This window comes from Coregonus lavaretus (genome assembly GCF_964263955.1).
Source record: "Coregonus lavaretus genome assembly, chromosome: 13".
Classification (NCBI taxonomy): domain Eukaryota; kingdom Metazoa; phylum Chordata; class Actinopteri; order Salmoniformes; family Salmonidae; genus Coregonus; species Coregonus lavaretus.
This window is the reverse complement of record NC_140000.1, coordinates 30,635,330-30,779,508: the sequence shown is the minus strand read 5'-3', so window position 1 is coordinate 30,779,508 and position 144,179 is coordinate 30,635,330. Positions and strand designations below refer to the sequence as shown.

General features: G+C 44.0%; 2 protein-coding genes across 4 annotated transcripts; one reads left to right on the top strand and one right to left on the bottom strand.

The window, feature by feature from the left end:
- The first annotated feature begins 19,504 nt into the window (after positions 1–19,504).
- Positions 19,505–26,773, top strand: LOC311140138 (riboflavin transporter 2-like). 3 transcript variants are annotated; one of them, XM_084175078.1, is made up of 4 exons: positions 19,505–19,664; positions 23,509–24,584; positions 24,906–25,029; positions 25,330–26,773. In XM_084175078.1, the coding sequence occupies exons 2-4, from the start codon at positions 23,554–23,556 to the stop codon at positions 25,540–25,542; spliced, it is 1,368 nt and encodes a 455-aa protein (XP_084031204.1). In that variant the 5' UTR covers positions 19,505–19,664; positions 23,509–23,553; the 3' UTR covers positions 25,543–26,773. The 3 variants fall into 3 exon arrangements, with proteins under 3 accessions (XP_084031204.1, XP_084031203.1, XP_084031205.1); XM_084175077.1 differs by lacking the exon at positions 19,505–19,664 and adding an exon at positions 22,076–22,381; XM_084175079.1 differs by lacking the exon at positions 19,505–19,664 and adding an exon at positions 22,614–22,703.
- A 9,947-nt stretch (positions 26,774–36,720) lies between these two features.
- Positions 36,721–104,313, bottom strand: LOC311140568 (nuclear factor of activated T-cells, cytoplasmic 1-like; the record flags this gene model as incomplete). Its single annotated transcript, XM_084175684.1, has 10 exons — positions 36,721–36,776; positions 56,532–57,206; positions 64,662–64,794; positions 68,917–68,972; positions 77,637–77,777; positions 79,077–79,249; positions 86,293–86,495; positions 97,305–97,461; positions 99,484–100,600; positions 104,184–104,313. The coding sequence occupies 10 exons, from the start codon at positions 104,311–104,313 to the stop codon at positions 36,721–36,723; spliced, it is 2,841 nt and encodes a 946-aa protein (XP_084031810.1).
- Positions 104,314–144,179: the final 39,866 nt, after the last annotated feature.

Sequence of the window (144,179 nt, the reverse complement as noted above, 5' to 3'; positions counted from 1 at the left end):
AAGCAGGTCTGGTTTTCCTGGGGCAGAAGAGTATCCAAGAATCAGGCAGGTCCGGGGTCACAAAACAAGGGTGAGCCAGAAGCGCGAGCAAACAGGTTCCGGGTGTGAGCTTTGCAGACGATCTGACAAAGGAGAGCTGAAAGACAGGACTTTAAATACTGGGAGAGGTTAGTGGGTAATGCAGCGCAGCTGGCAGAGTAATTAGAGCCGAGCAGAGCAGGGACAGGTGGAGCTAGTTAGGCTGAGTAGAGAGAGAGTGGTGAGCAAAGTGGAAGATAGTGGAAACAAATTAAGGTGGTAACCCGGTGGAGTGAGAGGGCTCATGACACGTATATGTTTAAGATAGTAATTGGTTGCCCATACAGTGACCCAGTTATCAAGATAAATCTCCCCTCCGGATCAGATATGTTTTTGTCAATTATGAATGGAACATTCTTATGGATAAGTATTGCTGTACCTCTACTGTTGGATTTGAAAGATGAGAAATACACCTGTCCCACCCAAGCTCTGCGGAGTTTGGCATGTTCAGCATCACAGAGGTGTGTCTCTTGCAATAGCGCGATGTCTGCTTTTTCCTTTTTTAGAGCACATAGTATCTTTTTCCGTTTTATTGCATGGCCTAGACCGTGGCAGTTCCATGTCAATAGATTTAAGGTACTAGTCATCGTCATCGAACAGTAATCGAACTTTAGTGCAAGTCATCTCTGGGTAAAGGTGGATCGTAGTTACAGCTGCGTTCACATAAAAGGAAAATAAATGGTTTACATAAAATAACAATCTCTGAACACCCCAGCCGAGTTCCCAAACAACTCGACATATCCCGTTGGATCTATTACCTCCCCGCTCAGTCACAATTCTGTGTTCCAACAAAAAAAAAGACCGGGAACAGTTAGCAACGCACAACGTCTCCCCCTCCCCACCAAAGAAATGCCTCATCCTCTCCGCCCGCATTGAGTAACTGACAACGTAGCCCCCGTCCAGACCACATTAAGAAAGGGAGAAAATAAAATCAATAGCCCAGCCTACATACAGTAGGCCTAAGTTATAATATGGGGCCTATCCCTCTCAGCTAAAGGAACATAAATATAGATTGGACGGCTATAATGAAATTTAGCAGGGCGGTGGGTCTTTGGATATCGGCTATATGTTGTCTTACCTCCTTTAGTAATAACAGTAATCGCATTAATCGCATTTAGTCAATGGTCCATTTCTCATTGACCGGGGTTGTCTTTCAAAAAACGTTTTGCCTCTTCGGGAGTTTTGAAGTGTCGCAGGGCTCCTTGGTGAAGAATCCTGAGCTCGTTTGGGTATTTGAATCCCCTAAAGATGCCTCGGTCAATGGAGCATTTCTTCACCTCGTCAAACTCTCGGCGCTTTCGACGTATTCCAGCTGACAGGTCCTGGAGTAAGGTGAGTTTGGCGTTTCCCACTGTAATGGTGTTGGTTTTCGCCGCCTGTAGGACTCGTTCCTTGTCGGTGAATCTCAGGAAACGTATGGTGATTGGGCGCGGTGGTTGTCTGGCTGCTGGTGGGGGCCTCAGTGCTCGGTGAGCTCTCTCGAGTTCTATGGGCCTGTCGGTGGACAGGTGGAGCCACTCGGGAAGTTTGTCTTGCAGGTAGCGGATCAGTGGCATGTTTCCCTCTTCTTTTTCGCCCAGATTTAATAGAACACAATTATTCCTTCGCCCCCTGTTTTCCAGGTCCTCTGTTTTCTCTTCCAGCTGCTCTATTTTTTTTTTAGCATATGCTATTGTTTCCATGGCGTCTGTCAATAAGTTTTCCGTGGATAGGATTCGCCCCTCTGCCTCGTCCAGGCGCCCCGCGTTTATGGTTATCTTGTTGTTTATGTCAGGCAAGGCATTTTCCAGGATTGTCACCTTGCCCCCTATCGCACTGAGCTGAGCGTTAATGGCATCTAGTTTAGTGTTGAGTTCTGTACGTTGGGATCTCAGCTCAGAAAAGATGTCTTCGACAGAGTGCGAGGTTGGCATTCGTTGGGCCTCGGGGGGGGACGGGTCCTCTTTCTCCTGGCTAATGGCGCTAGCTTTTTCTGAAGCTAGCTGCTTCTTGGAGGCTTTTTCCGTCGCTAGTACTCGAGTCCGGGTAAAAATGTCCCCTGTAGTGTTGCCTTTTGAAGCCGCCATGACTTTTTGACTAAAGCTAAATGAGTTTAAACTTGAAGTGGAGGTAAGATTAGGAATTGGAAACTACTTGTGCGGAGCTCCTAGTTCATGCGGCCATCTCGTTCAAGGGTCACGTGATCTCTCATTATGTGACTTCTGAAGGTAATTGGTTGCACCAGATCTTATTTAGGGGCTTCATAGCAAAGGGAGTGAATACATATGCACGCAAACCACTTTACCACTAGATATCAGTAAGTATCCAGACATTGCAAAAAGCAGTGGTTAGTGCTGGTGAAGACACCTTTAAAATCTGGTGGAAAAAGTCACAGTGAATCCCATTCAGGGTAAACCTGGCCCAAGGTATGCTTTCATCGTATTAGCATGCAGTTCCAAGAGCTTCAACTAAATGTTATTGTCTGCCATCTCTCAGGCAATGCGACGGATGCAGGCTTAGTGATTCATTATTTCTCTCACACTGTCCAATGTTCTCCCTCCCAGGCAGCCAGGCAGCTAGGAGCCTTATTGGGGCTGAGGATGGCTGTCAATCCCCTTAGGTTCTAATGAGCTTAGGCAGTTTGACATAGTGTTCTCTCTTACTATCCTCCCTGGGACTAGTCTCAGTGACAGATGCCTTCTGGAGAGCATCAGGACCACTCCACCAGTCTCACACCACTCTCAGTGTGTTACAGAGCTGCCAGTACAGAGTGTCAGTGTGTTGTGCACTTCCCCAAGGGTCCTGGAGACAGGAGAGGAGAGGGTGCTAGAGCCCAGTGCCCGTCCCAAAATATTATCTTCCACTTGAGCTGACAGCACAGTGTCTGTGTGCTGTGCCTGGTGCTGTAGTCAAGTCACTAAACTGGACTTGAGTACTACAACACTGGCACTCCCCAGAGGGTCCTGAGAGAGGACTGGGTGCTAGTGCTCAGTGCCTGTCCCAAAATACCCTCATCCTCTTTGTTCAAGGTCACAATACCACTGTGCTATAGAGCTCCTACACTGGAGAGACAGAAGGGAATGATGCCGATGGCTCCGAGAGCATATTAAATGTTGTTATCAATAGAGTATAACAGTGTCATATTTATTGCTGCCTCATATCAACCAATTTTCAAACAGATGACAATATGTCAATAGGTTATTACTCTGCTGTGCTACGCAGTTATGGTGGACGGTAACTAGTGAGTAGATGGACATTTGACTGCATACGTAAAGAATAATAGTTAGTCACCAACCTTTTTTTACTCTCAGTTTGAAAGGAAAGTGGGAGACTTGCACTACCAGTCAAAAGTTTGGACACACCTACTCATTCAAGGGTTTTTCCATATTTCTACTATTTATTACATTGTAGAATAATAGTGAAGACATCAAAACTATGAAATAACACATATGGAATTATGTAGTAACCAAAAAAGTGTTAAACAAATCAAAATATTTTTTTTATATTTGTGGTTCTTACATTTACAGTCATTTAGCAGATGCTCTTATCCAGAGCGACTTACAGTTAGTGCATACATTTATTTAATTTTTTTACATACTGGCCCCCCGTGGGAATCGAACCCACAACCCTGGCGTTGCAAACGCCATGCTCTACCACCTGAGCTACATCCCTGCCAGCCATTCCCTCCCCTCCCCTGGACGACGCTGGGCCAATTGTGCGCCGCCCCATGGGTCTCCCGGTCGCGGCCGGCTATGACAGAGCCTGGATTTGAACCAGGATCTCTAGTGGCACACCACTGCGCCACTCGGGAGAGTTCTTCAAATAGCCACCCTTTGCCTTGATGACTGCTTTGCACACTCTTGACATGTTCTCAACCAGCTTCACCTGGAATGCTTTTCCAACATTCTTGAAGGAGTTCCCACATATGCTGAGCACTTGTTGGCTGCTTTTCCTTCACTCTGCCATCAGACTCATCCCAAACCATCTCAATTGGGTTGAGGTTGGGGGATTGTGGAGGCCAGGTCATCTGATGCAGCACTCCATCACGCTCCTTCTTGGTCAAATAGCCCTTACACAGCCTGGAGGTGTGTTGGGTTATTGTCCTGTTGAAAAACAAATGATAGTCCCACTAAGCCCAAATCAGATGGGATGGCGTATCGCTGCAGAATGCTGTGGTAGCCATGCTGGTTAAGTGTGCCTTAAATTCTAAATAAATCACAGACAGTGTCACCAGCAAAGCAAAGCACCCCCACACCATAGCACCTCCTCCTCCATGTTTTACGGTGGGAAATACACATGCAGAGATCATCCGTTCACCCACACCGCGTCTCACAAAGACACAGCGGTTGGAACCAAAAATCTCACATTTGGACTCCAGACCAAAGGACACATTTCCACCGGTCTAATGTCCATTACTCGTGTTTCATGGCCCAAGCAAGTCTCTTCTTTTTATTGGTGTCCTTTAGTAGTGGTTTCTTTGCAGCAATTCGACCATGAAGGCCTGATTCATACTGAACAGTTGATGTTGAGATGTGTCTGTTACTTGAACCTTCATGTCTTAAAGTAATGATGGACTGTCGTTTCTCTTTGCTTATTTGAGCTGTTCTTGCCATAATACGGACTTGGTCTTTTTCCAAATAGGGCTATATTCTGTATACCCCCCTATCTTGTCACAACACAACTGATTGGCTCAAATGCATTAAGAAGAAATTCCACATATTAACTTTTAAGAAGGCACACTTGTTAATTGAAATGCATTCCAGGTGACTACCTCATGAAGCTGGTTGAGATAATGCCAAGAGTGTGCAAAGCTGTCATCAAGGCAAAGGGTGGCTATTTGAAGAATCTCAAATATAAAATATATTTTGATTGTTTAACACTTTTTTGGTTACTACATGATTCTATGTGTGTTATTTCATAGTTTTGATGTCTTCACTATTATTCTACAATGTAGAAAATAGTAAAAAGAAAGAAAAACCCTGGAATGAGTAGGTGGGTCCAAACTTTTGACGGGTACTGTATATAAGTGGACATAGTGGATGCAGAGCAGGGTTCAATCCCCCATTGCAGGGGGACGTGGTCCAGAGTCCGCTGTGTAAACCACTAGGCCTACGCCAAACTCTGACACATTAGTGTCTCTTTTAAACACCCCCTCTTCCCTCTCTGTACTGCCCCAGGAGCTGTGTAATGAGATGGACTCCAAGCTCCATGCCTACACAGACGTGAGGAACGCCATCCGCAGGATGCTGGAGAGCAGCAACGTGACCCGGGGCTCCAGCACTGAACACAGCCTCTGTATCCTGGAGCAGAAGTGGGCTACTGTCTATGGGAAAGTACAGGACCGCAAGGTGAGAGTGAGACCTAGCCTGCTCCCAGATCTATGTGCTTTAGCCAACTCCTCTGGCCATTGTTAACATTACATACAGGGTTGTGTTGATTAGGGCATGCAACAATGTTTTAGCTACAGAAATGAAAATGAGCATTTCTTATTGGACCTTTTTCAGTCAGTTTTCTTCCGTATGGTGCCTATTGAACACAACCCAGATCTGGGACCAGGCTAAGTGACACCAATGAGGGGCCTAAGAACATGATGATTAACTACAGTATGTTTGTGAACAACCTGAGTAAAAGTGTGGTATCGGTTTTGTTCCTAGGCTAAGCTAACCGAAGGGTTGAGCCTGGCGAAGGAGTTCCACAGTAATGTCCAGGAGCTGCTGACCAGGATGGCCAAATGTGAGGAGGCCATAGGAGTCCTGCCTGCCCCCAGCTTCATCCTGGACACGGTCTGTGGCCAGCTTAAAGACCACCGGGTGGGTTTCTGTGTGTGTGTGTGTGTGTTTGTCTGTGCCTGCCTGTGAGTTTGTGTTTGTGTGTATTAGCATGCACGTCACATGCGTTTGTGTGTCTTTGTGTGTGAGAGTATGTGTTTGTGCGTATGTGTGTGCATGTGCGAATTATGTTTGTGTGTATATGATAAATCATTTCCCCCCTCAGACTCTGGTGAGTGAGGTGAACTGTTATGGTGAGAAGAAGACGGTGGTGGAGAGTGCAGGCTCCAGGCTGACCGAGCTAAGCAGGAAGGAGGACTGTGACGTGGTTCACAACCTGGTCATGACCGTACAGGACCGCTACAGGAAACTCCACCAGCGCACCACAGAGAGGGGCCGAACACTAGAGGACGTCAAGAAGAACACAAAACAGGTATAGATACAGAACCATCAGATATTCTCTGAAATATATGTTTTTTGGTAATTATTAATCTGTATTTTCCACCCCACATAATCAATTTCTCAACATCCTCTATCTATTAACTCATAATAACCCTCCAAACAGTCTTAATGCCTCAGTTTCAATAGTCCAACTTAGAAGCGCTCTCATGATAACAAGCATGTGCTATCCTCTAATATTTCAGTTCAGTGAATCTTGGCGCCTCCTACTGGACTGGATGACTGAGGTGGAGCAGACGCTGGACACACATAAAGAGATTGCTGTGGACCACGAGGAAATTAAACTGCAGCTTACCGAACAGAAGGTAGGCCTAAATAAATTATATAAATAATTGTAGCTCTTGTCAATATTGTTCTAGCTTGGAATGTATATTTTAAATCCATTGTTTTTGTCAAAGGGATAGTTCAGCAAAATTACATATTTCACTGAACTATCCCTTTAATTACTGTAATTACTATATATGCTCCTAGGACTTCCAGAAGCTTCTGCGCTCGAAGCGACCCATGTACGAGGCCACTCTAAAGAGTGGGCGGGGCCTCCATGAGAGATCTCAGAGCGCCCAGGACAGACAGCACCTGGAGAACCTACTCTATGAGCTCCGGGACTCATGGGATACCATCAGTGGCAAATCCATGGAAAGGTGAGGGACACAATGCACTGATGAGAGAAATAGCATTTCCACACACCTAAAAGTATTTAAAACACTGGTCCCAATTCGCTCCCAACCCCTTCCCCTAGGCCTTTGATATCTGTAGATCTGAAGGGATAGGATAGGTTCAATCCAAATAGTTGTGGACCATCCATAATTTTGCTTCCACCTTACAGATCTGCAAACATTGAAGGGATCTGCAAACATCAAAGCCAAGAGTAGGGATAGGGAGTGGATTGTGACCGGAATCAATTTGGGCAACATGGTTGGCCAACTTTGACAGAGTATATGATCCAATTGAATTTTCCTCAGGCAACACAAACTGGAGGAGGCACTGCTGTTTTCAGGCAGATTCACAGATGCCCTTCAAGCCTTGAATGACTGGTTGTACAGAGCAGAGCCACAGCTGGCAGAAGACGTACCTGTCGGTGGGGAAAAAGACATGGTCAACAATCTGATCGACAAGCACAAGGTCATTTTTTATACATTCTGTGTATGTGATTCGATAAGATATTGAGGCTTTCCTATGGACACCATAAAAATACCTTTCTTGAGGCGTCACCTGTAAGCTGTATGACAGCAATACAGGGTATGAAATTCCTCTCAAGCTGACATTCTCTTGGACTCTCTTGTTTCTCAGGTGTTCCAGAAGGAGTTGGGGAAGCGAGCCGGGTGCATTAGGACCCTGAAGCGCTCGGTGAGGGACCTGACCAGGAGCAGCACTGCCGATGCCCATTGGTTGCAGGAGCAGATGGACGAATTGGAGGGACGCTGGGAGGAAGTGTGTAAACTGTCCGTCTCCAAGCAGGCCAGGCTGGAGGCAGCCCTTCAACAGGTAAGTCACCATACTGTCTTATTCACATTTTACGATCACATTTTACTTATCTTCATTGTTATGGTATGTAATTGTATAGTATGGACGGGTATATCAAAGTCCACATCTCGGATGAGCCCCCAGAAATTGTCCAAGACAATTTCCCCCCCGTTTTGGACAATAAAGTATATCCTTTCTAAGCACTTTACTTAAAGCCTGCAGGTATAATGATTTATGACTTGTTATAAACATGCATGAGGCTTTATAATGTCTTATGTCTCTCTATGAAGGATGGTTTATCTCATTGTCTTTTCATATGTGTGTCTCTGTCAGGCTGAGAAGTTTGACAGGTTGGTTCACTCCTTCCTGGAGCATCTGGCGGAGGCAGAGAGGGTGCTGAAGTACGGGGTCATCCCTGAGGAGGAGGAAGCTCTGCTGGCCTTCCGCAAACAACATGAGGTAGGTAGACATTTGGGCTTAATATGACTGTAGCCTCCATTATTAAGGTGTATAAATATCATAATAACAATTCACATCAGGGCTTGTAGAGGTTGCAAGATACAAGTTATAAAAGCCTGATGCTTTATCTAGCTTTTTATAATAATAATAATAGTACATGGTATTTATGAAGTGCTTTCCAAGAACCCAATGTTGCTTTAAAATTGTAGAAATGAAAAACAAGAAACTGAAATCAAAACAAAACCAAACTAAACAAAAGGACAAAAACATGAAACAAAGAGCAGGGTCTGGGCTCAAGGAATGGAAAAGGTGTGGTGTCAGTGCATGACTGAGCAAGCGGGGGGGTGGGGGGGGGGGGTTTAAGGGTAGGCCACGGTGAAGAGGTAGGTCTTTAGACGGGACTGAAAGATGGTGATGGACTCAGATGGCTGGAGGTAGGGAGGGAGTTTCAGTTCTGTGGTTGCCTTTTCAGTATTTACTAACTTTCAAGATACCAAGCTGCAGATCATTTTGTATTTACTCATAGTTTTATATTTTGATGGCATTACCCAGTAGAGAGGGGGTGTATTGAGTTCTGTGTTTGTGTCCAGGAGTCAATCACTTCCCTGCGCTCCCAGGAGATGGAGCTAGAGAGCATCCAGTGTCTGAGTGAGGAAATCCTGTCCTCCTGTCACCCAGACTCCATCATCACACTCAAGTCCTGGATCAGCGTCACCAAGACCCGCTACGAAGAGGTGAGTCCACTCTTACCTACTTAGGACATTACGTAGGACAAAACTATAATGACTATGACTTAAACGTTGTGTCAGTGTAGCCTATTTCTATGAGGTATTTAAATGAGCCTGTGCGGAGTCACCAGAAAACACTAACATCCGGTTTTGTGCTAGCCGGTGCAAAGGGAATGAGTGAGACAGCCTGTCAGTCATTCTGCAGTCAGTCAGTCTGCTGTTAGTCAGTTAGTGGTGATTTTCTGTTAGGTGACTTGTCTTGCTGATTCCCCGTAGACAACACAGAATCCAGGTGTGACTTTTTGCTGGTGTTCCCTCTCTCTCTCTGATTCAGGTGCAGACGTGGGCCCAGCAGCAGGGCCAGAGGATCCAGGCCAGCCTGTCTGCTCTGGAGGCTGAGCGGGAGAAGCTGCAGCGCCTACTGGACTGGATCTCATCCGCCGAGGAGGCCCTCAACCTCAGAGACCAGGAGCCACCGGCTGAGAGCATAGAACACAACCAGGAACTTATCGTCCAACACATGGTATAGTACATAAACACAGAGTTTGACCATACCATATAGTCTCTACGAGCTACAAACCATACAGAGCACAGAACTAACAAACACAGCTAAACAGTTCCAATTCACACAGTATACAATAACCAAATACATTTACATTTGACATTTTAGTCATTTAGCAGACACTCTTATCCAGAGCGATATACAGTTAGTTAGTGCATTCATCTTAAGATAGCTAGGTGGGACAACCACATATCACATAGTAAGCACATTTTCCCTCAATAAAGTAGCTATCAGCAAAGTCAGAGCTAGTAAGGGGGAAAAAAAGTCAAGTGCGAGTATTAGTTCACAAAATACTGTTCAAATTATTTTTAGTTAAGACTCAAATAATAACTCACCATTCCTCCCTCCAGGTATTCATGGAGGAGCTGAACCGAAAACTACCAGAGGTTGAACATGCCACAAAATCCTGCAAACAAAAGCTGATCCCCAAACAGCAGGCTTCACCGTGCCGCAAGGCACTGACAAGTGAGTGAAGGGTTAGCAACCACTTGGCTTAGGGACTTTGTATTATATTGAAAACTTGTTTTACTTACAGCACTATGCTGAGCCATCTTAAAATGTTGACGTGCACATTTTTTGAGGGATTATGTCAAACATGGTCTGATTTTACATTAAAGGCCCAATGCACGTAATTTTCCTGTGTTTTATATTTCCACACTATGAGGTTGGAATAATAGTGTGAAAATGATGATAATGCCCTTTTAGTGTAAGAGCTGTTTGAAAAGACTACCTGAAAGTTCTGCCTATTTTGATGGGATTGAGTTTTGGCCTGCCTATTGACATCACCAGGCGGTAAATTACTTAAAAGACTAAAGAGAGTTCCAAACCTCTCTGCCAATAACTGCTAGTTTTCAAATCAAATCAAAACACATTTTATTTGTCACATGCGCCGAATAGAACAGGTGTAGACCTTACAGTGAAATGCTTACTTACAAGCCCTTACCCAACAATGCAGTTTTAAGAAAGAATACCAAAAAAAATCACAAAAAAAGACAATATAACATTATATGAAATAAAAGTAACAAATAATTTAAGAGCAGCAGTAAAAATAACAAAGATAGTCTGGGTAGCCATTTGATTAGATGTTCAGGAGTCTTATGGCTTGGGGTAGAAGCTGTTTAGAAGCCTCTTGGACCTAGACTTGGCGCTCCGGTACCACTTGCCGTGCGGTACCAGAGAGAACAGTCTATGACTAGGGTGGCTGGTATAGAGGTCCTGGATGGCAGGAAGCTTGGCCCCAGTGATGTACTGGGCCGTACACACTACCCTCTGAAATGCCTTACGGTTGGAGGCCGAGCAGTTGCCATACCAGACAGTGATGCAACCAGTCAGGATGCTCTCGATGGTGCAGCTGTAGAACCTTTTGAGGATCTGAGGACCCATGGCAAATCTTTTCAGTCTCCTCAGGGGGAATAGGTTTTGTCGTGCCCTCTTCACGACTGTCTTGGTGTGCTTGGACCATGTTAGTTTGTTGGTGATGTGGACATGTGGACACTAAGGAACTTGAAGCACCACATGGCCAGGTCTCTGACCTCCTCCCTATAGGCTTTCAGTCCCCCCTCCCCCCAATCAGACCAATCCCAGACAGTCCTTGCAAAATTCTTGCTTGAGAAATTGCTCTTTGCTATTTTTATTTTATTTTTGACCACAGTAAGGTACTTCATTGTTAGCCAGAAATTATTTGATATTGAGATAAAAAATATGTGTTTTTTAAATGTAAAATGCTTGTTGAAGTTTGTATTTACTGAGCTAATTGAGGTATCCATCTTCCTGTGTTTGCTCCAGAGAGGAGGAGCACTCTGAAACTCCAGCCTGCAGTAGTCCCTCTCCCCCTGGAGAACCTGGACCCTCAGACACCTCAGCTGTGTCAGCTGGTCAGCCACTGGCAGAAACTCTGGCTCCTGGCTCTGGCCAGACAGGGCCGCCTAGAGCAGCACGAGCAGAGACTCCAAGAGGTGACTGGCACAACATACCGCCACCTAGCAGTATGCTGCGTTCCCATACATGCTTTATGAATGTAGTTGTAAACGTTTGTGAGCAGCTATTGGTGCATTAAAGTGCATTAGCTAATAAGACATTGTAAAAATGCGTTATGAAGAGGGTATTCATTGGAAGTGTTACCGAGTTTCCCTTTCAATAGCTTCAAATCTGAATCAAAATTACTCTTTGTACAGTGTTAATGTAATTTCTCACTAATATTATTGATTTTCAACAAACAGATGGAGGAATTTGCAAATTTCGACTTTAATGTCTGGCGCAAGCGCTACATGCAGTGGATCAGCCACCTCAAGTCTCGGATCTTAGATGTGTTCCGTAACATCGACAGGGACCAGGATGGACGAATCAGCAAGAAGGAGTTAATCGACAACGTTCTGGCATCCAGTAAGCCCTGCCCTCATCCCCACTCCCAGCCTCTCAGCATCTGTCACTCAAACCCTACATCCATTTAATCAATATCAACGGCCATTCGTTATTGATTTAATTTATGTATAAAACTGCCACTTGGTACTAATGTCCTGGAGATAACGATGGCCTTATTTAATCAGCAGAAACCTTTGATCAGTCTGTTATTAAAATGTTATTGAAATGTCAGCATCTCCCATCACTGATTCAAAGTCTAAAACTTAAACAAATCCACATTAACAAATCCACATATTACATTTTATAACATTTTGTATTCCTTCTCCTTCCTGTTTAGAATTCCCCACCAACTCCCTAGAGATGAATGCAGTGGCCAATATCTTTGACATGAATGGGGACGGCTTCATTGACTACTATGAGTTTGTGAGTGCCCTCCATCCCAGCCGGGATCCCTACAGGAGGACGCTAGATGCAGATCAGATCAATGAGGAGGTAAAATGTCTCCCAGAGTTGTTTTCATGCCCATGATCTTCAACGGTGTAACAACATGCAGTTCAACGTATTACACCTAAAGACAGTTGTGTTTGATGAAAGTTGTCTGACTGACTGACTCCCATATCTCCCTCAGGTGAGTCGACAGGTGTCTCAGTGCAACTGTCCCAAGAGGTTCCAGGTGGAGCAGATCAGTGCCAACCGCTACAGGGTGAGTGACCTTTAAGCTTTGATTGTATTTCGGTCATTGTAACAAGGAACATGTGTTTAACTGAACCCTGTGAAAACATTGGTTATATGGTTGTTAATGCCCGTGAGAAATGCCAGACTATTAAAACCAGTTATGTTTTTTGTTGGTCTCTGCTGTAGTTTGGGGATTCCCAACAGTTGCGGATGGTGCGTATCCTGCGCAGTACCCTGATGGTACGGGTGGGAGGAGGCTGGACAGCACTTGATGAATTCCTGGTCAAGAATGACCCTTGTAGAGGTTAGTGGAGACTTAAAGTAGGACCGCACTGATTGACAAATAATTCTCAAATATAAGGTTTTAACTTTTTGTTTATTTTTGTCTTAGTCTTATCTTGGATGTTGTCATTTCATCCAAACTGTTTTGAAGTTTGTTAGCTGGTTAATTAGCAACGTCCAGAATCTCCACTAGAATTTAGCAATGCTAGTGGAAACAGCTTGTATCAGTTATTAGCAATGCATTCAAAAGCATGGGGACAGCGGCCGTGGGGACCTAAGAAGCACTCTGCAGAGCTCTTTCCCAATGCTTTTAATACATTCCATTTCCACTAGCATTGCATCCACTACATCCTCCAAAAATGCTTTCTTTAATGAAGCCAGATTCATAATGACCATTGATGTCTGTTATTTATTTCACAGTGAAAGGTCGGACGAACCTAAAGATAAAGGAGAAGTATTTATTCGACAACTCCCGGAGAGGAGGCTCATCTAAAACCCTGACGGTCAGCAGGTCCAACTCCAGCCTGAGTCTCTACAGCAGCGCCTCGGCTCCAAGCAGCCCCCTAACACGCAAGGTAAGATCCCCTCCATCATAGTGTACTATCAGACCCCGACACAGTAATATCACTACCTGTGTATAAGCCCACAAACCAACAAGATAAGATCACCTCCATCATAGTGTACTACCAGACCCCGACACAGTAATATCACTACCTGTGTATAAGCCCACAAACCAACAAGGTAAGCTTACCACTGTAACTTTGTACTAGCCCCAAACCAACACACTCACCTTTGTAGTAGTATGATAGTCCTCAAAGCAATATGGTAAGCTCACCTATTCATGTCATTGAGATGGCTAGTATCATGGTTAGTTCATCTCTTCTCCCATGTTCCAGGCCTTACTGCGGAGGAGTCTCTCAGGCGACCGCTGCATCCGGCCCAGGAGCTCCATAGCTGCTCTGGGGTCAGATCTACAGTTCTCCACTGCGGGAGATGATGATTCTCTTTCACCATCAGGTGTGTACAGTAAATCAACCCTCTATGAACAGAATTGGACTTGCAATTATAGTACAGTTCAAATTAGTTCAACATGATAGCCCTTCCATTGACATGATGGCTTTTGTTTTTCATCTTTTCAGAGGAGGCTGAAAGACTGCCCACATGATGAGGAAGGTATGTCCACAACGTGCATCATGTGAATACTACAGAGATTATCTCCATTACAGCCTTGGGGTCCAGAGAGAGAGATGGAGAGAAAGAAAGAGAGAGAGACCAATAAGACAAGGCCTCAGTCACAACCCCATAGACTGCCACTAAGGGAAACTCCACAACCTTCAGAAGTGATACAAAAGGGCCAGATACTGTATTGGACATTGGACACTGTGTTTGTAGGCTCTGTGGAGAGCCTCCGATTGATCAGCTAGGGTTCTGGACATGACCTCTGACCTAAACCTGGGCATATCCCACTACTCTCCTCTCTGAGTCATTGTATTGATATAGTCATCATTTCGATCATCTATATCAATATACAACTTCAACACTGGTTTTCCGAATATGACATAGTATCCGAGAATAGAGATATTGGAACAGTCTGCATGGATACGAATCGCATGACGGCTATCAGTATAGCTTACAATCTAGCTCCAATATTTGTTTTACCCTGCACCCTTATAATGATGTCAGGGAAAGCTGCGATCAAGCAACGGTGTGGCCTGAAGCTAAATCACAAAACTCTACAAGAACAAACACGTGTGTTAGCAGCAACTGGATTATCATTTTCTAAGCTATATAAAGTCAGGATTTCATCAGCGACCGTCATAATTAGTTCCTTTATGTTACTGTGTGTACAGCATTCCTCCTTTGAAATAAGTGGGTCTGTAAAATGCGCTCAAATGCAAATACGTGAAGGTGTGTAAGTAGGCCCTGTATTTAGTTACAAGACACTGACTGTCCAAAAGATGAGGATGCCAAAACCTACATTCCATTTAATTGTTTACTTCAACTCAAAGTTTTAGCTAGTTTTTATTTTTTCAAAATACACTTCAATGTTCTCTAGCTCGGCAACTGTATGTATGGATTTCTACCTTGACCGTTGTAATAATTTTTCCATGACATAGTAGGAAACAATAGCCTGGTCCCAGATCTGCTTGTACTGTTTCGCCAACAACGTCCATAGGAGTTGGCAAGACAGCACAAACAGATCTGGGACCAGGCTAAGGAAACACTGCTGGCGGGGCCACATTGCTGTTTCAACTTCAACCTGAACTGGTTGGTAAAGGTTTCTTTTTAACGTCCTGTAAGTATTGTTTTAAATGCTACATTTTAAGATCAAAACATGTATGAAGATGGGCATGAATCATTATTTTGTTGAGATTATTTTCTCAGGTTTGGTTTTGCCTTTTGATGTTTAAGGGTTCAATGTTTAAGTGGAACATTACTGTGAGATTGTAGATGTACTTTTTATGTTACTGCTGTATAGTCACTGGAGGTTTTATATGGCAGGACATTTGAATGGCAAGTTGTGTTCTTCACACATGAACTTCTCCCCATGAAATGCACTTTACCGAACTACAGTCAGTGCATCGGTTTGGTTCTGTATGTGTGGGGGGTGACACATTTTCTGATTTAATTTACTTAGTTTCAGTGTTTAGGACTAGAGAAATAGACTGACGTTTATTTTATTTCTGATGAACAACTGTATTTCAATAGGGTTTCACAGGGTGTGACCCTCCCAAAATACAAAAAAGTGTAGTTCTCAATGAGATCTTGACTTTCTTTCCTCCATTTTATCTTAATTCAGACTATTTTATGCAAACCAACACATTCATTTGTCTCTTTCCTCCTTTTGAGCCTAGGCATAAAAGCAAAATGTCCCACCTATAGCAAACGTTCCCCACGTGTCTCTCAAACAATTACACCTCTGCATACAACAACTATCAGACAAAGGATTGATGCCATTCACGATGACTGTGCAGGTGCTACAATTCATATCAATATTATAAACCCAAAGAAAACTGTATATCACGTGACACGCTTGTGAAAGTCTACACCAGGGCTGCCCAACCCTCTTCCTGGAGATCTACCGTCCTGTGGGTTTTCAGTCCAACCCTAATTTAACACACCTGATTCTACTTATTAGCTGCTCAACAAGACCTTAACTAGCTGAATCAGATATGCTAAATTAGGGTTGGACTGAAAACCTACAGGACAGTAGATCTCCAGGAAGAGGGTTGGGCAGCCTTGGTCTACACCCTCAACTCTACCTCAAACAGATGAGGCATGAGGCTTGAGGCTGACGATGTCTTTAATGGACACTGTACATTATTTTGTCTATAGGTGTGTGTGGGTATGTGTTAAGTGTGGGTTTTCGTTTTTATTAAGACTGGTCCGAGAAGGGTTAAATCTTACATGACAAAAGCAGTGGATTGTGTACTTTACATGTGTGTACACAAAAATGTTTGGGCTTATGCAGTTCTGATTAAGAAAAACTAAATACAAAATGTCATACTCCTTTGTTCCGATTCATTCCATTGTCATTTTACGCTTCAATGTGAGAATGTTGGGCAATACATATAACTTGAATCTTAATGTACTGTAAAACACAATGGCCAGATTCCTCTACTGCTATGCACCCCTATCTTTCTGTACTGTAAATGTCCATTTCTATATCCAGCACTTGTTCTGGTATCTAATTTAGGAACACTGTAGAAGAATATCACTAATAATGTTTTAAGTCCATTGTAAAATAAACCATTTGTAATGAAATGAAGAACATTTCTCATATTTTATTACACACTTCTTAGCTTGATTTCCTATAATTTATTTCTGACCTTGAGACATCATCACTGCTACATTTAAACACATGGGGTTCAAAACATTGTTTTTAAAACAAATATACCATATTATGTAGGCTAATAATGTATGTATAGTATACTCTATGTTAGTACTCTTTGAAATAATTTAGAGACAGGAAAACATCCTGATAGTATCAGCTAGCATGAACAGGATGCTGAAGGATGCTGGTCACGATACATACATAAAATCAGGGAATAAGCTATTCTTAGTCTCAAATGATCATGTCTTTTGTTCCTTTACCTAATAAGAGTATAGAAAGAACAACATCTAACATAATTCCCAGGTGGTCATCTTACTCTGTAACCTTTGTTTTTGCTTTTTCTAAACTAAGACCCTTCATAAATGTCCAACTTCCTATTAATACATTTCACTTTCACCCAAAACGCACAAATATATATTGTGCAAAATGGAGCCACAAGACCCAGCAGAAAGAGAGAAGGGGATGAAAACGTTCAATTGTGTTTCCACACACACAGCCAGCACCAACTTAGGTCATGACAGTGACCTGCTTGTCCGGCTTGGCCTGAAGTGAAACCACCATAGTGTCCTGTGACTGGACCAGTTCACGAGTTCCCACCAGACCTGGGTTCAAATAGTATTTGCTTTCTCTCAAATACTTTGATCTAGGGCTCTATTCAATCTGTAAAGCTGAAGCGTTCCAGAATCCATGATAGAAATGTAAAGGTAATTTCCAATTGAGCCGACAAATGCAGCGTTTACCGTGAATGCAGTCACTCTAAAGCGAGAACATTGCCTTTAAATTTCAATCACGCTGTAAAGCTGAACTTCTGCGGTGCGGATTGAATAGAGCCCCGAGTTGTGTTCGATTGAGCCTGCTTGGAGTGCTAGATGGGTGGTGTTTGCAGTTTTAGGACTATATTTCATTGTTAATTCCATTGCGCCAGGCAAGCTCAATCAAGCACAGCTAAAGTATTTAAAAGAAGACATAATGCTATTTGAACCCAGGTCTGGTTGCTACACACACATCAACATGCAACATCAAAATACTGTTCTCTAAGTGTTGAAACATGACATTGTCTAACAAAACAACATCAGGACAGTCATGATACCCTATCCATGGTTCAAAATAGACCAATGTTCTGTTCTCCCTAGTCGTTAACCCTTCACCTCTGGACAGAGGGTGTCTCAGTCAGGATAGCACATGATGTGAATGTCCTGCAGAAGGACCAGAGGGAGTTGCAAAAAAAAATCAGGTGAGAGTTGGTTATTGACTGTACCGCTGTAGCTATACAGGATGGTCTCTGTAATGTTGGGAAACATGTTTGCCACATTAGGCTGTATACCTATTTAGTAACGCTACTCAGTGCCTCAGCATCTTAGGCAATTGACTTTGCTGACTATACTTTTGAGTGAATGTGCCCAATGAGAGCAAATTCCTACAGGCAGACCATGGGCTCCTTCAACTGCAGAGTCGAGTGGGAGTAATTTTGTCCTACTTGGCAGACTCAACACTCTCACTGTGCTGATAATGAAGGAAAGAACAATGCCTTGCAGCTTGGATCCCTTCCCAAAGACAGGAAAGAGCTAACTTAATGAGAGTCCAGTGAACTGTGTTACTGAGGATGGTTCACAATTCACAGCCAATCACTGCCTGACATCCACCTTAATCCCATGGCTATAGGGCGCATGAATCAGACAAATCATCCTGGATTACAAAAAGTCAATCTGAGCAAATGTTAACAAAGGCGTTTTCGTAACTCTAGAACTTTATCAGACGAAAAGTATAAGCCCTGCATGAAAAGCTTGCGAGATAGAAACAAATATGTTAGGATAGGTTAAGCAAGGGTGGCAGGTGGGCAGAGTTGGAGATGGGTGGGCATGTGGGTGGCTAAGTGGGAGGGATGGGGAGGGCTCAGGGAACAAACAGGGTTGTTTTTTATTTGTTTATTTTTTGGTTTGGGGTATTCGGAGCAGCTTTAATTTTGTACAAATGTATGCTAAAAACGTAAAAAATAATAAACAATATGTTTTCGTAACTCCAAAACTTTATCAGCAGAAAACAAATAAAAGTATACGCCCTGCATTAAAATGTTGCGAAATAGAAATGTGACAAAGAATGTTGACAACAAATGTGCAGAGGTAAAGGATGTGTGCAGGATTATTATTTATTTTTCTACAATGTTGATTTTGGGGTCAGTAACCCCCAGCACCAAAAATGTGATAAGCTTGGTAGTGTGCGTGTTAAGCCTCTTTCAAAGATTGTTAGAAATGCTCTCTCTTTGGTGGCAGGTTCAGATGATAGAGGCTCAGTAAAATGCATCTACTGTAAGCATGCTCAAGTTTTAATGAGTAAGCATCAAATCAGGGTAAAAATAATTTGAGGAAATGTTTAGGAAAATAACAATCTGGCCTTCATTGAGTAGAGGAGGGGGGTTGAGATAAAAGGTGGAGGGGTGCTCGTTCTCTGCCCTCAAATCAACTCCCATCTAATCAAGCTCCAGGCCAATCAGTTCCATTCATTTGACATCATGGAATTTATGCTGAACAAAAGCTACTCTGCAGCCCCCCTCTGAAGTCAAAAATCACAAGCCGCTGTCCAAAGCCGTCGTATGGTTGGCGAAGCTGCGCTGCACACCCATCCTCCCAACCAGCAGGGAGGGCATAACCATACTACCCCACCCCACTTCCACAGCCACCCAGCTCTTCTCCCCCTCTCCAGCCTCTGTAGCCCAGGACGTTGGCTTCCTGACTGGACCCCTGTGAACCAAAGTGCAGTGAAACCCTCCCGAGTCACGTGAGAGTCTGGTACAGTAGTTATACACACACAGAATCATCCCACTGTTATTTAACAGACAGACACATCAGCAACCTGCACAAGGTCACTCCAGAGTGTAGTGTATCAGCACGGCAGCCTCACACACACAAACTCCCTCAGAGGACCATCACATCCCACTGTGGGACTCAAACACCGGCAGCCAACATTCATCAACTGCATCCAACTCTGTCTGACTGAGAGGAAGCTTACAGAGTCAGGTAGGTCCTTCCTGTTAGGTGTTTCTGTCAGGATTGGAAATGTGTCATTTGTTGATGAAGAACTACTATATAATGTTTTGAAAAGAGTTGAGTTGAATACCATCATGTTACATGGCCATCTGAGGTTGAGGACCACTGGTATATATATATAATGGGGTGGTATTTTTCCTGGTTGCTTATTGAGTTATAAAATCATAACTTTTATTTTACTGTCTTTTTATAGATTTTATTTGACACAATTACTTTTCAGGTGTGCATAACTTTCATTTATCAAGTTTACGCGGTAATTGGGATGGACTAACAGAAGCATATTTGACTGTATTTGGAAAAGAAATGGCATAACATTTTGGATTGAGAGATGCAACAAGTTAATCAGGTCTCTTCAAAGATAATTTCAATTTTTCTTACTTTACCATACTGTATGTATTTGGCAGGTGTCCCAAACTAACCCCATCTTACCTAAGATGACATACCTCATAGGATTTAAATGTCAATTCACATTAAGCTGTATACCCCCTTTTCTAGCAATTAGTGGTACAGTACAGTATGTCCAATATGAAATTTGGTGTTCTTTCGTTTTTCTTCTTCTAGCAAGTAATCTGTGTGAAACTAACTTTACATTTACATTTACATTTTAGTCATTTAACTTGACTGCAATTATTTCCATGTCTTATTTTACAGTCAACAACATACTGAAACTTTACCAAGGATTGAACAAGGAAGAAAAAGTTGAACAGTCTTTTTGTCAAAATGATTATTAATGTAAAGTTGAAAAAATGGCTGGAGATTGGTTACAGCTATACAATACCAAACTAATTGAAATGGGTGACATACAGTATGGATGATGTTATAGCTTTTCCCTGGAATACATGGGGTAGTTAAAATACAATTGCCATGGCATTGCATGTTAATATAAAATGCAGATTAATGTACTTTCTCATCAGTCTTCATATCACTCTGTCTTTCTCTTTTATAACTGTCTGGCCTACCTTTTATAAGATGTGCAGGAAAAAACTCAATCAAATGCTTTTACCACCATCTACTGGTCTACTGGCAATGTACCTTATATTCAATAACGTTTTAGTAGTACAATAGGCGAACTTGAGATTTTTGTTGATTTCTACTGAAGATTTATTGTAAATGGTTAAACAAAATTGACTTAGTTTAATTACTTGTTTCATAAAACAGAGTTTGGCACACTGTGTGATTTTATAAATGTCTGCTAAATGACGTAAATGTAAATGTATGTATTTTGCCAATTCTTGGCTGTGAAGAAACACATGTTCCCTATACAAAAACAAAGTCGTAAGAGATTGAGGAAATACCTGGTGTTTCTGTTAGGGGAAAATAGAAAAACAATTAGGTAATAATCCTTTGTTATTGCATGGTTTAAATTGAATGCTAATAGGGGTCACTTTTTCTCATTAGACTGGTTCATATGCTCCAGCTACATAATGCAGTGTTGGATCACATTTCACAGCCCAACATTAATCTGAATCAGGAGACAATCATTAGACAACAGCAAACTAAAGCAAATGCTAGCTAACTGAATCACTCTGCGGGAAAGATTTGAGGCATGGAGTACTCCAAACAAAGCGTTATCGACAACATTCTAGGTAAACGCTGCAATGTTAGCTCAATTGGAAATTACCTTTAAATGTCAAGGGCGCTGTAATCCGGTTTCGGATTGAACCCCAGCCAAAATCGTGTTATGTCAAATTAACTATTCGAAAATATTAACAGCACAATATGATTGTGACAACATGTATAGGCACCATACTAGAGGGTAGGACATAGAGATAAACACATGTATCGATCTCTATAGGGTAGCCACAGTAAAGGACTCTCCAAGGACTCAAGGTTGTTGAAGAGACATGCTGAGAATGTGTGGGACTGTGGGACAGGAAGAAGATTGAGCAAACAAGTCAATCCTGATAACCATGTGATTAGGGTGTGTTGTATTACAGTAAAGTCATAGACATTACAGATACACAAAGTGGTCAAGGTAGCATATACTGCATTCCCTTTTAGGTCAGTGCAAAATGAAACATGTACTGGAAACTAGGAGTAGCGACGCTGGTAGTAGTGTCATGTCTCAGGCTATAGTCTCCTAAAACCAATCTGGAGTAGTCAGAACTGCCCTCTAACATTCAGTTATAAATACAAAGATTATTATGACTAGTGTGTAGTAGTGTACCTAGGAAGCTGCCTCTTTCGCTCTCCCTCCCTCTTTCTCTCTCTTTCAGTCACGCTATAGCCAACATTTCCTGTTTAGGGGGGCAGAGCCAAGGTCATATTTTCTAGGAGTGGAGGAGAGGGGGAGGGTACACTAGCTGACCCCTCCCCCTGCTGCTACTGCTACTGCAGCCTGAAACTGCTCTAGTGTTCTGAAGCGCTGCAGGGAGGTAGAGCACATGGCTAAATTATTTTCGAAAGCGGCTCCTTTAAATCCGGGGGATTACGGTGTCATAGAGATGAGGATTCTGTGTACTTCCTGCTCTGTCAGTTAAATGGCGACACAGAAGTCACGTGAGTGTGGGTGTGCGTGTATGTCAGAGTGTGTGTATAAGAGAGATAGAGAGGGGGGAGGGAATATGAACTGAATGCACACACCTGCCTGCTGATGTAACGCAGCCAGATAATGCTCTGATCACAATGGAGTGAGAAGTTACCCAAAAGAGAAGGAGATATAATAGGCAGTCCCACTCCATCACAAGGTAAGATCATCATCCGTCTGAGTCTAAGGGGAAGGAATTAGAAAATAATTCCACAAGCCTCTGTAAATTCATCTGCTCCACACTAAAGCTGAGCCAGTTTGTTCATTAGGCAACATGTGATGGGGAAATAGTCTAACCAATAGTACTATTGGTTAGACTATTTCCCCATCACTCACATCTCATGTTGCCTAATTAACAAACTGGCTCAGCTACAGTGTGGAGCAGATGGATTTACAGAGGCTTGTGGAATTATTATGTATTCCGTGTAGGATGCATTGAAGCTGAAGAAGAACCGGGAAGAGAAGAACTAGGGAGAGTTACTGTGAGCATACAGTAGTTCTGTAAACTGTGTGTGTGTGTGTGTGTGTGTGTGCGTGTGTGTGCGTGTGTGTGTGTGTGTGTGTGTGTGTGTGTGTGTGTGTGTGTGTGTGTGTGTGTGTGTGTGTGTGTGTGTGTGTGTGTATCAGTATATATGTAAATAAAAATAGTGTTTCTCTCCATTCATACACTGGTGAGTGAAGTGACTCATCAACTATTAAGTTACAGACGTTGAATTACAGGTAGCTATGAATCAGCAGAAGTCACTGTAACACCCTTTTACCACATACCATGTTGTACTTCCACAGAAAATGATGAAGTGTATGTTCAGCCTGTGTGTATGGGGCTGTTCTGAGACTAGTGGGTTTGTGTGTGAAAGGTCAGGTACTCTGTGCCAGACTTAACATTCGGGGGGGACGGGGGAGGGAAGGCTGCTGAGTCTGAGTCTTATGGTCACATACTGTATAGCAGACAGGATGTATTTTGTAACCAATGACAACGTGTGTGAGAGGGAAATCCCACCAACACTTACGTAGTCTAACCTTGAGGAGAACGTAGGCTAACCTCCAGGAGAACCAAGGGAACTATGGAAATGTGTTCATATAATGTTGTCATTGTGCTGATGTTACAGAGCTGATAATGGATCTTTTAGCAGCACATTGATTTAGTTCTGTGTTCTGGTACAAGGAATAGTCTGTTGGTAATTATGCCTTTTAACACACCAACAAATATCAGTACATGATCAGTATTATGGCAATGTACGTTATTGCATTTTAATAATGAAATTGTGCATTGTTTGTGTGTTTCAGGTCCTTTATGCAAGTTGTTTACTGGCTGTGCCCCTGCCCTTCACCATGACTCTCCTAACCCACGTGCTGGCATGCCTCTTTGGCATGGGCTCCTGGGTGGCCATCAACGGGATGTGGGTGGAGCTGCCCGTCATCGTGCCTGAAATCCCAGAGGGTTGGTACCTGCCATCTTACCTCACTGTGCTCATCCAGATGGCCAACGTGGGGCCCCTTTTCGTCACCCTCATGCACCGCTTCCGCCCGGGCAAGCTGGACGAGCGGCCCGTCATCTACTCCATAGTGGGCCTGGGCGTGGTCGCCACCTTCCTCCTGGCCTTCCTCTGGAAGCACACGGTGCCCCTAGCGGGCGCTACGCATAGTGTACCCCTCCTAGTGCTCTGTTTCCTACTCTCCGTGGTGGACTGCACCTCCTCTGTCACCTTCCTACCCTTCATGATGTGCCTCGGGCCCCAGTACCTCACTACATACTTTGTAGGGGAGGGCCTTAGTGGCTTGGTGCCTGCCGTAGTGGCTCTGGTGCAGGGGGTGGGGGTGGTTCACTGTCAGAATGCTACAGTGGCCAATGGAACCTTAGGGATTAACTCCACTGTAGGGGCCAGTGGTGAGCTCCATGCTCAATACCAGTCCGCTAACTTCTCGTCCCAGGTCTTCTTCCTCTTCCTCAGTGCCATGATGGTGGTGTGTCTGGCCGCCTTCCTCCTGCTCAACCACCACCCGGCCGTGGCCAGGGAGAGGAAGCGCGAGCACTACTTCAACAGAGGCCTGGCGGAGGAGAAGAGCGACCAAGCCCTGTCCCTGTCTCACAGACCACCAGAGGAGAAGCCCATGATCAGTTCTCCGGATGGCCCCCAGAGAGCCTGGCGGAGCTCGTTCGGGATGGGCTTCTACAGTAGGCTGGAGGTGGCGTTCATCTTTGTGGTTCTGGCCTGGGTCAATGCCCTGACCAATGCAGTGCTACCCTCTGTGCAGTCTTACTCCTGTCTGCCCTATGGGAACCAGGCCTACCATCTGGCCGCCACCATGGCAGCCGTGGCCAACCCTGTGGCCTGCTTCATCGCCATGTTCCTGCCCTTAAGGTACGCCCAACTCTGGATTAGCATAACTGACTGATTAATAATTTACTGACCATAGACTCTCAGATCTATGCAGTCACCAGTGAAGGCTGTTGAAGGTAGAAATGGGGAGGAGTCATTGTAATGGCTGAAATAGAATGACTGGCAGTCACTGAATCAAGTTGACTTTATAACAAAATATAGAATAAACAGCTTTAAATAACATTGTACTCTCATCCTAAAACATACAGTACTTCAACAGATCATTTCTATAATCCAAACACCTTGAATTTTCCAACCCACTTCCTCAACTCACCTTTTATCTCATCCTTGTCCTTTTTTCAGGTCGTTGGTGCTGATTGGGCTTCTGACAATAGTTGGGACAGGGTTTGGTACTTACATCATGGCCATGGCTGCACTGAGCCCCTGTCCTCTACTAGTCCACAGCGCCTCAGGAACCGCACTCATAGTAAGGCTCTTTCTGTTATTACGTCATGGAACACAGAAAATACATGTATTCCATTGTGAGATTGCTGATAACATCTGAACACAACATTACTGTCAATTTGATTTCATTGGGCCATTAAAAACTACATGTTTCTGAGTGAAAATGGGAGGTTTGAGGTCAAACAAAGGCTTCCTAAACAACAGTAAACAATCAAACTCATGTCCATGCTATTCAGTATGCAGTTACAATCCTCTAATGTACTGTGAATATTGACACAATGCTAGTATTTTGTTTGTAATGTCTATCTACTCTCTGTTGTAGGTCATAGCCTGGATCTTGTTTGTCCTGACCCTCTCCTATGTGAAGGTGATCATTGGGGTGATCCTTCGGGATGAGGGCCACAGTGCCCTCGTGTGGTGTGGAGCGGTAGTGCAGCTTGGCTCCATGCTGGGTGCGCTGTCCATGTTTCCCTTGGTCAGTGTCTATGGACTTTTCAAATCAGGGGACCCTTGTAACACCAAGTGCCCAAAGTAGGGATCAAGATGTGGCTTACTGTTGAAACTCACCGTAGAAAACAAAAATGTTGACACTGGAAATATATCTTTCATCATTTGAGTTTCTCTTTAAACTGATTTTGAGGTATCTAGTCTGTTGCCCTATGGTTGATTAGGAACTAAATGGCACCAAACCGCTTGTTTGTTTTCCGTTGAATAAAGTATCAAAACGTTTTGCTACAGATGTAGGATCTTAATTTGATCACCCTGTTGCAAGATAGCTTTTTATGCAATGCAGGAACTTTAAAACGTGTAGTGTATTTGAGGTTTAAAAAGGATTCTGAAGTTTGCAATTTCCACTTTGACATTTCAGACTTAATTTTCCCTTGCGAAAATGTATCATCCCCTACAAAAATGCACATTAATTATAATCCACGTAATAATTCACATTTCCTGTTGCTGCAGGATTATTTTCCTGCTGTAGCAAACTGGCTCAAATTAAGACCTGAAATCTATACAGTGTGCCCTAATGAATGCGACTCAGTATGCCTATATTGAGGTTAAACACTGTGGGACGCCAATTTATTGATGTCTTAGACTTTTGTTACAAAGACCACAAAGATGATTGTATTTTATTGCTAAACTTGTTACAATTCTTCTTTAAGAGAAGATTAATGCCTTGTTTTACGTGAAGGGGAGTTAAGTATAGTGTTATAACAGTGATGATTTGGATATGTTACTGGGACAAAACAGTGCCTTCATTTTGGAGTTTCTAGGACTGCAAATCTCAACCAAAAGGTCATTTCTGTTTATTCTTTACCAGTCTATGTTTTATGTATTTTTTTCTAAACCAAAATGTGAGTGGCCTGAGTGGCGCAGTGGTCTAAGGCACTGCATCGCAGTGCTAGCTGTGCCACTAGAGATCCTGGTTCAAATCCAGGCTCTGTCGTAGCCGGCCGTGACCGGGAGACCCATGGGGCGGCGCGCAATTGGCCCAGCGTCGTCCAGGGTAGGGGAGGGAATGGCCGGCAGGGATGTAGCTCAGTTGATAGAGCATGGCGTTTGCAACGCCAGGGTTGTGGGTTCGATTCCAACAGGGGGTATGAAAAAAATATAAATAATGTAAGTCGCTCTGGATAAGAGCGTCTGCTAAATGACGTAAATGTAAATGTAATGTGTGTTACATTCTTTGTATACGGCCTTACTGCAGTTTTAATGTAATGCACTGTAATTATGTATGGCTCATGTCAATTAAAATGTATACATATATATATTTGTTGTATTTCTGTACTAATTGCTGACCTCATTATCAACTTTCTGTAGTTTATTTATCACTAGCATGGATATAATGCGTCACTGTAATCCTAATCATACTTAGATCCTTCGCTTCCAGAATTTGACCAGTAGATGTCAGGCTAGGATAATGGTAACACAAACTGAGAGTGAGATGCGACACCTGAACGGAGCAGGGCTCCACATCCGTCAGACCTATGGATATCACATATGCTTTCAATCTGCCAGTAAGATCTAATGGCAAAGTATTTAGCTATGAATACAACTTTTTTCGTGTTTTTTTTTTTTTTTACATCTGCTTTTGTGAGCAAGACTGTATAGTTAATTTTGTTTAGGCATGTTTCTGTTATTTGTTTTAATTTGAGTCATGTAGCTAGATTATCAGTGTAGACTTACAGTATTGTTTAGGATTTTAGAAATTGATTGATATACACAATATATTTACTCACATTCATGTTACCATGAATATAGCCCTTTCATAATAAAGCCTTATTCGAGATAATTTTATAAATATCACCATATATATATTTTTAGGAGACCATACTTATTTTCTTTTTTAAATGACTCATTTTCTATTTGCCCTTCCTTCTGCTTTTTGAATGCATCCTGAAATTGCTCAAAGTACTGTAGGAGCTGTGCATGTCTCTTGGGTAATTGCCCCATGCCACTAGAGTCATGTCTCGATCATTTCCCGAATCCCACCCACTCACAGTAACATAGTGAGAGTGGTTGATGGGTGCATGTGTGTGCTCCTTTTCTCCACAGGCCCTAAAGACAGAGAGCACTGAGGAACCAAGTCATAGCCTGATTCAGACCCCAGTGGCCCCCAAGAGCCCCAGTAGACATCTGGGTTCATCATCTCCTGTTGTCTCATACCATGCATATGCTCTTATGTCTCTTTGTGGCTTTAACGGTTTAAGCGTACAGGGGCCCATCAATAACCTAAACAGAGGTTAGAGAATTTATATGCTGTGTATATATGCAGTGATTGATTTTATTTATCCTCTATTTGTCGAGAGCCCTGGCCAATTCAGGATGTTTCTTCTGTGAATGTGCAAACTGTCATTCAGGTGGACTGCCTGACCTACATGAAGGTGTGTGGTTTGGTGAAACCATCATTGGAGTAGCAGTGGCCATCTCTCTCACTCTCTTGCTCTTTCTCTCTCGCTCTCTCGCTCTCTCTCTCTCTCTCTCTCTCTCTCTCTCTCTCTCTCTCTCTCTCTCTCTCTCTCTCTCTCTCTCTCTCTCTCTCTCTCTCTCTCTCTCACTCTCTTGATCTCTCGCTCTTTCTCTCTCTCTCTCTTATTGTCTCTCTCTAACAAATTATCTCGCTCAGTCTCTCCCTCTTGACCCAAATCTTCCACTGTCCGTCTCCGTCTCTCTAGGTCTTTTGGCTCCCTTTGATTATGCGTACAGCATACGTTGTGATCATAATTTCAATTTAAAACATATGAGGGGAAAGCCTGCTCTTTAATGGGCCGACGTGGGATTGGAGAATGCTGAGAATGATTGAATTTTGTGCAAAGGCCAGGAACGATCAGGTCTCGCCTGGCGTTATGCAATCGACCATTCTCCCCTCACAACGCGACGTCTGGTAAAAGTCAGAGAGGGAGGGCTGGAAAGCCCGACGTCTGGATGAGACCAAAAAGAGATTTCTCTAAATGATTCAAGACAATATTAAAGGAATGCTGAGCGATCAGAGGAGCCAATTGAGATTTGATTTACCACTTCAAATGCAGAGACTCTGGAGGCGACTGCTTTTAATATTGCTAAATGAATCTTTTTACACCGTGATGCTTGACATACTATATTTCCTGACGGACGGAAACATATGGTTCCTATAGGAATCCTGCCATGCACTATTATTTATATGATTATGTCATGTCTGTTTTCGTTCTACTCTTTCCACCTGCTTGGCTGCATTTGAAAGTCTTAGGCGCAAAGGCCGGCTTACTCCCAGGCCTTAAAATTACCACTTTGTCCAAACTCATCAAAAACACTTTTATTGCAACTTCATAGTATCATTTTGGGCCCTTTGGGGAAGGCTAGATACTTTTTTCCCCCCATTTAGTCCATTACACAGTTGTGTTGACCTTGGCTACTCTTTTTGTGCAACAATGTACAAAGTAATCAAAAGGTAAAAGCAACACTTAGAGTAGGCACCTAGCAAAAAGCTAAGCTTTTATGATAAAACATTGATGTGGGCTATATTATATAACAGGCAGGTAATCTTTGGAGATGATAGGGTTGCCTTGCTGTTAAGTCCAGTATTGTTTTACAAAGTAGATGGCTACTCCTAATATCATCCTTCTCCCACTCCTTATCAAGCAATTGTAGCTGACAGACACTAACCTACATCAGAAGTGTATTATCAGTGTGTACTATATACTTTTAATGCAATATTTCATAATATTGCAATAAAATCAATTACATTTGTGAGATGAATTAAATGAATGAGTTCGGTACTGTATGAGTGACTTTACTGCTCTACTATTCATGAACCATGAGGCCACATACACACACACACGCACACACACACACACACACACGGTCCCATCACAGAGAATGCAGGGCTTCTGTTAACATAATAATCCGCTGTTATGAGAACTTATGACTGTTCTCTGTGCTTCTCTGTGCTACATGCACACAGTAGAGACGTTCTATGAAACAGAATGTCCGAGCTGCGGTCAGAGAAGGAAATACCTCTGTGTTTACTGGCTCTCTAAAACGTGGAGGCACTTCCTTGTGAGTCCTCTGCGAGTCGTCTGCTGAAGGCCAAGAAGCAGGGCATTCAAAACTGATTTGAGATGGATCACAAAATGTCTCATGTGAGGGGAATTACTGGATCCCAAACGGTATCAGGTGAGGAAAACCCTGTTGGATCACAAAATGGGAGGAAAAGTGAACAGTTATTGATGGCAAAGGTTACTAGAGATGGAAAACACTATTTTCTTGTTACATAATTGTTTTGCTCTTTGTGATACGTTTTCATGAAGGTAAGACTAGGGGCTCTATTCAATCCATATCGCGGAAGTTCAGCACTACAGCGTGATTGACATTTAAAGCAATGTTCCGCATTAGCAGTGACTGCATTCACGGTAAACACTGCATATGTCGGCTCAATCGAAAATGACCTTTACATTTCTATCGCGCAATCTATAATGCTTCAGTGATACAAATTGAATAGAGCCCTAGCCGTTCACTACACATTTGATTTCCACGTCTAAAACACATCTTTAGCTAGTCTGGCTATGTTGATTCTCTATACACTGAATAAGGCTGAGGCCGAAACGTGTCCATGCAGAGCAATTTGTATTAATTTAAGATTATTATCTGGTGTGCTGCCCATCCCATTTACTGTATTCTGACAGAGACCCAAACTAAAACCTCCTGTTGAGAAGTCCTATAGTCTCCTCTCTGTCAGGAAGCCAATCCACCAGGGGTGTGCCAGCAGGTCACCCAAAGGTCACGCCGGGCATCAATTAGAGTGCTTATTTAGTGGATTACTCCTTTAAGGGGAGTGATCGGCCTGCTAAGGCAAATAATCATTAGCCCTCCTCCCGCCCCCACCCTGCCAACAATCAATACAGAGGGATCATTAAAATGAATAGCTGGACATTCCCCTTTTCTCCGGATCCTCATTGTGAAATCAGTGTCAAGGGAAATGAAGATCGAGCCGGGAGAAGGCGTCTAAAAGCCTCCAGTGATTGTCATGAAGTCATCTTAAGCTGAGAGCCCATAGCTGAGAGAGAGAGAGAGAGTACTAACCACCCACCTGAACTCTGACTAGCCCTGCTTTTAGCCTGTTAAGAGCAGCCCACGTGTCTGCTGCTACTGTAACATCAACACAACTACATAGTGTATACAGAACTGTATGGTAGACAAGCTTCAGTGCAAATAGTTGGGTCGATGACTGTGCAGTATGTGTGAGTGTTTCAGGGGTTTTCGCATGAATTTAGAGCATTGAAAAGGAATCAGAAGAGGATATCAGAATTACATTTATTGGATCAATTGACACACTGAAACTTCTTGCTTTATGATAATATCAACACATTGACTCTTTGTGAATGATTTTCAATTCAAGTCTCCTCAAGCACAACAGTATGTCCTCGTCAGAATTGTATAAATCCTTGCATGACATTTCACGCATCGAAAAAGACAGAAATAGTGAATCAAGTTGAATGATTGCAGATGAATAAAAGACATGCACACAGTTTTTCCAGTCCATCTGGCTGTCTTTTTGAGTGTCTCTTAAAGTGTCTTTTAAAAGGTGATTTGTCTGTGTGACCTCAGTGATGTGACCATGTCAGTGGGTCATCTGTTGGGCCTGTCATGTGTCCAGAGGGCCCATGTGGAGAGAAAATGCACCTGTGGAACCCCCCTCCCCCCAGACACACCCACACAGACACAGGCACACACACACAGACACACACACAGACACACACACACACAGACACACAGACACACACACACACAGACACACACACACACACACACACACACACACACACACACACACACACACACACACACACACACACACATTGAAACCCTAGCAACCCTCAGCCTCTCCTTCCCCACTCCCTGTAAGGGGCAATATAATCTTTAATCCTCTTCATGGGCAGTAGATACTGATCAGAAACCAGCATTAATATTGCCACTATCCTGCTAAATTTGCATAAATACATACCCTTATGTCTCTAACTGTGATCATGAAAAAAATATCCATGCAGTTTTCCCCTTTACCCAAGATAGAAAAACATCAAAAACATCTCTATTGCTTAGAATGACAGAATATCAAAGTCCAACTGTATGCATGGCCAAGCAATCATCTCTTAAAGCATCTCTTAAAGTCGCCCCCATGGTTCTCCCAACATGCCCTTCATAACAGAGGTAAGTTATATCCCGGATTTACGATCTGCAGATGGCTGGACTGGAGGAGAGGAGAAGAGAGGGCAAGAGCTGCACCACTGTGCCTAGCTATACACTCACTTTATAAAAGCAGAAATCAAGGGCTCAGTGGGAATACAATGAGAGAGGAAGCGGAGCCATAAAGAACCTGTAAATCTACCCTCTGAAACTTCTTAGCAGTGCCCCATGCCAGGTGAAGGGTGCAGGAGCACCCCAGGGACCAAAAGGCACGCGTTAGAATCATTGCGATTTTCACTAGGATCTTTTTTCACTTACAAATGAAGCACATAGAATCAAGCCTCATAGGTACACCTGTTAAATCTGTTTATTTATCTCACACTGTCTTAGGCCACTTCATCAATAAATGCCTTATAACATGAACATGAAAGGACCATTGCTATTTGTTTGTCTGTTAGATTTTTCTTCTAAATCAACTATATGGGTCCTCTAATAAAATGATACTGGTTTCAATGATTACTCAACTGTGTCAAAGGGTAGCTAGCTCCGTCAGAGGAAGATCTAGGTGGGAGCAGGCGCCAGGAAAAAGAGGCGTGACTGCATCTGTAAATAGACGGGCTATTTTGGGACTCCCATGGGTGTACAGGGGAGCACCGCCCAGGCCTGCCCACTTGCCTTCTGTCACTATGACGATGGGCCATTCGGAACTTTGCTGCTGGATGGAAAAAGTCTGGAGGACTGGCAGGTGGTACACAGGAGCGTGGTACAGCTCCCATGGTGAGAAGCACTATGCCACTCCCATAACCACCCACTCCACACATACAATACTGTACTGTAGGCTATACACGTCCTTGCAAAGATATACACCTGAAGGAAATGCATGTTTAATCAAGTATAACAGCTAGTCAGGCTAGTCAGGTCAATCTGAATTAAGGTAAAGGCTTGCATCTTGGATCAAAGACTTGAATTGCATAAGAAGAAGAAGAATGTCAAACAATATCTGCTATTTGCAGTTCATTTATGTAAATGCCTTGTGGCATCTCCACCAAAAAAATTCAAAATATGTGATCATAGCTGCCTATCTAAAAATTCTAAATGTTTGTCCATATATTTGAATTGTATTTCAACATTTTGTTAATAAATAGGCCATATACAGTGGGGAGAACAAGTATTTGATACACTGCCAATTTTGCAGGTTTTCCTACTTACAAAGCATGTAGAGGTCTGTCATTTTTATCATAGGTACACTTCAACTGTGAGAGACGGAATCTAAAACAAAAATCCAGAAAATCACATTGTATGATTTTTAAGTAATTCATTTGCATTTTATTGCATGACATAAGTATTTGATACATCAGAAAAGCAGAACTTAATATTTGGTACAGAAACCTTTGTTTGCAATTACAGAGATCATACGTTTCCTGTAGGTCTTGACCAGGTTTGCACACACTGCAGCAGGGATTTTGGCCCACTCCTCCATACACACCTTCTCCAGATCCTTCAGGTTTCGGGGCTGTCGCTGGGCAATATGGACTTTCAGCTCCCTCCAAAGATTTTCTATTGGGTTCAGGTCTGGAGACTGGCTAGGCCACTCCAGGACCTTGAGATGCTTCTTACGGAGCCACTCCTTAGTTGCCCTGGCTGTGTGTTTTGGGTCGTTGTCATGCTGGAAGACCCAGCCACGACCCATCTTCAATGCTCTTACTGAGGGAAGGAGGTTGTTGGCCAAGATCTCGCGATACATGGCCCCATCCATCCTCCCCTCAATACGTTGCAGTCGTCCTGTCCCCTTTGCAGAAAAGCATCCTCAAAGAATGATGTTTCCACCTCCATGCTTCACGGTTGGGATGGTATTCCTGGGGTTGTACTCATCCTTCTTCTTCCTCCAAACACGGCGAGTGGAGTTTAGACCAAAAAGCTCTATTTTTGTCTCATCAGACCACATGACCTTCTCCCATTCCTCCTCTGGATCATCCAGATGGTCATTGGCAAACTTCAGATGGGCCTGGACATGCGCTGGCTTAAGCAGGGGGACCTTGCGTGCGCTGCAGGATTTTTATCCATGACGGCATAGTGTGTTAGTAATGGTTTTCTTTGAGACTGTGGTCCCAGCTCTCTTCAGGTCATTGACCAGGTCCTGCCGTGTAGTTCTGGGCTGATCCCTCACCTTCCTCATGATCATTGATGCCCCACGAGGTGAGATCTTGCATGGAGCCCCAGAACGAGGGTGATTGATCGTCATCTTGAACTTATTCCATTTTCTAATAATTGCGCCAACAGTTGTTGCCTTCTCACCAAGCTGCTTGCCTATTGTCCTGTAGCCCATCCCAGCCTTGTGCAGGTCTACAATTTTATCCCTGATGTCCTTACACAGCTCTCTGGTCTTGGCCATTGTGGAGAGGTTGGAGTCTGTTTGATTGAGTGTGTGGACAGGTGTCTTTTATACAGGTAACGAGTTCAAACAGGTGCAGTTAATACAGGTAATGAGTGGAGAACAGGAGGGCTTCTTAAAGAAAAACTAACAGGTCTGTGAGAGCCGGAATTCTTACTGGTTGGTAGGTGATCAAATACTTACGTCATGCAATAAAATGCAAATTAATTACTTAAAAATCATACAATGTGATTTTCTGGATTTTTGTTTTAGATTCCGTCTCTCACAGTTGAAGTGTACCTATGATAAGAATTACAGACCTCTACATGCTTTGTAAGTAGGAAAATCTGCAAAATCGGCACTGTATCAAATACTTGTTCTCCCCACTGTATGTATACTACTGTATTGTGCATTGTAAGAGACATTGAAAAAAGAGACCTTAGAGGAAATAAATAAATTAACAGAGTTTAAATGTCTGCATAAAGCCATGGTAAGATAATTGAATTTGTCCCATACATGTCAAGGTCCTGCTGTGTCCATTTCAAGCTTTATTAGGCATATGGGGGCAGGTTGGAACCATTCAAGGTTTACCATGGTCAAATAGTATAAGACAAGAAAATCCAAAGCTGTTGAGTTATAGAGAAAGTCTTAAACTAAAGCCATATGGAGCATGGATGGATACGGCGGAGAATGAGTTCAACATGCATAGAAAGATGATTCTGTATCACTGCATGGAAAATATTGTTTCAATGTTGAGGGTGAATTCGATATCTAAAAATGTTATGTCATTCCAGACAGTCGGAGGGATAAAACACCATATAGGATTTCTGGTAATGATTTGTGTCAAAAGGAAAGGGTTTTTATAGCACATGCATAGATTCATGGACAATGCCATCTGGTAAAGACAGCAATATAAAACAGCTAGAGTAACGCTGTATGTGTGTGTGTGTGTGTGTGTGTGTGTGTGTGTGTGTGTGCGCGTGCGTGCGTGCGTTTGTAAAATGCTCAACATAAAAATCAAAGTAAAATCCTAATAACAGCAATGCACATTTCAGTATTGTCATTATTATGTAATTTATTAATTCCTTTTTTATAGAACACATTGAGTGTACACAAAACACCATTTGAATTTCCATAAATATTTCATATTAAAGAGGAAATATGTTTCACCTTTGTGCCTGGATAGAAAATGATTAAGAGTTACAATCATGTTGTAGCGGAGAAACATTGGAGAATAAGGCACAATACATCAATCTGTTACATAGAGCCATGCTATCATATATTCCACATGTATTCATGAAGCTATTTAATGGTATAGTAAAGCTAAATCATATATGTCATTAGTATTCTCTGCATGCTGAAGAAAGACATTGTACTTGACGACATAGAAAAAGATTGCAGATCCGTCATCCTTTGTAAGAAGAGACCCCGTAGCTCAGTAAGGGCTGTCTGTCCTATCATACTAAGGATATTCATCTAGATTCTATAACATTTGGTCATGACGGAAGAGAAACCTGTGCTGCTACTATGGTAAAGTGCATTACGTACTGATTGAAGCCTACTGAGCCACTGTCTCTAATAGTAAAGAAGAAGCTTGAACAATAATTTCAAAGGTAAAATCCTTTGATATGAAGAAATCAATTATTGCCAAGCTGAAGTCTCAATCCTTCTCTAGCTTTATTATCAAGGCAAGTGGAATACGATTTTGTCTTAGATAGTCCTTATCATCATATGGTATGTAAATGCAAACCCAGTTGTTCTCCTTCGATATGTAGGCTCTTTCCTGATTGTCTAAGCATTTCTGAATATTCTAAACAGAAGGGTAAAGGGAGGGGGAGGCCAGAGCAGAAGGAGAGAAGAGGCACTAGGTGTCAAGACAGATGCTAGCGACGAGGTGGTACACATTGGATCATCATAAAAAGGAAGACAAAGAAAAAACTGAGGAGCTAAACCGCAAAACTGCATAATAGATTTAAGGAATACACAAAGTACATTTCAAATACATGTTTATACAAAGAATATTATACACAACATTCAGTATAAATGGACAAGGACATAATAAAAAAAAAACAGATACACAAATCTAACCTATACACATATTTTCCAGCCATTTTTAGTTTCCCTGTAAACGAATGATTGAAGTGATCGAAGTAACATAGAAAGAAGCGAATCTTTTTTTCAAATGAGACAAAGACGATTGCATTCTAGTCAGTGAGGGATGTTGTAAGGCACCGCTTGGGTTGCTGTGGTTTGCCAGGACGCTCTGACCAACATATGACACACCCATTGGCTTGTCCGTACATTAGAGTCCAACACACACAAAGAAGAGGTCATCAGTAAAGAAATGAGTATTCAGTCTTACTGAGCTGTTTGGTCAATGGAAGAGCAAGAGTTGTCATTTAAGGCAAGTGTAGTAATTGTCACAGTCCCTCCCATTATATCTAAGGCCGTCTCACATTATATTCTAACATTAGTTCATATGGAGCTTTGCAGTTTCCTGTCAATGACCACAAGTTGGCCAATCGTTGCAGTGTCACGAGGGGCCAGCGAATCAGGCATCTGGGAAATGTAGGGATGAGGAAGTGGTAATGTGAAAGCTCTCTGTTAAGGAGTTCCTCATGTGGATATAGGAGCTTTGGTTTGTGGTCCCTTTGCCTCTGTCCCTTTTTGTCATCTGCAGAGAGTTTATGTATTGAGATGCACTGAGATGCTGGACAAGTCGTTTCGGATGATCTCATTGACTGTGGAGACAAAAGGAGAGATATTGTTACTAGAAAACCCCTCAAAACATACCTCTCATTATATCATCATCATTGCCACAATATTCATCTTCATCATCATCATCATCATCATCATCACCATTTTCTGTGGCTGTACCTGTACCACATTATATTTGGTGGTTAAAAGTTTGTCACTGTGATTTCTGCAGATTCATGTAAGACCAATATCTTCACTTTCTCCATAGCCAACACAATTGCAAAGTGAAAAATATATAATTAATTCTAAATCTCTTTTGACACGGCAATAAAAATGATTTTCTTACGAATTTTCAGTGAATCGCCACTGTGGGATTTAGACACAAATACACACTCACACACACACACACCCTTATTCTCTTTCTTGTCTTTCCTGTTCTAGATCCTGTGCCCGCGCGTTTCCCACAGTCGGGCAGACAGAGAGCAGTCCCCTCTCTTTATCTGCTGTGTGCTTTGGCACATTGGGGGGAAGTGACTGACCCATGCCCTAGGACTGGGAGCAAACAAGAGGCTCCTCTGGGCACCCCATGATAAAGCAGAGGAACAGAGACAGAGAAGGGCCACTCAGTCTGGAACTCAGTGAGGTCACCATCCACATCACTGGAGCCAGGAAAGGAAGTCAGCCCCCTCCTCATATCCACTCTGCCCCCACAGACCAGGGCAGACTGGGCCTACCTTATCAACCCCTGGGCCTCTGGACGTACGCACGCACACGCACACACACACACACACACACACACACACACACACACACACACACACACACACACACACACACACACACACACACACACACACACACACAGAGTTGGGGCTCACCTCCCTTGCATGAGGAACTCCCACTGGAAAAAGTCAACCTGAGCCAACACCGCTGGCTGTTTTTACCAGTGATTCCGCTTTGGGCTAAACAGGCTTTTACACGCGGTTATTTTTAGTTACGCCTCCACGGGACAAAAAAAAGGCACAAAAGCACGTTACAATGAAATGATCAAACATTAATGCCAGTCTTCAATTCCATGGTTGTGAAAGAAACAAGAAAATAGCTTGGGGCAAAGAAGTGTTGTCGAAGGGAGGGAAAATCCAACACCTCAGCAGCGTATGCCACAAATGTACCTTTTCTCTGAGAGAAAAGCAGTAGCTTCCTCTCTTCTTGTCAGTCAGGGTAAAAATACTGCCATCTCGACACCCACGTTTTAACCACAGTGTTGTTTTTCTATGCTTTATCAACTAATATTTTCCATTTTCGAGGCGCAGGATTTTCCATTGTGATTTAAAAAAAGATATTGTACAGGTAGTTCAACTGAACTGCCCCTGATGGCCTCCTATCTGAGCCCCATTGACGTTCAGAAAGCCACCGAAACAGTTATTTATAACTAGCTAATGCCATCAGTTATCTGTATCTCAAGGGGAAAATAATCATTCTTAGGTAGGCCTCAAAATTATTGACTGACCAGGGACAAATTAGTTTGTATTCGTGTTTGGTGTTTTACTGTGCTTAAAGCTCCCTATAAGATGTTATGTGGAACTTTATTGCATTATTCAAGGTCCACTCTATTATGAAGTCTGTCTCTAATTATATACACAAGTTACTAGGTAGGGGCTGTCCTAAATTGTAGGCTAGTATCAACGTTAAGGCTTCAAGCCCTGGATCATGTTCATGGAAATGTCTTTGGAAATGGTGATGGAAACGGCTTCAAACAAAAATCTACGTTTCTCATTGGACAAGTAAAGGTAGTCCCTCCCTATTTCAGGCAGTTTTCTTCCATTTAGTGCCTAATTGACATGACCCAGTTGCATTACTGTACCCTAGGCCACCCTGTCCAGTCCTTGAGGAGAATCACATTCTTCTGAGGTGAGGAAAGAAGGGGAAATGGGTCAGAGGTCATCTTCCATGATGCAACACTAACCCAGATGACAGCGCTTTACTCACTTCACTCCCCCCATCCACCTCACTCTCTCTCATATGAAAGAGACAACCACAAAAACACAGTAAAATGGTGAGAAGTCATATTTGAGGGTGAATATTTTGTTTGAAATTGAATTTTTCTATAAATCAAGGCAGTTCAAGGTATTGCACAACCTTGTGAGTTAGTGCAAGACTGCAATGTCTCCTCATAGACTGAGTAAGACCCTATCAAATATGCTCCTGACAAAATAAAAAAATTATGATACTTCATGCATATGATAAAATAGGGATGTTGGTAGATCATGGCGTTTGCAATGCCAGGGTTGTGGGTTCGATTCCCACGGGGGGCCAGTATGAAAAAATATAATGTATGCACTCACTAACTGTAAGTCGCTCTGGATAAGAGCGTCTGCTAAATGACTAAAATGTAAAAAATGTAAATGTATAATTGTAAAAATAATATGAACCTTCAGTAGATAGGCAGTCAGTATCAAATGTAGTTATATTATATAAAGTCATATTAATTTAGGTTATGATAATATTATTGCAATATTATTGCAACCACTACAGATGTTAATGTGTGACTCTCCTTGGATCAAACTTTGATTGATGATAACACTACTATTGGTCAATCATCCATATATTTATATATTCTTATTCCATTCCTTTACTTAGATTTGTGTGTATTAGGTTTTTTTGTTGTGGAACTGCTAGATATTACTTGCTAGATATTGAAGCACAAGCATTTTGCTACACTCGCAATAACATCTGCTAACCATGTGTATGTGACCAATACATTTGATTTGATTTGATGCAATTCCAACCTGCTTGACAAGCTTCTCAACAGCATCGGAAACATATTTTTTTTTGGTTCCGGTTTCTCATGTATGGAAAGCTATAAGTGGGAGAAGTCCTTTGTTGAATAAACAAAAACAGTGGAAAATTCAACTGAACATATTCCACTCATGCAAAACAACACAATCCTCGGCAAAAAAATTATGAAAGTGTCATCCTTTATTACCTCAAGTACCTCTATTCACGTCCAAACCACAGCTATAGCTGCCAGCCTGTTTAACAGCTCATTTTGGAAGGTGTGTGAGTGACAGAGGGGGATCTCAATTGTGTGTTCCTTGATTTCTCACCTCCTCTCTCCTTCTCAAAACACATAGAAGATCAGAGGGGAGAAAAGTTAGATTTTCTCCTACAATCAGTAGGAGACAAGGAAGTATGGAAATATAGTTGAGATTCACCCTGAGAGTGTGTCAATGAAGCAGCCATCGCTCCTACTCACCTCTATAATTATCCTGCTGCAGTACTTTCTATGTGTTTGTGCAGTGGAGAGTACACATCTAACCATATTTCTAAGGACGGACAGGCAATAGATGGATGTATCTATGGGATTGGCTTGGGTTGGGCTTTCTAATGTCTCTGCTACAATTCAGCTTTCCCACAGGGGTGTGGCCATTCTGAACAAGTGTATAGAGAGCTCTCCAAGGTACTCTCTCTGTCGACATAAACAATCATTAAAAACAACTTCCCTCATCTCAAGGAGGAGCTACAAAGCCCCTCTGAAAGGGCCCAAAGTGCACAGCAGAGGGACTGCAATGCCGTATAATTAAATTTCAAGCTTTGAATAAACAATGTTTGTCAGTTGTACATGAAATTAGAACACAGCACCAAGTGAACCGGGAGGTTTAGATTACAGGCTGCTGTTAGGTTAAGCTACCGTAATGTGCCTGAAATGGCCGCCAAGGCAGTAGGCACCCAAAAGGTTAAAGAGCTTGTCAACGTTCAATTCTGATAAAGACTGATCCGAGACCAACAGCCAAGTCCATCAGAGCAGCAGTGGAGCAATTTGGCTCTATTTTGATTTAGTTATCCAGGCAGAAGCATTATGACTTCATTTGGGCGAGGAGAACGCGCCACCCGAGCTCCCCTAGCCGAACCTGACCCGCGCGGGGGATTGAGTTAGCCGAGGTTAGCGGATAGCGTTGGCGTCAGGGTTCGATAACATCCAGGCTTCCTCTGAGAACAGAGGATAGCCATGTGGTTAGAGGAGACGGAGAGGAGAGCCTCCCGGGCCGCAAAAACGCTCGGTGGTCCCTGCAAGCGTAACCCGATTCCCCCTATACCCAATCAACGACTGGCAATGACCTGGCAGCAGCGCGGACTTCACTTCACCTTCTTCCTGTTCAACTTTCTAAACATGCCCTTTGAACTCTGAGTTGTAAGCGTTGTAAGAGAGGCATCCTGCTTGGGAGTTTCTATTCTCTCTGGCTGCTCATGAAGGAAGGCATAGCTAACTTCCTGAAACACTTTCACAGGTTGGATAAAACTACATAAACTCCAGTGGTGTTAGGGTTAGAGACCTCGGTGCTGTATGGAGGGGTAATCTTCCTATGCTTACACTTCCCCGGGCCCTCGAGTGCCCCATAATGCCTTGTGAGAAAGACAAGCACAGCTTCCACCTATTGTGTTGTTCTGGCTCCCTACTGCATATGAAAAATCTGATCTGAATCATAATGGTCATTCATATAAACATGCTGTCTATAAACATGGCCACACACTCGCATGCAGGCACACAAGTGCACCAACACATACAGACAGCATCCATGCATGCACGCACGCAGGCAAACAGATAGACAGACAGACACAAACAGGCACACAAACAAGCACGCATGCCGACACACATGCAAACCATGGCATGAAAATCCATATGATTTAGGAACAATAGCGGAATGCAACAAAATGATGCATTACCCTTCTTTATTTCAAAATACTGTAATAGGCAGAAGAGGGGAGTACAGCCATTTGGACATCCACAAAAACAAATGCTAAACCTCGTTTGAACTCAACGTGTATGTGAAATTGATTTGTTGAGGAAGCTGAACTGGAGTTTGAAGCTGCTAAAGAGAGACAATTGAATTTCCTGCTACATATTACTTTTGTTTCCCCACAATATCAAATCTGCTCTCGGTTTCAGCAGAAACGCTTAATGGATAATTTGCAGCCTCCCACACACGTCTGCAACAACTAGAGGGAGAGGCTGGATGCACGTCACGCACTCCTCTTCTCATAAGAATCTGTCAGAACCAGTGTTGTGAAGGGGGGTGAAACGGTCAGAGCATGCAGACACGCACGCACATACCCATGCATGCACGCACGAACACACAGCCTATGCATGCACGCAGACACACACAGACAGACAGACACACGCACACACAGCACGCAGCATACTCACGCACACACATATACACAAACTCATCCCTATAGATAAACGCAGGTGGACACAGAGAAATCACACTAAGCTAATTCATCTCAGCCTAGCAGGTAGACAACAGCGTCTGATACCCTAGGAAGCCCAGTGGGTGTAATGATGTGATTATATGTGCAGACAGGGATATATCACCCCCACAACTCTGCTGATGTGTGAAGCCTGCCTTTCCCCATGTGGAAGCACTCAGCCTCACGACTGACCGGAGGAGACTAAAGAAAAAGTTAAAGTGTGTGCTAGAGAGAGCGGAGAGAGAGGGGGGGGGGGTAAAAAATGAAGTTGACTGTGAGGGTCTCTGCTCGAGTTTTACAACCCTTCCGGCAGCAGCTGGCCAGCTGCGCAGACGTCGATGTGTGCCCTGGGCCTCGGCCAATCCGCTTCCTCCACTGCCAAGGTGCACACCAATGGTAGGGGGGGGGGGGGGGGGGGGAGAATGGGGGGGGGGGGGGGGGGGACTAATGGTTAACAGAGGCTGAGGCTGAGCCACGCTGGCTGAGAGAGCGAGAGAGGGAGTCCTTGGATCTCCAGGAATACTTTCCTCTGATGGCTGCTACTGCTTGCCGGACCTCCGAGTATAGCTCCACGGAGAACAGCCTTGAAAAATGGCAAAGTTTCTTAATACCATGTGGAGCAGTGGAGAGCAGGGAGTGGGGAGACAGCGAGATAAAGTGGAGTGCTGCTCTCATCTCATCTCATCTCCACCTGTGTCTTCCTACGTGAGTCTCTGATGTGCTCCTCATCTCAGACTACTTCCTTTATTGGTCTCCGAAGTCAGATGAAGCCTGCTCGTTGCCAGGCTAAACAAGTGGATCCCTAGAGAGCTAGCGAGCGTCTGCTCTGTGCTCAGCCCAGACGGAAAAACACCAGGCAGTAGCCAGAGGGCTGCAACAGCAGCCTCACAGACCGAAACAGGCTGAAAAAACAATAGCCAGCCACCCCAAAATTAGACAGCAAATCTAAAAACAACAGCTTTTTCACTGAAAACCACCCAACACTGATCTGCTTGTTTTGGCAAGGCACATTCTCTTTGATCTTCTATGGTATGTTGCTCCTGCTCCCTCTCCTCCCTATCTTACTTCTCTGTGAGATGCCGCCGCCGCCCGTCCCTCTCCTCCTCTCACTTCCTCTAAGGCCCAGGGGGCGGTGGGGGTGTTAGCTGGGGCCCGTCTCTAGGGACGATGCTGGGGAGGTGTTTACATGGTTAGGGCCGCTCTCCTGTGAGCTCATCATCGAGGGACTGAAATGAGTCACTTGATCATCTTCCCTGTGTGCTCTCCTAGTTTCTCTACTACTAACAGTACAAAGTAAACCAGCGGTACCAAGATTTCATGATATATTTGATAGTGAAATTAAACAGGGGTGTTAATCTCATTCTGCATGCTATAGTTGTGCTCTATGTGTTTCTTGATGTTTAAAGTTGCAATATGTAACTTTTTGGGCGACCCGACCAAATTCAAATAGAAATGTGTGTTACAGATCTGTCATTCTCATTGAAAGCAAGTCTAAGAAGCGGTAGATCTGTTCTATGTGCGTTATTTCTATGCTGCCCGTTCTTAAGTTTTGTTTTTGCATCTTTTACTTTCGGTTTTGTACACAAGCTTCAAACAGCTGAAAATACAATTTTTTTGTTATGGAAAATATTATTCACAGCGGTTTATATGGTACAATGATTCTCTACACTATACTTGCTTGTTTTGTCACATAAAGTGAAATTAGGCGAACTATTAGAATTTTAGCAACCAGGAAATTGCAGAGCGATTTCTCCATAGTGCATCTTTAATTGAACAACACTTTATGAGAAGATGTCATTTCACAATGGGGATTGAGTAAGTGGTATAAAATGAGGCAATGCCAGTGAAATAATGAAATAAATGAAGTATTTTACACAACAATGTGTCAATTGCAGGTCACAAGTTCACGAGCAACATAATCAAGAAAGAAAGAATAATAATAATGCGCAGCCAAGCCTAACGAACCACAACATCTACAAATATCTGAGTGAGAGAGTGAGTGAAACACACGTTTGCATGGTGGAGATATGAAAGGAGACAGATTAAAAACGTTCAGCATGCCTCATTGACTAAAGGTTTCATGCTAAAATAACGATGGCCATCAGATATGACTGGTCTGATTGATACCGAATTGGAAAGGCTTGAGGCAACAGTGGCTAATGCACATGGATAGAGATCTCACTTTTTGAATATGGTGGAAAAGCTTGGACATATTGAAGCGATCATACTTTGCTAGATTACAACCATCTGAGTGAGAATTTGGCCGTACACCTGCATATAATGGGATTTATGACATCAGCATTTGTATTCTGCCTCTTTAAATCACCTGTTCCCTGTCAGTCGTAATGTGGGATTTCAGAATCCACGTTTTTATATAGAAAACCACATTCCCTGCATCCAAAAAGGCTTACCTCAGTGCAAGTTTTATTAGCCCCTATCTATCATAGACATAAGGCTTAGAGAGGTACCTTGTCGTTTGAGTGTACGTGTGTGCGTGTGTTTGTGTGTGCATGTGTGTGTGGAGAGCCTGGCACTTGGCCTTCCACAGGACCATTGCTCTTTCCATCCCGGTGAAGAGGTATGAGCTCTTGTTCTTTGCCATCTCTTTCATGCATTACAAGAGGAAGCCCTTGAACTTGAAAATATACTCCTGGAGCGCCCATCCCAATGCCAGCAGGGATATTGCCTCAATCTGCCTCGCAATGTTGGATATACAGCGAAGACCTTGCCATGAGGAACTTCCAAGAGTCACAGCTCATCACAGCGCAGCACTAAAACTCAGACGGATGGACACTAAATCCACAAAAGGCTCATGCAGTGCAGAGAAACTCCTCCTGTCTCTTGTCTCCAACACTCCTGCTGAGATCTTGCTACTGACCTACAGGGTCAGACTTATATTTACTGTAAGTCTCAGATCTGATTCACACTCAGTCCACTGACCTGGAATCTGCTCTGAGTCTACACTGTTTTAAATCTTCTCCCGCCTGCTATGATTGGTAGACTGAGAGGTAAAAGGGTCAACTTAGGGTGACTCATGGACTTACTTACCTGGGCTAGGGTTAAAGGGAAGGGGGTGGGTTGGCTTGGCAAGTCCTCTCCTCACGTCAACCTCTTTTTTGATTTACCTAGAGTGCAGACAGACAACCTTCCTACATCTGGAGGTTCTGATCCATCCAGCCAACCTAGATAATATAAAATCTATAGGGATCCCAGGATATCTGTTCCAACTTCTTCCTACACACATCACAGCAACCATGCGCACACATGCAAACTAACACACAGACAGACAGACAGACGCACGTACGCACGCACACAATATCCTATCTGAGCCGTCACTGGTAAATCATAGCTAGCGGTTTCACCTGATTATGGCCATACGATTTCATCACCTGTAGATTTAATGCTTGCCTTCGCTTGGGGAATTCGCCACATGAACGTCTTAGCAGAGAGGGAGTCCTGCTCTTTTTTGTAAATACAGTAAATCTTACTGATTCAATTAAAACATATGTGACATCTCCACTCACTTGGAGCATTTGCAACTGACCTTATCTGACACAAGGAATGTGTGAGCAGATGTGACATGAGTGATTTATAATACCTAATAGAGAGAATCTCAAAGAAAAATAAACTAAAGTTTTAAAGAGCGCAGCTTTGCAATCTCATATCACCGACAAGTTTTAACCTGGACTCCCCTGACTAGCTCTTAGTGGTCTTACCTCTTAGTGAGATATGGCAGTAGACAGGGTCAGCTAAGCTTCCACCTTCTATACATGTTAATATAGAGATGAGAACTTAAAATTGTAGTATGAGAGAAAGAGGTCAGTCTGGGGAGTCTAGGGACTAATTGAGATTTATATCCTTCACGGTTCATAAGCCAGCAATGGGACACTGAACGCTCACCGCTTCTGAACGATCCTTAAAAGCAAACCCATTCAACCTCAGCATGGTTTTTCTCTGCTCTACAGGTGCTCAGTGGGAAAAAGAGAAAAAGAGAGAGAAATACACTCCTCCTCTCCGAGCCAAGTTTTTCTTTCTTAGACTTCTATCGATTCAGTTTCTAACAGCTTCTGCCCAGTCAGAAGCGCGTATGTTCTGTCTGCGTGTGAAGTACAGGGGCATTGGAAGAAACTGCCAGGGAATCTAACCAGAGAATGCATGCTTCTTGCTTCACGCTCACATTTTCCCCTCTCACTCTCAGTATGTCTGTCGGCCTCTTCTTCCCCACTAAGTTTTCTCTGGTCGACAAGCTTCTCGTGAGTCTGCCCTGAGCGTGTCTGACTGAATATCCCTGGATCTAAGCAGGTGTTGAGGGTGCCTGTAACCCCCCCATAGCCTTCTCATTGCAGCTTCTGTCCAATTGCTCTCTGTATTTCTCTCTCTCTCTCTCTCTCTCTCTCTCTCTCTCTCTCTCTCTCTCGAAATACATATATAAATATACGTGTATGCCATTTAGTAGACATTTTTATCCAAAGCAACTTCCCACTGGGTAAAAACTGGTTGAATCAACGTTGTTTCCATGTCATTTCAACCCCAAAGATCAATGTGATGACGTTAAATCAACGTGCAAAAAGTAATCAACCTAAGGCTATTTCGTCTTTTTCTCACCCAACTTTTAACCTAAATCCAATGACATGGTGGCATTTGTTGTTGATTTCACGTTGGATTCACGGTTAGTTGACAACTCAACCAAATGTAAATCAAAACTAGACATTGAACTGAGGTCTGTGCCTAGTGGGTTTCTCTCTCTCTCGCTCTCGCTCTCTCTCTCTCTCTCTCTCTCTCTCTCTCCCTCTGTGTCTCTTGTTCTCTCTCTGTGTCTCTCTCTTTCTCTGTCTCTTTCTTTATCTACGATTCTCATTCCACAAGGAGAATATATACTCTAAAGTAGCTTTATACTACGACAATATCTCCTGTGATCCTGACGCTAAAACTTGACATGATTACAGAAAGAAATCCAGAAGAAATCGATAATAATTATTAATGTGTATCGGTGAAAACTCATTTTCTCTCTGTTGAAACATCTGTGTAGAGGATGATTTGTGTAATGGCGTGCACCATTGAAACAGGGGGTGATGTGCAGTTAGTTTATAGGCCAGTGACAGAAGCTACTGGGGGACTACTCGTTCTTCCCCACTCTCTCTCTCTCTCTCTCCCCTGCCCCCCACCCACTTTCACTCCCTCCCCTCAGCAGAACACAGCAGAGACGGGGTGCTTTGCCAAGAGCAGCAAACCTCACGGCATTCCCCATCCTCCCTGGTTGGAACAGCCCTCTTCTGTTGACATCCGTCACTACAGGATACTATTTCACTGAGCTAATACATTTCAGATGGGGCCTATTATTAAGGAGTCTGAAATGAGAGATCTGCTTCTGTTTTCCGATGCCACAGGTATTTACCTTCCCCAACAAACTAACAACAAAAACCCCACCGGTATGAAGAGTGTGTGAGTGAGAACTCACTGGCAGATCCGCTTTGTAAAGGGGGACTTAACACAGGAATGTGTGTTTGTCTGTGTGTGTATCTACGTGTGGGCGTAGATCGTGTGTTGTGTGTGTGCCAGCAGACAATCACAGCAGTGAGAAAAGATTTACCGTGTACCATTCAGAAGCCAATATGTCAGTGGTCTGGAGCAGAGGAAGCTACAATCATATCTAGTATAATGGCTTTGCCAGGCTACAGATAACCTCAACGGCTCACAGGCCAAAAGGGAGTCAAATGAGAGTCAATCAAAGCCTGTGGAGAATAATATAAACAATCCTGTCAGTGTTGTAAACCACATGCACATCAATCATCTTTAGATGCTGTGGAGAGAATGCATGGGGCTATGGGGCGCAGGGGTACCACCACCCCCACCACCTCCCCCAGATGCACGGCCCATCCCAGGCCAAGCCACAGGCCTCTCTTTGGGGCTTGACCCGCTGCGATTCGCGTGGCTCGGTGGCTTCTGAATGTCTACTCTCGGAGCCTCAGAATGCAAGCCACAGAAACCAGCCATCTAAACGGCTGCGTCAGGAGAATCTGCATAAACACACATCACATGCTCATCCAGGCAAGTACAAATGATAGAGTAATAAAAAGTCCTACCAACACACACATACACTCACACGCACGCACGCACCCACATGCGCACACACACCTTACTTTCGTTATATCTATTATGAGAAAGCACAGCTAGCCACAGTGTCAATTGGCCACTTGGTGCACCTATACAAAGGACTTCGCTTCAAAGAACTGGAGTTTGTGATGCCATAGATTGGCTTCTACCTAAATCAGTTCACGCACTGTACCTAACCATGTGCGCACAGCATGGAATAATTAGACAATAATCAGACACTCTCACAGTAGCAAATCGTCTCAAAGCATTCCAGACATCTAAGCATTCTTTCATAAACACAAAACCCATTAAAAAGGAAATCTGGTCTCGCATCTAATTACATCAGGCCTCTGACATGGAGAGACCCAATTTGTTTAGATATAGGGCTGCAGTTACGTGGTACACGGATTCTTTCACAGTGACTGTGGATATTATGACAGAGCGGCTGAAAGCACAGCAGACTACTGTGGTTAAGCTGCCGGGCCTGTAGGAACACATTTGAAAATACCCAGAGCCCAATGGAACTTAATAGGTTGACATCTAAGAACTTTTGCCTCTGGGGATGCTCTTGCGACAAAAGAGGTCCCCTAAATATTGCCCAGAAATGACCTAATTGGACAGAAAGGGGCACATCTTCCCACACCCATGAGCAAAAGCATACATTATTAGCTTAAAACAAAGGATTGTTGCATATCGCGGGGGCTGTTCGATGCTAATGCAGTACGCCACAGGATGTTTTTGTGCTAGTCAAGGGCAGTCAAGTCTGGGGTGAACCAGGGGCTATATCTGTTCTTAGTTCTGAATTTTATGAATGGGGCATGCTTATTTAAGATGGAGAGGAAAGCACTTTTGAAGAACATCCAGGCATCCTCTACTGACGGAATGAGGTCAATATCCATCCAGGATACCCGGGCCAGATCAATTAGAAAGGCCTGCTCGCTGAAGTGTTTTAGGGAGCGTTTGACAGTGATGAGGGGTGGTCGTTTGACCGCGGACCCATTACGGACACAGGCAATGAGGCAGTGCTCGCTGAGGTCCTGGTTGAAGACAGCAGAGGTGTATTTAGAGGGTAAATTAGTCAGGATGATATCTATGAGGGTGCCCATGTTTACGGATTTAGGGTTGTACCTGGTAGGTTCCTTGATGATTTGTGTGAGATTGAGGGCATCTAGTTTAGATTGTAGGACGGCCGGGGTGTTAAGCATATCCCAGTTTAGGTCACCAAGCAGTACGAACTCTGAGGATAGATGGGGTGCAAGCAATTCACATATGGTGTCCAGGGCACAACTGGGGGCTGAGGGGGGTCTGTAGCAAGCGCCAACAGTATGAGACTTATTTCTGGAAAGGTGGATATTTAGAAGTAGAAGCTCAAACTGTTTGGGCACAGACCTGGATAGTATGATAGAGCTCTGCAGGCTATCTCTACAGTAGATTGCAACTCCGCCCCCTTTCGCAGTTCTATCTAGACGGAAAATGTTGTAGTTCGGAATAGAAATGTCTGAATTTTTGGTGGCCTTCCTATGCCAAGATTCAGACACTGCTAGAACATCAGGGTTGGCAGAGTGTGCTAACACAGTGAATAACTCAAACTTGGGGAGGAGACTTCTGATGTTAACATGCAAGAAACCAAGGCTTTTACGGTTACAGAAGTCAACAAATGATAGTGCCTGGGGGGTAGGAGTGAAACTGGGGGCTATAGGGCCTGGGTTAACCTCTATATCACCAGAGGAACAGAGGAGGAATAGAATAAGGATACGGCTAAAGGCTTTAAGAACTGGTCTTCTAGTGCGTTGGGTACAGAGAAGAGGGGCGTTGTAGAATTGATTCAGGGCATTATGTACAGACAAGGATATAGAAGGATATGAGTACAGTGGAGGTACACCTAAGCATTGGGTAACTATGAAAGAGATAGCATCACTGGAGGTACCGAATGAGTCGGTCTCCGCGTGTATGGGGGGTGGGACAAAGGAGCTCTCTGAGGCTGGTTGAGCTGAACTTGGGGCTCTACAGTGAAATTGTATAATAAGAACTAACCCAAACAGCAAATGGCTAGGCATATTGACATGGGTGAGAGGCATAACGCAATCACAGGTGTAATTCGAGAGGGCTAAGACAACAACTGGTAATGGCGACGAAAGTTTGGGCTGAGGCTAAACAGAAAAACAGGATGGGATACCGTGTAAAGGAACAGTCCAGCAGGCATTAGCTTTGTAGCTGAGTGATCATAAGGTCCAGTGAACAGCACTAAGTAAGCCCGGGAGCAGATCGTAGGCTGCTAAAGCACAGGCGAGCAGGAGGCACGGCTATTGATTGCGCGTGCTAGCGGGCCGGGGCTAGCAGATGGATCTTCGTGGTCGTCGCAACGGGAAGCCTGTTGAAACCACATCAGACGTTTACGTCGCCAGTCGTGATGGATCGGTGGGGCTCCGTGTCAACACTAGGAGGTCCCGTCCGGTTGACAGAGAGGTAGATAGCCGGGAGATGGGCCTGGCTCGAGGCTAGCTCAAGGCTAACTGGGGCTAGCTTCGGACAGTGGTGATTAGCCAACAACAACAACAGCCACTCTGTTGCAGCTAGCTAGTTGCGATGATCCGGTGTTAAGGTCCAGTGATTCCGGCAGAAAATCCGATATGCTCTGGCTCGATAGCGCGATGTGCAGACTGGCCGATAACTGTCCAGGCTAGAGCTGGCTGGTAGGTAGTGCAGGCCACGGACAATGGTGAAGACCGCTAACGGTGGCTAATAGCAAGTAGCTAGTTAGCTGGCTAGCTGGCTAGTTTCAGCCAGAGGTTCTGGATAAAAATAAATAATAGAATCCGTTCCACATTGGGTAAGGCGGGTTGCAGGAAAGTATATTTAGTTAACGGATGGAAAGTGAGATTGAGAAATATACATGAAAATATACATGAAAAAGACAAAGAAAAAAAAAAACAGGCTATTTACATGAGGACACTATAGAAAACACGAACACACTGCTACGCCATTTTGGAAATCACCTTCCTTATGAGTTTACTATATTACTAAAGATACTGTAATTCAAAGCTTGATGTGGACAGGTTACCATACTTTCACCATTATATGTAACCACTTAAATAGGAATATTTCCCTTCCTCATTATCTTGGACCAGAGAGCCAATAACACGATGACATGTCATAATAGGGGAGAACGTGTAGAAAGCAGCTGGTCCCAAACAGGAACCAGAGAACTTCTCAAGCCTCACCAAGAGGACAGAGATAAAAGCACACTGAGAGGAAACAGAACACAGTGCTAAAGGTAATCCAAAGTGCTTCACACACACACAGTGCTAAGGTAACCTATTCCTCAAAGCTCGATGAGATCTTGCTATGACCATTAGATCATGGTATATGCTGATTTCAAGGTTTCATTGAGTCCAGCATGCATTAATTATACAACAGAACATCAAATAGTTACATTAAAAGTGTAAGGAGTGGAGAGATCTCTCTGAAGACGTTCCTTGCTTTGGACTTAATCCTATTTCTAAGTCATTGCATATCCTATCCTACTATATACGTAAGTAATGTGATAAGCAAAGAAAGGATATTACTCGTGACTAATAGTACATTGGGCCAGTCTATGATAACAATAGTAAAATTATAAAAATATTTGTTTAAATTTTAGGGTACAAGACATGGTTTTGATTCCACTAGGAGAAATCTTCAGTTGATACAATGTCGTAGTGATCTTCATAGTTTCTCTAACCATCTCCTAAGCCGTCAATGGCTCTCAGAGGCCTATCATACGGACTTGTATAATTTTTTCCTACCATTATAAAACTTCCCAAAAGCTTACACCCTCCTTTATCCACCATCAGTTCAAGGTCCTGCCAGGAAAACAAGATTCCTAACATGAAAAGGCAGCAATAATAACAATATTAAAAAGTCCACATCCTCTCTGAAGTCATAAATAATAAAAAAGCCATCACCCTTCTATTATACCTGTCAATAGCATGAAGCATAAGCCGTGGGGATAGGAGGTCTTGACACTGCACTTAACCAACAGAGAGTCCTACTCTCCCGCCTCTATTAGCCCAGGCTCCGCCCCCTCCCAGCAGAGTTGGGGGTTAAAGGGCGAGTGTTGTGAAAGCACAGGCTCTAACCGCTAACGGCTGACCATCAGATGGTCTACCTTTCCACCTCACACATACACGCAGGCTCGCAGACACAGACACACACATGCAGGCAGAACGCACGCATGCAAGCACACACGCACGCACACACATACACGGGAGAAACTCAATAACAACAGCTCAGAGAGTCCGTCCCATTAGACACCCCCCACCCCAACCGCAGCATCTTTAATGAACCCCCTCACCCCACCTCCACGCCAGCCTCGCGACACACACACACTCCGATGTTAGAGACTCAGCATGTTTTCAGAGCGGTGCGGACACGCTCTCAATCATCATTAGGGGTTTTGCAGAGTCCTGGGGTCTGGGCACCTTGCCAGGATGTGTAAAAGTTTCCATGAGAAAAGCTTGAGTTACCGTTGGAGGGGAACGGTGGCGGACGGGGATCCTCAGAAATGTTAGAATGCTGTATTGTTGTTGGGGAATGGATAGAAGGAGAGAAAAAGAGAGGGTGGAAAGACGAGGTCTGTCTAGAAACCTGTTGCCACTCACGTCTGACTCTCTGCCTCATGCAACACAGGGTCTGTTTTCTCTGCTCTCTGCCTCATGCAACACCGGGTCTGTTTTCAGTTCCGAAAAATAACTTCAATTTCATTTCAATTATAGAAAACTTGAGTTGAGGAGGAAACAACTACTGGCAAGCTGACCCTGAAATATAAGGTAATCAGAATACACATCTCAAGTGTCAGAAATCAGCAGTGTACATTTGGTTGCGTTTTTCTCATGTGGGTGAATAAGGCCCCTCTGTATTCAGCTGTAACCAGATGGTAAGAGTCTGGCTGGCTGATTAGCGTTAGCCCTGTGCTAATTCAGCTGCGCTTCATGATATCACCCATCACACCAGAAGCTAATGAGAGAAGACACACAGCGGCAGCCTCGCTGGATCAGACAGATGCCCAGGCCTGTAAACTATGACTGCATTACACACTTGCGTACATGTACACATACACACACACACACACACACACACACACACACACACACACACACACACACACACACACACACACACACACACACACACACACAGGCACAAAGAGGCCTTCATAAGCACCCTGGATCGAGGACTGGGGGTGCGTAATGTGTCCCAAAGCCTTCAAATCTGCTGTGTAAACAGCAGCCAAGTCTAGGATCAAAGCGGATATGTGTGTGCGTGTGACGGGAGGGGGTATGATGTCACCGCAACTGCAGCTCGGCTAGGACGTGTGACAAAACATGGCGTCATCACAGCCCCCTGTTTTATGGGTTAATTAGCCAGGCTAACAAGGCAAGCGTAAATATACTGCCCTCCTCATTCTTCATAACTTCTATTGTTTTTATCGATGTCGTTTGCATGACATTGTACTCAATGCCATATGTATTGTGAATCACCCCGGATTAAAGAGAGCGAGGGGTATGACTCAACGTGAAATGTCTTTTTTTACTTCTAGAAACTTCTGGTTAATGTAAACCTCACATAAAATATGTATATATTGCGTTTGGCGTATGACAATGGGCCCGAGACAATACAACGACCTCTTGAAAATTCACTTTAACATACATATTGCTTCCATTCCCCCTAAGCATCAATCCATGGACCTTGGTCCAGGTTTATTCGCTCACTCAACTCTCCTGGCTATCGTGAGACAGACAGACCCCTGCTGCAGCGAACCAATGGCGGCCGCAGGCCAGCAGTCCTAAATACATCCCCAGCACAAGCCAACTGATCATTCATCAATTTAAATACAATCGCAGCTCCTGGACATTACCCAAAAAGCTTTGGGGCACCCTTTTACAGACAGACGGTGCGTAATGTCCTGCAGTTAGCTAGCCTCGAGGCTCCAATGCTCCATCACAGAAGTAGTGGATGGAGTGGTGCTAGCTGGGAGGTGGTAGGGGGTTAGGGGGTTGAAGGGCAGTTAGAGGGGCTTATGTTCAACTTGTCATCCCCTCCCCCTCTAGATCTCCTACATTTCTACCCCACACTGACAACAGAGCTCCTTACGGTACAGTAGCTCAGCCTGTTGATAGGTTGAGTGATTTCTCGGGGGCTGGGTTAGCCGTGCGAGCCGACGGCCAGTGAGAGACATTTCCTCTGGCTGATGAGAGCCTGAGGCCTGAGTGTGGGAGTGTTCCTCTGGGGAAGCTCAAGTGTTGTCCCGCTGCAGAGCTCAAATCAATGGCTCCAAACAGGCCAGGGTGGGACACTATGCTATGCGGCTAGCGCTAAATCACCACCGCCTGCCCAACCGCCTGGTGAGGTCATCCCCTACCGTCGCCCCTCTAATGGAGCAACTCGCTAACATATGATAATAACTGACGGTAATGACTGTGGAAAGGGAGCTCGCCACTCGCCGACTTCTCCCAAGTCTAATTTATTTTGATCTCAGGCTCATTTGAGGGGGCCGGAATGGTCCGGAATGGGGCCGGTGGGCCTAAGCGGTATAGGGTGCAGATGCCTTTGGAGTATGCTGTTACCACCGCACACTTACTGGGACTCCAGGAGCGCAGTTAGCCCACCACAGATGCTTATTCAAGACATTAGATGAGGCGAGATTGCAGCGCGCCAAGGTTTTACCAGGGCCGCCTTGGTAGGCCTCTGCCAATCAATACGCATTCCTGGGAATCTCTAATGCATCTGTAATCACAGGCCCAATAACATTTGGCCACTGGGTCCAGAGAGATGGGCACCGCTAAAGTGACAGTGGATGGGGTGGTGGTGACGGTGGTGGAGCATGAAGACAAGGTTACTTCTTAAGGGTTATAATTTAAAATTTTGAATATTTCCATACTATAGAAATTACGGCGTAAAATGACCCCCTAACAACCTTTTACCTAGCACAAAATAAAGCTTGAGTTTCACTCTTATTCGATTAATTATCATACTCTGGCTCCTTTGCCTGCCATAACTACTGAGAAGTTTGAGAAGGAATTGGACATGTACATGACAATGCTAATCGTATTTCCTTTGGATTTAGCGCCAGTGTTCTCTTGTTTCAATGTACTGTAAGGGGAAATATGTCAGGAGCTGGAGCAGAGTCAGAAGATAGATGCTAGTTCTGGATGTGTGAAGTGACAAAGACTTATAGAATGTCTTATTTGAGTGTTGTCCATGCTCATTTTATGGAGTTGATAACAGACAGACGTCCACACTTCTCTCTATTGTCTGTTTACGAGGTGAGGACTAACAGGACGGACAGATTTGCTGACAACCACATTTCAATTACAGCTCCGCTACTAAACCCCTCGGCCCCCAATGCCCATCACCCCTGTACTCCCTTGTTGGCTCTGGAGCACGCATGCACACACACAGTGTATGTTGTTTACAGTAGGAGTGAAACAAAAGGTGCACAGGAAGAGTGATGTTCCTGAGTTTAGTGGGGACTCGCCTTGTTCCTCCTGTTTGGATGCAGGGGGACTTTATCTCTTCTGGCATACCGCCACGGATGCTGGGTACCGCACAATCAGAGCATAACAACTATGTGATGAGCAACCCCAACAGGGCCATAACAGGCTGGGAGGGACCAGAGGGAGGGACGATTATGAGGGGGGGGGGACACACATGAAGTATTACACAGGGGGTCAACACACAAATCCTGCGTTCCCCCATTCCCCTGGCTGTGCCTGGGCTCACATCCAGAGGGGCTCTGGTGACCCCCCAGCCTCCACAGCCTCCCTCGATGACGTCAGCTCCAACACTACACACTCCGCAGGGAAAACACGGGAAAACAAAGCGCCTCCTGCCTCCTGACTTCACTCGCAGCGAGGGAGGGAAAAGCGTTGCAGCTCAGGAAACCCCTACCCATTGTTTTGCTTCCTTCATTAGTCGTTGTGTCAACAGTCGGGGCCGGCACGCGTGCGCCACTGTTTTTGTTCTCTTACTCCCTGCCTGACCTCACCGCTTCTGATGTTTTGACAGATTGTTTCAAAATCCCATCAAGGACCAATTGACTGTTAAAATAAAGCTGCTACTAACTCGGACAACATACACGGTAGTTGCGAAAACAAAATGAATCTGGAATGCCTAAAATGAACAAATCTGACGTAAACCCATGTTTGATAGCGCTGAAATTCACCAGGAAAGAGGGAGATGCGGGGAAAGGGTGTGGGTGGGTGTGGGTGTGTAGATAAGCAAAGGTGTAAAGTTAATGTAATGTGCACTGTAAATTGAACATTCTACAGAGAAACGAGAGTCAAATGATTTTTATGACCCTGTGTTTTCATAAGGAAAAACAACACCAATGTGATAAGGATGATGACGATGATGATGTAATGTCACTAGCTTTGATTGACAGGTCTAGGTAGATAAACCTTGTTCTTGTGACTCACCATCATCCAGGTACATCTGGTCCAGATCCTGGGGTTCCCGCTTGACGGTGACGGCTAGGGAGGGGGGGCTGGCGTCCTCCGGCAGCAGGCTGGGAGGGCTGCTCCTGGCCTGGGTCTGGCTCTGTCCCTGGGTGGGGCTGTAAGGTGGTGCCTGGGCGAACGGGCTCTCTGCTGCCCCCCCTGGAGTTGAGGGGTGGGACCCAGGGGAGGAAGAGGGGCTGCTGTTGGGGTAGAGTGTGTGGTAGCCATGGGGACCGGGGCTACCAAGGTGATGTGGGCTGCTGCCCTGGGAGTGGAGCATGCCCAGTGGAGCGTGGTCGGGCGAGGAAGGGTGAACCAGCGGCACTAGGCGCTGCCCTGGCGTCTCCTGGATGGTGAACGCCAAGGGGCCAGTGTGGGCGTGCGTAGGGCTGGTGGAGAGGCACTTGGGGTAAGCCACGGGGGACAGGTCGTGCAGTGTTGGGCTGGAACTGGGTGAGGAGGCGGGCATGCTGCCAATGCTGCCATGGCAAGGCGGGCAGGAAGGATAACCCCCGACCAGGCAGGTGTCAGCGTCCCCCACAGGTATGATAGGAGTGAGCCTGGGTTGGCCATAGTAAGGCTTGGAATGAACAGACAGCCCCTGAGCCCCCAGAGGCTCATATTCATCATTCGGTTCTGTCTTTATTATCGGGACTGGAAAAAGAGAGAGAGAGAGAGGGAGGGAGGGAGACAGAGAGAGAGAGAGAAAAAAGAGAAGAGAGATTAGAAACGTGAGGTAGGTCCACATGGCTGAATGAGTGACTGAGAGTATGAGTAAAGGAGTTGGTGTAGTGAGATGGATTGTGGGTAGGATACCCTCCAAAACCAAACAAACAACCAGCGATTAAAAGAGACTCTGTGTCGGCTGGGCCACTCAAACGCCAGCTCCCCCCCCCCCCCCCCCCCACCCAAAAAAAGAAAACAAAAAAAAGATGAGTCATCAGAGCAGAAAACCACAGCTGGCTCTAATCATGAAACGGCGCAATTTTCTTTGGACTCCTTCAGCTCTGATATCCTATAAAAGAGTGCTTTAAAGTGGCTGGGCTGCTGCTGCAGGAGCCTGGGACCCCTAGGCCTCCATGCTCCAAAAGCAATTGTTGCTCTCAGGACAGAAAGAGAGAGGATGATTTGATTGGGGTGGTTCGTGCTCCTTAAGAGAGTATGGTATGCCTGCGGTTTCAGGAGCTCTGACTTCAGCTAATGCAGGAGGAGAGTGCTATGACCCCACTTGCTCATGCCGCTGTCTTCCAAATCACTCAGAGTCCATTTGGGAGATGTTTCCGCCATTTCCTGATTAGTTTGGACTGACAATCATCGTACAGTAGGTTTCCTGGCTGTGCAATCATCAAGATCAGTTTTCATCTTTCGGAGACTGACCATAACGTATGCACTATTTATTGAATATTTAAACATATCCCCCAGTTACACACACATGCACGCTCGCACACACACTCACATACACACACATACACACACACACGCGCGCGCACACACACACACACACACACACAAAGACCCAAACCTTAAGGAGAAGACGAAAAGGCCAGGTTGCCCTAAGAAAACTCTTTATAAACCCCCCCATGCTCCGATTCTGCCACGAGTACTCTGACACAACTAGGCTTGAATTAAGACACCCAGATGAATAACTAAAAGCTTCTGAGTCACAATACATGCACTGTCTGTTGCTATTTCTGCACACAGTTAAATGTGTTAATGGGTGTGGTTAGTGTTTGATGCCAATCATAACTGTTTTGGTCTGAATCACTCTAAATATCTTCTGACACTCTATTCAGCCCAACAAATAGGCCATCATAAGTGTATTTCTAATAATAGTTACTTTTTACTATATAACAAAGTAAAAACAAGTAAATCCTGATCAAATCAAATCAAATCTTATTTGTCACATGCGCCGAATACAACAGGTGTAGACCTTACCGTGAAATGGTTACTTACAAGCCCTTAACCAACAATGCAGTTCAAGAAATAGAGTTAAGAAAATATTTACTAAATAAACTAAAGTAAAAAATAAAAATGTGTACATGTAGGTAGGGGTAAAGTGACTATGCATAGATAATAAACAGTGAGTAGCAGCAGTGTAAAAACAAAGGCGTGATGAAGGCGTCACGCCGAAACATGTTGGTGTTAATAATACTAATAAGCATTTCTTAAATGTACTTCCATTGTCTGAATAAATGAGTGTTTTTATCAGATGAAAAACAGCCCTATCATGATGTTATGATGTTATTATTGTTGGGCCAGGATTTAGCTGAGAGATTAACTTTCACACCCCCAGTCTCCTTTGGGGTGAGATGAGCTGGTGTGATTACCCAGTGGGAAGCCCGTTCCCATCTGTCCCAGAGGTAAGGTATGTATCCTTAGGAAAGTCCCAGGATGACGCCTCCATACACTTACTAGGGAATATCATACTAGGCCTTGTAACAGGCTCTCCATAGCCCAGACCTGGGTTCATGATAGGTCTAGTATTTGTTTTCTGTTTTCTATACTTTAGCTGCATTTGATTGAGCTTGACTATTGCAGTGGAATCAATGGAATAGTCCCAAAAGTTTAAACTCTACATAGATAGTAATCTGATTTCTTCTGTAAATCAAGCACAGCTTCACAGTCTCCCACCTTCCCTGAGACTTGCACGCTCTGTCACACATTCCCCCTCCTTTCATATATCCAGAATGAGAGACAGAGGGATCCTTTGAGCTCTCCTCTATTCAGCTCTATATTTCTCCCCCACTCTAACCAATCATTCCTCAATCTGTCTCCCCCCCGTCTCTCTGACCACTCCTTCCATCTTTTATATTTTAGTAATTTAGCAGACACTCTTATCCAGAGCGACTTACAGGAACAATTAGGGTTAAGTGCCTTGCTCAAGGGCACATCAACATTTTTCACCTAGTTGGCTCTGAGATTCGAACCAGCGACCTTTCAGTTACTGGCCCAACGCCCTTAACCACTAGACTACCTGCCGACGACTATCTGTGTGCGTGTCCCCCAAACACACACATTCCCCCAACCAGTTCCATGAAAGCAGATTCACCCTGTGAGTCCCATCCCCAGCTGGCTTCTATTTCCTCCCAACCTGCGGGTTATGGCCCACAGACAGTTTATGCTCTGCACATGTTTTTCTCCCCATCTCTGGCTATCTGTGTCTGTCTGCTCGCATTAAAGTGATCAGGCCTGATCAGAGTATTTATTAGGAACTGGTTTCCTTCCAGGGATGGGGGTGAGGGTTCGAGGACGGATTTGTGGGGTGTTGAGCACAGAGGGTCTAGGCCCGGCAGGTTGTCGTGTGAAGGGAAGAGACAGCCGGGCAAGAGGGTTTTCTGGGATGCACTCTGATTCTCATTACGATTGGCTGCTCTGCTCTCAGAGTGAAACTATGGCGTGGAAATGCTCTACTGTCGCCATAAAATAGCTGGTTTGATTGCACTGTGGAAAGAGTGTGCACAATGCATTATACCTAGGGTCCTGAGTATTTCCTGAACATGTGACCTGACTAGGAAAAACTCCAGGCCCTAGTTATAGCAGACCACCAGTTTTTCCCGGTCAGTTCATGTGGTTAGGAAAAACTCAGGGCCCTAAGTATGCTAGCTGCATCTCTGATATTCAGAATGGAGCAGGTGGTGCTTCATGGTGGTAGTCATCAACTCACAGGTGTCTAATTCACTACGTCCCACTGTGGTCGCAATCTGGCTGACGGCTGGTGTCCTAGTCTACGTAGGCCATGTACATGTGTGTGTGAGTGTGTCTGTGTGTGTGTGTCTGTCACTATCCTAACCTGGAAACACTGAAACGTCTCAGTCTCCAGTTTGGTTACCATGACACATCTTTGGGGAGAAGTTCACAGCGTCCGGTTCGTTAAGTTTTCATGTACGTGTCTCTCTTGTTTCTTCTGAACATACCCCTCTCTCTCCTCCCTCCCATGTCTCAGACCACAAACCTATGGGCAGGAATCAGCAGCAGCACCCGTTGCTGTTAATAATACAACCCGATCTAGAGGAGGAACCTCCAAACGGCTTGTGAAAATAAAGGCATTCCGAGAACTGACTTCGGTTGGGCTTTTGTCAGCGCCAGCACTTTTGACGTTTGTTGTTTTATGTGGTTTGGTGAAACTGTTTCTTATTAAAGGAGAAGAAAAGGACGGCATGTTAAGTCTTTACTTATGCAAGAATGATTGGAAATGAGCTCGGAAAAGAAAAGCAACGCTCACACACACACACACTAGGAGGTAGACAAGGACACTTGTGCTGTACGTTCATCGCAACATCGGATATGTGGTGATTTATACAAACCACAACTGCTGCCAACAGCATATTTTAGAGTCTAAAAAAATGAATAACTTCAGAGTGACATATTGCTTAAATTCTTGGATCTTTCTCCTCTCAAATTGTAACTCATGACAATGCACTTTCCAGACAAACTTATTAAGCTTTAGTCATCAAATTCATTGGACTAACATGAAATTGTAAAGGAAAGTGAGGACAATGAAGAGCATTTTGAGAAACACAAAGACAATTTTAAAAAATGTCATAAGACAATCTACATTCTATTGTTTTGGCATCAATATGCAACGGCATTATTACCATGCTAATTGCCCATTTGAAAAATCCCCTGTATGAAATCCTGAAGAATATTCCCGATAACATCTGGAATAAGCAACGGTTCAAATCCGCTACTCCTTTCTTGCTTGTGTAGGACATAACAGGCCTACGACAGCCTTGCCATTCAAGCTTATCTTCACCAGTCAAACCTGGCAAAGACTCAATCGTTTCCAATCCTCCAGACTGCATCTGATAATAATATCAGTACTAGCTCTGAGGCGTGACTAAACTAAAGGGGGGATAAGAATGAGATTATGTTTACACGACAGAAACAATGCCTCCCCCATGAGATATGACTGTCCTATTTAGAAGATGGAGAGGAAATGATTCAAATACATATTATCTCGTTTCCTTCCTTGGGCATTTAGCTACACCGAACAGGCTTGAGGTGCTACAGTGAAAGCTTTGGGTTGTCAACATGTTCAATAGACCTTTTCACACACTTGTCTGATTATGTTTGACATGAATGAGTAGAGAAAACATCACCTGACTACAGTGGAAAATACAAGTTGTTTTCAATAGTGATTGGTGGACCGCAGATTGTTTGTTTCGTACTTCTGTTTTTTCAAACAAGCGGGGCTTTTTTAAGTGGTGGTTTTGCTTTTTTATAGACGAGCACAGAGGCGAGCAGACACCCGAGCGTGAACGAGAGTTATTTTTAGAAAGCATAATTGACGACCACAACTGTGCTTAAAGTGGGCCAGAGGGCCGGAAGCCCCGCTCAGATAGGCGAAGGAGGAAGTGATGAGAGCGACCTCTATGTAACACACACCACCACCCCTACCTGGCCACAGTGCTGAGTTGGCTCTCTATGTATGTGTTCAAACACTCTCACACAGTGAAACCCTCAAAAGCAAACAACCAGGTTTTCCTCTCCTTTGCTATTTATATATCACTGTTATAATTATCCTCATTGTGACTTAGAGATCAGTTTGCTTTGATGACAACCTGTATCTTATCTTGGACAGATATAATTAGAGCTTCTCTTTTACCTTAGCCCAGTTGAAACAGCTCTGTTTGCTAAAGTCATATACAGTAGAGGCCACTTCACCCAGACACGTGTCCATGGCCAGACAGACATGCAGAGGAACTAGATGAGAGGTAAGCTCAGGGACTTCCAGGGACTACGGATGGAAATGAGCTCTGTAGCAAAATGTGGCACTATTGCTACTCAGTATTGTCTGAGTTGTTTATTATTGCTTGTTGACTATTGTGTTGAATAAATTATATTTAAGCAATAAGGCCAGAGGAGGTGTGGTATTTGGCTAATATACCACGGCTAAGGGCTGTTCTATTGGCCATATATGTCACGGTTTCGGCCGAGGCTGCCTCTCTTCCTTGCTCGGGCAGGCTTCGGCGTTCGTCGTCTCCGGAATACTAGCTGCCACCGTTGCATGTTTCTATGTTCGTTTGCTTTTGTCTGATTGTTGTTACACCTGTTATCGTTTAGTGTAATTAGTGTCCTATAAGTTCTCGTTGTGTTTGTCTAGTGTTGTGTGTGATTGTTTTTCACTGTCGTGCGTTTAGCTATTATATATACAGTTTGCTCGGTTGAGCTGCGCTCCATTTCTGTGTATTGGAGTATTTTGTCGCGCGTATTTTGTGCGCCCGCTTTATTTCGCCTGCGTGCGGAGTTTCTCGCCTCAGGGCATTTGTTTTCGTGCTGTGTTGTGTTTGCAAACAACTAAAGTATTTTGGACTTACTTTGTGCGTCCTGCGCCTGATTCCACCACCACACCCACCTACAGCTACACTGACAATATACCACAAACCCCAAGATGCCTTATTGCTATTATAAACTGATTACCAACATAATTAGAACAGTAAAAATATATATTTTTGTCATACCCGTGGTATACGGTCGGATATACCACAACTTTCAGCCAATCAGGATTCAGGGCTCACCCCACCCAGTTTATAAACATGAATAAATATAAAAATAAGAAAGAAGAAGGTCTGGTGAACCACAGCAAGTGCCGTTGACTGTGACTCTAGAGGTACATTATGTTCCGTCATACAGACACTGCCCCTGCTTGTGTGGTCCCCACTGCAATTTAGTTTATTTGGCATCGTAACAGAGAGCACACCCCATTCATCTGTTAATTGGATCATGTTGACTCTCTGTGAAAATGACGTGAAGATGCAATGGTCTTCTCCTTGTACAGCTTATCTCCTTGTCTGTCTCCCTGGTTCGTATGGGGCTGCCAAATATGGCCAGAGTTTGTCTGTCCTCAACTCCCACCACCGGTTGCTCTGCTAGGGCCAGTTACCCAAAATGTCCTGGCTCCCCCTCTCTCGCTCTTTCCCTCCCCCTCTCGCTCTCTCTCCCCACTCTCTCTCCCCTCTCTCTCCCTCCCTCCCCCTCTCTCTCTCCCCCCTCTCTCCCCCCCTCTCTCTCTCTCTACTCCCCCCTCCTCACCTCTCCCTTTCTCAATCTCTTTCTCACTCACTCTCTCTTTCACTCTCTTGCTCCCATCAACCATCTCCAAATAGGGCCCTTTGTTCGTTGTCAAGGTGGTGATGCGGTCTCTCTCTCTTAGAATCGCGTCCAAAGGCCTGAGTCATTGCTTCTTATCTCCTCCAGAATACAATAGCAGCTGGTGATCATTGAAGTGTTTAGGGAGTCTTAGAATCACATTTTGTCAGTTTAAAGGTGAAGGCTGCGTTTAAGCACTATTGGGCCTGATTCTTAATTTAACATGGGATATAAAGAGAGAGAGAGAGAGAGAGAGAGAGAGAGAGAGAGAGAGAGAGAGAGAGAGAGAGAGAGAGAGAGAGAGAGAGAGAGAGAGAGAGAGATGCAGCAAGCTGTGAATAATTAACAATGTTGTTTCTAGCAGCATCAATGGATTTCAATTAATATCAATGTGTCTATGAATGAAACTTGGATATGACAAATGTATATTTACTCTGAGCCCAGAATGAGAGGTATTTAGTTGGTGATGTAAGACTGTGAAATGACTCCTAATCCCAATAACTTCTTCACATTCCAATGTGTCAAGCCAACTATAAACGTGGAGACCAGGGGGCACATTAGTGTGTAGTGGAGAACGTGAGTTGTGTGTGATGGATGTTCCCGTGAGTTGTGTGTGAGGTGAGGTGTGAGAGCAAGCTCGACGGTTCAGTGACTGACTTCTCATCATAACGTCAACAATGCCCAGAAGCTCTGTCAATCAACACTTCATACCTCATCGCTGGAGAACTCAAGCTTGCAACCAAATAAACACACCTCACATCTTCTGCTTCACTTCTGCCCTCGCTCAACGGAGCCTGGGACGCAGCGGAGTCAGGCAGAAGCTACAACAGATTGCATGTGTTTTTGTGGAGTGAAAATGATTTAGGGGGAAACACTGAAAGGTATAATTGGATAACACTGCAGGTATAATGCATGAGCGTATATGACCCCTTTATCACTTATTAAGCAACACTAGTAGGAATAATAAACCACTAAACCACTTGTAAGTGAGGAGCTAAAGCTGAAGGTTTGTGGGGTTACCGTTTGGGGAGAGGTAGGTGAAGCGTTGGTACTGGCTCCTCTTTCTCTTGCCATTGCAGACGTAGATGTTGACCTGCACTGGGCTGGATATTCTCTGGTTCCTGTAGGGAGGGATCTCCACCACCAGCGCAGTCTACAACACACAGACACAACACAGAATAGATACACGTACGAACCATCCAGATGCACTGCAGATCATCACACAGTATATTTGTATTGTATTTGTATTGTATTTATTATGGATCCCCATTAGCTGCTGCCAAGGCAAAATGAAGGCAGCTATACATTTTAAAAACATTACAATACATTCATAACAGATTTCACAACATATTAAGTTTGTGCCCTCAGGCCTCTACTCTACTACCACATATCTATAACACAAAATCCATGTGTACATGTGTGTATAGTGTGTATATTATCGTGTGTTTGTATGCATGTGTCTATGTTTGTGTAGCTTCACAGTCCCCGCTGTTCCATAAGATGTACTTCTATCTGTTTTTTAAAATCTAATTTTACTGCTGGCATGAGTTACTTACTGTGGAATAGAGTTCCATGTAGTCATGGCTCTATGTAGTACTGTGCGCCTCCCATAGTCTGTTCTGGACTTGGGGACTGTGAAGAGACCTCTGGTGGCATGTCTTGTGGGGTATGTATGGGTGTCCGAGCTGTGTGCCAATAGTTCAACATTCAATACCTCTCACAAATACAAGTAGTGATGAAGTCAATCTCTCCTCCACTTTGAGCCAGGAGAGACTGACATACATATTATTAATGTTAGCTCTCTGTGGACATCCAAGGGCCAGCCGTGCTGCCCTGTTCTGAGCCAATTGCAATTTACTTAAGTCCCTCTTTGTGGCACCTGACCACACGACTGAACATTGGTCAAGGTGCGACAAAACTAGGGCCTGTAGGACCTGCCTTGTTGATAGTGCTGTTAAGAATGCAGAGCAGCGCTTTATTTTTGTCACGAGCTGACGTGGATGTGGTGTTGGAGTCAGGCGCAGGACACAGAAGCTTAATCCAACAGACTTTACTAGTCAAAACACGACAATACAAAATAACGGGCCTCAACACAACGGAGGCGAGCGATTATGCATACTGTGCGTCAATACACAAAATACAAGTGATTACGCAAACAGTGCGTCAATACACTAAATACATGAGAGCGGACAACAACACACAACTACAAACAAAACCAAAGGAAACTTATAGGTGACATAATCAATACGTGATATGGAACAGGTGCACTAATCAGACAAAACCAAACAAACATAGAGAACATCAAACGGTAGCAGCTAGTACTCCGGAGACGACGAACGCTGAAGCCTGCCCGAACAAGGAGGAGGAGCAGTCTCGGCGGAATTCGTGACAATTATAGACATACTTCTCCCAATCCTAGCTACTATCAATATGTTTTGACCATGACAGTTTACAATCCAGGGTTACTCCAAGCAATTTAGTCTCCTCAACTTGCTCAATTTCCACATTATTCATTACAAGATTTAGTTGAGGTTTAGGGTTTAGTGAATGATTTGTCCCAAATACAATGCTTTTAGTTTTTTTAATATTTAGGACTAACTTATTCCTTGCCACCCATTCTGAAACTAACTTCAACTCTTTGTTAAGTGTTGCTGTCATTTCAGTCGCTGTGGTAGCTGACGTGTATAGCATTGAGTCATCCGCATACATAGACTGGCTTTACTCAAAGCCAGTGGCATGTCATTAGTAAAGATAGAAAAAAGTAAGGGGCCTAGACAGCTGCCCTGGGGAATTCCTAATTCTACCTGGATTTTGTTGGAGAGGCTTCCATTAAAGAACACACTCTGTGTTCTGTTAGACAGGTAACTCTTTATTCACAATATAGCAGGGGGTGTAAAGCCATAACACATACGTTTTTCAAGCAACAGACTAAGTGTGTGCGTAGCAGATTTGAAAAAACATGCATAATCTAAACATTATGAAATCAGACTAATATGGCATTAGCTTAGGCCTACAACCCCTTTAAATGCTCTTCTAAGACACAAACATAACTCCTACAGTATGTAAGTGTGAGCTCATTAATTAGCAGGTATGCTTGTTTTGCTTTCAGGGAACCGTGGAGGAGTGTTCTGAACAAGCTTTCTGAGCTGGGTATCCAGCCCAATCTGGATGGGCTCAGCAGGACCCCCAGAGTGTGTACCGCGCCCCTGTTTGTGTTTGTTTGAACCCTACCCCTGGACTACTACAGGGGAGAGATGTGGGCCTTTGGCTTTGTTTTCACAGCCCCTGATCACTGCGTCACTCCAGGCCCAGGGTGAGACCTGGACGGACGTGAACTTTGGAGGCTGCAGAGCAAGGGTTGAGGTGCATGACAAAGGCACCATCGGGACATGACTGAGTGTCTGCCTACCTAGAGCCTGTCTGTCTTTCTCTCTCGCTCTCTGGGGGCCAGCTCAGGCCATTTGGGGGTGGTGGAGCAGAGCAGGAAGCCATTCCCTGTTGCTCAGCATATTTTGTGGGGTCTGTCTACGTGTCTGTGTGTCTGTTTATAGGCCAGGTCTGCCCTGGACTGACGGGGTCAAAGACAGCACAGATACAGGTGTCGCTGACCTCACCCCCTGTCCCTCCCACCCAGTGAGCAGTGCGATCCAAACAGGAATAATGAAAACATATGGCAGGCAGAGCATAGGTGACCTAACGGTGGCCGGTGGAAGCTGGAGAGAAAAGGCCAGCAACACTGTGGGTTGTTTGTCGGCACACCAAATAAGCACACTGTACTATTTGTCTTTCACCTACCTAACCTCTCCACCATATCCCCCACTGTAATTGTCCAACATGTGGGACAAGCCGTAACATCAGCCAGCCCTTAAGGCCAATTAACCATCGAAGGATCAGAGAGGAGGAAGCCATATTTAACACTCCTGATTCAATAAAGCCGTTCACCTGAACGTAAAAACACACGACAACAAAAACAACATCATCATTGAAATGCTGCCGTATTTAAACACATGTTCCATGGGAGGTGGTTTGTTATACACCACTGCAATTGTCAATTACAGCAGTTAGTTTACAGGGAGACAGAGGGATGATGAGACTGCTGATGAAAGAGAAGAGAAAGAGAGGGGGATGATTTGAAACACATTGTCATCATTGTCATCACACACCCTAATGTGCACTCGAAGACACACAGACACACACACACACACAAAAGCAAACACACACACCCGCACAGACCTTACGAGTCTCTCCTCACCATAAGTATTTCTTAATTAACTCCAGAAGCACAAGCAGCTTTTCTGTGACACGTACAACATTTACTGTCCCCTCTGATGAATCCCCTTTGCCTTGTTTTTATTAACAGAATGTACGACTAAATGTGTGACTGGGCATCAGTAGAAAGGTGCACTGGTTTATTTTCTCATTACTTCTCTCGTGAAAACAACTGGTAAAAAGGGAGGGGGGTAATCCACTCTTGGCCAGGCCTCAAGCGGAAGGCCGGGCTCAGACGAGGTGTTTAAGTACTCCTCCTCCCTGAACCAGAAGTTGAACAGTGAACTAAATGTCTGGCTACGCTGGCTGAGGTATTTGGTAGGGCAACTGGGCTTGCATCAGTATTCATTAGGCAACAAACTGAAGAAAATTACTGAAACTGGGAGGGACTAAATAAACTTGTCCAATGAGAAACATCTTTTTTTGTTTTCCATTACAAAATGGTTTGCTATGGTGTGCCCTAATGAATATGATCTAGTAGAGAGAAGGTGGTGGTGTGTGTGTGCACGCGTGCACGCGTGTGTGTTTGCGTGCACGTGTGAATGTGTGTGTTTATTGAGGGGTGCTTGTTGATGATGAAGCAAGATGCTCTAGGTGCAATCACTTTGTTTACTGTGTGTGCAGATGAGGACAGAGGGAACAATGTGTGAAAATTCCATTCAGGATTGCATGGACTAATCAACACAACTAATCTCTCTCCTTGGTAATGTCTTAGCAAAGGTTACATCAGCAAAGTGAGTAAGGGGAAGCGAGGGAGGTGAGGGAGGGAAAGAAAGAAAGGGGGAGAGAGGGGGGAGAAAAAGAGAGACAGACAGAGAGAGAGAGCGAGAGAGAGAGAGAGAGAGAGAGAGAGAGAGCGAGAGAGAGCGAGAGAGAGGGGGTTAATATAATGGAAGAGAAAGATGCATAGAATGTATGGCTGAGCAAATTTACACTTTCAATCTTAAAAAGAGGACTACAACTAATACAGTACTGTATTGTACGGAAAACACTGAGGACAACTTACAGACTTGAAGGAGTCCTTGTCAACTTTGGCTTCTGTCTCCCATAGGTGGTGTCCATCTATAAAAAAAGGACAACAGCAAATATGAAACACTACATAATCACACACAATATAATTGCAAAAATGAAACTTACGAACGGGAAGCATAGAAATAGCGCACATAGAACAGATCTACTGCTTTTTAGACTTGCTTTCAATGAGAATGACAGACCTATAACTCAAATTTTTATGTGAATTTAGTCGGGTCGACAAAAAAGTTACATATTGCAGCTTTAACTCTGCTTCATAAACGCCTTTGTTAGTTTGTTCTCTCATTTTTTTCATCTTGAGAGAGTGTTGTGGTGTCGAGTCTTCCCTGTCATGCAATAAAAGCCTAGGGATCTGCAGCAGCTGCCAGGAGTCTGTAGTTGTAGCGGTTCGCTCACATTCCTTGGGTCTCTCTGTGATTTCATGCCACACCTTCGTGAACAGACACTCTATGCTCTGTTTATACAGTCAGGCCCAAACCACAGCACATTTTCTTAAGGCCTATGACTCATTAGTGACTGTCAGAAATAGAATTGACACTATCCAGCCTTTGTTTCTTTGTGTGTATGTAGCACTGCCAGTGTCTGTGTGTGTATATGGCACTGCCATGCTGGCTGGCAAAACAGTTGTGTCTGTGGCACTACCATGCTGTGTTGGCTGGCAATACAGTTGTGTCAGTGTGTGTCTGTGGCACTGCCCTTATGTATTTGGCAATGGCTGGCTATATCATTCTGTTTGTGGTCCTAATTTAATGAGGACTGTGAGATATGTGTGAAGTAACAAACACTACATATGGTATGGCCATTGGGCAGCTGTACTAGTATAACTAAAGAGCCAAGTAATAAGATGTGGTCTCTACACCATATTGTTCTCCCAAAGTGTTGTTTTTCACAACGCAAAAAGAGAAGAATAGATCCCAGTCATGCTTGGCCTGCTATCACTCGTGTAGAAGGGTGGAGCTGGAGTTGGGAGAGAGCTCAGGAGGATGGAAGCCACCATGTATCTATTTCCAAAAGCAATATTAAAAGCGAGGAAAAGAGAAGAACAGACTTTGAAAAAGATCACAGACAGATGTCTTTATTTTGAGTTCAGGCAAAAGATCTGTGCACTGGCTGCAGAAGTGAGAGAAATGAAGAAAGAAGAGAAAGAAGAAGTGAGTAAACAGACAACTGTGAGATTTCAGTAGGGTGACGAGTATGCCTATATGACTGTGACAAAGTAATGCTATGTGCAGCTAATCATGATGTGCCATGGATCTGATATGCTCGTCAGGTTGTGAGATGGGAAAGAGAGAGAGAGAGAGAGAGAGAGAGAGAGAGATAGAGAGAGAGAGAGAGAGAGAGAGAGAGAGAGAGAGAGAGAGAGAGAGAGAGAGAGAGAGAGATATGATAGGGAATGCTCATTCCTCATATTACGTCTGGGGAACCAAGAGGGAATCTCGCCCACCCCCGCACTGGGACCCACTCCAAGAGGGGAAACCTTAGACGTCAACCCTCCACAAGTAAACATGTTTTTCAGGCTTCTCTCTCTCTATTTCTCTTTTTCTCTATTTCTCTCTCGCTCTCATTTTCTTTCCCCATCTCTCTTCTTCTCCCTCTCTTTCCTACTCTTTCTCGTCTCAATCCCTTTATCATTCTCTTTCGATTCACCTCACTTTCACCCTCTGTCTGTTTCTCATCTACAGAAGCAGAAATTAAACAGACACTCCTACTCTTTTAAAATTGTTCAGCAAGACTTAACAAAAAGAGCAAAAGCAGTCCAAAAGTAGTCATTTCCCGCTCTTCTCTCTCTTTCACCTTCACTGAATCGGGAGACAGCCACGTATGTGGCATGTAAACCGTTTCAAGTTAGAGAGTACCGTAGGACTGAACCACAAAACGTTACGTTCTCTCTTTCTCTCTCTCTGTGCAACATCTGCAAAACGCTTCTGTTCCGTCAACGGCACCGCCCCTCCCTACTTGGCAGAGTCCCCACCCACACACAACCCCTCCCTCCATCTCCGTCTCTACCTCGGCCTCCTCCTAAACTCTCCCTCTATCAGACTGGTCACAACACAGAGTGGTAGTAGGAGGCATGGCAACTCCCTATACGGGTCAATGAGAATTGCACTCAACACATTTACACAAACACAATTACACACACGCACACGCACACGCACACACACACCTTTGTTTCAAGTAAAGTGCTTTGGGGAAAGCTCAGCCAGCTGCCTTTTACTGTGTCTAAACTGGTGGGAAGAGTCCGAAAGACTCGCATTGTACAGGAACACACAACAATGGACCTACTGATGAATGAAGCATCATCAGGACACAGTTGACGGAGAGGTTTAAACAGCCTAACCACACCTCAGTCAACTCCCAGGACTAAGTATTTCTAAGCAACAACACAGTCCCTATGTTTATTCTATGATTCATATAATACAGTTTATGCTCCCACATGACTCCAATAACAATAACCTCCCATTTGTTTTCCTTCTCTGCAGTAATTGCTCGGAGATTTGGTTAATGACAGGAGACACGATGTGGACCGCCACACAGCATGGTGGGACCACTCTGGTATTTATTGAAGAACCATTCTTATCTGGGCTCTCTCACACTTGTCCCTGCACTGACCTGTGGTTGGTTTACGCCCAAACACAGAGAGAGCAAGAGAGAGAAAGAGAGATAACGCTCCTCCTACTAAAACATAGGGAAGGGGCCGTACCAACAACAGAACAACAACTTCCACTGGCCAAAGAATGCTCACTTTGGTGGTTTTGGGAATGGAAAATATGATTCACCCAGACTTAATTGCAGAGGCACTCGTGAAACAAGCCAGTCTTATTTTTCGACTTTCGTCCTACCAAGAGATAATTTTGCGGGTGTCTTTTTTCTCAGTCTATCCCGCTTTCCTGTTTATATAATACAGTCAGTTATTTATCACATTTGTCAAAATCCTTCTGCCACCTGTCTGGCAAAAACTGTCAGTAGATTTGGAGCCAAAATAGCTGGCAAAACCGCAGGCCAAACAGGGTCCATCACACACCAGACCAGGGGTTGGCTTCTGCTCCTCTAGGACACCTGGTACCTGCCAGTCCTAATACTGGTGAAATCTGACAAATCTGTCAACAGGGGTGGTAGGGAAAGTTAAGGGATCCAGGAAGAATTGGTATCCAGGGTAGAGGTGCTGGGCTGGGAGTCTTTCCCTGCTGTGGAGCTATATCTGTGTTGCATGGTGCTCCAGACCTCCAGGCACAGCTCCAGTCACACCAGATGGAAAAGCTATTCTGCTCACAAGGGAATTCCCTCCCTCCCCTCTGAGTCAGAGTGTAGGCTTTCCCCAGCACTCCCTCCCTCCTCTCCTCCTTCCCCCACTCCCTCCATGCATGGAAATCAGGGCAAGCCAGAACACACACTCGATGAGGTGCACCAGGTATGCCTTTCTGCTCCCATACCAAAACGAGAGGGTTGAGCGAAGTCAAAACACACACACACATGCATGTGCATACGCACACACACACACACACAAATACGCACCCTCCTCCCCCCTACACACACACCACCGTAATAAAAATAACAGTGATCATAGCTAATCCAACTGAGCAGTAACACAAAAGGAGATGGAATGTCTCCGAGATATGGAAAGGAAAAAGAATCACTCCGAAAGCCTATAAAACAGTACTTACTGGTACAGAGTGTGGTGACTCTCAAACACAGCAAAACAATGCTCCATTGACACATCAATTATGATCACTCTCAACCCACATCATACTTTACCCCTGAGTCAGAGGGGAAGAGGGCATGGGGCATGCAACTACTGATAAATTCAAAAGTTCTCTCAACAAAACTTGGGTGAAATATCACAGACAGTCCTCCTGTATGGCAGAACAGAACAGTGGACAGTTTGGACACAACCTTATAATATATTGACATAACTCATATCGGTCTCAGAGCTTGGAGTGAACAGATAATAGCCATCTCCAAAACCTTGTTGGAATTCACTCACTAAGCAGAGAGTCAACAGTGAGAATCGACAGGGAGAGTCAACAATGTGAAACACACCCAAGGAACGGATGCAGGACATCCACTAGTGGACAATATCCGCCTCTCCTTCCCCTGGCTTTCCTGAATAGCACTCTGTCTCACCCTGCCTGTGCCCCCTCCCCTCTTATTCTCCTCCTCCCTCCCTCCTCCCCCTCGGTTCTCGTCTGTTCTGCTTTGCCTCTCTTCAGGGAATCCTTTGCAGATGAGTCACTGAAAACACTTCCTACTGAACACACAAACAGGCCCGTAGGCTAGCTACCAGACACTAGCTACCCTAGCCCTCAGCGGCAGCACACACACAGACATGTACACACACACATGCACACACACACACATGCACACGCTGTTTGTATCAGTCATCCTGCGGGTCCTTGATGCAGATCAATGGGGATGACCTTAGCATTTGAAAAGTAGAAGTAATTATTTTTCTGAGCACATTAAACCGTCCCGCAGTGCCACCATCCATGAGCTCTGCTCCTTTGTTAACGAGAGGGAGTCTCAGGAGGATCGAGAAACAAGCAAAACAACACACGAGAGAGGAAGAGAGGGAGAGAGAGAGGAAGAGAGAGGAAGAGAGAGGAAGAGAGAGAAGAACAGAAAGACAGTCCATTATGAGCTTTTTAAATGGATACTGGTCGACTACAAATCTTAACCACTGTTATTGTGACAAAAAAAAAATCAATCACTTTTTGTTGTAAAACTGACAATTAATTATCTATTTGAAATCAAGGTTCTATACGTTTATAGCCAAATCAAATTATATCTCCGTACAGATAATGTAGTTTTAGTTTGAACAATAGATGCGGTAAAGAGGTCAATGGCATGCAGGATGCTGTGATGCCGTTAATGGCGCACATTCAACAAATTTGATATAACAAAGTGGATATTTGTCAAATCCGGAATGATTTACAGTATGTGTTGTAACAGGCCCACAACGTCAGATTTAGATATATTTAGCTGTTTTCGCTACATAACATTTTAAAGTAGTCCCTTTTCAGGTTTAGAAGAAGTGACTGCTAACTCACGTTCGTATGAGCTGGTAGCATAGCTAGCGTATAGAAATCGGTGGTAGTAGTCATTTTTAACTGTAATGCAGTTGATTGGGGACGATGACATGAACATATATTGGGGTTGACAATCATTCAAGCATTTTACTCTGATTTTAACATATTTTGAAATACACTAATAAACTTTGATTTGATTTTAAATACACATACGACTCACATTCAAAGACATTCTAACTACTTTTGCTGGGGGGCAATATGGAGATTCGGGATCTTTCCCCAACGGCATCTTTCCCCCACGCGTTTCCATTGTTTTGGTCGAGTTCCATTGACCTCTTTACCCTATCTATTGAACCTCCTACAGACTGTAGAGCACCAGGTCTACAACCAAAGAAAATGTCTTAATATCAAATATGGGCATTGAAGTATGAAGCAGGTCCCCTCTCTGTGAAGCAATGGAATACCATTCCATAGGTTGGCATAGAAAGCTCAAGTTAAGTCCTGTCTGTTGCTCTTTTGTAGCTCTTTAAGAATAGATCTTTGGAATTTTCAGGGAGGTGTTTATTGGAGCACATCTTGGAAAGTGAGCACCTCTCCTAACCTTTCATCGCTGCAGCACTAATGGATGTCACCGCTGGAACACAAGTAGTGATGGGTATTGTGTTATGCAAAGGGTTTGTATTGTGTGTGTGTCAGTGTTGGTGTGTGTGTGTGTGCATGTGTGTGTGTGCGTGTGTGTAATTTGTGTAATGTAATGAATTGTATACTCCTGAGTGGCGCAGTGGTCTAAGGCACTGCATCACAGTGCTAACTGTGCCACTAGAGATCCTGGTTCGAATCCAGGCTCTGTCGCAGCCGGCCGCGACCGGGAGACTCATGGACGGCGCACAATTGGCCCAGCGTCGTCCAGGGTAGGGGAGGGAATGGCCGGCAGGGATGTAGCTCAGTTGATAGAGCATGGCGTTTGCAACGCCAGGGTTGTGGGTTTGATTCCCACGGGGGGCCAGTATAAAAAAAATATATGTATTCACTAACTGTAAGTCGCTCTGGATAAGAGCGTCTGCTAAATGACTAAAATGTAATGTAATATGTATACAATTTATGGGGCTTTTACTCATTAACTTTTCCAATGCAATATAAAACCAGACTTACGGCATACAACTTTAATATGATTATATTTTATTGGATAGCTTTTTAATTGTTTCCCTTTTTGTCTTCCGATCTAAATCAACAATAAGAGACTTTCCAAACTCAAAAACTTTTCTCAAACCGCAAGATTATTTGATCAAAATGCCAAGATTTCATTCTATATAAAAATGTAAATAGAACATAAGAACATTTCTACAGCTGTATCAACTCCTATGAAGTGGCTATCATACAAAGGTGTGTGTGAGTGTGTGTGTGTGTGTGTGTGTGTGTGCGTGTAGTACTGTGATAATGAGCTTTGAGCTGGGAGACCCTTGGAAGTACTGGGTCCTTTACTGCTTACATAAGAGCACACAAAGCAGACAGACGCTGAGACAGGGTCAGGGAGAAGGAGGGGGCATGAAAAGGAATCCCTCACTTTGTGCACCTTCTCAGAAGTCTCGCTCCCTGGACGCCACTGAGAAGGAAAGCAAGCCACTGAAATGTCGATAGCAGGCAGCCGTGTGGGGATCCCTGGAGCACAGAACTCCACACCACCCTGGCTAATCGCTTTAACGGGCCGAGGAGGAGAGAGAAAGATAGAGAGGACAGGGCAGGGAGAGAGCGAGAGAGAACGAGAGAGTGAACGGATATGAAGAACAGAGAATGGGGAAGGACAAGGAGGGAGAAAAGGCATGGGGGATGAAAGGTGAAGGGGCTAAAAGAGGTGAGAAGGTGCTAAACTAGACAGGGCTTCCCTATCTTCCCTCTCTTAAGGGATCCCCCTTCATGTGGAGTTAGTCCGACATGGGGAGACTACCAGCACATTAACAAGTCAATCTCTCTTCCTCCCCTCACCCCGATGGGCTCTAAGGGGCTGAGGGGTGAGCCAGCCATCAGGATGAGAGAGACACAATGACACAGCTGTGGATTGGTAATTGGTTGATAAAGGGGTTTCGGGAGTGGGAGGGGTGAAGGGGTGGGGGGGGTGAAAGGTTACACTTGGCAGAAGGGGGTGTTTCCATGACAGGGAGACTCCAAAACCAATAGTACCAGGAGTGGGGAAATCCTCTCCAAAAAACTGGAGCAAATACATTGCTCAGAGCTGATAAAGCAGCCGCAGAGTCCTAGAGACACCCTCTCAGGAGATAATGACAGGTCGGGGCTGATGCTTCCAAGTCTTGTACCAGTCTACTGAGTTGTCCTGAAGTTGGAATGTACCTATAGTCGTCTTTCTGAATAGCCCCTCCTCTATAGCTTGTCTAGCAACTCCAAATCATTCCTACGAGGGTAAATGAAGATATTATGAAAACTTTCTCTTCTCACAGAACAAACATTTTGAAACATTAGCAGTAAATATGAGTTAACAAATCCAACAACAAAAAAACACCACAGACAATGTATATCTATATAAACCAATAATGAAGAAAAGTAAGATTTTCCTCTTTCCTTGAAAAATGTATACCACTATCCTCTACCTCCTCATGATCATCATCATCATCATCATCATCATCATCATCATCACCACATGCGTTTACACAGCCCAGACTTGGCAAGTACAGTTGCCTTTGATTTACTGGACCCAATCAAGGAAATTACTGTTTGTAAACTTCATCATCTAGCATATTCACATAGTCATCTCTCCTCTCCCTCCCACACAGAGAGGAAATGAATGGGAAAAATATTAAATGTAAAAGTAATAACAAATAACAAATAACACCGCAGGAGGGGGGAGACTGTGTGTGTGTGTGTGTGCATGTGTATGTGACAGCATGAGTGATAAGGAGTGTGAAATAGAGAAAGAGAGAGAGAGAGAGAGAGAGAGAGAGAGAGAGAGAGAGAGAGAGAGAGAGAGAGAGAGAGAGAGAGAGAGAGAGAGAGAAAGTATAGGAGCGAAATTGTGGGACAGAGGTACAGATGCCGTATCTTAATTTGATCATCCTGTTGTTGCAGGAAATGGAAACTTTTAGTATATTCAAGGTTTAAAAAGGCTTCTAAAGTTTGTCATTTACACTTTGACATTTCAGACATGATTTTCCCTTACGAAAAATTCATCAACCCCTACAAAAATGTCCATTAACTATAATTCACATTAGAATTCACATGTCCTGTTGCTGCAGGATTATTTTCCTGTTGTAGCAAACTGGCTCAAATTAAGATCCTACATCTGTAAGAAGGGAACTTGAACGAGCGAGAGAGAGAAGCAAAGAAAGAAAGAGACGTTGCACAAGCCCCGCTTGTGATTCATTCCTTAACTTGTGGCGAGCGTCACTAAACAGGCAATGGAAACTTCTGCAAATGTAAATACGGTTTGGTTAAAAATATAGCTCCTTAATGCACACCACATGTGGCTCCCTGGCAGACCCTGCTCTATTTTGACGGGAGGAGACCGAGGGAACGCAAAGAAGAGAGAGAGAGAGAGAGAGGCAGACAGAGGGATAATTTAAAGGTGAGATATTAAGGAAGAGCACGTGAGAGAGAGAAAGATATATAGAGAACGATAGAGAGATAGAGTGTGTAGTTGCTCTGACGCGTCCTAGCTTACCTTGGGCCTTCTCCACGAACACCACCTTGGAGTCTGGCAGAAAGTTGTGTCCGCTCAGGAGGATCTTCTTTCCCCCTGTGGCGGGGTAGCTGTCCAGGCTCTGCTTCTCTATCAGGGGCAGCTCCTGGGCCGAGCGCTGGGCTGGAGGAGGGACAGACAGAGAGACAGACAGGCAGACAGACAGACAGACATGAGGAGAGAGTGTTAATTCACATCCAACTTGGCACAATAGCTGGACAAAAAAAGAAAAACAGTGAGCGGATATACACTTTATACTGGATACCTGTACACAACAGCACTCCAAACTGCTAAAGCTTTCCTTACCCACTCCCCATCCGCCCCCAGACCTCCAGATCCCCTACCTCCCCAACTCTGCCATGTCACAGCAGGAGTTGGTTAGCAGCAGTCTTATCAGTTTTCTAATGGCTTTTTAACACCACTGGCTATTTTCAGATTTTCAGACAACAGATGTTTTTTTTAACGTCAAATATATAAAAATTGATCAAAACAATATTTATCTGGTGACCCAATCAGCTTTTTTACTTTCTAGATTCATTATTTTTCATATTAATTCAGGGAGGAACGAGCCTAATAATGAGTCATACTTTAGTCATACTTTATCCACCACCTGTCTCTGCTTTTATCAATGTACCTCGGGGCTCTTGGTTATCAAGACCATGTTTACAGCCAGACACACAATGCTCAGTCATTACATCACTATGAAATTTACTTGATTCATTCATCTGTAATAATGATCCATTCGACCATTGTCAAAAATGTGTGCCATAATCAACCTTGGACTATAAACTAAAATACATTCCTACCATCCACCCCACATAGTCAGTCTCCTCAGCATGGACACGACCACACACACACACACACACATGCACACACACACACACACACACACACACACACACACACACACACACACACACACACACACACACACACACACACACACACACACACACACACACACACACACACACACACTCAACTGATTGACATAGTTAGCGGTTTCCATACACTCTTCCAACCCCGCCAGATCTAGGGCTGGCAAATTACCCTTCATAAACCTGTGATAATGGGGTAGCCTCACCACAATAAGTTAGGCATAAAGTCATAAAATGCACTGAGGGATAAATAACATATGTGCCTGACTTCACAGTTATCAATTAAAGTACAATGCATTCAATGACTTGGCAAATTGCTTTCATCATATAAAAGGTGCAAAAGATTTGAATTGGATCCAAAAGGCCACCTCATACTGATTCCCATGCTAAGAGAGTGTTATTGGGTTTGTGTGTGTGCACCTGTGGAGATGTGTGTGCATAAGGAACAGTCATTGTGTGTGTGTGTGTGTGTGTGTGCGTGTATGCATGCGACGGTGAGTCCATGTGTGTGTATATGTGTGCGCACATGTGCGTGTATACTCACAGCACTCGATGGGGTTGGAGGAGGCCTGTAGGGAAATGGTCCTGCCATTGGGCTGGTTGATGTGCACACGGAACACCATCCTCACACGCGTGTTCTTGCGCCCAATGTCCGTCTCGCCCTTACGCAGCTCAATGTCAGAGTTCCGCAGCTTCAGAATCCCTGCACAGTCAATGCTGTCACACAGGGGAGAGGATACATTTTAGCATCAGCATACTGGTACTAATCAATATACTGTCTGTATGAGCTCTATGCTACAGCTTGTCTCAAGAAGAAGATCCTGAGTTTATTATAGACCATGATCATGAGACTATATCGAGACATACATTACAGATGGAATATACTGTATCATATAACATAAACATAAAAAGTACAGTATGTTATTATTAGGACATCATCATTAGACCATAGAGACATGTATAATGCAGATGTACATTATGTTCACTGTCATGAACAAGTCCTGGAGCTCTATTTGATCAAAGAGACTAGAGCCGGATCCACAAAGCCTCTCCCAAGGTAGGAGTGCTGATCTAGGATCTGGCCATATAATATTATTAATTATGATCTAAAAGGCTAAATTGATCCTAGATCAGCACTCCTACTCTGAGACGTCTCGTCTAAAGTTCCGGATCACAGATATCGGAAATCTCGCAGAACACTACTGAGTCACTCCCAATCTGTAGGTTCTTCAAAGAAGAACATTCATTCGTTTATGTGACTTTTAATGTTCCTGGTGCCCCAGAATACAGCTCTCTGGAGCGATCTTCAGGGTCGTGTTCATTAGGGCATGTAACAGAAACCGCTTTAAAACTATTTGCAACAGCTTCACTCAGTTTATCGTCTATTTGTTGCTTAATGAACACGACCCAGGTCTTTTTTCTCTCCACCTTCTCTTTCCAGAAGAGAAGCTCATTGGCTGCCGCCTGCATTCTCACAGCCACTTTATAACCCTCTGCCTTTCCTAAAAAAAAAACATGCTCCCTCTGCACTGTTCGATTCTCACACTTTTAACATTTAAAACATTTACGGTTTCAACCTTACTAACCAATGCCACATTTAGCTGCAGACTTATTTTTTTTCTTTGCCGTCTTTATTTATTTTAATTCATTTAATTTATTTTTTTGCGGGAGGATTTTCCTTCTTAGGGGAAAAAGGCATCACTTTTCAGACTGGCCTTTCAAGAAATTAAACTAAAACCAAAAAGTTGCTGGTAAAAAGTCAGGAAATACATATGGGATATGGCTTGGCATTTCAATTATTTTACATTGGAGCTTTTTGGGTGGAATTCCTGGAACATGTTAAATGTCAAGTTTTATACAAATCTATTTTTCCCCTTCACTTTGGTCTGTCCGAATTATATATATATATATTTTTTGAACACTTACAAGAAGTTTCTTTAGTGGCTCATGCATGATGTAAGTGTTCAGTCATGCAGTTATGGTTTTAAAACAAACACATTAGGGGTAGTGTGCCATGCTCTATTTTACTGTCAAATGACTGTTGGAATGAACATTAGTGTCTCTCTTCATGAACTATGGTGTGGAGCAGCCAGTCACGGCTTATAGCAGTTGAAGTCAGCTCAAAGTAAAGATCTGTAGTGACAGCATGGCGACTGTTGGTGATAATAACACTGCAAGATGTATCCTACACTTGTGGTGGAAGAGTGTCAACAAAGCAATAAGTCACTGACTACAATTGTGGAAAGGTGGCAGGAAAGGTTACCGACCAAAAAACTTGATTTGCAAGTTGATGGTTTATTTTACATTTGTTTGTCAAATCAAAATGAACTGACAAATTTGACTAGTTGAGTGGAAATGTTTTTTTTTACAACAACAACTCTACTTTTTCAGTGAATGTTATGTGATTTGAAATCATAGTATAGAAGTAGCCCAGAATCTTCTAGATTCTCAGACACTGCAAACTGTGTAATAAAGTAGTAGCTACTGGTGACTATCCATTTCAATGGGTGGATACTAGACAACAGATAAAACTTTATCAGTCACAAGGGGGACGAAAGAGATAGATTGATATGTGTCTGGAGTCTGACATCAGTTGTCTACAGTACCGTCTATGTAACGTCCCACACAGTGAGTGAGCGAGAGAGAGCTGGCGGGAGAGCAAAAGGCTAGCCGGAGTGTTATCAGGCTGACTGTTAACAGCTCAATGGAAAGACGCCGTCAGTGACCGACCCTCCTCAGACAGACCCTGGGCTTTGTTCATTAGACACCAAACAGAGGAAAACAGACTGAAACATAGAAGGACTACCTGGACTTTTAAAACGTTTTCAGTAGTGTGCCCTAATGAACACTACCCTGGCCTACACTGTTCTACCCCAACCCTGAGGCTCAGTTCTACTATATACTTTCACGCTCTCTCCCACTCGCTTATAAATCAAATCAAATCAAATCAAATCAAATTTTATTGGTCACATGCGCCGAATACAACAGGTGCAGACATTACAGTGAAATGCTTACTTACAGCCCTTAACCAACAGTGCATTTATTTTAAACAAAAAAGTAAGAATAAAACAACAACAAAAAAGTGTTGAGAAAAAAAGAGCAGAAGTAAAAATAAAGTGACAGTAGGGAGGCTATATATACAATAGAATAAAGTGACAGTAGGGAGGCTATATATACAGGGGGGTACCGTTGCATAGTCAATGTGCGGGGGCACCGGCTAGTTGAGGTAGTTGAGGTAATATGTACATGTGGGTAGAGTTAAAGTGACTATGCATAAATACTTAACAGAGTAGCAGCAGCGTAAAAAGTATGGGGTGGGGGGGCAGTGCAAATAGTCCGGGTAGCCATGATTAGCTGTTCAGGAGTCTTATGGCTTGGGGGTAGAAGCTGTTGAGAAGTCTTTTGGACCTAGACTTGGCACTCCGGTACCGCTTGCCGTGCGGTAGCAGAGAGAACAGTCTATGACTAGGGTGACTGGAGTCTTTGACAATTTTGAGGGCCTTCCTCTGACACCACCTGGTATAGAGGTCCTGGATGGCAGGGAGCTTTGCCCCTGTGATGTACTGGGCCGTACGCACTACCCTCTGTAGTGCCTTGCGGTCAGAGGCCAAGCAGTTGCCATACCAGGCGGTGATGCAACCAGTCAGGATGCTCTCGATGGTGCAGCTGTAGAATTTTTTGAGGATCTGAGGACCCATGCCAAATCTTTTTAGTCTCCTGAGGGGGAATAGGCTTTGTCGTGCCCTCTTCACGACTGTCTTGTTGTGTTTGGACCATGATAGTTCGTTGGTGATGTGGACACCAAGGAACTTGAAGTTCTCAACCTGTACCACTACTGCCCCGTCGATGAGAATGGGGGCGTGCTCAGTCCTCTTTTTTTTCCTGTAGTCCACAATCATCTCCTTTGTCTTGGTCACGTTGAGGGAGAGGTTGTTGTCCTGGCACCACACGGCCAGATCTCTGACCTCCTCCCTATAGGCTGTCTCATCGTTGTCGGTGATCAGGCCTACCACTGTTGTGTCGTCGGCAAACTTAATGATGGTGTTGGAGTCGTGCCTGGCCATGCAGTCATGGGTGAACAGAGAGTACAGGAGGGGACTGAGCACGCACCCCTGAGGGGCCCCCGTGTTGAGGATCAGTGTGGCAGATGTGTTGTTACCTACCCTTACCACCTGGGGGCGGCCCGTCAGGAAGTCCAGGATCCAGTTGCAGAGGGAGGTGTTTAGTCCCAGGATCCTTAGCTTAGTGATGAGCTTTGAGGGCACTATGGTGTTGAATGCTGAGCTGTAGTCAATGAATAGCATTCTCACGTAGGTGTTCCTCTTGTCCAGGTGGGAAAGGGCAGTGTGGAGTGCGATAGAGATTGCATCATCTGTGGATCTGTTGGGGCGGTATGCAAATTGGAGTGGGTCTAGGGTTTCTGGGATTATGCTGTTGATGTGAGCCATGACCAGTCTTTCAAAGCACTTCATGGCTACAGACGTCAGTGCCACGGGTCGGTAGTCATTTAGGCAGGTTATCTTAGAGTTCTTGGGCACGGGGACTATGGTGGTCTGCTTGAAACATGTTGGTATTACAGACTCAGTCAGGGACATGTTGAAAATGTCAGTGAAGACACTTGCCAGTTGGTCAGCACATGCTCGGAGTACACGTCCTGGTAATCCGTCTGGCCCTGCGGCCTTGTGAATGTTGACCTGCTTAAAAGTCTTACTCACATCGGCTACGGAGAGCGTGATCACATAGTCGTCCGGAACAGCTGGTGCTCTCATGCATGCTTCAGTGTTGCTTGCCTCGAAGCGAGCATAGAAGTGGTTTAGCTCGTCTGGTAGGCTTGTGTCACTGGGCAGCTCGCGGCTGTGCTTCCCTTTGTAGTCTGTAATAGTTTTCAAGCCCTGCCACATCCGACGAGCGTCAGAGCCAGTGTAGTATGATTCAATCTTAGACCTGTATTGACTCTTTGCCTGTTTGATGGTTCGTCGGAGGTCATAGCGGGATTTCTTATAAGCGTCCGGGTTAGAGTCCCATTCCTAGAAAGCGGCAGCTCTACCCTTTAGCTCAGTGCGGATGTTTCCTGTAATCCATGGCTTCTGGTTGGGGTATGTACGTACGGTCACTGTGGGGACGACATCATCGATGCACTTATTGATGAAGCCAGTGACTGATGTGGTGTACTCCTCAATGCTGTCTGAAGAATCCCGGAACATGTTCCAGTCTGTGCTAGCAAAACAGTCCTGTAGCTTAGCATCTGCGTCATCTGACCACTTTTTTATTAGCCGAATCACTGGTGCTTCCTGCTTCAGTTTTTGCTTATAAGCAGGAATCAGGAGGATAGAGTTATGGTCAGATTTGCCAAATGGAGGGCGAGGGAGAGCTTTGTATGCGTCTCTGTGTGTGGAGTAAAGGTGGTCTAGAGTTTTTTCCCCTCTGGTTGCACATTTAACATGCTGGTAGAAATTAGGTAGAACGGATTTAAGTTTCCCTGCATTAAAGTCCCCTGCTACTAGGAGCGCTGCATCTGGATGAGCGTTTTCCTGTTGATTAATGGCCTTGTACAACTCATTCAGTGCAATCTTAATGCCAGCATTGGTTTGTGGTGGTAAATAGACAGCTATGAAAAATATAGATGAAAACTCTCTTGGTAAATAGTGTGGTCTACAGCTTATCATAAGATACTCTACCTCAGGCGAGCAAAACCTTGAGACTTCCTTAGTATTTGATTTTGTGCACCAGCTGTTGTTTACAAATATACAGAGACCGCCACCCCTCGTCTTACCCGAGTCTGCCGTTCTGTCCTGCCGATGTAGCGTATAGCCTGCTAGCTGAATGTTATCATTGTCGTCGTTCAGCCACGACTCCGTGAAACATAAGATATTACAGTTTTTAATGTCCCGTTGGTAGGATAACCGTAATCTTAAATCGTCCATTTTATTCTCCAAAGCTTGAACGTTGGCTAATAGGATTGATGGGAGAGGCAGTTTACTCGTTCGCCGTCGGATCCTTACAAGGTGACGACAAAAGGGAAAACTGACGTCCTCTGAATAGTTTTCTTGAATATCAGATTTATCCATGGTGCCCTGTAAAGTGTAATGGCTGAAGTTCCACAACGTATCCCCAGTCTAGATTTGATACGTTATAAAGGGGCAATATAGCATTGTTGGAAATGGAAAGGTGTATGCATGTTAGGTTCAATCCTGTTAAACCAACAAAGTTCATTTTCCAGTCAAAGAGATCTGATATATCATGGTGCTTGCCAAGTATCTTCGTAACCTCCCACAATATCTAAACAAATATTAAAATACGCTTTAACTTAATATAAACCCATTCAGTCTACATCAGTTCTTCTAAAAAGTATATTATACCATTGAAACACAGAGGAGAATAAAGCTACAGTTCAATAGATGGTGATGGAGGTTATACAACCGGGGTTGGGTTGAGATTTAGCTGCCTTCTCCATCAGAGAAAGTCCTGGGCCTCAGGACAGCAGACCCATTGTGGCCTGAACAGAGCCCCAGGACAGGAGCTGCTACCTGGGCACCCTGCGGAGCACAACCTCCTGACCTCCTGGACATAAGGATATAGTGATTTCTGGAATTTAGTATTTTTATGCACACAGCAGATTGGGTGCAATGGGGAGTAAACCAACATAAATAGGGCCTATTGGATTTCATGGGTATTATTCCTTTTAGACTCTACATTATGTACTGCACTGTATTATGCATGCTTTGGTTGTCTTTCTTCCTGAATTCCAACACACACTGTTGGTGATCATTTCACATACTGCAATGGTTCCATTTTTAACACAGTCCTTTTGACTGCATATGAATTAAAAATAGAAAAATCTCTGCCATTGTTAGTCATGCCCCCCTCCTAAATAAGTCTATTTAACACACATATGCTGTTAGAATTTTGATATCACAAACAGAATTTGTGTTATAAGCAGTTTTAAGAGGACATGACTTATTTTTTGCAGGGAAGACGTTTTGATTTCAATATAATATCAGAAAGAGTAGATTCTGAGTTTTCCAAAACACTTACCTTTTTCAAATAACTCTCCAAATTGAAGAGATACGCTCAAAATATAACTTTTTCCAAGAATAACCGCTGTTTCATGCGTTCCATATGTGAGCATGCAGCAGCAGATAGCCTACTGCAGGGTTCCCCAACAGGCAGCCCTGTAAAGTGATTTTATTTGCCCCCACCCAAGTTTTCGTAGCAACAAAAAAAACAATGTTGAAAAAAAATCACGAATAATTGTTGGACATAAAAGACTGTACGAACACCAGCGAATCAGCTCCAAGAGATTTTAATTTTGGAAATCTGTTCCCAAGTATTCCCACACACACAATAGAAAGACACGTGATTGTATACAAATGTAAGCAAGGTTTGAAATTATTATGTTTTTGTCAAATATTATATCTGTTTGGGCTTCTTGCGGTCAATTTGCAGTCTACAAATTATTTGTAATTATGTTCCTGACCCTGACCATCCGCTCAAGAAAAAATCTGCCTGCGGCTAAATCTAGTTGATGATCCCTGGCCTACAGTAACATAAACGAATGAAAATGCTTTAATGTTACCTAAGATCTTCATAAACACAACCAAATTATAATTTTTCTGATAGCATATATGAAATGTATTTATTTCACTGTTAGAACGTTGCAGTAAAAATGCTTGCTCGTTGCCTCAAAGTGGGGTCCCTCGAGGTCTAGCTTTTCTAGTGTCAAGAGCGAGAGAGAGGAGAGTGAAAGGACAAGCACTCACATGGCTCTCATGTTGTTCTCAGGCAGCAGAGGGATCTCCAGCACCTTGGTGTTGGACTGCAGGGCCTCATGGCTGGCGGTAGAGACAGTCTTGCCCGTGATGCGGTGGACCTGGTAGAAGGCGTGCGGTCGCAGGAGGCGGTCGTCTGCGGTCCCGATGAACAGCTGCAGGGTAAGGGGCTCGCTCTCCATGTAACCGTAGAGCTGGCAGGAGAACAAAGAGATCCAGGTGAGACCCAACGTCAGGTTTTAAAGTACCTCATAAACAACCCGTCATTTGGGGAAATAGAGATTGAACACCACATCAGCTACTGATAGTTAAGAAGCCCTTTAATGATAGCTTTTAGTGAAGGTTTTTTGGGGGAGGTTTCAGAAAATAGACCCTTTGGTCAGATTTGTTTTTCGGTCAGGTTGGAGACCTGTTTCCAGATTCTTGGAGTCTTCTGTTTTTCGAATTTGGGAGTAGTTTGTTAATGTACATCCCTTTAGGGGAGGGTTAAAGAGGGTTTTGATCTTTTGGAGGTACTCTGTCTGGGGTAAAGATATTCTGGGCAGCCAGACACAAGCGCTGATGGAGAGGTTGGCTTCCCATCACTTCACTGTTCATTAAAACCTCACAGCTGCCATAAAAAAGTGCCCAAGGAGAGGCTAGCAGTCGACAGTGACTCAATGGAAAGTGACCATTTTGGAGACCAAATACAAAACCAAGACGATAATTTAAAAGTCTGCCTCTGAGCATGATGCACAATATTTATGAGGATTTGATCCCCTCAGCAATGGACTGAAGTTAGTAAACATTCATTTCCATGTCAGAAAAGGAGTTGAATTCATAAGGGGTAATCAAAAACAGTATTTTGGCAATCTATGTTGAATATTTCTGCTGGTGCACGTATTAAGTATTTTAAATGCAATCCTTGATAGAATTGCTTTTTAATGTGATCAGCAATATCTCAAGAACAATACAACCTAGATGATTAGTAGCTCCACACGTGTTCAATAAATGTCTAGTACACACAATATCAAAATACCAATGTTTATGAGAAAATATAAATTCTGGTCAAAAGTGACGCACACTCAATTGAAACAAAATGTCATGACTCTTTATCGTTTTGTTCATATTTCTTTCATGGTCTGTTTTTCTACATTGTTGATTACATTCTGCTGCGTTTGGTCCCAAAAAATTATAGTGGCCTTGTGGTTAGAGTGTGCCCTGAGATTGGAATGTGGGAGTTCGATCCCTGGCCGAGTCATACCAAAGACTGTAAAAATGGGACCCAATGCGTCTCTGCTTGGCACTCAGGAAATAGATTGGGGATAAGGCCCTGCGATAGACTAGCGTCCTGTCCAGGGGGTGTACTTGTACATTAAGCTGCCTCCCACTACAGAAACAGGAGAGAGGCTCCTGCTCCTATGAGCCAAGTCTACTTACTTTTGGTCGCAAAATACAGAAGAACATCTCTATCCACATTTACTTGGATAGCTTGACTTTCACACAAAGACAACCCCAGATCACAGTAAAGCAAGGCTAGCTTAATGTCTACAAGTCGCTTACTCCCTTTAAAAACATTCACATACTTGTGCCTAGCATGCTGACAGCATACAACCCCTTGGCCTCTGGGCATTTATGAATATGCATTCTAATTTTCATTAAGGCCTATTAAGCTCTGGAGCGGTGCCATAGACGGTGTCACACAGAGATGAAAGAGGCTCCTGTATTGGAGCCACCACTTCAAACAGTTTTACACTTCCCCTCTTCTTCTCACGGACCACCATTAGCTGCTACTGCTTCTCCAATAAAAGCAAGTACACCAAAAAACAAGATGGCTACTACATCTTCTAGAAAGTACAATAGACTCAGTAGACTATCGTTGCTCAGTGTGATCTCCAATAGCACCAATAGCCAAACAAGAGATGGGTGAGAAGGCGATTACTGTCAGTTCGTTGAACATTTAGTCAACCTTGAAACAACTCGAATAATCTAAAACAACCATAGACCAACCAGGACTCTACAACCCTGTTCCTGGAGAGCTACCATCCTGTAGGTTTTCGCTCCAACCCTAATCTAGTTCACCTGGTTCTAATAATTAGCTGGTTGATAAGCTAAATCAAGTTAGTTACAACTGGAGTTGGAGCGAAAACCTAGCGGAGGATATCTCTCCAGGAACAGGGTTGGAGAGCCCTGATCTAGAACAACTACAACCATCTACAACAACACTGTCTGCAGAAAGAAGCATGGGGGATGGTTGAAATCCATTTGGAGAGGGGGAAAATACTTAAACCTCAGGAGAAAATTGGCAGAGGTGCAGATTCCTCAATGTGGTGAACGTTACCAGATATTTTGGGTAAGAATCCTGACCCAGGGCCATTTGCTAACCCAATGGACCACTTCTGGTGGAACCAAATTGTTAGACCTCCCAGCTCCCAGGCAACGTTTGCTCAAGTGTGTGTGTGTGTGTGTGTGTGTGTGTGTGTGTGTGTGTGTGTGTGTGTGTGTGTGTGTGTGTGTGTGTGTGTGTGTGTGTGTGTGTGTGTGTGTGTTTGTGTGTGCGTGCGTGCGTGCATTTAATGTGGACTTAGAAACCCTCCGAAAATTGGGGATCCGTTCTGAACAGTCAACATGCAACAGGCAAACCTCGCACTGGGTAACGATGGACAGACCTCCATGGCTTCACACAGCTAGGTCCTTGACCACATCAGAGACCGTCACAAGAAATCAATTACACTAGACAGATCTAACCAAACAGTGTCCATCTGAAAAAATCCCACAAATTGCTCAATTATCTCCCCAATATAAGTGTATCATTTCAAAATCCCCTTCTTGAAGTTTAGTCTTATGGAAGTTCAGCACTGCTGTGTCCGAGTGAAAACAGTGAGTCAAACGGAATAAGCGACCCTGTGTTTATTTAACGGATTGAGTCATAGAACAAAACACAGACCACATGTAACCTATGACATAATCTGATTAATGGATTTATAATTACCTTTACAAGGGGGTCAGGGTTTGGGGAGTAAGTGAAGGTAGAGAAATACGTCATTGGACTTGTGTCTACAGTAATTAGTCTGCCTTGTTGGCCATGTTGACACTCGGTAACAACCAAATTATTAGGACCCCACTCTGCCAAACACAAAGGGGAATGACCAACCGAAGACACAATCAGTACCCATCTATGAAGGCAGTGAAGAAAGACTGAGCTCATTTTGCTCTGGCGAGACAAACTGATGATAAACCTGCCAAGTGACTGTGAAAACAAGTGAGTTGAGGTGATCTACAAACTGAAGGCATATTTGGCTGGTGCGACATATTGAGTTATGCTCATGCCTGCCCATGCAGTAGCTCACTGTTGGTTATCCTCAACACAGTACAGTACTATACGTATGCTATCTAAGGGTCTCAATAATCGACAAACCAGCAGCAATCATTATAAAACAATCTGGTTTTCTACTTCTCGACTTGATATCATCACTTGTTTGATTCAGAGCGACTTACAGTTAGTAAACAATTTTTTTTTATACTGGCCCCCCGTGGGAATCGAACCCACAACCCTGGCGTTGCAAACGGCATGCTCTATCAACAGAGCTACATCCCTGCCGGCCATTCCCTCCCCTACCCTGGACGAATTGTGCGACGCCCCATGGGTCTCCCGGTCGCGGCCGGCTGCGACAGAGCCTGGATTCGAACCAGGATCTCTAGTGGCACAGTTTGCACTGCAATGCAGTGCCTTAGACCACTGTGCCACTCAGGAGTTAAGCAGGCTATAGTCTCCTTCTCTCCTTCTTCACTCCATTTTTCTTCTTCTCAGCTCCACATAGTGTCTCCAGCAGCTGTCCTGACCTGTGCGCTAGTCACACATGCTAGTCATCAGTGAGTTACTCTGGGGTCAGGAGCTTCTTGAAGTCTCTGTGTCTCCAGAGAGCACTTCATCCATGCAGTGATCTCACCAGCAGACCCCTCTCTCTGCTCGCCTTGTTATATTTTACTTACGGTGTCACCGGTGGTAATTACGCTTAGCCGCCACATGCTACCAGTTACTTACACATAGACAAGTCGACCGAGAAGGAAGGAAAAAGTGGTACCATCATGCTGCAACAGAACCGATGGAACCCGGCCTGAGGTACCAATCTGAAAACGCAAAACGGTCTGTTAAAAGTGTCATGACGTTTCTTTATGATTTAATAAAAGGCAGGCTGTCACTGCGAAGCCTGTGTCCTCTGTCCCTTTCGTACTTTGCTCCTCGGTAGATTTTGTTATTTCATTTCTTGGTGACCTCCAACCATTACCTTAGCCTCAGCCTTTGCGTGTCTGCGTATGGATAAACCACAAGAGGTGAAGTGTGTGTGTGTTGGGGGTAGTCTTTATCGCTTCACTCGGCAATGCTGCGGTAGCATACGATGGCGGTGGCATCCTCCGGTGGGGTCGAGAGCCAGGGTGACCTCATAGAGCAGAGGGAAGTGATTAATGAGGTCAAGCAACCCTCAGTGATGCTGGTCGTCCCGACAGCAAAGGAACACGCGGTAAGGTTCCCCCCTGGGTGACCTCCCTTAATTAATTTACCATATGTGCTCCCTCAACCCTCCTCTCCACTATCCCCTCTCTACTTATTTCCCTCTCTGCTCCTGTGACGTTCCCTAGTCCACAGACACCAAACACAAGCTGAGCACAAAATATACTTCATTTTAAATCCTCACAAGGGCAATAAGAAAATACAAAGTTGAGGAACCATCATAAAGTTTAAGCGTGGTTCAATGAGAGAGGCTTCACACACCTGTGAATCCTACTTCATATTTGTGTCTCTAACAGTCTTTGAGTCTTGACACAGCCTAATTTTGACCAGATGAGTTTAGCTAAGCTATGAATGTAGCCAAGCTGGGCTACGTATATTTATCTTTGAGATACTGTAAATCAAAGCATAATTTGCTGCAGTCACACTACACCAGCTTCTGCCACTGCATGTGCCATATTCATTTACACCTCCACCCACCAGCTACTGGCAAGTTAGACAACCTCTGACAACCTCTCCTCTTCCAACACGTGTCATGCAGGATAGACCGAATCTCAAATAAAACAGTTTGTACATGTCAGCTGAAGCATTCATTGTGTAATTGTACGCAGCTGGGTTGTCTAGGTCAGACTGGATTTTGATGATGTGTAACTGCGAGGGTGTTGAGCTCAGAACCAGAGATCACCCCGTCCTTTTCCACCATTCATTTCACATGAACCATTACAGATCCATCATCATGGCTGCTAAACTTCAGCCCTGAGACGGTGGTGCTCTGAAGAGGTTTTTCCTATGGGCTTTCAATCCACGTTTGCTTTCTTCTTTTAATGAGTATCATATGTCCTTGTCAGTGATAGCTTAATGAAGTTGATGTTTTTTTTATCCTTTTTCGTAGCTGTTGCTTTATTACCTTGGTTTACTTACTGTTTATATAAAAACTCAACTTCACACTTATGCTCAAGATCTAGAGCCATTGCCAGACCTGGTTGAAAATATGGTAGAGAAAAGATTTGCACATGTTTGTTTAAGAAAGTGACTTCCTGGTGAGTAGCAGCACAGTCTGGGCTGTGGGGAGAGTGTGAATATGGGCCTGCACTGGAACGCTCTCTCTCCCTCTAACTCTCTCCAGCTCACAGAGATTTCATCACCGCCTGGAGAAATGTCATGACTCGTAGTCCACGTGGCGCATGCAGCGGATGGGGAGAGAAGACTGGAAGCAGGAGAGAAGGGGAGAAGAGGGGAAGGAGGGCAGCTCAGGTTTTCCCCAATATCACGCTCCCTCTCTCAAGTGCTGACAGTCACACAGCAAGCCTTCACTGTACCCAATTCAAACACTCATCCAAGTTGTCTCTCTCCCTCCATACTGTCTTTATTATCCCATTTCTCCTTCTCTTTCTCCAGTGCCAAATATTCATACAGTATGCATATAACAACATACGTGACTTGTTCATGTATTGGGTTTCCCAAGTTCCAAATGGCACTTATTTATACAAGCGTCAAAGCGGCTATATTCCTCAAAGTCTGTATTGAAGTGTATGCCCCAATGTTATGTAATCAAGGGCAACGTTTCAAGTCATGGCCCATGTCTAGACCAGCGAAGTCCAAATTCTAAATAAAAGAACGACTTGTTACCAAAATGTCTAAGCATTACGTTTTAGCCAAGGTACAGGGTATTACATTTGGGCAGAGTGATGTGTAGATGATTTCAGTCTTCCCCTGATATAAAGGCTGGCAACCAGTGTTTTGCCTCATAAATCTGGCGGCTTCTGGTCATCACCTCAAACCATTGAAAATGCAGTCATTTAGTCCAATTCTTTCCAGTTGCTGTTCAATGGTAATTAGTGGTTGCCCAATATACCAAGGCTGTGAGTAAGGGAAGCCCCTCGGAGGCATAAACACAGTTTCATGGGAGCCTAACTGCTCCTCGGGGCACAGACGAACAGCCATGACTGCCTCTTGTAGAGCAGTACATGGTCGTGTTCAGTAGGGACAAAACGAAGAAAGAAAAATGCTCTCGAAATGGAATGAAACAGGGAGGTACTATCAGAACTTGAAATGCTCATTTTCATTTCTGTTGCGAAACGTTTCACTACGGTGTTCGTCAATGAACACAACCCACTAGTCTGCACGGAAGAACCAAAGGCATCTTTCATGTTTTAAACAAGAGGTGGCACCAGATTTAAGACACAATAAATGACAGTCTTTACAGCGAACGTACATGTACTGTAGCTGTTGCCGAAGACATTTCACAGCCAGCATAGATGTCAAGGTGAAACACGCACATGTTCGACCAGCAGCACATATGCTAAGGTCCTTCATGTCATCCTAAAGGAAAAATACAAAGGTTGCTGTACTGTACTGTAACACACAGTTCTACCAGATGGTTATGTCACGCACACGTTAATGGGGATGAGAGACATTCTGTTGAAATTACACCGCTATGTCTACCATGCCTTTCTTTTCCAAACTGAGAGTTATCGAGAGAGAGAAGCCTTTCATAGTAAGGCAGGCCCTGCAGGCTCATTCATTACCATTAAAGTATATACTCTATCCATATGTAGTACTTACTACAACACTGTGTGATGGGTCTAATACTCTATAGGTGTTGTCTAACACTGCGTGCCCTGTGCGTGTCTATGTGTTTCCTATGGTTTCCTGTCTCAATGTAAACCTGAATGAAATTTCTTGGTTGCCTTGATGTGTCTTCTACAACTGAACCACAGTTTACATCCGAGAGGGTCACGTCCCAGGTCGTGCACATATAATTCCATGTAATTCCACTTTGGCAATCATTCAATTCCATCATAATATCGGTTTCTTTGGAAAGACCCATCCATAATGATGTGGTGTTCTTCGGTGTGAAGGAAGGTAGAAGATCAGGTTGTTGATTTTTCCTGAGCATGCTTTTGGAAACCATCTTGTAGACGCTGGACATAACTGTGGTGAGAGGAGGGGAGCCTGGTGAATCATCAGGGGGAGAACGGGGAGGGTAGTTGGGGTAGAACAGAGGACCCTCCATCCTGTTCATGGGCGCTGTGGTCTGGAGCCAGTAAGTAAAGTGGAAAAGTGGCCGTGGGGGTCAGGACGTGGTACATCATCATGAGAAGGGACTGAGAGGCCTGTGGGAGGAGGTCTGCACTGTAGCCATCTCCAAAACAAATGATGGAATTTTGGATTGAGGAGCCAGAAAGCAAACCGGTGGGGATGAGGGGATGTGGACAGCAGAGTGCAGTCAGTGTACCCCATAATCTGAGGTTCCCATCAGTGTGCGGCTGCGGTAGCGGGCTGCAGCTCGGGGCCTCCCCAGATTTATGTCTTCATCCTGCAAGAGGGGCCGGAGGAGAGCGGTATGGTGGAGGAGACAGAGCTAAGAGCTGAGCATGATGTCACCGTTACAAAGGGACGTTTCCTAAACAAAGGGGAGCCTGTGTGTTTGGCAGCCGGGATTAGAAAAACACCTCAGTTCATTATTATGTAGGAGGACTTCGGTGATAGCAAATTGAGCGGTCATGCAGACAGAAACAGTGGCGCTGTAAAGGTGGCAAACATTGTTTTGAGTAACTGTTTTTCAGTCAGATGTTTGTCAGTCAGTGCTCTTGGGGTCATAGCGTGTATTGCAACGCTTCATTAACTGATAGGTTAGAGACACAGTGTCTCATCATGTTTTTCACCTTGTTATTTTAAACTGTTGTGCACAGCGATGGGATATGTCACAATCACTCATAGGTGTTGTGCCTGTCCAACCCTGAGCCAAAAAAACCCAGTGCTGGTGTTTGTGCAGGTTTAGCCAGCATTGGGAATGTCGGTGTGGGAGAGAGGTTTGAGGAATGAGCGGCTCACGACGAGTGACATCGGCAGTGAAGCGGAGGCCGCCTGGGCCAGGATCGTGGTGGGGGAGGAGGCATCGGATGGGCTCTGGGACTAGTCTCACCTCACCCTACCCCTCCTCCTCTCCTTCCACCCAACCCCAGGGCCACCCGGGCCCTAATCAGCAGGAAGCAGAGTGTCTCTGGGGGTAACACAGCCGAGACCCAGCTGCCTGCCTGCCTGGTGACTCCCTGTGCCCTCCTTCTCTCCCTCTTTCCTCTGAACGCTCCCTACACCTCCCTCCTACAACCCTTCCACTGCCTCACTCTCTCCCTCTGCCCTCATCACATCTATCTCTGCATGTGTCCTCTCTCCCTCCTATCTCCCTCTCTCCCCTGTCCTCCCTACCACATCACTACACACTCACCCATTCTCCATGATTGCACCACCCACCCACCGATTGCCTGCCACTCACTACTTATAACAGCAGGGCACCCTAGGACTACAATATGCCCTAGCACCCCCATACAGCCTCCCTGGGGACTGCACAGGATGAGTGAAGAGAGAGAGAGAGAGAGAGAGAGAGAGAGAGAGAGAGAGAGAGAGAGAGAGAGAGAGAGAGAGAGAGAGAGAGAGAGAGAGAGAGAGAGAGAGAGAGAGAGAGAGAGAGAGAGAGAGAGGAGAGAGAGAGAGAGAGAGAGAGGAGAGAGAGAGAGAGAGAGAGAGAGAGAGAGAGAGAGAGAGAGAGAGAGAGAGAGAGAGAGAGAGAGAGAGAGAGAGAGAGAGAGAGAGAGAGATAGATAGATAGATAGATAGATAGATAGATAGATAGATAGATAGATAGATAGATAGATAGATAGATAGATAGATAGATAGATAGATAGATAGATAGATAGATAGATAGATAGATAGATAGATAGATAGATAGATAGATAGATAGATAGATAGATAGATAGATAGATAGATAGATAGATAGATAGATAGATAGATAGATAGATAGGCGCATCCACATCCTACACACAGGGAAGAGATATGATGAAATCCTGTCTTCATTTTGCTAACGTTGTGTGTGTGTGTGTATCATGTATTTACCTGACCTTCTGCATTAATCACTCTCTGCCAACAAACTTCCAGTGAGAGGCTTGATTCTTATGAAATTACCCAGAGATTCCAATTCACTCCAAATGTAATATTAGAGGTGTTAAATTATTGTTCCATAAAAGTAAAAGTAAGAACTGTGAACAATGTGAGTGTGGTAGAGAATATGTGCGTCACTAGAGCAATATTTGAATATTTAATAACAACATCCACCTCAAGGGCTTAATAGTACTTGATAGGGTCCTATTTTAGTTGTTAGTACCTCTTTAATAAAACACATTTTCATTGGAAAACTCTATACTGAATAAAAAATTTACTCCAGCACATGAGTGATATTGGCTCTTTCAATGAATCGTTCCTCGATTCCTCACATCCTCTCCTTCCCTCCTTCACAAAAGGTATTGGAGTAGAAGATCTGAGGGGAGGGATCTTGGACCTTCTCTAATACAGCTGAGAAGGAGGCGAGGATAGGCTCTGAGGAATCAAAAACGGGCCTAGAAAAAAAAGGGCCTCGATGCTTGATGTTCTCAATAGCATTCATCAGGGTTTATGCAGACTTTAGTGTGTTGGAGTTCCTTTTCAATTCACTTCACTAAAGTATCTGTGTAGTAAGACAGTAACTGTCCTCATCATTACCATCACCCACCTGGGAAAAGTTTCCCACACGTACACACACAGGAAGCTTATTCACCACTCCTGACTCACTCCTTAGACCCCCTTAAAGGCTGACATACAGCCTGAGTCACAAAGTGATATAAACTAAACTAAATCAAGTTCAGTTTCACCTGCCAAAACACTGAACGCTGGTCAAAGTCTCTCAGTGCAACATGGGATGGCAGGGGAGTAGAATGTCAACAGGGCACTTTTATGTCGTTATACAAAGGGTTTTAATGAAGGGGTGTAATCACTTTCATTTAGAGAGAGAAACTGAAACTTGACAGGCTATGTTTATAACACCTTGTTGGGCGCAACAGCTGTTGTCAGAAGTGAAACTCAGCAGGTTAAGTTGTGTTGAAAACATCTATTTGAAAAACGGGCTGCAGTGCTAACAACACGTTGAGTGTTTTGGAGAGAAGTAGGAACCATCAAGTTGGACTAAGAGAAGAAGGTTCGCTCAGCCCTTCTAAGATGCAATGTGCTATGCTACACTGTATTTGCTATGTATTTATATTTATATAAGCTATGTGTTGTTATATTTATACACAGTACATATATAATGACACACACACACACAACAACCCCCCCCCCCCCCCATACACACACTACTGTCTTAGTAGCTTACGAGGGTCCCCACCTTGAGTAAACCAAGATGTCCAAACAGCGTGACGGCCTTAGAGAGAAAGGAGCTCTCTGTTGGGCCGCTGTGGTGAGAGTGACGTGAGCTCTAGAAGCATTGCCAAGCACAATACTGAGAGGTGATGGTCCTGCTCCATGCTAATTGTGTCAATATGTGCAACTGCTAGCCACAGTTACCTCTTACTGCAGTATGTTGACTCCTGGCTTCAAGGGACATTAATAATAGAGAACAGAAGCACGCATGTACACATGCACAGGTGCACACACACACACACACACACCTACACACCTACACACACATTATTGAGATAGGTACCTGTACGACCGGATGACCTCCGGACGGAGCTTTGACTGCCCCGCGGCTGCCCTCTGTCTCGTAGTGGGCACGGTGGTGAGACTTTGGCTGCACCTCGATCTGCAGACTGTACGGGCCAGAGCAAGATGGCAGCTGCCAATCCAGGGCGGGCAGGGAGCTATGATGAAGAGAGACAGTGCTTGGTATTTTGTGGAACATATAGATAGTATCTATAATATAATCATATAAATAATAATCTACACAATAGCCTGGTCCCAGCTGTATGAGCCGTAGCCAACTCTCCTATAGTCATCATTCAATACATGGACATATATGTTTGGCATGACAATGAACGAAACCAGAAAGGAGTTGGATAAAATACAAACAGACAGGACCACCATGCTACCTACAAGCCCGCACCCACGCACGCACAAAGATGGATCCGTTTCACTTAAATCCAGATCTCTGTTTCCCTTGTTAAATAATGTCCTGATCCTTTCCATTTCATCATTGGCTCTAATCTAATCAATTGAAGTCATAGCCTGACGTATGTAATTCCTAAAGCCTGGGCAATAATTGGTGGCTCTTTTGATGAAAACTAAATGAAAGAAACATGTGGTCTGGTTAGTCTGCTGTGTGTTTTTTATCATGCTGTGACAGGTGTCGACAAGTGGAGTCTTAGAAAAAAGGGTTCCAAAAGGGTTCTTCAGCTGTCCCCATAGGAGAACCCTTTTTGGTTCCAGGTAAAACCATCTTTGGTTCCAGGTAGAACCAAGGGTTCTACATGGAATCCAAAATGGTTCTACTTGGAACCAAAAGGGTTCTACCTGGAACCAACAAAGGGTTCTCCTATGGGGACAGCCAAAGAACCCTATTAGGTTTTAGATATAATTATTTTTCCTAAGAGTTAGGAGGGGGCATAGGCATTTCAGCAGCACAATGGTACAACATGCCTAAATGCTTAACGTAGATAACCTAAGTGCATTGGTGGTATCAATAATACAAGTAGCGCTATCATCAAATACATTTCTAAAAAAATAATTGAATCCCACATAATCCTTTATTTTTAAATAAACAACGTAACCAAGTAACCAGACAACTGTCTGACACACCCGAAAGACCATGGTATCTCAGAAATTGTCACAGCTGGCAACTCATAATATCATTGTTCAGATGCCGCGAGGGAATTAGCCTATCTTCCCATGTGAAGACTGTGGAGATATTGAACCAAAACAAACATTTGCGAGACAATATTTCACTGAGCCGGATGCCTGTGAAGCATAAAACCCCTGACCTAAAGGCTGGCCATGAAAAGCAATCTCTGGCATCCTCTTGGAACTTTCAGGGTGTTTGTTGACCCAAAACTAACTGATTTCCCCCCTCTCGGGCTTTATCTGTGCTGGCCGAACATTACATCATGTTTAGTGGCCAAAGAGGAGGGGGGGGGGGGGGGGGCACAAGACAGCACAGGGAAGCCGGTTGTGTGATTACCCCACCAACTGTTTCCTTTAGCAGGCTTGTCACCATCACTTCCTGTCTCTGCATTATCTTAATCAAACATTTGATTTCCAACAGGAAAGTGTGCCAGGGCAGGAAAGAGAAAACAGAGAAAGGGTCGCCGTGAACTGAAAAGGTTGCCTTGTTAAGAAGGGAGTCTGTCTGTGTGTGTGTATATGTCTATCCGTGTGTATTGTTTGTGTGGGGGTTTCTATGGTAACATGGCACGTGCTACACTACTCCTCCCTGCGAAATATGATTTATGAAATGTTTTGTATCTTCAAAGGGGAGCCCTTTTGGAAGTGGTACAGCGACTACGTTTCGACTGCTGCCTTTCGCTGTGGTCTTTGAAGACAAAACAATGTTGCACTTGCAATAAATAAACAAGTCTAATTTTGGAAAAAGACAAGAAAAATGTGGGATGACAAAATAGTGGAGGAACTGTTTTTCATGTGGGAAACTAAAGGAGTAGACCTTGAGTTGGATGTTAGTCCATAAATCTTTTGAAATAAGTAAACACCTCCATGAGCTTCATTGTCTTTTTCAAGGCCTAATAACACTTAAGAATGCTGCCTTATGTTCTAAGTGACTTCCCTGCCAACGTCAAAATGTGTTTGTTTTAAACTGTTGATAATAAATTATTATACGGTACAATACATTGACCCAAGCCTTCCCAGTTCAGCAGTATTTTATCTCCACCTACCTGAGGTAAGGCTTTGGCTTGGACCAGGAGTAAGGGTGCTGGGGCACGTCTAGGAAGCCCCCACAGTAGCTCTCCTTCTTGAAAGGCAGGCGGGAGATGTAGTCCTCCTGGAGGAGCTCGCTCCCAGGGCCCATCTCCTCTCCTCCCGGCTCCATCTTCAGGCTCATGGTGGGACTGTGGTCTAGGTTGGTCTTGCGGGCCTTGACGGGGATGCCCTCGCCCATGTCGACCACTCCGTCGGTGGTGAGGGCGTTGATGGCTGCCACGATGGCTGAGTTGGTGTACTGGTTGGTGTTGGCCAGCCAGCTGTCGTCTGTGACGCTGATCCTAGGCGAGCCGCGCGGGGAAGGCGTGGACGACTGGTTGGGCGAGTAGGTTGGCTGTCTGTAGGTGGTGCCGTTGAAGCTGTATTTCCTCTTCCCCACGCCAACGCCGCCACCTCCTCCGCTGCAAGGCGGGGAGTTGGGCCTGGAGCTTCCACAGGGCCCCTGCCCCGCCCAGCCCTCTTCGGCTTGGGCCCCGATCTGGGGGGAGGTGGATGGCGAGTGGCGGGGGGAGGTTGAGGGGGGGCCGAGAGGAGCGTGTGGACAGGAGAGGAGAGAGGACGAACCTTTCGGAGAGACGCAGGGAGACTGCCACGGCGAGTTCTGGGGTGAGTTGTCATAATTGTAAAAGCCGGACTCGTAGGACGACGCATCCGAGTTGCAGCTACGCGATGACACGCTGCTGGCCGGGCTGAGGCAACTGGGGTCGCGGTAGCCATCAGCATTAGGCAGCGTCAGGGTCACGATAGAGTTGACCCCCCGCTTGTGGTGGACGATGTGGTCCATGCTGCTGCTCTCCTCCACCTCCTCCTCAGGGTACTGGTGGTAGGCAGTGATCTCGATGCGAGGACTCTCCAGGGCCGGGGCCCCGTTTGGCCTCAGGCCGTGGGACAGGTAGTAGCCCTGGGCTGGGTTGTGGTTGTTGTGATCGTGGAGACCGTAGCCTGTCTGGTGGCAGGAGGACACGGCGATAATGGGGCTGGACTGCAGCGTATGGTACTGGGTGGCCAGACAGGGGTTTCCCATGCCCAATGGCAGGGACAGGCTGACGTTTGGAGTGTAGCTATATGCATCTGGAAAATACAAACACACGAGGGCATTGTAAATATAGGCCGCTATACAAACAATTTGATGCTTTGTAAACTGCACCTTTTCTCACTTTATCCATTAAACCCTATGTCTATTGAACTGATCAAGGTCCAATTAAATATGTGAGATATCAGCAGATTGTTAACAGTCCATCTGGAGCTGTGCAGCTCCACTGTGTGCTCTCTAGACTATAGGACCTCCTCCAGCAGAGCAGTGATGGATACTTTATTTGATTGATAGCTTCACTCACTGAGTGAATTAGGGCTCGCCCCTGTTGAACGCCAACAGCACTCTGCTTTGCTCTGAGATTGTGATTAAGTCCGAGAGTTTACAGCTGCTGAGGCATCACACACACACAGAATAAATGCTCAGATACAAATGGTTGGGCACACATTCACACACACAGACATGTATACTGCACACATAAACACAAATACATACAGTACATACACACATGATCTGCCACACACACACACACACACACACAGAAACGAGCATTCACACCACACACACAACAGCAGCAGCTCTTTGCCTTAGTGAGCAAACCTCCCCTTCTGTTATGATTTTATATAAGAAAGATCTTTATTCCCTTAACATTGACTTTAACAATTTACACAATTGTTACAATATAAGGTTTTCTGTCTGATAATGGTAATTTTACTATCTCAAATGAATGCCAACCAAATGTTGTGCCGTGTACTAAAGTAGGGCAATCCCCTTCCAGCTTCCGTGCTATATTTTTTAACCACAACTCTACGCAAATAGCACATCACATGAAATGATGAACCTGTCATGCACCACAGAATACGTGGTTAGACTGTCTAAAATTAGTTCATGACAGACTATTTCCAGAAACAGTGGCAAGTCAAATTCAAATTGTATCTAGTAGTTCATAAAGTTATTTTTTTGCGCTCAATGAAGCAATTAACAGTAGTATGAAACTTTATATGGGCACAAACATTAAAGCACATTATGGTGGAGAAAGCAAAGGAAGGTTATGCGAATTTACAATTAACAAAGCTTGCAATAATAAGGGAAGCAAACATAGCTACATTATTACATTTTCTAATATCTGTAATCATAATAAATTACAATCCTAAATGCCCCTATGTAAAATGTTCTGCTAAGCAAAATAGGACTACAAAACATTTATTGTCCTATACTTATTATGGTCTAAGTAGCCTATGTATTATTATTTACACACCAAAAACATGTCAAAAGCATGTGAATAAGTCAGCTCTGACAAACAGATGAAAATAATCACACTAGGCTCAACTGCATAATGTAAAACATACAAACAGAGCAAAATAAATCACCCAAACAGTTTGAGCTACCACAAGTTCAGGAACACACACCAACCCCCATCCAGAGATTCGTCACCACCCACCTCTGTCAGGCCTGTGGCCACACTCTCCCCCTTGGCTGTACTCAAACAAAAAGTTGAAGTCAAACTCTGGTTCTTCGCGAAGGGAGCTCATCCTTGCCTCAGCTTAACGGTGATGCGAACAGCCTCCAACACATCAGCTCTAACTAGTGTCTGTCTGTCTGTCTGTCTCTGTCTGTCTGTCTCTGTCTGTCTGTTTTGTCTTCTCCTTTTCTCTTTAGAGATGCAGTTGTTTTCTGCTGCTCGTTCCTGACAGTCCCTTCACTAGCGCTGAGGATGCAGATCTCTTTCTCACTCCACCTAATGTGACTTAGAGGAGGGGTGGTACACACCTACTGACTACAGGGCTGACTGCAAGTTGTTTTTCCCTCTTCTCTGTGTGTGTGTGTGTGTGTGTGTGTGTGTGTGTGTGTGTGTGTGTGTGTGTGTGTGTGTGTGTGTGTGTGTGTGTGTGTGCGCGCACTATGCCTCAGCACACTCTCTGTTTCTAACACATGAGCTACATCCACCCACACACATCGGGACTTTCACTCAATTGTGTTATCTCTGCAGATCTTGAACTTTGCATTTCCAGGTTGCGTCTGCTGAATGCTGAACTAACAGTGTGACAGATAGCAAATTGGGGGTGAGAGCTCTATAGAATATTGATATCTCAAATCCAAGAAAAACAATCACTGATGCTCTGTTTCGGTGACCTGCTTTCAGGAATTTTGGAAATCTGTAAATTCATGGTGATAATATTAATACTGTATACACGTTTACAGTTTAAAGTGACTCACATAGCATTCTTTTCTCTCTCGTCACCATATTCAAAATGCTCTAACTCTGATTTTGCTATTACCATCCATAAATCCTTTTCCCCAGCACATGGGACCAAATAAATCTGCATGTCTCTAAATATAATCTGGTTTCATCCACACAGACGGTGGGGCTCTGCTAGGCCCAGACAGAGTGAACCTCAGGAAGAGCTAGGTGGTTACAGATAAAGTCATCTGTAGGCTCATAAAATCAGGGGCTTGGTGACTTGCAATCAGTTACCACAATCACCTTTTTGTGGCTAAGTCACCGTAGAGAGAGGGGTTGTGTGTGTGTGTGTGGGTATAATGGTATAGGCTACCATACTGGGTCACAGAGAAAGGAGTCTGACTGTGTGTCTGTAATACTACAGTTGTCAGCAGACTGGTGAAGCAGAGTGGTTATGCATCTACCCCAGCCAAGTGAGCTACACACAGAAACACACATACACACACAATGCGCGCATGCGAACACACACACTCACACACACGCACACACATGCACACACACACACAGACAGATGTGTCTGCTATCAATTATGAGTCTTACGAGGGACTGAAATGAATAATAACACAGCCCCCACCCGTCCACGTCTCGAAACCTCAAAGACAAATTAAATCCCAAATCAAAAAGTCCATGACATCAGCACTGGAATACTTCTATAGCCTAGGCTACTTCATGAATTAAGTGTCAAGGCAAATAGAGCACTGTCAGTGAGCTGGATGGTCCGAGTATGTGTGCATGCATGATGCAGCCTAGATTTGTCAAGGTTGAAAAGCACAACCATGAAAACATACAATAATATTTTCAATCAACATGGTCAAATAAAGGCATAAAAATGTGGGCTGTGAATGATTGATTATTGACAATAAGGGCATTGTGAAGCCAGATTATTATTATTATATATATATATATATATATATATATATATATATATATATATATATATATATATATATATATATATATATATATATTATTATTTTTTTTTTTAACAAATTAGGGTATCCAACCCAAAACAGCGTTCATTGTACTCAAATTTTGCCTACACATTGCTATAAAATTGTCACTGGCGCACTTCGGGCTCTGGTTATCATATGGACGTCGCTCACCGCTTCAGGTATAGCGCAAAACGCACAGCATCAATTGCGCGCCTAGGAGACTCCTGCCTTGAAAACACCGACACCTATTGGTAGCTGAAGAAACATTCCCAGACTATTGTAGTGTATAACTTAATAATAATATGCATTTCATTGATAGCAAATGACGATTTGAGAATCACTCATGTAAAAATGACACAAGCACTGCAGTCAGAGAATAACTTTTGAACATTGCCACGTCAAATGAACGGAAAATATAGGCTAAATTACGACAGTAAAGCCGGTTACCTTCTTCTGCAGACTTCATCTCCGAAGCGAGAGTGTGAAACTGCAGTCCTCTTTCCTTTCCCAAAGCGGTTGGGAGGGCTGGTCCAAAGTTGAATTTGGAGCTGAGTCTCAAACAGCTGGTATCCTGCATTCAACTAGCGATTGGTCTACTTTTGTGGTTATGACGGTTGGCGATTATATCACAGGCAGTATCATATGAGAACTGCGAGAAAAAAAAAACTATTTTAGACTGTAGACATGTGCATTAATCAAAACAAAAATAAACGCGTTATATGTCAATGAAACATGTAACTCCAATGCTGATTTGAGATTAATTCAAACACTTTCATCCATGTGACAGCACACCAAGAGAAACTGAAATGGAAAAGAGAATGCGATAGGCTTATCTTCACAGCACTTCTCACAAACTCGAGGTAGGTCTGATGGTTAGATGAGTTTTGCTGTCGTTTCGTTACGCTTTAGCCCAATTAAGATGTCCAGAGATTCCCGGTGGCTGTGACACAGGGCTTGTCAGAAGGGGCTGGCTCCATTCGTTTTAAAGCTGGAAAACACCTCCTGTTCAGCGCGCCGCCCCTCTAGGAATGACGTTATCACTGCCTACCAGCTCCTTTCTGGAGGACTGACGATGCTTGATCGAGTCCGCCAAGGGATTCCATAGTTGTAGACGTGGGAGGGAGTCGAAAGGTGTTTGGAAATCCTATAATATTTATTTTGGAGTTTCATTGCTCACCTTTCAGGTCATTTTGGGCAGTTTTGAATGCAGATAGCCTAGTTTAGGTGTATTCAATCGGGGGTCCGAGACCCCCTAGAGGTCCGCAGAGACACTGCAAGGGGTCCGCAAAAATATATATACAAATTAAAGAAAGCGAAAAAAGAAAATCAATGTTGTTATGAATATCGCTAGCAACAACAGAATAACTTTTTATTATTATTACATACCTACAGTAGAAAATAGGATAATATCTTATCTCTAATGATGTCAACTTTATTTCTCAACTACTAATATTGAGCAAATTACACTCACGGGAGTATCTGATATAGGCTTTATCGCTTGTTGCTGGTAAGCTTTCTTGACTTGGACATACATTTTTGCCAACACACTAACCTTTGTTTAACCAGCTAAACAGCTGCTCTTAGTGAAAATGTGCTTGGAGTTACCTTTCTAGCTAATAGGCTATGTTAGAGTTTACACTTCCTCTTCCAATTACAATGTAGGGAGGTCAAAATAATGAAAAATGATCAACTAAATCTATTCATTTAAAAATGCTTTCCATTATAATTCACCTGATGATAAGACAAGACTTGTATTAAAACAAAAACATTTAACGTATGATGGGGATCCCTGGGTCGCCGAAATCCCTGTTAGTAAGCATTTCTCTTTTGCCAAGATAATCCATCCATCTGACAGGTGTGGCATCTCAAGAAGCTGATTAAACAGCCTGATCATTACACAGGTGCACCTTGTGCTGGGGACAATAAAAGGCCACTCTAAAATGTGCAGTTTTGTCACACAATACAATGCCACAGATGTCTCAACTTTAGAGGGAGCATGCAATTGGCATGCTGACTGCAGGACTGCCCACCAGAGCTGTTGCCAGATAATTTGAATGTTCATTTCTCTACCATAAGCCGCCTCCACCGTCGTTTAAGAGAATTTGGCAGTTCGTCCAACCGACTTTACAACCGCAGACCACGTTTAACCTCCACATCCGGCTTCTTCACCTGCGGGATTGTCTGAGACCAGCCACCCGGACAGCTGATGAAACTGTGGGTTTGCACAACATAATAATTTCTGCACCAACTGTCAGAAACCGTGTAAGGAAGCTCATCTGCGTGCTTGTTGTCCTCACCAGGGTCTTGACCTGACAGCAGTTTGGCGTCCTAACCGACTTCAGTGTGCAAATGCTCACCTTCGATGGCCACTGGCACACTGGAGAAGTGTGCTCTTCATGGATGAATCCTGTTTTCAACTGTACCGGCAGATGACAGACAGCGTGTATGGCGTTGTGTGGGCAAGCGGTTTGCTGATGTCAATGTTGTGAACAAAGTGCCCCTTGGTGGCGGTGGGGTTATGGTATGGGCAGGCATAAGCTACGGACAACGAACACAATTGCATTTTATCGATGGCAATTTAAATGCACAAAGATACCGTGATGAGATCCTGAGACCCATTGTCATGCCATTCATCCACCGCCATTACCTCATGTTTCAGCATGATAATGCACGGCCCCATGTCACAAGGTTCTGTACACAATTCCTGGAAGCTGAAAATGTCCCAGTTCTTCCATGGCCTGCATACTCACCATACACATCACCTATTGAGCATGTTTGCAATGCTCTGGATCGACGTGTATGACAGCGTGTTCCAGTTCCCGCCAATATCCAGCAGCTTCGCACAGCCATTGAAGAGGAGTGGGACAACAGTCCACAGGCCACAGTCAACAGCCTAATAAACTCTATGCAAAGGAGATGTGTTGCGCTGCATGAGGCAAATGGTGGTCACACCAGATACTGACTGGTTTTCTGATCCATGCCCCTACCTTTTTTTAAAGGTATCTGTGACCAACAGATGCATATCTGTATTCCCAGTCATGTGAAATGCATAGATTAGGGCCTAATTAATTTATTTCAATTGACTGATTTCATAATATGAACTGTAACTCTGTAAAATCGTTGAAATTATTGCATATTGCATTTATATTTTTGTTCAGTATAGTTTGTTTGTAATAAACATATAGGCCTACTAGTGTAGGCACTTCTGATATTTTTTCACTAATTGGTCTTTTGACCTATCAGATCAGCTATGAACAACCGCTGATGTGAAAAGATCTGATGTGATTGGTCAAAATACCAATTAGTGGAAAAAATATCAGAATTGGGCTGCCTGGTTAAACGCACACATATAGGCCTACAACAAAAATAACAGACTTGATGTTGTCATTAAACAAAAGTACATAAACTAAACTGAATGAAATCTTAAGTAGAGTTCTCAATAGAAAACCCAGGATTTAATAAGACCTGGCTGTAACCCAGCAGCATGCCAATCTGTCTGCTGTTTGAAGATGAGTATTGCATGTTGGCAATGTTGTAGCCAATCATTTAGCCTAAAATATAAAGTATTTACCTCGATTTGCCTCGTTATTGAAGAGAGTTTTCTGTCTGCTTCCTGGTTGGAGGTTGACAGTCAAACAGTGGTGCATTCTGGAGCGCAAGGTTTATCCTGTTTTGCGAGTATGAGTGCAAAGGTTACCAATTTCCAGGGTGAGGACATGTTTGTACCCCTGAGCTATGTATGTTTAAATCATGATTCAAGCACTTTTGTTGATATTGATTATTTAATGTGTGTAAACCTTTTTCTTGCCTTTATGAAGTTTTGCTAATAGGCAAGTGGTAGCCTACTGTATGTTCCATGGGTCCTTTACATAGGCTACCACTTGCCTATTAGCAACACTTCATAAAGGCAAGAAAAAGGTTTACACACATTCAGGTAACACATGATGAATATCAACAAGTCATTGTGACGTCTTCAAGTTCATCACCCCCCCACCCTCACCCCGTCAGTTGGTTGGTTGCGCCTGTTGGTCTGCCCTGTACGGCGCTACCTAGTTTAAATATCAACAGTACTGCCACAGCAAAAAAAACATTTGATTAACACCTGATAGCACTTGATTTACATCATCATCAATATTCGGTCTGGTTGGCTGATATGCACAGAAGAGAGAGGCAGTAAGCTAAAACATAGAGAGGAGCAGCTGCATCAGCAACCCTCCGACTCACCTCCATCCCTTCTTCAGTCAGGAGTTGCACATGTCAGGGCAGCAGCAACACAGGTAGTCTAGACTCTAGCTAACCACCATATATATATATACATATTAAACTATCCACAAAAGCCACTAGCCAGCCATATATCAGCATATAAGATAAATCACAATCAGATTTTTTTTGAGCTAGCTAACTAGTAGATTTACACCAATCAAAGCTGATAGCCCACCCTCTTTTCCGATGTCAATCATGTCTTCCGATGTCAATGCACTCTAACTAGCTTTCTTACAATTTGTGATGAATGCGTTGTAGCAGAAATATATAGAACCATGCTAAAACATTGGAAAAAAAATTCGCTACAGAGGCAGTTTATATGTTATGAATTTCGGGATGTGAATTATCTGAAAGGTCTGTGCCCCCTGAAAGGTCTCTGTATGGCCCTGTGTAACTCCATTTATTGAGACCAGGGTCTAGAGCTGGGTTACCTTACCTTGCAAGGGCCATTGGGAGACTTTTATTAATGCCAAGCAACAAAAAAACAGTAATGTAGTTTTAAACCAAGGCTTTGATTAGTAGAACATAGTGTGCTGCTGCTAGGCTAAAACAAAAACCTGCACCCACACCAGCCCCTGTAGCATGATATTGCCCACCTGGTAGGGCCTATATAATTTACATAATATAAAGGGCCTATCAAAACATGTTCATAAATATGTTTTCCTCATCAGAGGGCGAAATGTGCTTTCTACCAGACATTCCATAAAGCAAAACAGCATTGTAGGAAAAACTGTGTGAAGAGACCCATCCCTGCTCTCCACCATTTCAATCATAAAACCTATCCATAATAAACGGATGGGCAGGACGCCCTGTGCTCTTCTCTCTCTGGCTCCCCATGTTAGCGCTCCTACTGACGGAGATCAGAAATATTGCTATCGGTGCTGCTACTCCCAGGACTCCATAATTAGTGACAGTTTGAATAATCTGCGGAGTAATTCATCTTGAACCAAAGCCAGTCCTGAAAAACTCTGGGTTCCCCCTTAACCTGAAAAACTAGCTGGCAAGTTAAGCACAGAGGATCATCACACATAATCACCAGCAGACGTCCGGGGCCTTGTGGGGTGGGCGGTGTAGGGTTGGGCGGTGTAAGCACTCTGCTAGAGTGGGGAAAGTATATGCAGTGTTTTCTTTGCCTACAGTAGATTTCTGGTTTCGACCGTGGCTTGGCTGTTTCTGTTCTCTGAGCTTCTGGGTGAAAAGCCACATCACATACTTTAGAAGATAAATTATGGTATTAACCATTGGTAGGAAAAAAGGAGCTGTAGACAATTGAGGAAAGTCTCAATGACGGGGGTCCGTTACCACTTGTTTACAACTGCAGTCAGACCAGGAATCATTGCTCCCTGGAAAGCACAGTGGAATTGGAACTTCACTCTTGTGAATGTGTTATTGATTGTAATTGTAACATCGGTGTCTGACACCAGCTGAATCAGTGGAGAGAAAGGCCATGACACCTCTTGATGCCCTGACAGTTTCAGTTTCTCAGCCTGGGTTCACTACAGTATATATTCATGTATATCTTTCTCATCTCAAAGTGTCATTAAAATAATTAATAATTGTGTTTTTACATAATTTTAATGATACACTTCCTGGGAAGATGTCATAATTTATAACGCTTCTACATCTGGCCCAATGGCATCACACACACACATACGCGCGCACACACACGCACACACACACACACACACACACACACACACACACACACACACACACACACACACACACACACACACACACACACACACACACACACACACACACACAGCACAGCACAGCACAGCACAGAGCAACCACATGTCTGTGGAGAGCATTAGAGACATGGCTTGTCTTGGGCTGAGATTTACGAGCAGTCTGCTCCTCGCTTGTGTTTTCATGCAAAATGATTATTGCTCTGTCTTGTAAACAGACATTCACTCCCTCAACATTTACGCATTGAAGACTGCTGCTGCGGTTGGTTTTACTGGTAGTCTTCATATGGTCATTTCTGGATGCAAGCTTAACGGTTCAAGTGCACACTCACGAACATACACACACACACACATTATACACACAGTCACAGACAAACACACATACACTTGAAACACACACACACGCACACACACACACACACACACACACACACACACACACACACACACACACACACACACACACAGAGAGGCTGTCAACTTTAGCGGCCAGTTGATCTTAACTCTCTTGTTTGGCTTAAGACTTCTGAAGTGTGTTTGAGTGAGTCTGTCTGTTGGAGAGTTTTAGATGTTCAGATGTTTAGTGCTATACACTCTTCAGCCCCTCTAACCAAATCTAAAAGACATGCTAAGTATTCATACTTTACTGGGATCCATCCATTTGATGAAGAGGTGGAAATGTAATGGCGATCACTTGAGTTACTTTGGAAGAATAACAGAATAATAATATGTTATTGCTGTGTTACCATTTTATCATGTTCTTTTTAAGTAAATACTTGGTCATTTATGTGCCATAAAATAAAGTGATACTGACCATTTTACTAGATGCTGGGTGGTGCCGCCTACAGTAATGGTCACACTCACTTGTGCAGTGGAGACTGGATTGTGACTGAGAGAGCACACTCCTATATAGAGTAAACAAATGTGATAAACAAGAGTGTCCTGAGAGGTGTATTAAATACTAAAATTGAAGATAGTCTTGGGAGATGGAGCTATGGATTTGGTCCGAACTTATTATTATTGTCCAGACATGAGGAATGCTACCAATGGAAAAACTAAGACGTTTGAGACATTTACAAATTTGGACAGAGATTGTGGCCGAGGCATGTAAACTCTGAGAAGCGTAAATAACTTGATGCACAATGGCAGTGAAATACAAGGACGCTAGTTCAAGACAGTCTGCGGAAAACTATGCACCCCAACGGCTCTTTAACAATGTGTCATTTGTATTTGACACACATCTCCTATCTCCCAGGGAAATATATAGTCCTTTATAATGCCTGCATTATTATTATCTCACATACAATCTATGTGCTGTGAAGCCATGTGACAACTTAATTCAGAGGGATCATAAAGTGCCTTCAGAAAGTATTCACACACCTTGACTTTTTCCACAATTTGTTGTGTTACAGCCTGAATTTAAAATAGATTAAATTGAGATTTTGTGTCACAGGCCTACACACAATACCCCATAATGTCAAATTATTATTTTGATTTGTTTTTTTTTTGTACAAATTAATAAAAAATGATAGGCTGACATTTCTTGATTCAATAAGTATTGAACCCCTTTGTTATGGCAAGCCTAAATAAGTTCAGAAGTAAACATTTGCTTAACAAGTCACAGAATAAGTTGCATGGAACAATAGTGTTTAACATAATTTTCCCATGGGAATGGAGAGGGGCTGAGTGGGGATGCCCAGCTTTGACGCCAGGGTAGTGTCCAAAAAACTCTCATCGGCCCCAGAGTCGATGAGTACCCGGAGAGACACAAAATGACCAGTAGTCCCGCAATACAGACAACTCTTCGTGTTAAGCCTGCGTAAACGTTCGGCTGGAGATAACCTAGCTCTGCCCAGTTGCATAGGCTCGGGAAGAGGCGAATTATCAGACTTCAGAGACTCACGGGGGAACTCGGGTAGCCTCGGATTCTCTCGAAGACATAGATGTTGGGGACTTCCAGGATGCCTTGGAGGCGAGGTGGAATCCTTGGGTGGGCGCGTGGAACGGGAATCGGACCTCCTCTCCTTCCTGCGTTCCCGTAGCCGGCCATCGATCCGGATGATCAAGGCGATGAGTGAGTCGAGATCCGTCGGCAGTTCCCGGGCTGCGAGCTCGTCCTTAACTTCCTCTGATATTCCATGCAGGAACGTGTCAAACAGGGATTCCGGGTTCCAGGCACTCTCGGCAGCCAACATGCAGAAATTCACCGCATAGTCTGCCACACTGCGGGAGTCTTGCCGAAGCTGTCCTGAAAAACTCTGGGTTCCCCCTTAACCTGAAAAACTAGCTGGCAAGTTAAGCACAGAGGATCATCACACATAAGTCTTGCCGAAGCTGGAGTAACTTCCGGGAAGCCTCTCTCCCGGACAATGGAGAATCTAAAATCTTCTTCACTTCAGCCACAAACTCCACCTGAATGGAAAACACGCCAGACTGTTGTTCCCCACTGCCGTAGCCCAGGCAAGAATTCTCCCGGACATCAGCGTGATGAGGTACGCTATCTTCGAGCAATCCGAGGGGAAGGAGGAGGGCTGCAGCTCGAAGATGAGGGTACTTTGAGGCAGAAATGTCCGACAGGTTCCCGACTCTCCAGCGGAGCGTTCCGCGGGAGGTAAGCAGGGTTCTCGGGAAGGCGGGGTGGGCGGGTGGCGGGAGTATCTGTCCAAAGTCCCTCTTTGCCATGAAAATGAACTTAATCCCCCAAAAACATTTCCACTGCATTTCAGCCCTGCCACAAAAGGACCAGCTGCTATCATGTCAGTGATTGTCTCGTTAACACAGGTGAGAGTGTTGACGAGCACAAGGCTGGAGATCACTCTGTCATGCTGATTGAGTCAGAATAACAGACTGGAAGCTTTAAAAGGAGGGTGGTGCTTGAAATCATTGTTCTTCCTCTGTCAACCATGGTTACCTGCAAGGAAACAAGTGCTGTCATCATTGCTTTGCACAAAAAGGGCTTCACAGGCAAGGATATTGCTGCTAGTAAGATTGCACCTAAATCAACCATTTATCGGATCATCAAGAACTTCAAGGAGAGAGGTTAAATTGTTGTGAAGAAGTCCAGCAAGCGACAGGACCGTCGCCTAAAGTTGATTCAGCTGCGGGATCGGGGCACCACCAGTGCAGAGCTTGCTCAGGAAGGGCAGCAGGCAGGTGGAGTGCATCTGCACGCACAGTGAGGCAAATACTTTTGGAGGATGGCCTGGTGTCAAGAAGGGACGCAAAGAAGCCACTTCTCTCCAGGAAAACATAAGGGACAGACTGATATTCTGCAAAAGGTACAGGGATTGGACTGCTGAGGACTGGGGTAGAGTAATTTTCTCTGATGAATCCCCTTTCCGATTGTTTGGGCCATCCGGGAAAACACCTTGTTGAGAAGACAAGGTGAGCGCTACCATCAGTCCTGTGTCATGCCGACAGTAAAGCATCCTGAGACCATTCATGTGTGGGGTTGCTTCTCAGCCAAGGGAGTGGGCTCACTCACAATTTTGCCTAAGAACACAGCCATGTAGAAGTAGAATATAGAAGCAAACCGGTTGGACATCATGAAAATGATCGGAGAGGTTGAGAGTAGAAGAAGTTCAGGAGCAAAAAAAATAAAAATATAAAAATTATATATATATATATAATAGAATTATTGTAAAATTAACTCTGTCCATAAGGTGTAGATAGTAAGTATAGACCGGAAGTAGAGGCCTGGGCATTGTTGTTCACTAATTTACTCCAAGTAGGGAAAGGATGGTGGGGTTGAAAAGTAATAAAGGGGAGTATATATATATATAAAAAATAAAAATAAAAATAAACATGGGGGATTGGAAGTGATGCAGACAATTACATTGATAGAAGATACAATCTATCTGCAATATTAAGCTGATCCATTCGCACCAAAAAAAAAAAGAAGAAATTTTTTTTAAAAAAATAATATATATAAACTAAAAAAAAGAACACAGCCATGAATAAAGAATGGTACCAACACATCCTCCGAGAGCAACTTCTCCCAACCATCCAAGAACAGTTTGGTGACGACCAATGCCTTTTCCAGCATGATGGAGCACCTTGCCATAAGGCAAAAGTGATAACTAACTGCCATTCTCAAAACTTTTGACCACGACTTGGGGTGTAAATACTGTATATAAATGAGATATTTCTGTATTTCACTTTCAATACATTTGCAAAAAAGCTATTACACTTTTTTGTCACTTTGTCATTATTGGGTATTGTGTGTAGATGGGTGAAAGAAAATCTATTTAAACCATTTTGAATTAAGGTTTTCACTCAACAAAATGTGGAATAAGTCAAGGGGTATGAATATGAAGGCACTGTACATGGCAGTTGTAGGAACTCAACAAACTCTACCGACATTTTATCACCTCAAATAAGGAAATACTTATTTCAGTCTGTAACACCAATAAACTTATACTACAGTATCTGTATATGTCAATATATACTTGAGTAGTGTGTAGAATGTGTATTGCTGATAGTTTGTTGAATGTACAGGACGGTCAATTCCACAAGCATCACATGGTTCTGTCTCGGGACACTTGTTATTTAGGCTACCGTTGTAAAAACGGGAAGCCCCCTTATAGTCTCACTTCCTTATGTCCTCTCCGAGTGTATCTGCCACAGAAGCTTGGTACTGTGGCTCTGAAGACAGTATATATATATTGTTGATACAGAAAACAAATTGTGAATGATTGTGGTCAGCTCGGTCGCAGTTAATGGTGACTGTAGCGCCTACTCATTGACAACCCAGGGCCTGTAGCTACAAACCTCACACTCCTTTTCCTCTGTTACTATTTATGGAGCTGCATACTTCACTGTCTTACAGCTCACAATGAATAACTGCTGGAAGCTATCTTAGGCATGTCTGGACATCACAGTATGTTTAGCAACATACTTTTTTTTATTTTTTATTCCTCATATGGGTATGAGGTGAAGTGCTGTGTTTTTCTGGCTTGTACACTCAGAGAACAGGATGGTCATTGTCACACAGCCATTGACTAAGATGTAATCTATAGACCTGTCAGAAATAGGACCAGGTTACTGTGCTGGTGTGTTGGCAAGGCGATGGAACGACTTGATTCAGAAGAATTTGCATACTATTCACAAATCCTGTTTAAAAGATCAGTCCTTATACATAAGAAACAGTATTTTGTTGAATGTATTTATGGTTTATGCTGCAATGAGATTTTAGTTAGCTAGATTAACTATAATATAGCTAATAATATGCTAAAAGTAAGCTAGCTTGCTGCTAACATTAACAACATGCTAAAACTAGCTACATTATCCATATTGTCAAAGTTTGACATTTTAAAAATGGATTTGCTTTATCATCTTAATGATTGAAACGGTGAAAGGTAAGTGATTAAACGGGTCAACTCCTAATATCGGGTAATTTAAATCTGTCACCTTTATAATTCAGACTTCAACGGTTGTTCAAGTGATGGTTCCCTAGTATGACCTCCTGTGTGGCTCAGTTGGTGGAGCATGGCGCTTGCAATGCTCGGGTTGTCGGTTTGATTCCCACGGGAGACCACTATGCAAAAGTAAATAATACAACATATTTCTGAACTGTAGTCTGTAACACATCCGTATCACCAGATGTGAAGTAAGTTAGATTCTGTTGTATTGTACCATCTTGATCTTCCGTGAATGAGACAGTCTGTTGTGTTGTAAAATATGCTGTGGATAACCAAAGCAACATGCATGCATGTGTGTTTTATCCAAACCTGTAGCCAATAACATTCTATGTCAAGTCATATAGACACATTTTTCCAACAGGAGATTTAACATGGAGAATCATTTGGCAAGGAAGACCATAATGTCAGTCTCAGACAAGATTATATTATATAAATACACGTTTTCCCTCAAAAAATGTGTATTAGTTCAGTTTTGTTGCAAATCCAGTAATGATATGGGATTATGAGCGTGGATGGTTTCATTTTCCTTGGGCTATGACTGTCACATCAGGCTCTATTACGATGATTTAAACCTAGGCATGTATGCCAAGGCCATTTTTATGACAGTGCTCTCCAGGCTTTCTGAAGTGCATTAAAATGCCTTTATATAGTCTAGTGCAGTGAGAGGCCTGGTTATGCCGCAAATTCAAGTTCAATCTCCGAATCCTGAAGCGGCGTGTGTAGGCCACTCATTGAATCAAGCTGCTCTCTCTCCTTTGACATTGGGGTTGACTAGTTGTCACATGCAGCCAGGTTTCCATGGCTATTTTTGAACCATAGTTTCCATTAACAGGTGAGGAGATGTGAAAAACACTGCACTGTGTGTAGCCTACATCACAGCATTGTCAGAATGATCGAGCAGTTCTGCCTCAATGCTGAATGCGGACATTGCGTATCTCAGTTTTTCTATTGTTCCAGATGTTGTTTTATTGAAGGCAATGTCATGAAGAGTGCTTTGGTCATCCTTTGTTTTTTGGTGACCAATAACCCCACAAAGAGCACCTTCAACTTAGGTTTTTGATGTTCTACTACTGTATCCTTGTGGCGCTTTCCATCCTTCTTTTTCCCACTTGATATATAATATTTTCCCTGTAGGCTGTTCTTGCTGGTCAAATATAGGACACCCTCTGCTGAGTTTGTTGCGTTTGCCTCAACTTCCAAAAATATATGACTGTCTAAATACTTTATGATCCCTTCAGATCATAAACTCATGCTCTACACATTATGTTATGTTTATGTTTTTATCTCTGTTTCCCTTGTTGAATGAATGAGTAGTGAGTACCATCCTGCTCAGGCAGAGTAGGGCACTTGTACAGTAGGCCACAGAGTACAAGGCTTTCCAGAGACAAGTCTAAACAGGACTTTATCCTCCTGTCTATTGTACAGGGAACTTCACTTCACCTATGTAGTTAGATGAGATGAGTGATATGTTTCAGAATCTGAATTTCACACATAGTTTGGAGTACAGAACAAAGACTATGAACCAGAGTATGGTGTATACTGAGCTGAATTATGTTACTGCAATGACAATAACCAATGACTCCTCTATGCTATTTCTGCTGTGTGTATTGTAGTTTGTTTACAAGGAGACTGGGACCAATGTGCGCACACGTGACTGTGATTCCATGACCTGTCCTTTGCTGTCCCTAGTGACATGCAGTAAAAAGAGTAAAAATAGCTTGTCATGGCTGGTTTTGTTGTAGTAAGTCATATTCATGTCAAGCTTCTAAGGGCTTTTCACACTATCGTGCCAACCAGAACCAATTTGTGCTGCCTTGGATATTTTCTTTCCACAACTTAATTCCACATTCCATATTTCAGTATGGATCAGTACAGCTTGGCTCTGCTTGGCTCCTCTTGGCTCAGTAGTGTGAAAAGGGTATTTCTGGTCCGGTTGTACAGGAGCAGAAGATGGCACCATGAAGTGGTCTCTAAAACACAGGGTAGATATGTGTGCGTGAAGGATGAGAATACAACACTGCCCTCTTTTTCTCTCCTCTTTCCTGTTTCTAGTCAATGCTTTCCTTTCTCGCTGGCCCTGTGATGGAATCCCTCGTATGTTTCCTGCTGTTTTAGAGGGTTACTGGGAGACCGTGGCAGCTGTCCAGTTTGGAGGGTGTTTTCTGAAGTCACGGGGGACCGGTGGGGTTAGCGGGTCAGGTGTGTGTGTGAGGGGGCTTGATTAGGGGCATTTTTGTTTGTGTTTCATGTTTTTGGTACAGCAAAAGAGGAATACACTCAATATACATTCTTGATGTTGTCAGAAGAGAATAGGATAAATAATTGTCTAATAGTAATGGGTGTCTCTTGTGTTAACCAAAGTCATTTGGCTGCTGCTCTTTTACTAAGAGGACAAAATGACAAAAATATGCTCCAGACCCTGTTAGAAATATAGCGTTGTGATTCACACTGTATTTATAGACGGCCCTCTGTTTGATTCACTCCCATCTGGTTTTGATATGACATGAGCCAGTATCACATAAGGAATACACTGTATGATCCTCAAAGGTTCAACAGCCTCACAGAGACTAAAGAGACCCTGCGGGCAGCAAGTAGCCCAGTGGTTAAAAGCGTTGGGCCAGTAACTGAAAGGTTGCTGGTTTGAATCCCTGAGCCAGCTAGGTTCATAATTTTTTTATGTGCATTTGAGCAAGGCACTTGACCACCAATTGCTCCTGTAAGTCGCTCTGGATAAGAGTTTCTGCTAAATTACAAAAATGTAAATGCTTCCCATAGCCCTCTGTCCATTGCTGTCTAACATGCCTTCTGAGAGGACCATTGGACCACAGTGTAAGGTTTATTTAAACACATATACAGTACAACAGATGTGTGCACACATACACACTGATTGGCCCATTAGGCTTACATAAAGTACTTGTACTGTTGGGGTGTCATTTCTTGCCATTAAACAACAAGAGGATTTACATTTCACCTTAGATTGTAATTGCAAATTACTTGATTTATCAGACTACATATCCCCCAGAACTGAACTTATTTTACCTTAACTCCACTTGTAGGTAGTAAGCGAGGTAAGATGGAAGAGGACACACACATACACACGCGCACACAGTGTGAATGTGAGAACATCTCTGCGTCAGGATGAACTTATCATCAAATCATTGTGACTCAGAGGACATGCATTCCATTTAGTCAATCTCAGAAACACATGTATAACAAGAACACATACACACACATTCATACGCACATGCACACACACACACATGCACACACAGACACACAGATACAGACACTGACACAAACACACACACACACAAACACACAGCCGTGGTGTAGTATAGAAAAGAACGGTGCTCTTATTTCCACTCAGTCACATCTACATGATAGACTTACAGATGTAGGACCTTAATTTGAGCCAGTTTGCTACAGCTGGAAAATAATCCTGCAGCAACAGGAGATGTTAATTATTATGTGGCCTATAATTAATGGACATTTTTGTATGGGTTGATACATTTTTCGTAATGGAAAATCAAGTCTGAAATTTCTAAGTGGAAATTACAAACTTCAGAAACTTTTTTAAAACCTCAAATAAACTACAAGTTCTCCTGCAACAGGGTGATCAAATTAAGATCCTACATCTGTAGATCAGCTTACCAAATTAAAGGAGACATAATCATTGTCTGCTGAAAGATATCCCTCCATTGGGAATATAGGTCAAATGTTTGTGAATGCATTTGTCATACCCACCCTGCAGCCAAAAGCTACTTCATGATTTCTGGTAATTTTATCCTATGGTGTGTTTTTCCCTTTTTGAGAGTGGTGCTCCTAAGCCCTGACAATGATCCAAATCAAGTGGAATACCACTGATGCTGCAGTTTGCTCCCTCTACACTGAAACCAAATAGTATATAATGAGTGGCCTTCCTCCATTGAAAACATTGGAAAATCCTACCGCTACTACTGCAGATAACTTAGCATGTCTCCCTTGTCAGCTTGGTGTACAGTGGTGGTACCAAAACATTAAACATTTGTATTTGATAATTAATATGTCACATTAAATATGAAATATGAATTAAAAACAGTACTCACAATGTTATATTGTCATGTTAAATCTTTGTTTTAACATGTTTTATTGGATTTGCATGAGTTTTAGTCTAACCTTGTATATAGCCTTGAATACACAATCAGAGTAAACAATGTTGTTTGATAACAAAAACCACTCAACAAACAGATGACTGAATTGGGATGCCCTGGGAAGACTTGCGGTGAGTCTAGGACAAGTTTCAGTACAGAGAGAAAACAGGATATATCTCCTCTCCTCTCCTCTCCTCTCCTCTCCTCTCCTCTCCTCTCCTCTCCTCTCCTCTCCTCTCCTCTCCTCTCCTCTCCTCTCCTCTCCTCTCCTCTCCTCTTCCTCTCCTCTCCTCTCCTCTCCTCTTTCCAGGATTAGCCCAGGCGGACTGACCTTCAATAGCTAAGCATAGAGGAACTCTGCATCCGGCGCAGGGCGGGTTTATTGACACGACATGCAGGAGATGTGTGTTTAAGCAATGGAAATTCAGTTCTCTACAAACAAAAGGCATCCACATTTTTCTTCATGTGGCACGGCTGGATTTGAATTGATTACGGATATGGAACACGTAACTTTCATTTCAGGAACACGACAGTAATCCTTCAAGTGAATGACAGTGTCTTGTTTGATTTGCTGGGTAGATTCCACAGTGTAAAATTGTTGATACAGCTTCCTTTCTAGGGTAAAGCGTTGTTAAACATTTGCTCTCTGAATTAGTTTGTAGACATTTGATGCAGAACTCTATTCCCTTGGTTAAGTTCAGGGGCGCAACTTTCACTAGGGACGGGGGGGGACATTACCCCCCCCCCCCCCCCCCCCCACACATTAGGACCATGCGGACACCTCAGCACGGTCGTGTAGGCTGTTTGGTGGTTTCAGCTGGCTGGATTTAGGACCTGCGAGGACACCACAGAGCGTGCGAACAGAGGCAGCTGTTGTCTGTGTGTGTTGTGCTTTTTCTCTGCATTGTAAAAGCAAGCAGAGTAGAAACTGGCTACTCTTTATTTGACTGATGTAACTGGCAAGGTAACTGCTATTTGACTTAACAGAAAAAAGTATTTATTCCCAGTGCTGAGTTAGAAGTGTAACTGACATGTAACGTTAGCTAATGCTTCATCCCCTCTCGACTGAAGTTCAGTCTGAAGTGAATGAACTAGCTAGCCAGCTAGCTAGCTAGTAGCTACAGTACCACAGCCAGTTCAGCTCTAGCCACTAGCTAAATGTCAGGTACCAGTATCTTGCAGATGTTGTGTGTTTGGAAATGTTTTGTAGCCTTTGCTTTTTCCAGTTTCAACAGAACTAAATTAACTTGGCTTGTTTTTGCCAGTACAGAGAGAAAACAGCTATTTTTGCCACAGTATAAACAGCTCTACAGGCTACCCTGTCATGGTGCACAGTCAGTACACAACACTATACACATCATGTCTTAGCAGGATCAGATGGTGACAGGTGTCCCAGCAGGGTCAGACAGCCAGGGAAGACCAGTCTACGGAGCTCAGGTGAATTTTGCAGTATATTATAACAATCAGTGAATGGATACAACATTCCATCTTGAGTTTACATTTAAGTCATTTAGCAGACGCTCTTATCCAGAGCGACTTACAGTTAGTGAATACATTTTTTTTTTATTTTTTTTATTTTTTTATACTGGCCCCCCATGGGAAACGAACCCACAACCCTGGTGTTGCAAACGCCATGCTCTATCAACTGAGCTACATCCCTGCCGGCCATTCCCTCCCCTACCCTGGACGACGCTGGGCCAATTGTGCGCCGCCCATGAGTCTCCCGGTCGCGGCCGGCTGCGACAGAGCCTGGATTCGAACCAGGATCTCTAGTAGCACAGTTAGCACTGCGATGCAGTGCCTTAGACCACTGTGCCACTCAGGAGTTGATGGGTATTCTACAGTCTGGGATCTGGGAATAATGGTCATTTCAATTATTGAACAATTGATTCTATTCTTGGATAATATAATGTATAAATGTAGACTAAGATAATTATTTGTCATACCTCATCTAAGCAGAATCAGATGGTGACAGGGGTCTCAGCAGGGTCAGGCAACCAGGAAAGTCCAGTCTGACGGCACTGAGGTGAGCTTTTGCTATTCTCTCTGTGCAGCAAACACTTGACAAGCCAGAAGCTTCAAAGATTGAAACTATTTTAAGGCAGTCTGAAACCGCTAATGTTGATTTCCAAACTGTATCTAGGGTTGATACAGGCTTTTCCCGATGACACAAAACATTTAAAACAAAAATGTGAGGAAGACCTGGGAGACAGTACTGATGATGATAAATAGATACAGATATGTTTGAATGCCCAGCCATGTTCATATAATCTCAGACATAAATTACTGCAGTTTAAGACCATTCATAGAACTTACTATATGCCAGTGAAACTGAAAATCATGCACTCAGAAATGTAATTAGTCTGCCGGAGGTGTAAAACACAAAAGGGGACATATTTCAATATGTTATGCTCTTGTGAAGGCTGACTGAATTCTGGCAAAGAGTATGTTCTTTTATCTCAGCACGTCTACAGATTCTCCCTTCTCTCTATTTTGTTTGCTTGGAACTGTTGATACTGAAGACTGTTATCAGAAGAAACTGTGTAACCTAGCATTTATAGAGGCTAAGAAATGCATTACCATTAATTGGAAGGTTGATTATTCTCCCACAATGTCACAATGGATGGCAGAAATGTCAAGTTATGTATCACTAGATTTGATCTATTAAAAGATTAAGTGTATACTGTGCATCTTTCATAAGGTCTGGATACCTTATATGGAACACTGTACGACAAAACGAGTCTGTATTGAAAACATGCCCACATCAGGCGAGATACCACTTAGGCAATCCCTAGCTGCTGGGCTGCTCAGTCCTGGCCCTGGGGGTCTGCTGAACTGTTGGTTGTCACTCTGGCCTTGGCCTAGCACACCTGAAACCAATAGTGAATGTTTCACTGAGATCCTAAAGCTGAGTGGGGGTGTGTTGGGTTGGGGCGCTGCAGGGCGGTGGACCCCTTGTGGCAGGACAGGGCGATCCAGCTATATTGTGTGCAAGTAAAAAGAGCTCTAAAGTACTATAAGGCCTATGAAATTAATTACAGTGCCCTCTGTAATTACTGGGACAGTGAAGCATTTTTTCTTCTGTTGGCTCTATACTCCAAACGTTTGGATTTGAAACCAAACAATGACTATGATGTTAAAGTGCTGACGGTCAGCTTTCATTTGAGGGTATTTTCATCCATATCGGGTGAACCGTTTAGAAATTACAGCACTTTTTGTACATAGTCCCTCCATTTTAGGGGAGCAAAATTATTGGGACAAGGTCACTTTTATGTGTATTAAAGTAGTGAAAAGTTAACCTCCACCATTACAATAACAGGGGAGGTTAGCATTTTTTTTTTTTGGGGGGGGGGTATGATATTTGTGCATCTATAACTTTCTCACTTATCATTATTCACGATTCATTCAGGATTATCCATAATCATGGTAGCATCCACATTCATGTAGAAGTGTTTAGAAACATGTTCTATTCTTAATTACAATAAAAGTGTCCCAAAATGACCCCAAAAGGGTCATATTAGATTTTGTAGAAATGCAGGAAATGAGTTTTAGATGCCCCAAAAATTCTGAAGGAGGACCCCCCCAGAACCCCCACCAGGTTATGCCCCCCCACTTCTAAAACCAAAGTTGCGCCCCTGGTTAAATTCCTCATCCACATATGCTGTCCATTATTTAACACCTAAAGCGAACAATTAGTGCGCTAGCTGAAGGATGGAGTATTTTCACACGAGAGCTGGCGTTATAATGCCTTACTGTATATTACATCCATTTGAGATGACACATCTCTCCCCAGTGCATTCCAGGTTGGGTAAGAGGTTTTGAAAGTCTGCATGCCTTCATGGTTTGTTAGCTTGGCCTATCTGGCAGCAGGAGGCACTGTTACTCAACAACTCCCATGTGTCAAGACACCGCTGGCTGTATGTCTGAATGTCTGAATGTCTGAATGTGTGTGTGTGTGTGTGTCACGGCTCACGGCTGCTACCTACGTAACCCTGGGGCTTCTGGGAAACCGTCTGGGCCCTTAATCATTCTCTTGTAAAGAAAGATTGAGGAGAGCAACGCTTCCAGACAAATAGGCAGACAGACTAACATACACAAAGACTAACACACATGCACACAGACACATGCAAATGCAAACACACACACATGTTCAGACATACAGCCGACGCTGTAACGAGTTATCAGGTCATACTTTTGCATTTGGGAAGATTGAAGAGCGTCATAATTGTTGGTTTGTTTATGCTGCTTTCATTTAACAGCTTGTAAGGAATGTTGGTCTTATGTCATAGTAGCACACACACAGACTGTAAATTGGGTAGCTGGCCACGCGCATTCAAGATTTGTCTCACTCACTCGGTCACTCAATCACTCTCTCTCATTCTCTCTCTCTCTCATTCTCTCTCTCGCTCTCTCTCACACACTCACTCACTCACTCACTCACTCACTCACTCACTCACTCACTCACTCACTCACTCACTCACTCACTCACTCACTCACTCACTCACTCACTCACTCACTCACTCACTCACTCATGCTTACACACACACACACACACACACACACACACACACAAACACACACCTTTCATGCATACCTCCCGTCCACCCCTCCCTCTACACAAGTCCTGATTAGCAAGGCTTTAGGTCTTGTCAGAGGGAATCCCTACTAGCCAGACTGAGAATAGACATGCTCCACACTGGCCTCCACCGACTCACTACTCCCCCTCTAAAAGTCTCTAACGGCTCTGACCCAAAGTCTACAGTGACTCAGTGTGGTTCGCTTTCCACACTTCCCAGAAAGAAATACCAGGGTCTGGTTGGAGAGGTCTCCAGACTTCCCATTTCTCCAGACTTCCCTGGGTCCTCTGTTGGGACACATTAGTGTTTTGAGTTTGCGTGTGTGTGTTTACTTCTAAAAGCCCTTCAGACCCTGAGAGGAGCTGAAGGTGGAAAATGGCCTCTGAAATCCATTACATCTCATCATGCATGTGAACTGGCTGGCTGGCTGGCTGGAGTGGAGAAGTGGGCTCAGATTAAGGCTGATAGACTGGCATGGCGGCGCTGGCCCAATGTCTAGACAGTTATGAAACTCGCTCACCAAATGCATTATTATAACCCAGTTATGCCTCCGGGATGTGGTTTTGGAGGGAAACTGGCACCAAGCTCTGTTTTAGAGGGAGTTCCTTGTTGTCTCCCACCACTCGCTCCTTGCCCAGCCTGGTAACGTGTGTCTGGGCATTTCTCTAGGACTGACGCTAGGCCATGGAGGTCCCCTGGACCCCAGATAGACAGTCAAAACACTTGTGTTCTACACTTATTGTGAGTTGAATGAAAAAATATAGAGTTTTCTTGGCTTCCTTGGATTAAAGTAGTAGAATATGTTATTATTTTCTGTTATACTTTGGTGTAACAGACACATTGTCATTGTCTGACACTGCACATCCACTACTGGCTTCAATCTTATCTACTTTAAACAAGGATGAACATGTTACTTATTGGATAACATCATACTAGAATATTAGTAGAAAACTGTGACATATACATACACATACTGTATGTTTGTGTGTGAACATGAGCATATGCCCAGATGTGTTTTTTGAGTGTGTAGTGCAACAGGAAAAACAGGCAGGACAGTGTTAGCAGTGTGCCACATTCAATAGGCCACCCACCCTCACTGCATTCTAGGTATGCAGATTTGACTGGCAAAATAGTGGGACACTCCACTAGGAAAACACTGCAGTATTGTTCTGTGTGCCCATGCTGAGGACTTCCCTTTTTCCTACATTCATTGTGGTGGTGGACTGTGGACAAACAGTCCAAGTTATGTGCACAAATTACACACATACGTAGCATCAATGGTCATTTGTATGTTGCCTGGGCGATTGGTTGGATAAACATTGTTTTCTTGTTATTTCAACTCCATTTATCAATTTAATCAAGTTTGCAGTTACTTATAATTTTGTCTCATATTAACCCAGATTATAAACCATAAATCGACAGTTTATTTCACATTGAATGAAATATCAAAAATGGATGTTGTTCTGATGCCTTTGCTCAGTGAGCCACAGTTATATTGGTCATAGGATTTTTCATCATAACTTTCTATTTGTAACATTGCAGATAACGAGAAACAATGTCTTACTTTGAATAGAATCCCATATTAAGGCTCTTACAAATTGACAGAGGCTATCTAGAGTATATTTTTGACCAGAGACCAAAGGAGCTAGTAAACTCAGATAGCAGATAAAGATGTGCTTTAATATCTCACTTTACAGATCTCATGACAGAGAGAGTTCACAAACTTTTAATCACAGGAACAACCGTGACAATACTGCATCATGGCATCGTAGAGATGTGTGAAGCAATCAGACGAGGGCTTGAAGGAAAGCACATTGGATATGAGCGGATGGAAAGTTGTGAGGGTCTGGATCGCTGACTGGAATTAAACGAGAGTAATTAAAATACCGTCAGTCAGGTTGTTTGATATAACTCATCCTGGTCACCACGTGAGGTAGAGGGGTGTTGACACCCAAGATGATTGGTACGAGGGTCCTTAACCTTGGCACATCCAGACACCCACAGGCTACAAACAGACGACACCAAGCAGATGTACTGTGCTGCCAACAGACACTAAGAATGTATCTGGATTCAAGAGTTGTATAATAGTGGACATAATAGCACTCAGTTCTGGATAATCACACTTTCATGGCTCTTGTTGATTGATAGTTCCTAAGATGATCTATGTGATCTCAATTGTGTGTAAGGATGTAAAGTAACTTTGGGACCAGTTATTTTATGGATACCTAATACTGTATGTGGTCACACAGCACAAGAAGTCAAATAAGTGTCAATATTGAAATTGAATGTAGTGAACTATAAAAACGTTGCATCCGTGATTAATGTGCTATTGGCGCGACCTGCTGGTCATTATACGTACTGCATGAAAATGTGTAATTCCAATGTCTTTCATTGCACAGCCTGGTGGACATTCAATCAATGAACACTGTATTTTTTTTGTTTTGTCCACTACAGTGATGAGTGAAAGTCAGGGATAGTGCACTGTACTGTTGTTCTTTGGTTAGTGTGTAATTATTGTGTAGCAGTAAGGGATATGAGAAGAGAAGCTATGCCATAGCCAATAAACTACTCTTCATCCAGTGCAGAATCAGTGGATGGACCTAGATACACTGATTGTGCAAAACATTAGGAACAACGTCCTAATATTGAGTTGCATGCCCTTTTGCCCTCAGAACTGCCTCAATTCGTCGGGGCATGGACTCTACAAGGTGTCGAAAGCGCTCCACAGGGATGCTGGCACATGTTGACTCCAATGCTTCCCACAGTTGTATCAAGTTGGCTGGATGTCCTTTAGGTTGTGGACCATTCTTGATACAAACGGGAAACTGTTGAACGTGAAAAACCCAGCAGCATTGCAGTTCTTGACACACTCAAACCAGTGTGCCTGGCACCTACTACCATACCCCATTCAAAGGCACTTACATCTTTTGTCTTGCCCATTCACCCTCTGAATGGCACACATACATAATCCATTTCTCAATTGTCTCAAGGCTTACGAATCCTTATTTAACCTGTCTCCCCTTCATCTACACTGCTTGAAGTGGATTTAACAGGTGACATTAATAAGGAAACATAGCTTTCTCCTGGATTCACCTGGTCAGTCTATGTCATGGAATGACAACTAAATGGAATGAACAACTAAATGTTTCTCCCATTGAACTTAATCCAGCCTTACCCTCCCCAGATCTATTTTCACTCCATATCTATGTGTTACTCCATTCTGATCTGTATTTATACTTTAATATGTCTTTAGGCCTCTACTGTACACTCTTAGAAAAAATTTGCTATCTGGAACCAGAAAGTGTTCTTCAGCTGTCCCCGTAGGAGAACCCGTTGAAGAACCCCTCCCCTTTGCTTCCAGGTAGAACCCTTTTGGAACCAAAAAGGGTTCTCCTATTGTGACAGCCTCAGAACCCTTTTAGAACCCTTTTTTTCCAAGAATGTATGTGTAAAACGTCTTCCATGACAGTTTTCCTCTGTCTCTTCAGTTTTCTTCTTTCATTGAGAGGAGTGATTTTTGCCCTGTGGATGACCTCTCTTCATTCTTTCATTTCAATGTGTGTGTGTCTGTGTGTGTTTGTGTGTGTGTGTGTGTGTGTGTGTGTGTGTGTGCATGCACACACGCATATGTGTGTGTGTATGAATAAGTCTTAGGCTACATGATGGAGAAACTTGAGAAGTACAGTTGAAGTCCATGAATTGAAAATGCCCTCCTTAATGTGTGCTGGGCCTCCTTGTGAAATCCACCTGGGTAAGAAAGACTCTACTGTATTTCCATAGTCTCTCATTCACAGCAGTCTCCATTCACAGCACTTTCCTCTCTCCACTGCCCTAGCTCTAATGCTCTCTGACTGATCACATCATTGTATATTCACAAGTATGGCACATTCCATGGATGCAGACCGTGTGAAATAAGGGAAATGCGATAGTGACTGAAATTCAAATATTCGCTCATATTTCTCATCTTGCCATTTTGGTTTTTAATCAAAGGCAGACGTGGTGATGTCATGTGTGGAAGGGGACCGAGGCTACTTTTGAGAGTTGTGTCACTTTGCAAAAAATAGTGAAATATCAATTTACCCCGCCAACAAAGAGAGGTGTGCTACTTATGCAGACGTTGGGTAACCTAACCTACTGAGAAATGCATGGGGAGCAGTCGCTGAGGGAAGGAGGACAGATGGAGACATTTGAAAGAACTCAAAATCCTGAGAGGAGTTTGGTAGTAACCTGCCATGGTGTCTTTCCCTCTCTGATTTGACGAGAAACACAATGTTTTCGATGATAGTTGGATTTAGCCTTCCCAGTGAGCAAAATTGGTTAAACATATTTTTACCCAAAACACGTATTTTCAACGTCTTGTGCTCGTAGGGTCAAATCAAATGTTATTGGTCACATGCACCAAATACAACAGGCGTAGACTTTATAGTGAAATGGTCATGGGTGAACAGGGAGTACAGGAGAGGACTGAGCACGCACCCCTGAGGGGCCCCTGTGTTGAGGGTCAGCGTGGTGGATGTCACCACCTGGGGTCAGCCCGTCAGGAAGTCCAGGATCCAGTTGCAGAGGGAGGTGTTCAGTCCCAGGGTCCTTAGCTTAGTGATGAGCTTGGAGGGCACTATGGTGTTGAACGCTGAGCTGTAGTCAATTAACAGCATTCTCACATAGGTGTTATTTTTGTCCATGTGGGAAAGGGCAGTGTGGAGTGCAATAGAGATTGCGTCATCAGCGGATCTGTTGGGGCAGTATGCAAATTGGAGTGGGTCCAGAGTTTCTGGGATGATGGTGTTGATGTGAGCCATGACCAGCCTTTCAAAGCACTTAATGGCTACAGACGTGAGCACTATGGGTCGGTAGTCATTTAGACAGGTTACCTTGGCATTCTTAGGCACAGGGACTATGGTGGTTTGCTTGAAACATGTAGGTATTACAGACTGGGTCAGAAAGAGGTTGAAAATGTCAGTGAAGACACTTGCCAGCTGGTCAGCACATGCTCTGAATGTAAACCTGTTTAAAGGTCTTATTCACATCGGCTACGAAGAGCATGATCAAACAGTCGTCCGGAACAGCTGGTGCTATCACGTTTGGTTCAGTGTTGCTTGCCTCGAAGCGAGCATAGAAGGCATTTAGTTTGTCTGATAGGCTCGCGTCAGTGGGCAGCTCTCGAATGGGTTTCCCTTTGTAATCCGTAATAGTTTGCAAGCCCTGCCACATCCGACGAATCTCAGAGCCGGTTTAGTAGAATTCAATCTTAGTCCTGTATAGACACTTTGCCTTTTTGATGGTTCGCCGGAGGGCGTAGCGGAATTTCTTATAAGCTTCCAGATTAGTGTCCTGCTCCCTGAAAGCAGCAGCTCTAGCCTTTAGCTCAGTGCGGATGTTGCCTGTAATCCATGGCTTCAGGTTGGGATATGCACATACAGTGCATTCGGAAAATATTCAGACGCCTTGACTTTTTCCACATTTTGTTACGTTACAGCCTTATTCTAAAATGGATTTTTTAAAATCCTAATCAATCTACACACAATATCCCATAACGACAAAGCAAAAACAGGTTTAATTTTTTTTTGGCAAATTTATTAAAAATAAAAAACAGAAATACCTTATTTACATAAGTAGTCAGTGTGACGAAGTGTGAATGAAGGAGTCAGGCGCAGGAGGTAAAATACAGAAGTCCAGAGTTTATTCCGTTTACATAAATCAAACGCCCAAAGCGTCAAACGAAACTATTACAAGGGAAAACATCCACCTTGGCATAAACACAGTGAATAGTAGTTCAACCGAGCTACACGCTCTCACAACAAACAATCACTCACAAAGACAAGGGTAACAGAGGCAACACTTATACACATACTAATTAGGGGAATGAGCACCAGGTATGTGTGATTGAGAAGACGTGACAAGTGGAGTGATGAGAATGGGATCGGCAGTAGCTAGTACTCCGGTGACGACGAACGCCGAAGCCTGCCCAAACCAGGAGGGGGTGCAGCCTCTGCGAAAGTTGTGACAGTACCCCCCCCCCCCCCCCCCCCCCCCCCCGACGCACGACTCCAGGCCGGGGACGGCCAGGAGGACGCGGAGCAGGGCGAGTCGGATGGCGACGGTGGAAATCCCTCAACAGGGAGGGATCGAGGATGTCCCGCCTTGGGACCCAGCACCGTTCCTCCGGACCGTACACCCTTCCCACTCCACGAGATACTGAAGGCCCCACACACGACACCTCGAATCCAGGAATGAACGGACCGAGTACGCCGGGGCCCCCTCAATGTCCAGAGGAGGTGGAGGAACATCCTGCACCTCAGACTCCTGGAGCGGACCAGCTACCACCGGCCTGAGGAGAGACACATGAAACGAGGGGTAATACGTTAATCAGGGGGGAGTAACAACCTGTATGTCACCTTGATTATTCTCCTCAGGACGGCCCCACAAACAGCGGACTCAGCTTCCGGCAGGGCAGGCGGAGGGGCAGATTCCGGGTCAAGAGCCAGACCCGATCCCCCGGTACGAACACCGGGGCCTCCCTGCGGTAGCGGTCAGTGTTGGCCTTCTGACAACGCACAGCGCGATGGAGGCAAACGTGGGCAGCGTCCCAAGTTTCCTCCGCGCACCAAAACCAGTCATCCACCGCAGGAGCCTCAGTCTGGCTCTGGTGCCACGGTGCCAGGACCGGTTGGGTTAGGTTAGTGGAGGAGTGGCGGAGAGAGTTCTAAGCATATTCTGCCCATGGCAGGAACACCGACCACTCCCCAGGCCGGTCCTGACAGTAGGTCCGCAGGACCTGCCCATTACTCTCGGGGTGAAATCCAGAGGTCAGGCTGACCGAGACCCCAGACGTTCCATGAACGCCTTCCAGACTCTAGACGTGAACTGGTGACCTCGGTCAGACTCTATATCCTCTGGTACCCCGTAGTGCTGGAAGACGTGAGTAAACAGAGCCTCCGCAGTTTGTAGGGCAGTGGGGAGACCGGGCTGAGGAAGGATGCGGCAGGACTTTGAAAAGTGGTCCACAACGACCAGGATAGTGGTGTTACCTTGGGAGGGGGGAAGATCAGTGAGAAAATCAATACTCAGGTGAGACCATGGTCGTTGTGGCGTGCCCAAGCGTTGGGATAAGACAGCTCCTAACCCTACCTCGGACGCATCCACCTCCACTACGAACGGTAGTGATGGATCGGGGTGAGCCAGTACCGGGGCTGAGGTGAACAGACCCTGCAATCTACTGAAGGCCAGATCAGCCTCAGCAGACCAGCGGAGCCGGGACGGCCCACCCTTCAACAAGTAGGTAATGGGCGCTGCGACCTTGCCAAAGCCCCGAATAAACTTTCGATAGTAGTTGGCAAAGCCAAGGAAGCACTGCACCTCCTTTACCGTGGTTGGAGTCTGCCAATTACGCACGGCTACAATGTGGTCTCCCTCCATCTCCACACCTGTGGTCATAATGTGATATCCGAGGAAGGAGATTGACTGCTGGAAAAACTCATACTTCTCTGCCTTGGCATAAAGATCATTTTCCAGGAGTCGGACCAGTACCTTGCGAACCAGGGACACATGCTCGGTGCGCGTAGTGGAATACACCAGGATGTCATCGATGTTGACCACCACACCACGACCAAGCATGTCCTCGAAACACTTTGTTCACAAAGGACTGGAAAACGGATGGAGCATTCATCAAACCGTAGGGCATCACCAGGTATTCATAATGCTCTGAGGTTGTGCTGAATGCTGTTTTCCACTCATCCCCGAATACGCAACAGGTTGTAGGCACTCCTGAGGTCTAATTTGGTGAAAAAGCGGACCCCATGCATTGACTCAATCACTGAAGGAATGAGGGGAAGAGGATAACTAAATCGTACCGTCACATTATTCATTGGTCAATAATCAATGCACGGGCGTAAACCGCCATCTTTCTTCTTCACAAAGAAGAAACTCGAGGAGGCAGGTGAAGTGGAGGGACGTATATACCCCTGGCGCAGGGACTCGGTGACGTATGTTTCCATAGCCTCCATTTCAGCCTGCGACAGGGGATACACTTGACTCCTGGGAGGTACAGCATCTACCCGAAGGTTTATCGCGCAATCCCCCTCCCGATGAGGTGGTAATTTAGTCGCTTGCGTCTTAATAACAATTAATTAATATGCCATTTAGCAGACGCTTTTATCCAAAGCGACTTACAGTCATGCGTGCATAAACATTTTTTTTTGGTGTATGGGTGGTCCTGGGGATCGAACCCACTACCTTGGCGTTACAAGCGCCGTGCTCTACCAGCTGAGCTACAGAGGACCACAAACTTCTTGGAAAACATGAGCACCAGATCATGGTATTCGGGGGGAATGCACACGGTGGGGGTACCGTCTGGACTTTCCACCGTGGTCGCACCAACGGAAACACCTAGACACCTACCCGGACACTCACGCGACCACCCCGTAAGAACCCTCTGCGGCCATGAGAAATTGTGGTTGTTAAGGGCTAACCACGGGATAAGCAGGAGACTCAATAATCATAAAGGTGATCTGCTCAAAATGCGTCTCCTGCGTAATCATGGTGACTGGTACCGTAACTTCCTTAACCAACCCGGACCCTAATGGTCGACTATCAAGTGCTCTGATGGGGAGTGGAATGGTTAGGGGAACCAATGAAATCCCTTGACAGCGTGCAAATGCCCTGTCCATAAAATTCCCAGCTGCGACTGCATCGACTAGCGCCTTACACTGGGAACCTACCAAGTGATCGGGAAAGGAGATAGATAAGGTACAGTGTGCCGCAAAGGGCTCTGAACACGTTTGGGTGTTCGTTACCTGGGGAGATGCGTGAGTACCCTGCCTACCGCCTCCAGACCCAAAAGAACGTTGACTGAGACGTAAGGTGGATTTTCCCTTCGTGCCACCAGAGTGGCACTGTCGCTGTCCTCCTGCGCTCTCTCGACCGGTGGCTCCTCCCAGCTCCATCTGCTCGAGGTCAGAGTCGTCCGGAGTGGGAACGGGTAGACCCCTACCAGGACGTCCTCTGGCTGCTAGCAGATTGTCCAGCCGGATGTCCATGTCCACCAGTTGGGAGAACGATAGCATGGTATCCCGGCAGGCTAGCTCCCGTCGGACATCCTCACTTAGGTGGCACCGGAAATGGTCGATCAGGGCCCGCTCGTTCCACCCGGACCCCGCTGCCAGCGTCCGGAACTCCAGCGCGTAGTCCTAAGCGGTCCTCGTCCCCTGCCTGAACCAGTCGTTCGCCCGCCTCTCAACCCTCAGGCGGGTGATCAAAAACGGGCCGAAAGAGGCGAGCAAACTCCCCGTAGTCCTCCAACGCGGTACCTCCCTCGTTCCACACCGCGTTGGCCCACTCCAGGGCTCTCCCACAAAGGCAGGAAACGAGGACGGATACCTTCTCCCGCTCCCCGGGTGCCGGCCTGATGCTGGAGAAATACAACTCCAGTTGGAGTAGGAATCCCTTACATCGCGCTGCCGTCCCATCAAACGCAGGTGGCCGGGATATCTGGATCCCTCCAGGGGCTGGGGTGTAGGTGGCTGGATCCGGTTGACCAGCTGGTCTCGATAGATCGGATCCTCTCCTCTCCAGGCGTTGTACCACCTGAAGAACCCGATCCATCGCTTCCCCCGAGCTGGCCAACATTGAGGAATGCTCCTGGACCCTTGCCACAACTCCAGGCATGCGGTCTTCTCCTACTGACTCCATATCAGATCAGGTGAGTGATTCTGTGACGAGGTGTGAATGAAGGAGTCAGGCGCAGGAGGTAAAATACCGAAGTCCAGAGTTTATTCCGTTTACATAAATCAAACGCCCAAAGTGTCAAACAATACTATTACAAGGAAAAACATCCACCTTGGCATAAACACAGTGAATAGTAGCTCAACCGAGCTACATGCTCTCACAACAAACAATCACTCACAAAGACAAGGGGAACAGAGGGAACACTTATACACATACTAATTAGGGGAATGAGCACCAGGTGTGTGTGATTGAGAAGACATGAAAAGTGGAGTGATGAGAATGGGATCGGCAGTAGCTAGTACTCCGGTGACGACGAACGCCGAAGCCTGCCCGAACCAGGAGGGGGGGCAGCCTCGGCGGATGTCGTGACAGTCAGACCCTTATACTGTATGAGACTCGAAATTGAGCTCAGGTGCATCCTGTTTCCATTGATCATCCTTAAAATGTTTCTACAACTTGATTGGAGTCCGCCTGTGGTAAATTCAATTGATTGGACATGATTTGGAAAGGCAAACACCTGTCTATATAAGATCCCACATTTGACAGTGCATGTCAGAGTAAAAACCAAGCCATGAGGTCGAAGGCATTGTCCGTAGAGCTCCGAGACAGGGTTTTGTCGAGGCACAGATCTGGGGAACGGTACCAAAACATTTTTTCAGTATTGAAGGTCCCCAAGAACACAGAGACCTCCATCAGTCTTAAATGAAAGAAGTTTGGAACCACCAAGACTTTTCCTAGAGCTGGCCGCCTGGCCAAACTGAGCAATCGGGGGAGAAGGGCCTTGGTGAGGGAGGTGACCAAGAACCCGATGGTCACTCTGACAGAGCTCCAGAGTTCCTCTGTGGAGATTGGAGAACCTTCCAGAAAGACAACCATCTCTGCAGCACTCCAGCAATCAGGCCTTTATGATAGAGTGGCCAGACGGAAGCCACTCCTCAGGAAAAGACACATGACAGCACGCTTGGAGTTTGCCAAAATGACTCTCAGACCATGAGAAACAAGATTCTCTGGTGATGAAAGCAAGATTGAACTCTTTGTCCTGAATGCCCAGCGTCACGTCTAGAGGAAACCTGGCACCATCCCTACGGTGAAGCATGGTGGTGGCAGTATCATGCTGTGGGGATGTTTTTCGGCGGCAGGGACTGGGAGACTAGTCAGGATCGAGGGATAGATGAACGGAGCAAAGTACAGAGAGATCCTTGATGAAAACCTGCTCCAGAGCGCTCAGGACCTCAGACTGGGGCGAAGGTTCACTTTCCAACTCTACAATGACCCTAAGCACACAGCCAAGACAATGCAGGAGTGGCTTCGGGACAAGTCCTTGAGTGGTCCAGCCAGAGCTCGGACTTGAACCGATCGAACATCTCTGAAGAAACCTGAAAATAGCTGTGCAGTGAGCTGACAGAGCTTGAGGGGATCTGCAGAGAAGAATGGGAGAAACTCCCCAAATACAGGTGTGCCAAGCTTGTAGTGTCATACCCAAGAAGACTCAAGGCTGTAATCGCTGCCAAAGTTTCTTCAAAAAAGTACTGAGTAAAGGGTCTGAATACTTATGTAAATGTGATATTTCAGTTTTTTATATTTATAAATGTGCAAAACGTCAAGGGGTCTGAATACTTTCCGAATGCACTGTATGGTCACTGTCGGGACAACATCGTCAATGCACTTATTAATGAAGCCATTGACTGATGTGATAAACTCCTCAATGCCATCGGATGAATCCCGGAACACATTCAAGTCTGTGCTAGCGAAACAGTCCTGTAGCTTAGCATCTGCTTCATCGGACTGGTACTTCCTGTTTGAGTTTTTGCTTGTAAGCAGAAATCAGGAGGATAAAGTTATGGTCCAATTTCCTATGCTTTGTATGCATCTCTGTGTGTGGAGTAAAGGTGATCTAGAGTTTTTATCCCTCTCGTTGCACAGGTGACATGCTGGTAGAAATGAGGTAAAATGGATTTCAGTTTTTACTGCATTAAAATCACCGGCCACTAGGAGTGCCACCTCTGGATCAACATTTTCTTGTTTGCTTATGGCCCTATACAGCTCGTTGAGTGCGGTCTTAGTGCCAGGTTTGTGGTGGTAAATAGACAGCTATCAAAAATACAGATGAAAACTCTCTTGGTAAATAGTATGGTCTACAGCATATCATGAGGTATTCTAACTCAGGCCACCAGAACCTCGAGACTTCTTTAATATTAGAGATCGCGCATCAGCTGAGTGCAACAGGCCTGAAGTTGTTCCTGCCCTGCCCATTGGCATTTTTGGGTACAGGCACAATGCAGGAGGATTTCCACATTATAGGTACAATGGAGGTAGACAGTGACTGCATGCAGATAAAGTGCAGGATTCAGCACAGCTGCTCAGGACAGTTCTTGAGCACCCGGGGTCTGACTCCGTCTGGTCCCGTAGCCTTCCTGGCATTGGTCAGTTTGAACTGTTTTGGTTTGGTTTGATTTATTCGGATCCCCATTAGCTTTTGCCGAAGAAGCAGCTATTCTTCCTGGTGTCACACAAAACATTAAACACGATGAGTAATACAACACTGATACACTGATAGACAAGAACAGTCACACACTTTTTAAATACAAAAATATTCAAACAATATAACTAAAGAATAATGTGTGTTAGAATGTGATTTTACAGTCCCTATTGTTGTTTTATCCCTTTTTAAAGGTAATTTTGCTGTTTGCTTGAGTAATCGGAGATGGAAGGGAGTTCCATGCGATCGTGGCTCTGTATAATCCTGTGCGCTACCGTGAATTAGTTTTGGACTTGGTGACTGTGAAGAGACCTTGTGGGGCTGTATGTTATTTAATTATGCAGACAATCCAATCTGGTCTCATAGACTAGACGTAACACAGTCAAAGTAAATCCCTGACAAACAAATGAGTATGGTTTGTTACATTTAAGTCATTTAGCAGACGCTCTTATCCAGAGCGACTTACAGTTAGTGAGTGCATACATTATTTTTGTCATTTTTCATACTGGCTCCCCGTGGGAATCGAACCCACAACCTACCAACTGAGCTACGTCCCTGCCGGCCATTCCCTCCCCTACCCTGGACGACCCTTGGCTAATTGTGCGCCGCCCCATGGGTCTCCCGGTCGCGGCCGGCTACGACAGAGCCTGGATTCAAACCAGGATCTCTAGTGGCACAGCTAGCACTGCGATGCAGAGCCTTAGACCACTGCGCCACTCGGGAGGTTACATTTGGTATGGTTACAGGTTACTTAAGGCAAAAACAAAACGCAAATGTCTAGCAACCCAAAGGTTGCATGTTCGAATGTCATCACGGACATCTTTTGCATTTTAGATAATTAAAAAGTTTCAACGACTTACTACTATTCATCTAAATAAATAAATAAATAAATAAATTGGTCATTTAGCAGACGCTCTTATCCAGAGCGACTTACAGGGTTAGAAGGGTTAGCTAACATGCAACTACTTAGCATGTTAGCTAACCCTTCTCCTAACCCTAACCTTAACCCTTTTAGCTAACCCTTCCCCTAACCTTAACCCTTTAACCTAACTCCTAACCTTAACCCTTAACCCTAACATTAGCCTAGATTACGTTAGCCACAACAAATTGGAAATCATAACACATCATACGTTTTAGCAAATTCGTAACATATTTTACATTTTTGCTAATTCATAACATGTCATACGAATTGTAATTCGTAACATATCATACGAAATGGATGATTGACATCCACAAACAAATTAATACATACCATATAAAACATGACATATCATACTAAATGGAGTGTCTCAGATTTACATACAGAATAATACGAAATGCTATGAGACCAGGTTGGACAATCTGGAATTTTCATCACAGTAAAAACTAGAACAGAAGCAGTTAATCTCTCGTCAACCCTCAACCAGGGAAAACTGGCATGCATGTTGTTGATGTTAGTTCTGTATGTGCAGTTAAGGGTAAGGCATGCTGCTCTGTTTAGAGCCAGCTGTAGCTTTGCTAGGTCTTTCTTTGCTGTACTTGGCCATCTTACAAGACCGTAATCAAGATGGGACAAGACCAGAGCCTGAACAACAAGTAAATTGATTTATTTTTATTTTTACACAGAACATCTATTTATAACAGACATACCCCTCCCCATCTTCACAACAACTTTGTCAATATGACTTGACCATAATAATTGACCATCCAATGTTATAGTTTAGCTTCCTCAACTTCCTCAATGGTCACACTCTTTATGCACAACTCCAGTTGAGGTTTAAGTCTTAGAAAATTATTAAACCAAATACAATGTTTTTAGTATTTTATGTATTTAAAACCAGTTAATCACCCATTCTGAAACGGACTGTAACTCCTTATTTAGAATTTCAGTGAGCTCACTGCCTTTTTGTGCTGACATGTAGAATGTGGAATCATGCGCATACATAGTCATTCTAGCTTCGTGTAAGACCAGTGGCAAATCATTTGTAAAAATAGAGAAGAGTAACAGCCCAAGGAAACTGCCCTGAGGGACACCGCAGATATCTGACGTTAGAGAAGCTGCCATTGAAGAACACCTTCTGGGTTCTATTGGATAAATATGTGATGGCATGTGATGTAAAGCCATAGCAAGCAAGTTTTTTAAACAACTATTTATGTTCAATAAAATCAGAGGCTGAACTGAAATGTAACAATACAGCTCCAACTATCATCTTATTATCCATTTATTTTAACCAATCATCAGTCATCTGAGTCAGTGCAATACAAGTTGAGTGCCCTTCTCTATATGCATGCTGAAAGTCAGTAGTTAATTTGTTCTCAGAAAAATAGCATTGTATTTGGTCAAACACAATTATCTCCATCAGTTTACAAACAGACAGCAAACTGATTGGGAAGCTGTTTGAGCCAGCAAAGGGTACTTTACTATTTTTTAGGCAGTGGAATTACTTTAGCTTCCTTCCACGCCTGTGGACATACACACTCATTTAGGCTTTGGTTAAAGATATAGGAATTTGGGGTGGCAATACAGTCTGCTACCATTCTCAATCCTTTCCAATCAAGGCTGTCTATACCTGATGGCTTATCATTATTGATGGATAACAATAGTTTTCCACCTCTCCCACACTAATTTGACAAAATTCAAAACAGCAATTCTTCTCTTTCATTATTATATCTTTTATACAAAAATATGATGGTTCACTGTTCAATGTTGTCATTTCACTTCTGAGTTTTTCCACTTTACTAGTGAAATAGCCATTGAAATGATTGACAATATCAAAAGGTTTTGTTATAAATTACCCATCAACTTCAATGAACGATGGAGATTAACTGGGTTTTCTGCCCATTATATTATTTAAGCTACTCCAAAGTATTTTTCCATTGTGTTTTATGCAATCTATCTTGTTTTGGTATTATCATTTATTCTTCCTTTTCTTAAGTTTAGTCACAACATTTCTCAATTTACAGCATGTCAACCAATCAGCTGAGCAGCCTGACTTGTTTGCCACCTCTTTTGCATAATTTTGTTGAACCATACAATTTTTCAATTCATCATCAATCCAGCGGGCTCTAACAGTTATCACAGTTTCTTAACAGGTGCATGCTTGTCAACAATTGGCATGAATATTTTTACAAATGCTTCCAGTGTTTCATCTGGATTCACTTCCTCATACACATCAGACCAACATACATGTTTTATATCTTCAACAAAAGACTCCTGAAAGAACATTTTGTATGATCATTTATAAATTACTTTAGGTCCAACCTTTGGCACATTGTCTTTCCTTGTTATTGCCACAATGTTATGGTCACTACAGCCAATGGGAACTGTAGCATTAGTGACGATATGATCAATACAAGTGAATGTCTCAGATCCAACACTATTGGCATGCACTCTAGTTGGTTGAGTGATAACCTGGGTCATATTACAGGCATTAGACACAGTTGTAAATACTGACTGTTAGTACTTGGTGACTTAGAGCAGCATCCTAAAAGAAGAGGCTTTACATTAGGCAGGTGAACTTGCAACAACAACACTTCAACTACTGTACATTTGACATGAGATCCTATCTAAGCTTTACAGGAATATGGCTCTGAACAAACACAGCAACCCCTCCCCCATAGGCATTCCTGTATTTTGTGTAGATGTTATAGCCTACTGCTGTATCAAAGGAATTATCGAAGTGAGTTTCAGAAATGGACAGTATATGAATGTTATCTGACGTTAGCAAGTTATTGATCGCATTAACCTTATTTCTAAGGCTACATATACTAATATGGGTTGTTCGTAGCCCTTTCCTGGGTAGCTTATCAGAGATATACATAATATGGAGAAAAATAAATTACAATTAAAATATTTTTTGGCTAATAGTCAGTCAATCAGGCACTTCTGAGCAGTGCTTGACTTGGGCAGGAGCTCACAGGAGCTGAGTACCGGCACCACACATTTTCTACTGCTTGAGCTCCTGTTCCTCTTATAGAATATTAGCTCAAAAGTATTGTGGAGCTCCTACACCTAAATATAAACAGTACCGGCAGCCAAAATGAATACCGGAACCTATTTCACTCCAAGTTGAGCACTACTTGTGAGTTTCAGTTGGTATACAGTATGTGTGTGTGTGTGTAATGTTGGGATGAAGCTTCTGACCCAGAAGCTTGGCTCTCTCGCTCCTCACAGGACAGTTTTCTCACCTGGTCAACAGTCAGTGTAATAGCCAGACTGGTCCCAGACTCCGCTGCTGTAACCTATCCACAGACCTCCCGTCTTTCTGTGGAGAAATCACAGTTGTCGAAGCGTGCAAAGAACTGGTTGAGCTCATTAGCTGGGGCATCCACAGTTCTCTCAGCTGGCCTCCCACCATATCCAGTCATTCCCTTCCACACCTCCCTGATGTTGTTGCGTGCAAATTGTTGCTCAATCTTGTTCTTGTAGACCCTCTTTCAAGCCCGGATCATTTGTTTTAATTCCTTTAGTATCCCTTTCACACGGTCCATGTCACACCTCAGGAAGGCTTTTTTTTTTCATATTGAGTGTGTTCTTAATGTCACTTGTAATACATGGTTTGTTATTGGGGAAGCACTTCACTGCTCTCTAATGAACAACAATTTCCACACAGAAGTTGATATAGCCAGCAACACTGTTGGATAGAAGGTCTATGTCACCACCAGAGGCATCAATGAATGTATTCCATGTAGTACACTCTTAGAAAAAAAGGAGCTATCTAGAACCTAAAAGGGTTTTCGGCTGTCCCCATAGGACAGTGGTCACCAACCTTTTCTGAGTCAAGATCACTTTCACATTCAAAAAGCAAGCCGAGATCTACAGCTCAGATTATTTTTAAACATGATTTAAATTTTTTTACATTAACCTAATAAAAACAGTTCGGTAGGAATGAGGTTTGTTCAGTACGCCTAATAGCCTACATTATCACAGCGTATCGGCTATATGCCTGGCCTGACAATATTGTTCTTCTCAGACCATATTATATTTCAAAACTCGACTTTGATAACAAAATAGATCAGTTGGTGTAGCACTTCCGAGGCACAGCTGAGCATAAATTGAAAAAATTTGCAAATAATTTGCTTTTTTATTTTACTGGAATGATAGTACCTACATCTGATAGTCATGGTGCTTTCAAGAAAAGTGTGAACTCTGAAAAATAAACTAGGTCAAATCATGATGTCAGTGATCTTCAGGTCGGACAGCCGGAGCTCTAGAAAGATGCCAGATTTAATGACAGAGTTTTCGACTGGAAATTCAGAGTTGGATGACCTTTCAAAACGATTTTTCCCAGTTGGATCTTGTTTTTTCAGAGTTGTCTTGAACACACTGAAGTCGAACGTCAGAGATTTCCGAGTTCTGAGTTGTTTTGACCATGACATTAGTCTCAGCAGAGGGAGGAAGAGAGCAGCAGAGTTCCCGCCTCTCAGGGTCCCGGCTCCTTCCTTTCCTCCGGTGAGACTGACCAGAGAGAGGGGACACCGTCTTCCACCTCATGGCCAAACTCGAGTTGCACCGCATCTGCAAAAATTCACATTGTTCCTATGACCAGAGAAAGTGAAATATACCTTGATATTAAAGTAGACACGACGAGCTGCTAACAATAATAAAAACGCAGGGCTATTGATACACTTGGCTACTCATTCACTGCAGCCCAAGTGGAAGTAGGGAGAAGCGCGTTTTATGTTTTGAATAAAAACAGTGTTGACAGTGCTGAATAAAAACTTAGACATGAACTCACTCATAAAAACAGCAGCTTTTTGTTTTATTCTTTGAAAGTCTCTCTCTGGGAATTGCATGTAGGCTAGTATCAAACTTTACTGTGGCGAGTTCGTGGAAGCTGTAGGAACGGTGATTTTACCTATCCATTTGGCCAGTGCAGTAGGTTCACTAGATTTAGCTACAGATCTCCCGGTCTGCCGTGCAGGTGGAGTTTGTCTTTTCATATAAATGAAATTGTTAAAAATGGGAACACTTTGCCTACTCGGTGTGCAGGGCTTCTGAATCAAGTACACCTACCGCCAACAGCGTGGAGCGCAAGCCTTTATCGTTGGCTTTTCTACAGAAATGTTTGGTGATCGACTAGGAATGCCTTGAAGATCGACCAGTCGACCGGTTGCTGACCACTGCCATAGGAGAACCCTTAGAATAACCCTTTTTGGTTCCAGATAGAATCCTTTTGGGTTCCATGTAGGACTCTTTCCACAGAGGGTGGAACCAAAAACGTGGAACCAAAAAGGGTTCTCCTACGGGGACAACCGAAGAACCATTTTGGAACCCTTTTTTCTAAGAGTGTACACTCAAAGCATTCCCTCAGTGTTTCACAGCTGTCCTGTGACCATTTTCGTACCATGATGGTTTTGGGCTTCTGGCGCTGGACAATTGGTACTTGGACAATTGTACTTGGGTAGGAGTTGAATCATATTGTGGTCAGCCTACCCCAAAGGGGGAGGGCAATGGATAAGTATGCATATTCAACATTAGCATACAGCAAGTCAATAGTCTTATCATTGTGAGTGGGGCATTTAATAAATTGCCTGAAGTTGGAGAGAACAAAGGATAGAGAGCAGTGGTTAAAATCCCCAGAGATGAAAATAAATCCATCTGGAGATGCCCTCTGCAGGTCCTCTATGATTATCTGTATACTATCCATGGCACACTTTGCATTTGCTGAAGGAGGGATGTAAGTGACAAGGGCAATCACATTTGTGAACTCATAAGGAAGGTATTATGGTCTGCAGCTAACAGCTAAAACTTCAGAGTGCATAATATCTGTTTGATTGTAATATGTCCAGCATGACACCATCTGTTGTTGACATACAAACAGACTCCGCCCCACAATTTTTTACCCATGCTGTTGTAGTCTCTATCCAAGCACACAAGAGAAAACCTGTCCAAAGTCACTGATTCAACAAGTGTATCATCCCTTCCCAAGTTTTGGTGAAACAAAACAAGCTCATATCGCAAAAGTCCCGTTGGAATTTAATGTTAGCTGACAGCTCATCTACCTTGTTGTGCAGTAAGCGCACGTCATAGCATGCATTATCCAGTCATGGGATTCTGTCTCATTTATTAGTTGTTTCTGCATATTAAATATCAATTTATTTAATTTCAATTATAAAAAAATTGATGTATTTAATTTCAATCACATATTACTCAGAACTTCACAATCTATACACTTCCGATTCTCTTCCCGATCCAGACAGCTGTATCTAACAAGACATTACAGCAAACTCAGCTTATTACTTATACCTGCTATTGCTATTGATGTTCATAGGTCCAATTTAGGGTTGGGGTGGACATTTGAATTTCCGGTCTTTTTCCACCATTTCCACCCAAAAATATTTCACTTACCACATAGTTGTAAGTCTTATAAATGATCTATGAATGGCTTATAAATGAAAGTTATTATGACATATTTTCTTGAATTCTCTTGCTATGACTTGAGTGAGTCCCTACCCCATGGTGCTTTATCTGCGATTCGCGCTAACTGATGATGACTCTCATTGGTCTCTTGTGAAGCAACACTAACGGGTAATGAGCATGTGTGTCTATCAGCCAAACGTCTGATACATGACTAATAAACATGCAGGCTACATCGGGCTATTTTAGGGCCAGAAATGAAGGCCTTTGGACAAGAGGGTCTTTTTCCGTCCCTCCACCTCTCAGCCCAGTGTCAGTTGGTGTCAGCTGCAGAACACGACAGCATGACTCGGCCCTCTGACACTGATTAGCATTGGGTCAAATCAACAGATCAACAGTGCCAAACATATACGCACACACACACACACACACACACACACACACACACACACACACACACACACACACACACACACACACACACACACACACACACACACACACACACACACGTGCACGTGCACACAGACACAGACAGACAGTCACAACACTGCCACCATGTGGACATCTGTGGACATAGCCACTTCCTTTAAATGTGCTGTGTTCTAGGAGCATGTGGTCAATACACATACAGTGCCTTGAGAAAGTATTCATACCCCTTGAATTATTTCAAATTGTGTTGTGTTATAGCCTGAATGAATTAAATTGATACTTTTTCACACCCATCTACACACAATAACCAATAATGACAAAGTGAAAACATGTTTTTAGAAATTTTTGCCAAATGTATTGAAAATGAAATACAGAAATATCAATACATA

What these genes read in the sequence shown, in the direction of transcription:
- LOC311140138 (XM_084175078.1), top strand. Translation starts at nt 23,554, where the DNA reads ATGACTCTCCTAACCCACGTGCTGGCATGCCTCTTTGGCATGGGCTCC. An exon ending in GCCATGTTCCTGCCCTTAAG is followed by an intron (nt 24,585 to 24,905) that starts GTACGCCCAACT and finishes TCCTTTTTTCAG; the next exon opens with GTCGTTGGTGCTGATTGGGC. An exon ending in CCTCAGGAACCGCACTCATA is followed by an intron (nt 25,030 to 25,329) that starts GTAAGGCTCTTT and finishes TCTCTGTTGTAG; the next exon opens with GTCATAGCCTGGATCTTGTT.